This window comes from Salmo trutta, chromosome 12 (assembly GCF_901001165.1).
Source record: "Salmo trutta chromosome 12, fSalTru1.1, whole genome shotgun sequence".
NCBI lineage: Eukaryota > Metazoa > Chordata > Actinopteri > Salmoniformes > Salmonidae > Salmo > Salmo trutta.
Genome location: NC_042968.1, coordinates 11474517 through 11618695, shown reverse-complemented (window position 1 = coordinate 11618695; position 144179 = coordinate 11474517). Strand labels below are relative to the sequence as shown.

Genomic DNA, 144179 nt, shown 5'->3' with positions numbered 1-144179 from the left:
TCTATAATTTGATTGTGTTCCGTCAGAGATGTACAACTTGAATCTCTTGAAATTGTACAGCTTCTTTTCTATCAACAGCTTTCATAAAATAAGCTATTTGGTTTCCTGCTCCTACGAGCTACAACACAGCAACACTGTGGAATCAATGAATGGACAGCCCACCGAGCAAATATCCCAGCTCCAGTACATATTAAAGGTCAAATTCTCAGTGGATAATGTCACTAATAAGCCCTCTATCTATATAACTGTTATCTCCACCACCAATTTGTAGACATGTGATGTGATGCACTTATTTTTTGTTGTTGATCTCAACTGCCTTTCAAGTTAAGCAAAAAGCCAGCACTCAAAACGCAACTGCGAGTGGACAGAAATGGCTGCACAAATGTGACAGCAACTGCAATAGGCAGCGGAATGATGCTAGTAGGCTCTGAGACTTTCATAGAACACAAGGCGATTGGGATTAATCCATTAACCTTGGGTTGGGATGATGCAGACCATACCAAGGCTCATTGTAAAGTAAATGGAAACATTTGCACTAATGTTTCAGTGGGAAATAGACCTTTAATGAAGTGTGATTGCTGCTTGGCAGTGTGGGTGTGGACGGAAAGGACATTTTATCAGGTGGCAGTACATTGCTTCTCATTAATGAGCTAAATGGGTTCACTTTCAGTCGCTTAATTTAGCCATTTCCACTAAATGTGTATTTGGGAAATCAACATGGACACTGGAAATAAACTTTGTGCAGAAGCTAATCATAGCACAGTTTCAACTGTTTAATGATTGGGAAGACCCAGAACAGTGTTACGACTGCTCTTCCGTAGCCATGGGTACCAACAAACAGTTCACATTAGCATTACATTCCCTAAAAGACCTCAATCACAACAACAGCCAAATGATACATGCAAATGAAGTAATGACTATCTCATTAGTAACCCAAAAGTAAACACATTTAAAGCAGCATGATCCATGCAAGGTACAGTACCATGCAGCACATTGTGGAAGGTGGTGAATATCAAGTAGACACAGTGCTGAGTAGGCTAAGAAAGATTGCACTGTCACAGGATGGGAAAGTGACAGGTTATTTGAGTTCTGAGTTGAGTGGGCAGTGTGAAGTGTAGGCAAACTTAAGAGGGTTCAAACAAATTATACATTTTAATAAGGGAGGATGTGCCTCTGCTCAAAGATCAATGATGCGCCCATCATTCCAGTCCCGAACTGCTTCAATCAACTCTACATTTCCCCCCTATCTAAATCTACTTATTTTAATTAAATGTTTGTCCGTTTACTGTAATTCTGCTTTCAGCTGCAAAAAAACCTGACTATATCTTCATAGCTCTGTTCATGGGTTGAATTACATAATTGTTGACATTGCAACGGAGTATCCAACTCTACAGAGTCAGACAGCAGGCAGGGTTTTTCTAAAGCTCTGCAGTGTGGAAAGGATATACCACAATCCCTAATACAGTATATTCAACTAAGTCTATATAGTAACAGTTAGTCTGAAACCAGTTCCATCTGATACACAAAAAAACTCAATTTCTCCCATCATTCATCATTGTATTCATTATGTACTCAAACACACACTCTCTCCTGGAACAAGCAGCCCATCGACCAAGACTGTGTGTCGACCAAGACAGCGCCACCACAACCCTGCAATTTCATCTTCATCATGTGAAAAATAACGATGAGCCCCGCTAGTGACACTATCACTCTGTAGGCAAAAACCCATTTCTGTTGGGAGCTCAGGAAACCCAGATGCAATTTGATGAGGCGAAGATTTCCTTCTCTCAAATTACAGGTTTGACATTTGAGAGATGTACTACTTGTGAGTGCTCTCTCACTTTTTCCCCTCTTTTTTGACATGACTAATGGATGCTGTGAGCGATCCTCCAGCAGTGGAGAAAAAACAGTGCTGCAACACATCCTCCTCTCACCTTTCCCACCTCAACTTCTTCAAGTGGAACATGAGTTGTGACATGTGAGAACTTCACATGACGATACAGTGCCTTGCAAAAGTATTCATCCCCCTTGGCGTTTTTCCTATTTTGTTGCATTACAACCTCTAATTTAAATAGATTTTAATTTGGATTTCATGTAATCGACATACACAAAATAGTCCAAATTGGTGAAGTGAAATTTAAAAAATAACTTGTTTCAAAAAATTATAAAAAATAAAAACAGAAAAGTGGTGCATGCATATGTATTCACCCCCTTTGCTATGAAGCCCCTAAATAAGATCTGGTGCAACCAATTACCTTCATAAGTCACATAATTAGTTAAACAAAGTCCACCTGTGTGCAATCTAAGTGTCACATCATCTCAGTATATATACACCTGTTCTGAAAGGCCCCAAGTCTGCAACACCACTAAACAAGGGGCACCACCAAGCAAGCGGCACCATGAAGACCAAGGAGCTCTCCAAACAGGTCAGGGACAAAGTTGTGGACAAGTACAAATCAGGGTTGGGTTATAAAAAATATCAGAAACTTTGAACATCCCAAGGAGCACCATTAAATCCATTATTAAAAAATTGAAAGAATATGGCACCACAACAAACCTGCCAAGACAGGGTTGCCTACCAAAACTCACAGACCAGGAAAGGAGGGAATTAATCAGAGAGGCAACAAAGAGACTAAAGATAACCATGAAGGAGCTGCAAAGCTCCACAGCGGAGATTGGCGTATCTGTCCATAGGACCACTTTAAGCCGTACACTCCACAGAGCTGGGCTTTACGAAAGAGTGGCCAGAAAAAAAGCCATTGCTTAAAGAAAAAAATAAGCAAACACGTTCGGAGTTCACCAAAAGGCATGTGGGAGACTCCCCAAACATATGGAAGAAGGTACTCTGGTCAGATGAGACTAAAATGTAGCTTTTTCGCCATTAAGGAAAACGCTATGTATAGAGCAAACCCAACACCTCTCATCACCCTGAGAACATCACCCCGAGAACACCATCCCCACAGTGAAGCATGGTGGTGGCAACATCATGCTGTGGGGATGTTTTTCACGGGTAGGGACTGGGAAGCTGATCAGAATTGAAGGAATGATGGACGGCGCTGTGCACAGGTAAATTCTTGAGAGAAACCTGTTTCAGTCTTCCAGAGATTTGATACTGGGACAGAGGTTGACCTTCCAGCAGGACAAGGACCCTAAGCATACTGCTAAAGCAACACTTGAGTGGTTTAAGGGGAAACATTTAAATGTCTTGGAATGGCCTAGTCAAATCCCAGACCTCAATCCACGTGAGAATCTGTAGTATGACTTAAAGATTGCTGTACACCAGCGGAACCCATCCAACTTGATGGACCTGGAGCAGTTTTGCCTTGAAGAATGGGCAAAAATCCCAGTGGCTAGATGTGCAAAGCTTATAGAGACATACCCCAAGAGACTTGCAGCTGTAATTGCTGCAAAAGTTGGCTCTACAAAGTATTGACTTGGGGGGGGGGGGGGTGAATAGTTATGCATGCTCAAGTTTTCCGTTTTTTTGTATTATTTGTTGTTTCATTCACAATAAAAAATATTTTTCATCTTCAAAATGGTAGGCATGTTGTGTAAATAAAACGATACAAACCCCCCCCAAAATCTATTTTAATTCCAGGTTGTAAGGCAACAAAATAGGAAAAATGCCAACGGGGGTGAATACTTTCGCAAGCCAGTGTATCACTGTTAATATCCAACCTGACATAATAACAAGGAGCAAAAACACAGAGGCTCAGACACTTTGGAAAAAGGAGGGGGAAACATTTGAGGAAATAGCAGTTCTGGCATTTAAAGGGAATTGCAGTTGCATGCCTGTGACCTTTGCCTACAGTACAGCATATGAATGATGAATACAATTCTCCCCCGCAACTTGCATCAGTACCTATTCACATTTTAGACGACCTTCTCCTCTTACCTCTCCCATGTATAATCTAACCTTAGTTGGGAGGTTATTTCACAGCTTGAATATAATCAAACTGCCATTGCACAGAGATTTTGAGACATTTTGATGTGATGAAGGTTAAAGTTATATTCCTCTTTTCCCATCTCTTCTAACATAATCTGTATGGCTTCATATAGCTTGAAATGCACAGCATCTGTCTACACAGCAAAGCAGCAGAGCCCTACTGCAGTCAACCCCTGCTGTAATCTAGCAGAGCTCAGTTGTTCCAGCAGTGCAGGGGTGGCCTTTATTACTCAGGGTTCGTAGAGGTCCGCCAACAGCCGCCCAGACCTTTTCTTTATCGCCGCGGCCCAGTGGAGCACGGTTTCAGACACACGTGACTGCAGGAGATCGAGAGTGGGGAGGAAGACACAGAGACACAGAGAAAGAATGAGAGATCCCTGGCAACTTTAAAACATTGGTTCCTCACATGAAATAGTGCAGTTAAACAATCCTTTCAACTTGAAGAAGTATGCCTGAGTAATGAATGACTGAGGAATACCTGAGAACAGCTCCTGAAGAAATGTCCTGATTAAACCCTTCCCTCAGCACATCTCAGTTGTTGGAAGAAGGAGATAAAGAACATCAGTGACAGATGCATCTTTAAAAGTTGCCAATAACTCAGGCTAAAGTATACTGAAGGAGCAGCATTTGTTTCCTAAACTCAAATTATTTTCTTGCAGTTCAACTGGTCCTGGGGATTTTTTTTTCATGTACTCAGTGTTTTCCAGCATTATATAGCTCCAGATGGCAGAAGAATGGCCCACCGTTATGTGAAATCTTAAGCGCTTCAGAAGTCATTAAATATGAGGTTGCTGCCAAATGTTTAACTGGACGTAATTTTGTTTCATTTTGCCGAATTGAAACAGCAATGTCGCAATTCCATGTAATTGCTTTTAGTGAATGCATCATGCCCCGAACTGAGAGAAGACTTACAATTATTTATAATACTAACAATATAAGGCATAGATGGATAACTGCCTAACACAGTAAGATTCCCATCATCCCGAAGCGATCAACATTGAAAGCCATGACATTATCTAATCGAGAGCCTGGGACTATGAAACTGTTCTACCTGCATTTTTATAAAAATGTAGTTATTGACATAGCCTTGTTTTGTTCAATGTTCTCTACCTAGTAAGTACTCTAAATTCCCCGATTCATGTTGTTAAGTTCAAAAGAATACAAGATAAAAAATTGCTGACAACGTTCAAACCAATGAGGCTTTGGAACTTTAAAGCCAATTATCTCAGAACCATCTTTTTGCAGATAGAACCTTATAGTCCCAAACTCTCACAATGACAATTGGTCCAGCATAAAAACTAACATTTTTACATGTCATTATGGCCAGCCGCAGAGAATATTTGTATTTCTGGACCTTTGAGGAAACGAGAACATGCAGGCTGAGAACTACCTGGGTGTGCCAGAGGGGAATCAATTAGAGCCAATTGTGATGTTGTGTATGGTGCAACAGTGATGCTGATAGAACTGCAAAATAATGATCTCCACAGGAAAAGATCACTCTAGATGCCCTAGAAAGCCATTACAAACAATTCAGTAGACAATAACCTACCTGCACAAAGTAAGTCCCAATTGCAACAGACCAATTTTTCTACAAACTTTCCACAAACCCAAAACTTTCAGAAAAATGTATACTATGAATTGTTGGTATAATTTCCATGGTAGGTTAACAGACAAAGTGTAATTGGCAGCTTAAAATGAAAACTACCCAAAAACATGTATCAAGCGGAGGTGGAAAGAAAGTGACAGGCTTTCAAAATGAACCACAGAGAATTGAAAAACAGGAAAACTGACAGTGAGAGACAAAAAGTCTGAAAGAAATAGAGTCAATTACCAATGGGACAAGAGTGTATCACAGTTTTGAGTGATCGAAGAAACCATTTCATGCAGGAAGTTAGAGCCAAGGCCCCTAGTTGAGTGGCAGGCGTCCCACAGCGCTCCATTATCTTGGCCCTAGATGAGGCCAAGGAAATGAAATGGTGGACGGGGTGTCAGAAGCTGGGAGGGATCCCAGCTAACACGGAGCCTGCGGACCCCACGCTGGGCATGGCGTAGCCCGGATTAGGCCGCCATTAAAGCTCCTCCATTCATCCTATCAGTCCTTCGGCAGGGGTCCTCACCTCTCTGAGCTCAACAATAGCTCCCGTGAAGGGTTACAGACGTGTTAAACACTGCCAGGTGGCTTTTAACCATCATCCCAAAGCTCAGCAAAACACTACAGAGCGAGTCATCCATTTTGTCCAGTGTTTCAGTCTTGTTGTTGCGGAGTATCTTGCTGAAACACATACACACATGTGAGACTGATGGAGAATGTTTTGTGGTGTAAGCAACAAGAAGCTATTTTCTGTTTCCATGAGTTATCCTTGAGTTTCGAACCCTCACACTACCATGCTGCTGCTTTGGACCAAGTTTCACACAGGAGGGACCAATGGTAACTGTGTAGTAATTTTTGAGGGGAATATCAAAAACCTTGAACTAACTTTGATGCTGTGTCAGTGTTGACTACATTGGTCCACATTATATTTCACCCATTACAGAAATAACAAACTGCAACAGGGCATCTAGTATTTTTTCATCTCACCCAGGGAGAGATCGACCACGCTGGTTGTGTTTGGTGTTCTCTACAGGCGAGGGGATCTATGAAAGCAGCATCCCTGTCACTCCCACTTCCCTACCAATCAGCTGGGCAGGCGGGACAAGGTTGGGGGACAGTGGGAGGTCATGACAATTACTCTATGTTGCTCCACAGAGTGCACCATGGAAGCCATACATAATTCATGGTGAGGTTGTCAAATTAAGCTTTAGCCCCACATATTTGCTATTACCAGATGCCACTGAAAAACTGGCCACATGAGCAGTTTTGTGCAGATGAAAATGGCATGGTTGTGGAAAAAAGCTAACGTACACAAGCTCACAGAGACACTTAAACACAAAACCCAGAGAGACCACCTCACCCCATGTGTCAATCTTGTTTGCACGGACACATATCTTTAAGATGTGCACATGGGTGCGGCAAAAACACCTCTTCGACTGTCAAGGAAGCCGGACTCCAAGATCAAACACATTACAGGACCATTTATTATCCTAAGAACTCATTCCAGATCATCAGATTCCTGTGTCTGCAGCATGGCCCTCTAATGAAGGCTGTGATGATCTACAGGACTACCAGGAGGAAGTGAACCCCAATACAGTTACTCTGATGGATGGCTTCCATAATGATTGACTCATTTCTCACTAAATGAAGTTCTGAAAAAGAAACGGCAAAGGCTGTGATGAATTGACATTGGTTGAGGAAGAGGATAAGCTGAGTGATTTAAGGGTGACATGATGTTACTGATGTTCTGGATCTGCGTTTAAGTAATTCCGTTATATGACCAGCGATCGATAATTGAGAGAAAATATAATAGACATGAGTGATGTGACTCACATTTGCTTGGTTGTTTTGACACACAGTCATCTGTGCTGGCGAGGGAAAATCCTACTCAGTCTCCTAAGATTTCATAAAAGAGGAAAAATTGGTAAAAGCCCGTGGAACATTTACCACTGTAAGTAGAGAGAATACCCATAAAAATACATTGTTTTTGCTGATTGAAACCCTTATCTAAATATTATTAACTCTGCCTCTCTACAGTGCTGGTGGCAATGAACGTCAATCTTCTGAATCGTGGAGAGGAAATCAAACCAGCGAGCAGCGTTGTGATATGGCACGAGAGGATTTCCTCCTTCTCGTTCGACCGCAGGACAAGCTCCTCATTATTTCCCAGACCATGAAGAGAGAGCACTCACCTTTTTTAACAAGCCCCAGTAAATGTCACACTGCAATTTGACAAGAGCACATTTCCTACGGTGAAGTGAATCCTGAGGGTGTTGGCAGAAAAATCTTCCCTGCAAATAATCCCTCTACAAATCATCTCTTTAATGCTCGCCAAAAATAATACGTTGGGAAAAGGATATTCCTAAAAAGAATGGCATCCAGAGACAGAGATCCATTTGGTAAATGTTGATCGAGAAGTCGCGGTCATGGATGGACCCTGTTCAATGTCTCCATGCTGTAAAAGGAACATTGATTCCTGGAGATGACACTGCCATCAGATTTCCATCCACTATCAGATGATGATGACGGTTACAGTATACTGATGGGGGACGTAAACAGTCAAAGGACTGTACATTATGAATGGCAATGTCTTACACAGCTGTCCTGATCTATCAGCTTTGGGCGTGAGTGATTTCTCTGACCTTCAAAACCATCCTGTGACCATTCTGTTAAGTTAATGATTTAGTAATGGAGGTTTGAGGTAATAGGTTTCTAGTTTTGATATAAAAAACATCAGTGTGCCGATGGCTGGTAGGAAGTGTTTTTTTATGCTCAAATACTAGATATCCGGCTTACACATACGAAGCGCAGACTGTTTTGGTTTTAAGATGGAAAAACCACAGTGGATCGAGACTACAGGCCCTCAAATAGCTCTCATGTCATTGAAAAGCCACGGTAACACTTTCTATTGTTGCTCTTATACCTGTGTAATAACATGGTAATTACCTATATAGTAACATTGCAATTACTTCTATGACATCTCAATTCTTCCAATTCCACACTGTTAGAGATACTATGCCATATCTACCTCCCAATGATGTTTGAAATGGTGCAGAAGACAGCCTGATTGTGTTAATGCTTTGAATTCTATTCATATTTAAAAGTATTAAAATAGTTCAAATCAATTAGCATTAAGATATGGTATGGAATTCACCTTTAATGGCTCAATGTTCTAGCAGTGGTTGCCTCAGAAACGGAGAAACGTTTAACAGAGACGTCTAAAGATATCTACACAAAGTCTTTGTCTGTTCTCTGGCTAATAATCAGTCCAGCGCTGCAACCTGGTCTCAAAGCATTTCGTATTATTCTGTATGTAAATCTAGACAATCCATTTAGAGTGATATGTTGCGTTTCGTATGGTATGTATTAATTTGTGGATGTCCATGACCCATTTCAAATTATATGTTACGAATTACAATTCATATTATATGTTATGAACATTTATGAACAATCACCCCCGATTGCTCAGTTTGGCTGGGCGGCCAACTCTCTTATATAGACAGTTGTGTGCCTTTCCAAATCATGTCCAATCAATTGAATTTACCACAGATGGACTCCAATCAAGTTGTAGAAACATCTCAAGGATGATCAATGGAAACAGGATGCACCTGAGCTCAATTTCGAGTCTCATAGCAAAGGGTCTGAATACTTATGTCAATAAGGTATTGCTTGGAAACATTGGAAACATTTCTAAAAACCTGTCTTTGCTTTGTCATTACGGGATATTGTGTGTAGATTGATGAGGTAAAATGTTTATTTAATCCATTCTAGAATAAGGCTGTAACTTAACAAAAATTCAAGGAGTCTGAATACTTTCCAAATGCAATGTATCATACTAATTTGAGTGTCCCGGATTTATATTTACTATGTTACCTCTAGTCTATGAGACCAGGCTGGCCCAGACAGTTCAGCCATGTTCAGCCTGTGCGGAGCGGAGCATTGTGGTACACACAGAAGCCCCAGCTTTGTAGGACAGGCTTCATGGAGAGGGACGGATCAAAAGGAGAGGGAGGCCAGTTGGGGTGAGGCTTTCTCTACTCTAACATCTTCCTTTGCCTTTTTGCAGACCTCTCACTGTCCAGCCAAATTGATTTTTTCTCCTCAGCAGGCAGTTAAGAGAAAGAAAGGAAGAGACCCTGCTGGATAGGAGCAGTTCTAACCACGCTGCCAACAGGACACCCTCACTTTAGCTGGTAGAGGTATTCTCAAGTGGAAATGTTAGTGGGGACTCCCCTCAGAACTCCCCTTTCATAATCTCTAAAGGAACATGTAGTTTGGCAAAAATAGTCTTCCAATGTCAGGGAAGGAACTCAAAGAATACATAGCAAATTTGGGGTGGTAAAACCCCAGTCTTGAGGTAAAAAGTGTTGTGAGTATTGGGGGTTCAAACCAGTGGGATTGAAATTAAGATTTATCAATCTTCCCTACATTGGCAGTCATTCTGAATGCAGTTGTGGGTGATTAAAAGTTCCAATTGTTGGATATCCTAACTCTGGCTGGATTCCAATAGGAATTATATATCACTTTGCAAGCCAGCATAATGTGACTTGATGATGTGGCCTGCAAACCAGGAGTTTCAGACCACTGTGTTATGGTAAAACTAGGCTGTCCAAGTATGGTAGTGTCAAAAATAGTAATGCATTGTCATAAATCTTTGAATTTTTATGATAAAATATTCACTCACTTGGTGAAGGCTACAGGACTAAAAGCCATCAAATGTAATAATAATGACTATGTCACTAGCAAACACAGTCATGGGTGGTGCTGGTACCTCTAAAATTCCCTCAAAAGGCACCCTAGGAAATAAATATGTAAATAAGGCATTAAACCCCTCAATGTTAAAAAAAACACCCCAAAACAAGTTACTCTAACACTGAGAAAGTGTAACAGCATCACCTCTGATAAAGTGTTCATTTAAGTCAGAATTTGCATGGTATTAGGAACCCAACACTCTAGGGGTGTTAGCTTATCAACACTTTGTAAAGTTTTAGTTTGACACTATTTGAGATGGTCACATATAATTTCTAAGAAGGTGTTACATTTAACACTTTGGGTGTTCAAATTCCGACCCCAAATTTGCTGTGTGTATTGGAAATGTAACATGAAAACATCTAGCTGATTTCTTGTATACAGGTAGACTAAGAAGTGAATAGCTTGCCCATTTTAATGCTAATGCTAGCCGATAGGGATAGCCCCCTTTTATTCAATTTTTGCCTAAAATGACATACCCAAATCGAACTGCCTGTAGCTCAGGCCCTGAAGCAAGGATATGCATATTCTTGGTACCATTTGAAACAAAACACTTTGAAGTTTGTGGAAATGTGAATTGAATGTAGGAGAATATAACACAATAGATCTGGTAGAAGAAAACACAAAGTTTTTTTTTCCTACCACCATCTTTGAAATGCAACAGAAAGGCCCCAAATCTAGCCATCACACTGGTTGTACTTCAGATGGTGTCCAGAAGATGGCAGCAGTGTATGTGCAAAGTGTCAGATGGATAACTTGAAGTGTGAGTAAACTACATGACATTTAGTGTGAAGTCACCCAGGTACATGTGGGCAAATCGTGAAGGAGACATTTACATTCACATTACATTTTTCTTCAAGAATATCGTCAAATCTGTATACTTGGACTTTGATTTAGCTTTTCCAGTATTAGTAGCCATATTATAAGTTCAACATTTGCAAAACACCCAGTTTTCATGACTTCATAACTCTCCATTTTCTTAAAATGTTTGTCCAAAAGGAAAAGGGTTGCTGTCGCACAAGGTTACCAGCAACATGTTGCGACCGATACGGGGTTCCATTGGCTCATTGGCTATCTAGCTAGCTTTGTTTGACCCCAATTGGTGCTATTTGACAAAGTTATAGTCAATCGAGTGAAGACCGCCCACGTCATCGGCGTGCCATGAAGGTGTCGCTCTCTGACCAAATTCGGTGTCCTATAGGATATACTACACTCCTAATGTTATAGTGAAGTCTGGTTACGTTCTAGGATCTCTGAGGAATAAATACGAACGTGATTTGACTGTTGGAAACAACGTTTAGGGTTTGATTTTCACAGATTCCTTTCTTTGCAAATTGAACGAGTGGAAATTCAAAATCGATCGTGTATGCTATATGGACATTGTTAGGATATGAAAAATTATTTTATCTAACAAAACGACACTTCATGCTATCTCTGGGGCCCTTTGGATGATAAATCAGAGCAAGATTTCAGAATGTAAGTACACATTTCACCTTCAGAGGTCAATTTATCAAACCTATTGCAGTGAAAAAAAGTGTTTTGTTGTTAGGAGCTCTCCTCAAACAATAGCATGGCATTTTTTCACAGTAATATCTACTGTAAATTGGACAGTGCAGTCATATTAACAAGAATTTAAGCTTTCAGCCGATATAAGACCCTTATATGTACCGACATATAGGCAGTTTGTTGTTTCTCTAAAATCTGCGATCGTGACACATGGCGCTGCATGATTTACAACTGTCCCGTTGACGGGACGCCTATCCCTAAGTTAAGTGATTAATGTAATTGCTTGATTCAACATATGTGAAGGGGAATTATAAGTAACTATTATCATATTTTGGCCACTCATATTTTTCTATCCAGTCTGGTGTACAAAATTACATTATGTCAACAGATTTTTGTTGCCTCTATTTTTGTTACTGAGCACAATCCATTAAGGTAAATGAGAGCAGAGTAGCTATATCAGGATATTTTAGAATGAAACATTCATGGATGCAGTGTAATTACATTTAATTGAAGTTATTACATGGGTGCGTATAGTCGAGAACAATCATTCAGACTTCCTGCAGATGTAAGCAGGACATGATTCATCCGCAGACTCTATCATCACGCATGTAAACAAAGCCAGTTCTTTGAGAACACTGAGACGTTACTTTAAATAGTAAATACGCCGTCTGGAATACATCTATAAGAACACTGTGAATCACATGACGTTCCTGGCACGACTGCAGCACAACCCCTGTGCTCGAAGCTAGAAATCACTGATAAAGCAAATAACAAGCTTTTTCGGAAAACCTTTAACAAATCCACTCTCTGTTGAAACAAATCCACTCTCTGTGACATCCTTAAAGGCCACAGTAGAGTATTGCATTGCGGGTGGTTGACGAGGGTAACCAGTTGGTTGGAAGCTGTTTGAAACGTCATTGGCCTATTAGGCAGTCCACCCCACCAAGGGGAAAAGCTGCAGACTGTGGTCCATCCTCACATACCGATTAATAACTAGTCTTGTAGCCTATCCAATAGCTTCTTGTTTAACTTCAAGGCCAACTGACCATGTCACAAAACAGGCTTTGCACAACCTGTGCGGTTCACACTGAGATATGACAGCACAGACCACCCAATACACAGGGAGGCATTCCCATTGCCACAGATTTTGTGATGTAAAAAAGGCTCCACTTTGCTAACGCAAAATAAAATACTGTTAAACTCACATTACATTGCAGCGTGATCGATGTTGTAAGATGGAGACAATTATTTTACCTGAGTCTAAGTAAATTGTGTGCAAATATGTGGCTTGCAATACAATTACAAGGTAAACAATGTTAGCTCCTGCAAGTATTTGCTCAAACACTACAAACATTGGCATGCATTCATACGCTCTCATAAATCTTGGTATATTGGGTCTTAGACTCTAGCAGATGCAGGGGACAGACACTGTCAGGTCAGAGTGAAGGAAGAGAGAACAAGGATTGTACCTCAATCTTCTTTGTTTACAAGAACAGAGAAATTGAATTTCCAGGACGAGAGGGACACTTAAGGATTGTCAGTGTTAAAGTCCCTCAGCCAGACTGTGTGTTGCCTGCTGTCTGCTGCCTGGCCCTTACTTAACCAAACGCTTTAATCAGCTATTCCACACGGGTTGGTGCACTTTTGGGCTGACTTGGGGGTGTTTACAATCGAGATTCAACATTGTTCTCTCTTGCTCTCCTTCTCCTTCTCTTTGCATCCCCCTCTCTCTATTTCTCCCCTCTACCTCCCTCCCTCTTCCCACTCTCGTTCTGTGCTCGTTTGTAGCTATACACACAGCCATGAATAATTATCTCCAGAGGGAGGGGAAACAAATAGCTAAATCTATGTTATGACATGGCAATGAGAGTTATAGTTTCCATAAGTGCAGGCTATTCCCCGATCCTCTTTATCTTCCATAAGCCCTGACTCTGAGGTGGCTTCCAGGTAGTGTCCTGTGGAATTCCCCAATGGTAACTGTTTCTTAGGGTGGCTTGTGGAGTAATGAATGGTATAGGGCACTTCAGAACAACAATTGCTGACAGAACACTTCATCTATTGAGAATCTCAGCAAGGCTGCCCAAAGAATCAAATACTTTCTCCTCTCTAGCCGGGTATGTTCTTCACTACCATTTGACTTTACCATTCTCTTCCTTTCATAACCCTATAGTGACAGCCACTTTTCAAATGTCCTTGATGGACCGAGCTTTCTTTAACGGGCACAGGAATGGGTGTGTTAACATTGAAAACATTGAACAAGGATGAAGTCATTGGAGCTTGACCTGGAGGGACTATCAGCATAACATCCCCATGGCACAGGACCGTTTCTAGCATTTCGAAGGCCTAAATGAGATTTGGTTGGATTTACATGTTGTGTATTCTACTATCCAAACCAGCAGTAAATTGAGACCCCGACTGGACTTCCTAAAGAAAAAGTGGGTTAGGTGGCCCCTTGCAGTCCCCTACTGTATGTTGCTTATTCCTAGTAACGGCACTGCTATGACAACACTGACACTCTGAATGGCAAGTGTGAAAGTATTTCAGCTCCAACAGACCAGGATTCCACTATCTGTAACCGCTGTTACCACAATGTTCCTTTTCCCAGTTGAAAAAAGTATTCTCATGAGTCTCAGAGTGCTGGGATGTGATGTCTTACGTCAGCTACAACACCAACACTAACTTGCCTGGTGATGGTGGATGGTTTCGGTCAGGATCTATTCTGTACCTTGCATCTTGTAACACTCTGTCATCACACCACGCAGCACCACATCAGGCCAGTGACCCTGGCACACTTTGTAGGGGAGCAAGAGCTCATTGATTTTCAGGTGAGGTTTCAAGACATTGATTCAGGCCGAGTGGGCTTCTCAGCATGTCCCTGCAAATCGAGGAGGGGAGGAGGGAGGAGAGCTGGGAGCAGGTTGCACAGAGGACAGCTGGGTTGAGCTGCTGCTCTGTAGCACCAAAATGCCAAAGACGTACTCAACATAGCAAACAGAGCACAAAGCGGTGGGGTACACTACAGTATAGATGCTACACAATGCACAGCAGCTGCTTCATGCTATTAGATCCTACGAGGTCATACTGCCTCACGTCAGAATTACACGTTCATCCATGTTTCTCAAACGTCAAATTTTGAAGTTTTTCCAAACTTCAAACTTCGAAGTGCTTAAGGTTAAGTTTAGGCATTAACTCTGTATTTTTCAGGTTGGGCATTAACTCGGTTAACGGTTAAGGTAAGGGTTAAGACTTGGGATAGGCTTAAAACACAAATATCAGAAACAACTTTCTATCGCTGGATTCAAACATGCAAGCTTTGGCATCAGAGGCAGAAGCTTACACCCATCCACAAAGCTGAAACCTACTTGAAGCTAAGAGCGCTCACAGTTGCCCCTATCTCCCCACATCCTCAGACATGGATGGATGTCGAATACTGACTTGTATCACGGGTGACCTGGCTGGTTAGATCACTGCATACCGTCTGTAAAAGCACCGCGCTTTTGAACTCACATATCCACACTAAGGCACATCATGAGATGTTATGTTGGCTTTCACTTCAAACATATGCTTTTGATACTCAACTGTACACCATCACAGCATAACAAAGTAAAACATCCGCTTAAAAGGCCTCATTGTTACGCGGGGTGGAGCAGGTGAACCCAAGTGCAGACTCAGACGAGGAGACAGGGATATGGTAACCAAGGTATTTATTGAAAAGCGAGGGGGAGATGGGGTGTAGGCCCGCGGGAGCTCGGGTAGGTAGCAGTGAACCAGGAACTGAGGCAGCGGCAAGGGGAGTAGGGGCAGGGTAAGCAGGACTGACGAGACGAGGGACTGGCGACAGCGACCAGAGTCAGAGCGAACGAAATGAGCAGAGGCTACAATCTGGCAGCGCGGAAGTGGCAGGGCTGAATATTTGTAGAGGTCTTGATTATGGAACAGGTTGCAGCTGGTGGGGATCTGCTCTGACTCCAGCACACCTGTCTCCACTCACACAATCAGATACACCCACACAGAGAGAGAGAGAGAGAGAGAGAGAGAGAGAGGGAGAGCACTGGGGTAGTGGCGGCAGGTTAGGGAGACACCGGATGAGAAGTAGAGATTTGATTTGATTTGATTAGAGGGCGTAGCAGGGGCAGATGTAATACTCATACTGCAGCACTAACTAAACCACTCAATGTGAATTCATTGACTTCTGTTTTCACTATGTCACATGTCTATTTGATCCTAGAGCTCAAGATGAGTCAGTCTATCCTGTTCAGTTACACAAACTGATTGAATTAAAGTATACTGGTTCTAACATAGGACAAAACAAATTCATCAGATGTAGACGGTGATCTATACTGTATGTTTGTTTACAGCTTCGGTATTGTTCTGGGTATCCAAGCTAAAGAAAGCACAGCCATGCTTATGTCCAGTTAACTCTAATCCTACGGGTATGTTTTGAGGACATGACCACTAGGATTATATACAAATCCTACTTACCCCAGCTTTTTTTGATGGGCCCCAGTGGCCGGGCCGTGAACCTGGATATATAAAGTTATTCAGAGGGACTTAACGACATCGAGCATCCTGATTACACAAAGACAATGACAAAGCATCAGCAGCAATCATTTTAGAGTATCTGAAAACAATATTAAAGGAAATCCACAAAGGCCATGCAGAAGGCATTATGTAACAGATATACATTTTACAGCTGCAGTACATGTTGTTTTGCTGCCGTTTTGCCAAACTACTGAACTGCAGGTTATTGCTCAGTGCTCAGTAAGTGGGAAAACAGATATCCCTCTCTCTGATAAAGGTTCATTTTTCGTTGCCGAGGGGTGCATGGTTGTACAGTTTGGCGTTGAAGAGGCTAAGTGGCTGACCACTTCAAGATGAAGAGTTTTCCATATCGCAGCTGCTGCTCCCTAATGACGGCCTGATTAACGGTGCGACGGCAGGGCAGCAGAGCAACAGGGCCTGAGCGGCTGTGGGAGAGACGCTTGTGGCAGCCACTCAGTGACTTATGGTGTTATATTTTTAAATTGGCCTCTCCACCGTGTCTGATAAATCAACACACAGGTCATTAAATGGTTCATTATCCTCCTAATATGATTAATTGGCGGAAACACAGAACGCGCCGACGGGCAGCGCCACCCAATCCACTGGGCATGTTGAGACTGTCTGTCAAACTGATTTATTGAGTGGAGGAGACTGCGGACGACACACACAGAGGTCAAACAGAGCACAGGGTCTACAGCGGATCTGTTCTAAAGAACCCCCCGCTCTTCCTGTCATTTTAGCTCCCCTGCACCTCACTCTGCCCTAACCTCTTGTAATCTTGTAAATCTGGAACAGGCTTATTCAGTTGCTGTGTAGTGCTGCCCTCTTTGTCTTTGCAGTGTCAGGTCTCTAATGGTTTTTATCCATGTCTGCTCTGATTTCCGCAGACTGGAAATGTCATTGGTTTTCTTTTCCTTTTTTTCCTGTGGCACAGGTACATAAAGCCCTTGCTGTGTGCTCATATTATACACATCCCCATTTCTCAGGCTTATCCTGTTCCCCTCCAGTCCCCCTTGGTTTGATCAAATGATAGCGTCATTACAGTCATTTGGCAAAAGAGAGCTGGACAATAACTGAATCTTTGTACTTGCCATCATAAGCCTCAGTCCCATACTTTCAGACCAATTATAGAAATTCAAGTGCTGATGTATTGCCAAGGTATAAAGGTATAAAAGCATTCCAATGTTTGAGGGTAGAGAGAGTATACTATGTGTGTGCACGTCAACGCGTGCATGTGTGTATGTGAGAGGAAAGGAGAATAACTCAGCCTTGGCAAGGAGGATATTAACCAAACGCACGTATACACATCGAGTCACGATCAGCACATCTCGTTTCTCACCTCTTACCCAGAATCAACAGCAGATTTAAAGGCAAGAGGGGAAAGGATGAAAGGCTGAGAGAAGTGTAGAATATGGGGAAACAGCATTCTAGGGTATGGGACACCTAGCAAATCAAATTGACTAACGGGTCGATCAAAACTTGAAAATGACTTCCTCTGTATCTCTCACCAGGGCCCCATCCGGTGGCCAGTGCAGGGGTAAATTGAATGAGCCCATGACGAAAGGAAAGGTGTCCTGCCCAAGCTCTCTCACTCCCTGCTGAAGGTGGGAAAAGTCATGCAAAATAATGTTCTGTCTCGACACCAGCGGTGATGATTTCCACAGCGAATGAGACCACGTGTCGTCCCCTTTAAAGGGATATTGAGGGAGAAGGGGGAAAATTGAAACGCATATTTCAATGCAAATGTTTGCATGCGGCACCGTGGTCTATTTGCTTTGTCTTTAACCTCAAATGTAATGCCTGAGCATCTTCATCTCGCCTGCGCAGAGAACAGAGAAGTGACAGTGTGACGCATTTCATTACACCCTCCACAACCCGCACATCAGTCACATCAGAAAGCATGCAATCAAAAGCTGATCTCGCTGTGTCGGAGCGATGGTGAGAGGCAGAGATTCTTTTATTAACGAGGTAACCTTATGTTTGAATTGTGCCACTGAGGCGAGCGAGGCTGCCTGGACTGCCCGGGCTCCAGCTGTCACGTCTCCCCGTGATTAAGTGTGTCATTATTAAGAGACATTACTGATTCAAAGTGCACTATACAGACATTGAAATGTACGGCATATGGATCCCCCAGAAGCTTTAGGCTCCTCGGCCACCTGTGTTTAATATTAAAATGATGTAGGCTTTTATAATGAAGAGGTTTTACGTTAGCTGTATGTATGCATAGTGAGGTACAGATACTACTGTATATATTAAGCTTATTTGAAGATGTCTGTGTATTCTGATTCATCCACATATGAATCTCCCACCATCAACTGTGCATGATACACCCTTAGAAAAATGGGTTCCAAAAGGGTTCTTTGGCTGTCCCCATAGGAGAACCCTTTTAGGTTCCAGGTAGAACCCTTTTTGCTTCCAAGTAGAACTATTTTGGGTTCCATGTAGAACCCTCTGAGGAAAGGGTCCTACATGGAACCAAAAAGGGTTATTCGATGGGTTCTCCTATGGGGACAGCCGAAGAACCCTTTTAGGTTCTAGATAGCATCTTTTTTTCTATTAGTGTAGGAAAGGACAAGGAGATCCCGGTCCAACATTAAGCCCATCCACACCAGTACCTCCACTTACGAAATTCCAACATAAAGCCTGCTAGCTATCCATCAATAGACTGGTAAGATCTACGCCGTGACTGAATCATCATGAAAATGAAATCCACACACTTCCATATTGCTGTGTTTGTAGGAGACTAAATGAAACCTTGTCTTTTGCAGTCAACATTTGACCTATTATAAAAACTACACCAGTTATGCAAAACATGCCACCCTGTTTTCCCTCAGTCTCAACGTTCATTATTTGATCTATTTCAGACAGGAACTCTGAGCACCATTCAGCATATTAAAAGGGTGAACATCCTGCTTGCTTTGCATGTTACCATATATTCCAATCAGGGGAAAAGCCCTTATCTATGAGACAGACCCACAATATAGATGGGACCACACACTCACGCAAACACATTTCGTTTTTGTTGTTTTGCAATAATGTCTTTCAAATTCTAGTTACAACATTGCCTCCTAGTGGCAACACTATTGCCAGTGTGTTTTTCTAATACGCAGTCGACCTGTTTGTAACCGCAGTTTTGGGGTTTTGTAGGAAAAGTATTGGATGATAGATTCTCCAAGGTTATTTATGTGTTTGAAGTGGCAGTGGGGAATGGATTTACTGATTTGATTTGATTTAAGTGCTTTAACAGGATAAATTGAATTCAAGTTGAAGTTGAGATACATTAAGTGCATTAAGTGCTTTAATAAGATTTGTGTTTACCCAGGACAAAATTTAAAATATAATAAAAAACATAAAAACGATTTCAGGAAAACAGGCCTCCTTGCAGATAAGCACACAGTCCTAACAAGGGATGAGATGACATCATACTACTGCAGACGGATACTGGTAGATTGCAGTACCTTGGACAACACTACCCTCCTTCCCCAAAAATTGCATGATTCATGAACACATTTGTCTAAAGGCTTGATATATATCACCATGTAGTAAAATGTTACTGGAATGGACTCTTTTAAAATAACAGGTGCAAATATTGCACCAATGCAAAACACTCAATAAATGTGGGCCATATCATGTAAACAAAGCTAATGATTAAAATTCCACATTGGTCCATACATCTTGGTCTGTAATACAGGCTTTCCTTGTCAGCTGCCTCAACGCTAGAAGAGAAGGGGGGAATAGTAGCCATACCTTATTAAGTAATATAGTAAGTAATGTGCCAGCCGCACAGTGATACAGAGGGCTGCAGTAAGCCCTGTGTCACAGACTTTAAATTACTCCTCTGGAATAGAAATACAATCTTCTTTGGACCATTTAGCCATATTGGAGGAGAGAGAGCGTGTCTCTGCTGTACAATATTACAGCAATTGCCAAGGCTTTCGCCTGATGAAAAAAAAGAACTGAAATCGCTGGAGTTGGCCGCCAACAAACAGATAGGCTATAGCTTTTCACAGCACATGGCCGTGAATGTGAGCTAGGTTTAACTGTGGGCCACTGTGTTGGGTTATCTGTTTCACTCACACAGAAATAGGTCCAGTACTTTATCTGGTCAGAAGTGCTTAATCTTGGATCACTCAGAGAGTGGAGGTTCTGGCTGCACTGTACTGGAGCCATGTCAGAGATGGGACAGCTCAATCAGCCTGGCCCAGCTTTAAGAGAAACTGGCAGGAACCTGGAGGGTTTTGTTTCACCTTATTTGGATGCTGTGTGGAAGTGCTGCTTTTCTCAGTACTGATAAGATCATTGGGTAACGATGGTCAAGGAAGGGTCAAAGATACGCAATGTACCACATGGCCCAATGCACAATCTCTGCAAACTGTGAGAGTGTGTGCTCATGCGTGCATTCGTGTTTCATGTTTCACTCCCACATGCTTAAAAGCCAATGAATGTGAGATCAAACAAGGGACATGAGCTTGGAAGTTTGCATCCTTCACATCCTTAGAAGTGAGCACTTGATTTTGCCAATATTACCATAAATATGTATTCCAAACAATCTTTAGAATAACATAATGACAGATGGTCTGAGTCATTAAGTTGAATAAAATGGGAGAACTCAATATGACTCAGAGATATTTTTCAAGTCTCTCAGTGTATAGAGATTGAGAAGTTCACAGTCATTCCCTAAGGGATGCGACTTTTCTCAAGTGTTTGAGATAAATGGCACGTTGAAAGTGAAATCCATTCCCCAGTGTCAAAAACAAAACAGTCTCTTTCTATGGGGCTATTTACAAATGGCTGCCTCTACTCAGCTCCCCTCCTATCTCTCTCATTTATCCATTAGCATACAGGCTTTATGTTACATCTCTTCCGAATGGCTGAAACTCAGTAACTAATGTCATCAGTGTTAAAAAAAAAAGGCAGTGAGACGGCGGGGAGAAGGCAGAGGAGACAGAAAAAAATGAATGTTCCCTTGGTGTGCCATGCACACTCAGACACCTCCAGGTCCAATTAAGGTGAGCAGAAGATCACAGTTCTGTCTTGTTCACGCTGTCTGTGTACTGCTGCACAGTGGAGGCAGGGATCACGAGGTCAACTGCACGTCTGCGTCTGCCACCGCCCGACTATGACGTCTGCCGTGAGCAATGCACATCAGGCAGGACTGTGATCTGGTTGAACACGGCAATTAAAAGGCAAAAGGTGGCGCGGTTGGAACGCTTACTAACGGCCCAAGGTGCCTTTGAGCGGCCCGTCGTGGTACTGTCTCCATGAGGACAAGCTTAGGCGAGCCCCATTAGATAGACAGGACCCATGCAGATCTTGGAGATAAAGGATCTGACAGCTAGGGCCCTCGCTGGCGCAGTGATAAATTAACATGATCTTCCCGTTGTTTAGCGTGGCTGGCAGGAGTGTTTCTCCATGCAAATCCTACAAGGAACACAAGTCTCATGAATAAGCCACAAGAGCCGGGGTGACGTCTCCACAGCAGGGATAAGTAAACATGTCTCAGTACAGCAGGGAAAAACCCAGACTACACCAGGAGAGCGGGTGGCAGAGACAGACTCTGAACTCTAGACTCTACAGAGCATGTCTTAAGCCTATCATTCAGAGGATGACAGACAGGCAAACAATACATTCCATGTTATACCCAGGCCAGTAATATGTCTGTTAGAGGGATGGACAACCGTCAGTATCCATAAAGCTGACCATGGAAACTACACTACATGACCAAAAGTATGTGGACACCTACTTTTGTGAATATAGTGTATGTTGGTGCTCAGGTGTCCGTGAGCGAGCAAGCATGAAGGGGTGCATTACAGCATAGCTCATTTAAATCCCTTAACTGACTGAGATAGAGATACAAAGAGATAGAGGATCGACCCCACAGTACATCAAACCCGATCAAAGAGTTTGTGTTTGTCAAAGCTGGAGAGCTAAGTTTAGGTGTACATCCCCCTCCTTATCCGACTGTGTGGCACCGACCGACTGACACATCCTCTGGCACCTAGTGGCCCAGTGGCATGTGGAGAGTGATACCCTCTCCTGCTAACACACCTTGTCCTTGAGCTCCGACGCGGCGCTGCGCAGCTTCACATTCCAGCGAAGATAACAGTGTCAAAGTCAGCCTCTCAATAAGGTTGATTCAATTTGTCTGTTTGGCTCAGTGGAAAAGGCAGGGGGTTAGAAGCTACAGGAGAAATAGACAGAGGACAGGGGGAGCGAGATTAGATTTAGGGAGTGTGTGTGTGGGTGGAAGAGAGAAGAGGATAAGGAGTTAAACAACCACTCCACGGCTGAGACAGAAGGAAGAGGAGGTTGAGGAGGAAGGAGGAGGATAAAGACTAGGGTAGAGAAAAAGGAGGACATCGATCGGAGGCCATCCTCCTCACATGGTAGAGGCTTCCTTCACACCATGGGGCACTTAGACATATGCTAATGACCTATCTGGGGCGTAAAGCATCAGAGGATGGACAAGAGGAGCAGGGTCGTACAGCAGAGAACTCTAGTGATCTTGTGTGGAGGAGATATTTGTTTGCCCTGTGCAGGGTTGAAAAGGAAGGGTATATTACTGGACTCTTTTGAAGTTTACCAGTAAACTACCAGAATTTTGGTAACATTCAAGGATTTTATGTCATTTATTACAAGACATCTAGTGGCTCTTTTGGGTACTTCAGATTATTACAGGTGTCTGTAATTTGCTCTAGCCCCCTATGTGGCCTTATCACGTGTAAAATATATAAAACATAGAATGACAAAGCTGCAAACATGATAATAAATACAAACCATCAACTGTTTTATATGAGGGTTTGAGCATGAAATATCCTTTCTATATTTTTTACACACTTTTATTTCTTTTCAATACGTCTTTGTTGTTAATGTTTAAGGGCCAAAAGTTGGAATAGTCAACAGTTGGAAGAGTTGCAGAGTTAATTGAAAATAATGCCATTGTTAATTAGATGCTTTTTTTCATTAATTAAGCCATTTAATCTCTAACCTTATGGTTTATCCACTAGAAACTCATGGACAATAATGTATACAGTACTATTTTTGGTTTTGTTATTCAAATATAAATGACCAAATATACCACAGATTACCTGTTAATTAGCAAAATTACAGAAGATGTTGGTCAAATTACCGGTACTTTTGCAACCCTAAACTATGTTCTAGGGTTGTTGCCAACATAGTTACTGTAGCTTTTAAGCAGTTTGAAAGCTAGGAGGAAACAATGGAGCTCACTGGTAGACACCACCTCTTCAATGAAGCATTGTGAGAACTGCAGAGATAGCTCAATGAAACAGTTGACTACAGACTGTTTTCAAGATTTAAGCACAAGATGTAACCATCATCAATCTTATGCTGTATCTAACAGATTGTATCCCCTTGAACCCCCCTCCCCCAAATGCAAGTAGAATGCAGTTAGCCTTTTTATGGTGTCATTGATAGAAGGTGTATATCAGTTATATGATCATGCCCCATGAGATAGGTACTGTGAAATAAAAGACAGAGAAGGAGGATGGAGCTTTTAAAAACAACGGGACCACATCCTAGATAATTGTAACTTAGTGGAGTGCTGAACGCTTTGCCCAGCGAGCACATAACGTTCTGAGAACCATATGTTTCTTAGAGCTTGGTAAGCATGGTTGTCCTATGGTTATTTTGCATACAACCTTCCCACAACTTTCTGGGAATGGTGTAGGATAGTTGCTTGGTTTTGGAACATTCTCAGCACATTTAAGGAACTTGACACAATAACATTATTTTATTAGTATTTCATTACTTTAACAGAACGTTTCCTTAAAGTATAAACATGTTTACATTTCGTTAAGAAACGACCTTCTTCTGTGGGAATTTCAGTACTTCAGCATAACGTTTCCTCATGTTTCTATTGAAAGTCATGTTCTCAAAATGTTGTGAGAACGTTAAGAAAACGTTCCATAAAAAACACAAGAAAAAGTTCAGAGAATGTTCTAAGAATGTTATTTAAAAACATATAAAGTCCGTTCTCAGTGTCAACAAAACTCTGCGTATCCTCTATCTTGTTAAGTGTGTTCAGGTGTGTTGGCCACACCTGATCTAATTGGCTACACCTGATCTTAATGAGTGTGGAATGGAAAAACAGCCTTTCAAAATAATAGTACTTCCTGGATGGATTTTCCTCAGGTTTTTGCCTGCCATATCAGTTCTGTTATACTCACAGACATTATTTTAAACTTTAGAGTGTTTTCTATCCAAATCTACCAATTATATGCATATCCTAGCTTCTGGGCCTGAGTAGCAGGCTGTTTAATTTGGGCACGCTTTTCATCCAAAATTCCGAATGCTGCCCCCTACCCTAGTGAAGTTAAAGTTTCAGTTTTACTGGACTGGAAACTTATGTCTTCGTTCCTAGAACCAATGGGAAACCATAAACATACGTTCCCACAACTGTCCAAGGAACCAAATGTGCTAGCTGGGTGGTGTGTCTGTAGGGGGAGTTGGGGGGTGAAGTATTGGGGTCCTTATTAGTAAACTACCTCGTACGCAGTTAAGAAGATATTTGGGACCTGTCTCCTTTCTCTCAGAGTTAAATAGTGTGCCAGTGTCTGATCTTGTCCTCATTGATCCGGCTAGCTTTTGAAATTGGCTAATTAGTATGCAGGGTCAACCTCCAGACAGAGCAGAGAGGGTGTTTGTGAGATGCTGCCGCTGCAGGAGACACTGACTCTTCCCCTAGCACAACAAGTCACCTTTAATGAGTGCTGACTCCTTTCTGATACAAACACAAACACTGGGTAGCCCACCCATCCACCTATTCCTACCAACCCCCTAACATTATTATATCCATGTGATGGTAAAGCGTGGGGTAGTGGAGACAGACTGCAATGGGGAGTGGAACCACTGACTGATTGTTTGATTGTATAGCTGACTTTGGTGCGACAAGAGTTGTATAGTCTCACCTCCTCATCCTGTTTGAGAGACACCTTTCTGATCTGTCTGTATGTCTGTCTCGGAGAGAGGGAAAGAGAGTTAGGGACTGGGTTGAAAGAGAGAAAAGAAGAGGGAACAGATAGAGAGAGAAGGAGAGGGGCCATCTGACAATATGTGCTCTCAGTCACCACATTTTATTTGTATTTTTTATTTCACCTTTATTTAGCCAGGTAGGCCAGTTGAGAACAAGTTCTCATTTACAACTGTGACCTGGCCAAGATAAAGCAAAGCAGTGCGACACAAACAACATCACAGAGTTACACATGGAATAAACAAACATACAGTCAATAACACAATAGAAAAAGTCTATATACAGTGCAAACATGCATGTATTGTGTAACATAATGTCCTAGGTGTGTCATCTGTGTCATCTGATGAAGATCATCAAAGGTTAGTGCTGCATTTAGCTGTCTTCTGGGTTTTTGTGACATTATATGCTAGCTTGAAAAATGGGTGTCTGATTATTTCTTGCTGGGTACTCTGCTGACATAATCTAATGTTTTGCTTTCGTTGTAAAGCCTTTTTGAAATTGGACAGTGTGGTTAGATTAACGAGAGTCTTGTCTTTAAATAGCTGTAAAATAGTCATGTTTGAGAAATTGAAGTAATAGCATTTCTAAGGTATTTGAAAATCGCGCCACAGGATTCAACTGGCTGTTACGTAGGTGGGACGATTTGGTGCCACCTGCCCTAGAGAGGTTAACACAGTGTCCAAAGAAAGGCCAGATGTATACAGAATGGTGTTGTCTGCATAGAGGTGGATCAGGGAATCCCCCACGGAAAGAGCGACATCGTTGATATGTACAGAGAAAAGAGTCGGCCCGAGGATTGAACCCTGTGGTTACCCCCATAGAGACTGGCAGAGGTCCGGACAACAGGCCCTCCGATTTGACACACTGAACTCTGTCTGGGAAGTAGTTGGTGAACCAGGCGAGGCAGTCATTTGAGAAACCAAGGCTGTTGAGTCTGCCGATAAGAATACGGTGATTGACAGAGTCGAAAGCCTTGGCCAGGTTGATGAAGACGGCTGCACAGTACTGTCTTTTATCGATGGCAGTTAATATATCGTTTAGGACCTTGAGCATGGCTGAGGTGCACCCATGACCAGCTCGGAAACCGGATTGCACAGCGGAGAAGGTACGGTGGGATTCGAAATGGTCAGTGATGTTTGTTAACTTGGCTTTCGAAGACTAGAAAGGCAGGGCAGGATGGATATAGGTCTGTAACAGTTTGGGTCTGGAGTGTCACCCCCTTTGAAGATGGGGATGACCGCGGCAGCTTTCTAATCTTTAGGGATCTCAGACGATATGAAAGAGAGGTTGAACAGACTGGTAATAGGGGTTGCAACAATGGTGGCGGATAATTTTAGAAAGAGAGGGTCCAGATTGTCTAGCCCAGATGATTTGTACGGGTCCAGGTTTTGCAGCTCTTTCAGAACATCTGCTATCTCGATTTGGGTGAAGGAGAAGCTGGGGAGGCTTGGGCAAGTAACTGCGGGGGTTGCGGAGCTGTTGGCTGGGGTTGAGGTAGCCAGGAGGAAAGCATGGCCAGCCGTAGAGAAATGCTTATTGAAACATTTCATCTCACCCGACAACTCCCACAGCAAGAAAAAAAAGTCCCAAATGCCACTTGGATGAGCCCATATCTCCCAATCCCTCCCACCACAGCACCCATCCCTCCGACTACACTTTCAAATGCATGCTATTAGGAGGTCAACAGGTATCTATGGGACTGTGCTTTCACTCAGGCACCACACCGGTTCTGCCGTCTACGTGATAATTGCTCCAACAAGAGCAATAGGGACAAATATGACCTACACATCATTGTCTCTGACCCAACTCACAGCGCAATTAAAGCAATTTCCCCCGGCAAATGCACTCAGAGAAAAAAACGTTCATCGCTAATAGCTTAGCATTACCTCACTAGTGTGCCAAGAAATGAATTAATGACCTTTCGATCAAGACTCAATAACTACTTCTCCATATATCTGAACTGCTTCGTTTTATTGACACAGATCAGACAGCTTATGTGCACAGAGTCAGTAAAGGGAACTTTAATCTAGCAAGTATGTCTTTTTACTCAACTTCAGAGGCGGATTAACACTTGTAAAATTAACAGGCTTTATGATGCCTCCTGCTATGGTGATGGGGCCCTAAGGATAGACACTGTCTGCATGCCATTAAAATTAGTTTAATCTTGCATCTTTAACAACTTGCTTTATGTGCCACACCGCTTCCTAAGTTAATTGTTAATTTATTCACCTTATTATGACTGGTTGTTAGTTCCTCAGGCAGAAAACAGTGTGTCTGCGTCTCTAAAACTGTATGAATAATCATTTAGAAACAGTTTCAGGATAGGTGCAGGCATTGCCGACACTCTTAGAAAAAAGGGTTCCAAAAGGGCTATTCATCTGTCCCCATAGGAAAACCCTTTTTGGTTCCAGGTAGAACCATTTTTGGTCCCAGGTAGAACCCTTTTGGGTTCCATGTAGGACCCTCTGTGGAAAGGGTTCTACATGGAACCCAAAAGGGTTCTACCTGGGACCAAAATAGTTATTCAAAAGGTTATCCTATGGGGACAGCCGAAGAACCCTTTTAGGTTGTAGATAGCACCTTCTAAGCGTGTACCACAGTTGCACACCCTATGCAAATTGTATCCATTTGAGTTAATCTGATTGCTCATTAATCAAGACAAATAATGAAACTTGAGAGATACCTGTGGGTATTAAATATCCAATAATTAAGGTAATTTGATTTAATTACAACCAACATTAAGATGACAAGGACTATTTCCCTCCCACCAGTGTAAATCAGTGTCAGAAAATGTGTTACATATCAACATCAACCAAAAGTTTGTGTTTTGAAAAACAAAGAAATACAAGAAAAGTTAACTGAAAAGGACTTTGACATCATTGCATGCACTACCTAGTTTTACATGGAGGTATATGTCAGAAGTAATTTTAATATAAAAGCTTTGATATAAAAGCTAACATCTTGATATGAGGCCTTTGCTGTTTTCCGAGAGGAGAGATATGGTGTGTTTGCATCCCACACGGAACACATAAAAAGAAGACCTGAGGTGGATTTGAAGCTACAGTGAGGCAAACTTCAGGCTGAATCAATGGGGTGTCTCAAGGGTAAAAAGTTTGAGTGAAGGCTTACAAGCAAATCTGAGATAATAGAGTGTTTCACACAAGAGACTGCTATGAACCTTTGAAAATGCAATACATACAGTGCCTTCAGAAAATATTCATACCCCTTGACTTATTCCACATTTTGTTGTATTACAGCCTGAATTCAAAATGGATTAAATCGAAGACGAAAAAAAACCACAACCATCTACACACAATTATGGGGTAGCATAATGACAAAATGGAAACATGTTTTAGGATTTTTTTTGCAAATGTATTGACAATAAAATACAGAAATATCTCATTTACATAAGTATCCACACCCCTGAGCCAATACTTTGTAGAAGCACTACTTTGTAGCAGTCTCTAAGAGCTTTCTACACCTGGATTGTGCAACATTTGCCCATTATTCTTTTCAAAATTCTTCAAGCTCTTTCAAATTGGTTGTTGATCATTGCTAGACAACAATTTCAGGTCTTGCCATAGATTTTCAAGTAGATTTAAGTCAAAACTGTAACTCGGCCACATTCACTGTCTTCTTGGTAAGCAACTCAAGTCCCTTGGCTCTGTCATATCCTCACATGGTCTCTCCTATCATTGCTACGCAGACGACACACAATTAATCTTCTCCTTTCCCCCTTCTGATAACCAGGTGGCGAATCGTATCTCTGCATGTCTGGCAGACATATCAGTGTGGATGATGGATCACCACCTCAAGCTGAACCTCGGCAAGACGGAGTTGCTCTTCCTCCCGGGGAAGGACTGCCCGTTCCATGATCTCGCCATCACGGTTGACAACTCCATTGTGTCCTCCTCCCAGAAGGCTAAGAGCCTTGGCGTGACCCTGGACAACACCCTGTCGTTCTCCGCTAACATCAAGGCGATGACCCGATCCTGTAGGTTCATGATCTACAACATTCGCAGAGTATGACCCTGCCTTACACAGGAAGCGGCGAAGGTCCTAATCCAGGCACTTGTCATCTCCCGTCTGGATTACTGCAACTCGCTGTTGGCGGGGCTCCCTGCCTGTGCCATTAAACCCCTACAACTCATCCAGAACGCCGCAGCCCGTCTGGTGTTCAACCTTCCCAAGTTCTCTCACGTCACCCCGCTCCTCCGCACACTCCACTGGCTTCCAGTTGAAGCTCGCATCTGCTACAAGACCATGGTGCTTGCCTACGGAGCTGTGAGGGGAACGGCACCTCCGTACCTTCAGGCTCTGATCAGTCCCTACACCCAAAGAAGGGCACTGCGTTCATCCACCTCTGGCCTACTCGCCTACCTACCTCTGCGGAAGCACAGTTCCCACTCAACCCAGTCAAAACTGTTCGCTGCTCTGGCACCCCAATGGTGGAACAAGCTCCCTCACGACGCCAGGACAGCGGAGTCAATCACCACCTTCCGGAGACACCTGAAACCCCACCTCTTTAAGGAATACCTGGGATAGGATAAAGTAATCCTTCTAACCCTCCCCCCCCTACCCTCCCCCCTAAAAAATATATAGATGTACTATTGTAAAGTGGTTGTCCCACTGGATATCATAAGGTGAATGCAGCAATTTGTAAGTCGCTCTGGATAAGAGCGTCTGCTAAATGACGTAAATGTAAATGTAAGTGTAGATTTGTCCTTGTGTGTTTGGCTATTGTCCTGCTGAAAGGTGAATTCATCTCCCAGTGTCTGGTGGAAAGCAGACTGAACCAGATTTCCCTCTAGGATTTTGCCTGTGCTTAGCTCCATTAGTTTATTTTTATCCTGAAAAGCTCCCCGGTCCTTAATGATTACAAGCATACCCATAACATGATGCATCCACCACTATGCTTGAAAATATGGAAGAAGAAAAAATATGTAGAGTGGTACTCAGTAATGTGTTGTATTGGATTTGCCCCAAACATAACACTTTGTATTCAGGAAAAAAAGTTATCCACATTATTTGTATTGTGTTCAGGCTTCCTTCTTTTTAACCTGTCAATTAGGTTATTATTTCGGAGTAACTACAATGCTGTTGATCCATCCTCAGTTTTCTCCTGTCACAACCATTAAACTCTGTAACTGTTTTAAGGTCACCATTGGCCTCATGGTGAAGCCCCGAGCTGTTTCCTTCCTCTCCGGCAACTGAGTTAGGAAGGATACCTGTATCTTTGTAGTGACTGGGTGTATTGATACACCATCATATCCAATGTCTGCTTTTTCAAGTGCCCTTGAAGTGATTCAAAACAATTAATCCACCATATACTTCCATCATTGACATACAAGAGGGAAGCAAATGAAGATACCTGCAGTTAGCATACCGCATGAAGATGGACTTTGAAGGCTTTTTCAATGCTCAAAGACACTCAAAGCTGACTCTGTTCTGAGTTGAGGTGAAATGGTATTACAAAAAACAATATCAGACTGTGAGAGGAGACACAGATCATTGAAATGGCAGGGACACCAGGAAGACATCTAGTTTGATGAGATCTAGTGTTATGAAGTTCAAAAAGCTCAGCTATGTTGTAGGTTCAACTGAAATACCACTCAAGTTATTCAAACAGAATATTGTTGCACTTCTTGTTCTATTTGCACAACCCTTAAAGTGTTTCAGGCTAGGCCATGTAAGTTATCTGTGGTGGGTAATGGTCTTGACAGCCAGCCGGCCTCCAAACCTCCTCAGTCCAAACTGTAGGGTTATGCCTGAGACACTCATCAGGATCCAGAATTCACCGTGCTCACACTGCAATGTCATATACTACAAAATGGAAAAAATATACACTGCTCAAAAAAATAAAGGGAACACTTAAACAACACAATGTAACTCCAAGTCAATCACACTTCTGTGAAATCAAACTGTCCACTTAGGAAGCAAACTGATTGACAATAAATTTCACATGCTGTTGTGCAAATGGAATAGACAACAGGTGGAAATTATAGGCAATTAGCAAGACACCCACAATAAAGGAGTGGTTCTGCAGGTGGGGACCACAGACCACTTCTCAGTTCCTATGCTTCCTGGCTGATGTTTTGGTCACTTTTGAATGCTGGCAGTGCTTTCACTCTAGTGGTAACATGAGACGGAGTCTACAACCCACACAAGTGGCTCAGGTAGTGCAGCTCATCCAGGATGGCACATCAATGCGAGCTGTGGCAAGAAGGTTTGCTGTGTCTGTCAGCGTAGTGTCCAGAGCATGGAGGCGCTACCAGGAGACAGGCCAGTACATCAGGAGACGTGGAGGAGGCCGTAGGAGGGCAACAACCCAGCAGCAGGACCGCTACCTCCGCCTTTGTGCAAGGAAGAGCAGGAGAAGCACTGCCAGAGCCCTGCAAAATGACCTCCAGCAGGCCACAAATGTGCATGTGTCTGCTCAAACGGTCAGAAACAGACTCCGTGAGGGTGGTATGAGGGCCCGACGTCCACAGGTGGGGGTTGTGCTTACAGCCCAACACCGTGCAGGACGTTTGGCATTTGCCAGAGAACACCAAGATTGTCAAATTCGCCACTGGCGCCCTGTGCTCTTCACAGATGAAAGCAGGTTCACACTGAGCACGTGACAGACGTGACAGAGTCTGGAGACGCCGTGGAGAACGTTCTACTGCCTGCAACATCCTCCAGCATGACCGGTTTGGCGGTGGGTCAGTCATGGTGTGGGGTGGCATTTCTTTGGGGGGCCGCACAGCCCTCCATGTGCTCGCCAGAGGTAGCCTGACTGCCATTAGGTACCGAGATGAGATCCCCAGACCCCTTGTGAGACCATATGCTGGTGCGGTTGGCCCTGGGTTCCTCCTAATGCAAGACAATGCTAGACCTCATGTGGCTGGAGTGTGTCAGCAGTTCCTGCAAGAGGAAGGCATTGATGCTATGGACTGGCCCGCCTGTTCCCCAGACCTGAATCCAATTGAGCACATCTGGGACATCATGTCTCGCTCCATCCACCAACGCCACGTTGCACCACAGACTGTCCAGGAGTTGGCGGATACTTTAGTCCAGGTCTGGGAGGAGATCCCTCAGGAGACCATCCGCCACCTCATCAGGAGCATGCCCAGGCGTTGTAGGGAGGTCATACAGGCACGTGGAGGCCACACACACTACTGAGCCTCATTTTGACTTGTTTTAAGGACATTACATCAAAGTTGGATCAGCCTGTAGTGTGGTTTTCCACTTTAATTTTGAGTGTGACTCCAAATCCAGACCTCCATGGGTTGATAAATTGGATTTCCATTGATTATTTTTGTTTGATTTTGTTGTCAGCACATTCAACTATGTAAAGAAAAAAGTATTTAATAAGATTATTTCTTTCATTCAGATCTAGGATGTGTTGTTTAAGTATTCCCTTTATTTTTTTGAGCAGTATATATTTGTTATGTAGTATTACAATTATGTACCCTTTCTTTGTAGAATGTGAAAGAATGTTCACTGTTACCACTGAGTCTTGAAACAGAGCTGGATTTTTTGTGTTTTGAATTTAAATCAACTTTCAATTATGGAGCTAACCCAGGCTGGTGAAAGGACCCCACTGGGCACAGACATCAATTCAACATCTATTCCACGTTGGTTCAGCATAATATAATTGAAATGACGTGGGAACAACGTTGATTCAACCAGTGTGTGCCCAGCGGGACAGCAGATGGATTGCCAAGTGGAGCAAACCCCTACACATGTTTATATGACTGAGTGTTTTAGCAGAAACCATCAATCCTCAAATCCACATTGAATATCCTGTTTTAGATATGCAGAATTTACGAACCCCACAAACCATTGTGCTATCCAAATGGCATTTTATTATGTGTAAGAGACAGAGTGGAGTGTAGGACATGACAATATCTGTCAGAGAGTCTGTCTATAAACTGAGAAATGTAGGACATGATCAGTTAGGACAGATGGCTAGGTTTCATTGCACATAACTCAGAGGCAGAAACAGTGGCGGTTCTCTTTCAGTGCAGACAAATGTACATGTCACAGGTTGGTTCAAGTATTGAATAAACCGTCCCCAGGCTACACCAAAAAATTCTGAAATGAATTACAGTACAACAATCCAACAGTAAGATTATCCATTGTACCAATCTGCGATACTTTTACCACAGCTTACAAAATGTGGTGTCAAGGAATGGACAATTAGAATGATAACCAGGAGTGTAATGCCACTACAACGCAAAGCCATCAGTATCAGCTCACTGCTTTAAAATGTCCTTCTGTTATGGGTTGTAAAGGTAATACGTTCTTTGGATCTGGGTTGAGAAAGCAGAGGGAAATAGAGACAAATCACAAATAATAATGCTGAATCATGCTCCTACATCTCTTCCATCAGCAATCCAGACACACTCATGCAAATATTGGTAAGGCCAATTCTGTTCCTCAAATTCTGTTTCTCTTTTCTCATTCAGTTCCACTCAAAAACTCCTACACTCACTTAGGTCCACACCACAGTGATGACACCTGTCTGAAGGAGAGTGAACATGGTGGAAGGGAGATTGCTGAGGATTGTGGGGGATCAGAACTGGTGATTCTATTCTAGAGATCACTCAAACCCAGTGGTGTAAAGTACTTAAGCACAAATAATTTAAAGTACTACTTAAGTAATTTTTGGGGGTATCTGTACTTTACTATTTATATTTTTGACTACTTTTACTTTTACTTCACAACATTCCTAAAGAAAATGATGTACTTTTTACTCCATACATTTTCTCTGACACCCGAAAGTACTCATTACATGTCGAATGCTTAGCAGGACAGGAAAATGGTCCAATTCACGCAATTGTCAAGAGAACACGTGGTCATCCCTACTGCCTCTCATCTGGCAGACTCACTAAACAAAAATGCATCGTTTGTAAATCATGGCTATCCGTAAATAAAAAAATCAAGAAAATGATTTTACTGTATACTTTTACATTTACTTTTGATACTTAAGTATATTCAGAACCAAATACTTTTAGACTTTTACTCAAGTAATATTTTACTGGGTGACTTTTACTTTTACTTGAGTACATTTCTATTAATGTATCTATACTTTTACTCAAGTATGACAATTGGGTACTTTTTCCACCACTGCTCAAACCAAGGGGGAAAAAAGGAAGATTTAAGGGCATGACAAAGCCAACACAGCTGCAACACACAACTTTCACACATCAGAGTCAATTGTTCACCTCAATACAGAGGAGCAGTCACAAATAGAATTTAGCGATGTGGCAACCAGCAATCTCAGCTTTGTATACATTCAGTCGCTGCATCATTTTCATCACCAGAACTTCTCACAATGACCTCTTTGGTTGAGGCACAAAAGCTGACACTTCCATACATACACTTTTTCTCCATCTAAAACAACTTTCCACCAGGGGAGTGGGAAGGCCTTCCTATGACAAAGAGAGAACGGGGGAGGTAGACTGTGACGATGAAGTCAACTGCTGTGATAATAGAACCTTACAGAGGCCAGCCAGGTCAGGGAGGTTGCTGCAGGTTGCTGCCGGCTTTGTGCTCTCTTGTAGGATCTGGTTGTTGTGTATTCGAATGGAACTCTGGAGAGAAGCTTTTCATTCAGTTTTGAAGAGCTTAGCGTTTGCTCCACTTAGAGGACCTTTCACCATATTGCCTAGAACTACTGCGTTCCCTCAGGTCTGCAAAAACTGAAAATGTAGGGGCTACAACTAGAAGAAGGTTCTTGCGGGTTTTTTTAGTAACCAAGCCTGTTTTTTTTGCATGTGTTTAATGCTGTTCCATCAACAGAACAGAGTTGTTAGTCATTTGAATTACAGTGTGTAAGCCATCAGGTACATCATTCCCAGTGTGATAGCAGTGCCAGCGGTGCATTTCTTTATCCACAGACTGCTCTGTTGAAAGAGATGTTTGACTCTTCTCTTCCATCTCCTACTGAAAAAAAAAAAAGATCCTCACTGTAACACTTCCAGGTTTCTCCGCCCATCACGGGGGACCATTCATGTGGCAGCCTTATTCATATGTATAATTCTCGGAGATGAAAATGCTATGGCTGGGGAACTTCATCTGTGTGACAACAACTCAAACCAGCTGTTTCTGTGCATCTGGCAGAGCGTAATGGGTCACTGCGGCCCACAGATGGCAGCTTGTTTATGCGTCTTCACGCTCTGGGTCTGCAGATTTTAGTTTGGGTAATTCAGAGTGCACTTTTCTGAGCATTCAGAGTGCTCTGCACTCTGTGCCTCTGAGATATTCTGTAAAAGGTTGTTTAACCAAAGCCTAGTACAGAAGAGCAGCCTCCCCTCTCCCCGCCTGTTTATGTTCCACAGCGAGGAGGGAACTTCCTCAGGGAGTTATTCCCTCTTTATCAGGTTTGTTGCTCAACACTGCAGCAGCAGTAGCCTAACCATCCATCGGTAATTTGTGAGGGGCCGCCTCTCGTGACAAAAGGGACGAATGCGCTGTAATTGTTATGAATGGGCGGAATCAGAAAAGAAAACAAAGAGTGTTGGAAGAAAACAAACCCAATATGCTACATGACAAGTGGAATTAATCTGAGGCTCTAAAGAGCCACAAGCGCCACTGCAACCAGGAGTCACTGAGGGTCTGATTGACTGGCTAACTCTCCGTATTGCATATTCATTAGGATAGGACCGAGGGGCCCTGACGGACCCCCGTCAAATGGACAAAGCCTGTCCAACAGGTGTAAAGCCTTGTCCAACCCCTCCATTAGGAACGGCATCATGATTGGAGAAATCTCCATAAGGAACGTGTGTCCTCCTCAGCGGAGCTGCAAAGGAGCCATCTTGTGATGGAGACGGCTGGATGAGCAGGAGAGCACGGAGCCTCTGGTGTCCTGAGCACATTCCCTGAGGAGAATGAGTGGAAGAACAGATGGAGGCGTGTAGAGATGCAATCTTTCACTCCGAGAGTTTAATGGCTGGGAGGAAAGGGATGGGATGGGCCTGGATAGCTACATAACAAGTTCTGAACTCCCCTGCCCATGGAAGGAGCTGGACAACCTGGTCCCAGTCTGGATTTTAATGTGTAAATCAGACTGACAATTGGAAGTCAGTCCATGAAAAGCAACATCTGTTCACTTCTTAATTAGATTTTCATCTTAATGTGGCTTATTTCTTTACTTTTGAACTTTCTAAAAACGGATTTCTAACACCTAGATTGCCCCAATTGAGATGCCTCGAAGTTCACTGAAGAGTTTCTTACGTTATTATTTGCACTTCTCTCTCTAACACGTGCCAGAGCATTAATCAGTTAAAGCCACCTTATTCGATTCTAATTTTCTCACACACACATCATTATATCATGTTGCTGTGGCAACATTTGGATGAAACAGAATTCACACATTTAGTAGAAATTACTTAAATAAAAGAGAATAGACTCCCTGAGAACAAATCTTTTTTGAACACAAAAATAACTATGGCAGAGACAATTAGAGTGTGCTTTTAATTCTAATATTTACTTGGCTGGTAATGATGGACAGACTGATCCATAGGTATGCTCATACAAAGTGACATTAAATGTGAATCTTATATGCACTACATAATGCTGTGAACTCATACGCCTTAGCTCACCCCCCTGACTATGGATCTTGAATAACTGATTTTGCTGAAAATGGACTTCTGGAGAAATAAGAATTAGAAGCAGGGCAAACCAACAGCCATCCCAGTCTATTCACAGTGCCTTTTTTTCTCACTTGTGTACACAATACCCTGAATGCATTGTGAATGGCTGGGGTCTGTTCATGCTGACTCTGAAAGATATTTCATTACTTAACTGTCCATTGTAAATGGGACATATGGAAGTTTGTTCTGGGGATTCGAAACCCTTAGAATGATTATTTTCTATTGATATATGCAGGATGACACATCCACTTCTGATTGCTATGAATAACAAGGCTTTTTGGTCTATGGAAATAACCTCAGAAGGTATCTAATTTGCCCTCAGTAGTTGTGATAATGAAACACTTTGATTTAGTATATGACTGATACAGGTGATATGCCCCTGAAATAGGAATAAATATGCCATGTGCCATGGCTTCCATGATCAACAAACACTGTGGGTGTGTAGAGGAGTTCAAATCAAATCAAATGTTATTGGTCACATACACATGGTTAGCAGATGTTATTGCAAGTGTAATGAAATGCTTGAGCTTCTAGTTCCGACAGTGCAGTAATATCTAACACGTAATATCTAACAATTCCACAACAACTACCTAATACACACAAATGTAAGTAAAGGAATGGAATAAGAATATATACATATAAGTATATGGATGAGCAATGACCGAGAGGCATAGGACAAATACGGTATATACATATGAGATGAGTAATGCAAGATATGTAAACATTATTAAAGTGGCCTTATTAAAGTGACTAGTGATCCATTTATTAAAGTGGTCAATGATTTCAAGTCTGTATGTTGGCAGCAGCCTTTCTGTGTTAGTGATGGTTGTTTAACAGTCTGATGGCCTTGAAATAGAAGCTGTTTTTCAGTCTCTCGGTCCCAGCTTTGATGCGCCTGTACTGACCTTGCCTTCTGGATGATAGCGGGGTGAACAGGCAGTGGCTTGGGTGGTTGTTGTCCTTGATTATCTTTTTGCCCTTCCTGTGATATCGGCTGCTGTAGGTGTCCTAGAGGCCAAGTAGTTTGCCCCCGGTGATGTGTTGTGCATGCCGAGGAACTTAACTTTCCACCTTCTCCACTGTTGTCCCGTTGATGTGGATAGGGGGGTGCTCCCTCTGCTGTTTCCTGAAGTCCATCTCCTTTGTTTTGTTGATGTTGAGAGAGAGGCTGTTTTCCTGACTCCCCACTCCGAGTGCCCTCACCTCCTCCCTATAGGCTGTCTCGTCGTTGTTGGTAATCAAGTCTACTACTGTTGTGTCGTCTGCAAACTTGATGATTGAGTTGGAGGCGTGCATGGCCATGCAGTCATGGGTGAACAGGGAGTACAGGAGGGGGCTGAGCACACACCCTTGTGGAGTCCCAGTGTTGAGGATCAGCGAAGTGGAGATGTTGTTTCCTACCTTCACCACCTGGGGGCGGCCCGTCAGGAAGTCCAGGACCCAAATGCACAGGGCGGGGTTGAGACCCAAGGCCTCAAGCTTAATGATGAGCTTGGAGGGTACTATGGTGTTGAATGCTGAGCTGTAGTCAATGAACAGCATTCTTACATAGGTATTCCTCTTGTCCAGATGGGATAGGGGAGTGTGATGGCGATTGCATCGTCTGTGGACCTATTGGGGCAGTAAGCAAATTCAAGTGGGTCTAGGGTGATAGGTAAGGTAGAGGTGATATGATCCTTAAAGCTCTTCATGATAACAGAAGTGAGTACTACGGGGCGATAGTCATTTAGTTCAGTTATCTTTGCCTTCTCCGGTACAGGAACAATGGTGGCCATCTTGAAGCACCGGGGGACAGCAGACTGGGATAGGGAGAGATTGAATATGTTTATAAACACACCAGCCAGCTGGTCTGCGCGTGCTCTGAGGATGCGGCTAGGGATGCCATCTGGGCCGGTAGCCTTGCGAGGGTTAACACGTTTAAATGTCTTACTCAAGTCGACCATGGAGAAGGAGAGCACACAGTCCTTGGTAGCGGGCCGCGTTGGTGGCACTGTATTATCCTCAAAGCAGGTAAAGAAGGTGTTTAGTTTGTCTGGAAGCAAGACGTCGGTGTCCGTAACGTGGCTGGTTTTCTTTTTGTAGCCCGTGATTGTCTGTAGACCCTGCCACATACGTCTCGTGTCTGAGCCATTGAATTGCGACTCCCCTTTGTCTCTATACTGACATTTCGCTTGTTTGAATGCCTCGCGGAGGGAATAACTACACTGTTTTATTCGGCCAAATTCCCAGTCACCTTTCTGGTTAGGGTAAGTTTTAATAGTCACAGTGGGTACAACATGTCCTATGCACTTCATTGTAAACTCACTCACCAAATCAACGTATAAATCGCTATTATTCTCTGTGGCTACCTGGAACATGTCCCAGTCCACATGATCAAAACAATCTTGAAGCATGGATTCCGATTGGTCAGACCAGCATTGAATAGTCCTAATCATCCTGTTTGAGTTTCTGCCTAAAGGAAGGGAGGAGCAAAATTAAGTCGTGGTCAGATTTGCCAAAAGGAGGGCGGGGGAGGGCCTTGTACGCATCACAGAAGTTAGAGTAGCAGTGATCCAGTGTTTTGCCAGCGCGAGCGCTAAAATCAATATGCTGATAGAGTTTAGGTAGCCTTGTTCTCAAATGTGCTTTGTTAAAATCCCCAGCTACAATAAATGCAGCCTCAGGATATATGGTTTCGTTTGCATAAAGTCCAGTGAAGTTCCTTGAGGGCCGTCGTGGTATTGGCTTGAGGGGGGATATTCATGGCTGTGACAATAACCAAAGAGAATTCTCTTGGGAGATAATACGCTCAGTATTTGATTGTGAGGATTTCTAGTTCAGGTGAACAAAAGGACTTCCTGTATGTTGTTACAATTACACCATGAGTCGTTAATCATAAAACATACACCCCCGCCCTTCTTCTTGTTTATTTCTGTCAGTGCGACACACAAAGAATCCCGGTGGCTGTACTGACTCTGACAGCATATCCCGCGAGAGCCATGTTTCCGTGAAACAGAGTATGTTACAATCCCTGAAGTCTCTCTGGAAAGCAACCCTTGCCCTAATTTTGTCTACCTTGTTATCTAGAGACTGGACATTAGCGAGTAATATACTCGGAAGCAGTGGGTGGTGTGCGCGCCTCCAAAGTCTGACCAGAAGGCCGCTCCGTCTTCCTCCTCTGCGGCGACGTTGTTTTGGGTCAGCCTCTGGAATCGGTTCAGATGCCCTGGGTGGTTCGGACAAAGGATCCGCTTCGGGAAGGTCGCATTCCTGGTCGTAGTGATGATAAGTTGACATCGCACTGATATCCAATAGTTATTTCTGGCTGTATGTAATAACACTTAACATTTTCTGAGCTAACAATGTAAGAAATAATACATAAAAACAAAATACTGCAAAGTTTCCTAAGGACTAGAAGCGAGGTGGCCCTCTGTCGGCACCACCTTAGTTGACTGCATAATAAAGAGTAAGCTGCATGCCCATGTTCACCTACAGATGTAGGATCTTAATTTGGGCCAGATTGCTACAGCAACAACAACAAAAATCCTTCAGCAACATTAAATGTGAATTATTATGTGGATTATAATGAATGGACATTTTTGAAGGGGTTGATACATTTTTCGTAAGGGAAAATCAAGTCTGAAATGTCAAAGTAGAAATTAAGTTTTACATTTCCTGCATTGCAGTAAAATTCTCCTGCAACAGGGTGATCAAATTAAGATCCCACTTCTGTAGACCATCGGTAAACAACACACTTTCTTCTCAGTCTAGACTTAAACACAGCCTGGTGAGTCTTTCTCTCCCCTGTAATTCCCAATTACATCCCAGTGAGTAATGAGTCTTAGCTGATTAAACATCTTTATCCCTCTCACACACTGATTATCTAAGCCAGAGAGCGATATGCAGGGATGAGAAAACAATCACTACTAACATGAACATGCACACACACGGACATGCACAGACACGCACACACACACACCACACAGATGGGATCGTTCCCACAAGTCTTCCAAGTCTAAACCCTAAGCTAGATGAAGGATGGTGGGGGGAGGTGGGGGGGGGGGTCTTGGAGGGGCTGACAGTATCGTTTCACAAAGTCCTCAGAGGAGTCGTTCAATGCCAGCGGTATTTAATGAATTAATTAACGACATAGTCCTTTGTAAATGAAATACTGTTTTCAGTGAGATCTAAAGACTTTAAACTTAGAGGGCAGCAAAAACAATTGTTTTGTTTTATTAAGCATTCCTATTTTTTTTACCTGTTCTCTTCTTTTCCTAAGGGCAAATCAGTTCCAATATTGTTTGCGCCAAGAAAGCCGGCACTGTCAATTTAGATTTGGCTGTGATTAAATAGCCTACCAAGTTAAATTCAATGTGACATTGCCCCTGCTGTTAAGACGAAGCCTGAGATTATTTTTATTTGATGGAGAGAGGAAGAGAGAGAAGAAGATCAAGTTGGAGAGGGACAAAATTGCCCTCACAAAAATGTTCCATAAACCAAGGCTCTTGATCATGAAGTCAGAGCTTTGCCCAATTAATAAAACCTCCCTAATAAAAATGACTTGTTCACTTGACTGGGGTTACCAGTTGTACGGACCAGTTAGGACATCTACTTGTCAACCTTTATAAAATATCCTAACTTTTTCTTATCCTTACTGTTTTACCCACTACTGTCTCATCTTCAGTCTCACACAGTATCTTGCATTCTCTCTTTTCCTTCCATTCTATATTTTCTTGGTCTAATATTCTCTGTTAATCTTTTCCCTCCTCTCCTCACTGTGTTCACCGAGGAGAGTTAGCAGCTCTGTGGGGGTTCTCTAGCTTGCACAGGGAGCCTGATGTTCCACCAGCCCTCTGCTTACACCAGTGGAGGAGATCCACATCAAACAGCAGAAAGACAGAGCCACAGGCTGTGAGAGGATGGAAGGGGACGTGGAGGAACTGCATGATTCAACCTCCCCTCAACACCGGTGCCGGCCTGTTTCCCATCTATCCCACCTCCTCTGCTTTACTAAGCCATATTTAGCAGACGCGGATAGAGACGTATTCAAAGGCAACCCTGTTATTGTGACATCAAAGGAGACCATTGCCCTTTGAGACATGTTTGTAGATGGAATGGCTATTACATTTCCCTATAGCTGTTGACATGGTGATGTTGAGGATGAGGATGAGGTTGAAACACAAGTGTTTGATTTCTTAACACAGAGAGAAAAAAATACAAAGCCATTGAAATAAATTGGTTAAATTGGTCGAATATCTTTTTCCTGGAAAGGCTAGATTGTGCAGAAGTCATGATGGGGGCAGTGTTCAGGGGATAGGGTGGTAACCAGCGGCGACAGAGGGTCAGACAAAAGTCTGTATCACGGTGGACATGCATGCTTTGAGGGTAATGAATGTAAATGTTCAGAGTCAGACACAGACAAACAGTCACACAGGGAGCCGATCCTCACTGACCCTTTAATAAACTCTGCAGGACAAGAGGCACCAAGCACGGCTTAACTGGAGGCCAGGAGAGACAGGTGGAATGGTTAAGTAGATGTCAGGCACGGGTCCACCTTGTCTTGTTCAGGAAATAGGGGATGATTGGTGTGTGTGTGTGTGTGTGTGTGTGTGTGTGTGTGTGTGTGTGTGTGTGTGTGTGTGTGTGTGTGTGTGTGTGTGTGTGTGTGTGTGTGTGTGTGTGTGTGTGTGTGTGTGAGTGAGTGAGTCCTTAAGATTTCCAGAGCCAGCACTGTTGAACTAGGAACATCAGCAGAAAGAGACGGGGCTTTCACACGAGGATGCTTGTGAGGGTTATCCTATTTGTTCACTATTTGTTATCCTCATGGTGCATTTATTTGATACACAACCAATATCACCGACTGCATAAGGGAGTTGAATGGCAGGTTTTCTGTGGACTCTGACTAGACAGTTTCCCAGATCGTTTTTTGTGTTGAGCCTGCTGTATGTAAGTCCCCTCCTGCCGTCCATGGGATGCATAAACCCATCCTCCGTCAACAGTAATGAGACTCCGAGGGGAGGACACACACAGAGTCATTCAAATCCCCTCTGCAAGAAAAAGTCAGCACACTCATGCAAGCAATTAGCAAACAAAACAAAAAACCTATGCACTATTTGTCAAATGATCCATCTGAAGCCCGTAATTGCCTCGACCGGATTTACATACTGAAGGATAATAAGTACAAAATGGATTCTAATGTGACAATGAGGGACCTGACATGGGGCTGAATAGTGATGAGTATTAGCGTTCTCAGGGAGAGTATTTGCATTCAGCTCAAGGCGTGTTGATACATGTACAGCAATCAGTGCTATGAGGGAGACCGGAGCCCTTTTGTAGAAAAGCTGCCCTCTCGTCCCTATTATGGCAATTATACGGCCAGTTTATTCCTCACTTGTGACAACAATTGGCATTGCTTTTTGGCAGTACTGCTGGGCAGCAGAGTTGAACGGAGAGAGCCATGTCAGCTCAGAAGGTTGTGGTGGTTTTATGACCCTTAAATAAGAAAGTGGTAGGGGACCTAACCAATAACCAATGCCCACTACAGGTCTGCCTGACACTTGAAAACAGCAGATTGGCTTGTACTCATCACAGCCTGGGGAGAAAACGAGAGATATAACAGTAGGAAGAGATTTTCATGCAGAGTAACAATCTGTAACAATCAGAGACAGAGAGAAATGCCCTGTTGGAGTACTATCTACGACAGTGTCTATTTTTAATGTTGCATAGAAACTCAGCAAAAAAATAAACATCCTCTCACTGTCAACTGAGTTTATTTTCAGCAAACTTAACATGTGTAAATATTTGTATGAACATAACAAGTTTCAACAACTGAGACATAAACTGAACAAGTTCCACAGACATGTGACTAACAGAAAGGGAATAATGTGTCCCTGAACAAAGGGGGTGTCAAAATCAAAAGTAACAGTCAGTATCTGGTGTGGCAACCAGCTGCATTAAGTGGTGCATTGCATCTCCTCCTCATGGACTGTACCAGATTTGCCAGTTCTTGCTGTGGGATGTTACCCCACTCTTCCACTAAGGCACCTGAAAGTTCCCAGACATTTCTGGGGCGAATGGCCCTAGCCCTCACCCTCCAATCCAACAGGTCCCAGACGTGCTCAATGGGATTGAGATCCGTGCTCTTCGCTGGCCATGGCAGAACACTGACATTCCTGTCTTGCAGGAAATCACGCACAGAACGAGCAGTCTGGCTGGTGGCATTGTCATGCTGGAGGGTCATGTCAGGATGAGCCAGCAGGAAGGGTACCACATGCGGGAGGAGGATGTCTTCCCTGTAACGCACAGCGTTGAGATTGCCTGCAATGACAACAAGCTCAGTCCGATGATGGTGTGACTCACCGCCCCAGACCATGACGGACCCTCGACCTCCAAATCGATCCCGCTCCAGGGTACAGGCCTCAGTGTAACACTCATTCCTTCGACGATAAATGTGAATCCGACCAACACCCCTGGTGAAACAAAACCGCGACTCATCAGTGAAGAGCACTTTTTGCCACTCCTGTCTGGTCCAGCGACGGTGGGTTTGTGCCCATAGGCAACATTGTTGCCGGTGATGTCTGGTGAGGACCTGCCTTACAACAGGCCTACAAGCCCTCAGTCCAGCCTCTCTCAGCCTATTGTGGACAGTCTGAGCACTGATGGAGGGATTGGGCGTTCCTGGTGTAACTCGGGCAATTGTTGTTGGCATCCTGTACCTGTCCCGCAGGTGTGATGTTCGGATGTACCGATCCTGTGGTGGTCTTGTTACACATGGTATGCCACTGCGAGGACAATCAGCTGTCCGTCCTGTCTCCCTGTAGCGCTGTCATAGGCATCTCACAGTACGGACATTGCAATTTATTGCAATTTATTGCCCATCTGCAGTCCTCATGCCTCCTTGCAGCATGCCTTAGGCATGTTCACGCAGATGAGCAGGGACCCTGGGCATTTTTGTTTTGGTGCTTTTCAGAGTCAGTAGAAAGGCCTCTTTAATGTCCTTAGTTTTCGTAACTGTGACCTTAATTGCCTACTGTTTGTATGCTGTTAGTGTCTTAACGACATTTCCACAGGTGCATGATCATTAATTGTTTATGGTTCATTGAACAAGCATGGGAAATAGTGTTTAAACCCTTTACAATGAAGATCTGTGAAGTTATTTGGATTTTTACGAATTATCTTTGAAAGACAGGGTCCTGAAAAAGGGACGTTATCTTTTTTTGCTGAGTTTACATCAGTATCTATACATATCTGGTTATTTTTTTGTCCTTGTTTTTTTAGTGGTATATCTGTGTCTGTTTTCTCTGTAGATGGACTTCAACTAACCCATTTCTTTCCTCTACACCGTGGAGCCATGGTGCATCTCTAAGTTGATGTATGAGCCGATTTTCTGCAACACTCCTCTCCTGCGTACAGTGTGAGAAACATTCAGCAGTGCAGGGGCAAGGGAATCATTACTCTTGATATACACTGATGTGTCTTGACCTGCTTTCCGTAAATGGGTAACACACACACAGTCTTTGTGTTCTCTACAATTTGTTCACTGTTACTCTTTTAGACCAAAAAATACAAAAGCCTCTGGTGGAAGCTATTGTATCAGTGATTCCATCTGTGTTTGGGTGTTGCGGAGATACCAGGTTTAATTCATTTTTCATGCTGTTGCTAGCCATAAAGACTAGTAGCCTATACAAAACTAAGATTTGGGTTGGGGATTATAACTTTGTCCACTATTTTACTCCAACAACAAATATGAAATATTCAAGGTTTATTGTTTTTCCATGTAGGCCCAAGTAAAATTCTCACAATGCTAATGAAACTGACAAAGAACCTGAAAGATAAAAGTCAATAGAGACCATCAACATTTTTTGGTAAAAAGGGTAGCTGGGGGAAAAAAATGTATGATGAAGTTCACTGCTTTCGTGTAGTTGAAGAGAACTTCAACTTCAAAACAGTCTCTTGATATTAGCTTTAAGACATCGGTGCAAGAAAATAGATGATGCCTGCCCTATCAGTGGTATCAGAAATAGGCTGGCAAGGGGCACCGTAGCAAGAGTTGACAATTACCTGTCTTTAATCCAGCCCAATTGAGTGGGACCCCCCACCTGGGCCTGTTGAGGATGACAGATGGTATGAGATATTGCAGTCATTAAAGCAAGCAAACTGTGGCGGATGACCCACCAAGACTCCATCGATCTGCCTCCGCAGCAGGGTCTGGGTTCGACACACTCTGAAGAATGCACACACTGATTCTGCCCCCCTGACTCCCAACAAAGTAGAAAAGGGGCAACTAAAAGAGATAAAGCAAGTGAATGTATATGGATGAAAGCTTTTGGTGTTAGCAGCAATTCTCTGTAGCCTTACTACTGTCTGAGGGTAGGGACTTTATGGATCACAATTAACTGCTGCATCTAACCAGCTAAATATCTAACTTAGTTACAGCGTCATGGATTTTCTGTAAAGATCCGGTCTACTTCACGTTTTAAAAGAATTCATTAGCTCTCTCCGATCAGAGGTGGTCTATTCTTGAGAGTGACAATAATAGCCTGCTTCCGATAAAGGATTTCAAATAAAGCTTTCTACACAGAACTTTTAAGGGCTCAAGCCATCCATTTTGGCCTACGGATAATTGTCTGCCATCTGTGACAGATCTAACACACTTCTCTCTCCTCAAACAGAGCTGTCTCCAACCACATTGGCTTTCCTTTTTTACTGATCAGGTAAAGAAAGGCATGTGTGATGGCAAATGAATAAGCTTATATGAATAGCTTCTACACATTTTCTTCTCAGTCAAATCTACCTCTCACGCACGTCAAAGCCATTGGCCCCATTTCATGCTAGCTGTTGTGCCATGCCAAATGTGAGGTTTAGCTGAAGCCAATTGCTCCACAGATGGTGGCTGGTAGATCAGTTGAGGACAAACTTTATTCGGTAAAACAAAGCTTTTGGTCCTAGTTTGTCCATTGATTGTGTTCTGAGCACATAGTGGTAATTTTATGCCAAGAGCTTGACTGGCAGGGAAAGAAAACATATTTTGAGAACTTGCGCTAGGCTAAACTTTGTCAGTAAGCAAAATGTGAAACACAAGAGATGAAATAGTACTACGGGTATCTGTCTGCAGCATAGACCTTTACTTTCCATTTTGAAGCTGCCCTGTAGCACAACAACCACATAAGAGCACATCCTCACTCCCAACAGAGTACCTCATGATTATCATTGTCATGCTGTCAGCATACAGTCACAGATGTATCAATTCCAAAAATGTCAATGTTAGTATGTATCGATCGGAACTAGCCTGGTTATAGTCTGCTGACACTGGAGAACTATAATGGAAATAGACGAAAAACAGTCCTCCTACACGCCTCCTCAACTTCCTTTTATTTATTTCACAGGGACCTCAGCTAAAACCCCATATATCCATTGTGCTGATGGCTGGCTATTTTAAACGATCTTCACTCATACAGTTGCAATTAGCCGCTCCAAAGGATTTAATGTTCGACCCACTAGTTGCCCTAAAGAGGCACATTCCCAAATGATCAAACCTGTCTGAAACTGTCCTAAAGCTGTTTGGCTCCTTGGCCAAGATGATTACCAAATGAACATGTGTGTGAATGTAAACAAGCAATCACATATGCGCACACACACACACGGGGCTTGTTCGACATTGCAGCTGACATTGCAGGCGACTGCGGACTGACTGATCCATCAAACCTTGCATCGTAAATAACTGCTCGTTATTATTTGTAAATCAGTCAGTCAGTTACAATTTACCCACAATGCATCACAGATTTGAAAACGGCTACACACGCACAAGAGTGCATTCAGACTCACGCCATCTTCAAAATTATTTGTTCGACAGTATTCTGTTCTATATCAGAAGTCAGACTTTCCCCACAGAAATATGACTATTTCTATAGTTTTCCCCTTTCTTTTCCCTTTGCTTCATCTGAACAGCCTAGTTTTTTTTAACTGCCTTCCCTCAGATTACTTTCTGTGCCCTTCAATACCCCTGGCCAGCCTCCATCATGTTCAGAACAGATTTAGGTGCCACGGGTTGTGAGCAAAGATTTCCATTTTCTGTCACAAATCCATTTGAGGTCCCGTTTCCTTCTCTCCACACACACACAGGTCGAGCTGCTGCGGTGACCAAATTACCGCCACACTGGTGGTCATGAGTTATGACCGCAGTAAAATTCATTCAAAACACCCATAAGCATATTAGAGCTTATGCATTCACATAGGCATATATATGAGCCCAAGCACGAAAACAAAAACTGAATTAAAATGATTGTGCCGTTACAATACATAGCCTACCGCATATTAAGCATTGGCAGAAATATATATTTTTTAATTATTTAAGATGTCTTTGGACATAATTGGTCTAGCATATACTCCAAAATTTGAATGCTTTGAATGTGGACTGTATTTTTATGCATACTGAATGGACTGTTACATTATGCTATGCTCCAAACTTTCTATGCATGAGTCTGAGGGGGAACGTATAGGCCTAGGCTATACAGTTGGTTCATTGATTGTGCAGGGCGGCTTACAGAGTTAGCCTACAATTATATTGAATTTTACTTGATTTTAAACAGCCTAGTGATAGTGCTTTTTTTTATATTTTCATAAGTAATAGGCCGACATTACCTTTAGCTAGCTACATAATATATCACACATACATGCACGCACACACAACCACACACACACAGTGTATGATACACGTTTCCCTTCCTTACAATATATTCAGTGGAAATGGCAATGGGAGGGACACCAGGAGAATTGCAGGCATGACAAAGTCATGGGGAGAGGTGGAAGTTCCCTGACACAGCTAACTGCCAACTGGAAGTCATACTTAATTAAAATAATCCGAATTCTTATTCTCATAGCAAATGTAAAAAATGTATCATAAGAAGACAAAGAAGTCTCAAACTTCTCATTTAAAGACTGGAAGAGTATTCATTAACAAACAAACTGCTATTGTCAAAAATTGTTTTTTTGATCAATCTGATCGGCTATTTTGCCATTTATTGGGCAAAAGGTCAGAGTTGGGCTGCCTGTGTGAATGCAGCCATTTAGGCCTATCAAACCATTCATAATACTCCGTTGTTAGAAAATGTATTTTTAACATAAAAGCTAAGAGGGAGGGGAGCTACTGATGGTGATTGTGTATTTGGACAAAAGTTTGAGATAAATAAAGTGAGGCTGAAAGGCAGCCTGTCGGCTATCTGCCCCTCATATGACAAAGCACTGGTCCCACAGTAGTTTGATGACAAGACAGACCCTTCTCTCTCCCCCAGAATGATGGTCACTGCTCGTTCCTGTAGACACTCACTATTTATAAAGGACACCACTTCAAACAGCACCTTCTACTGTCCTCCACAGCCCAGAGCTCTCGTTTTGGTCCTCTTTGAATTCTACTCTTTTATTGAAGATAAAACGTTTGTCACAAAAGCCCTGCAGTTTCTTTCTCCACCCATTCTGTTTGACATCTCTAGCATGTCACTGAAACGTTGAGGAAAATCTATAATAATCCCCTGTATAGTTCTCAATACAAAACCACACGTTTCCTGGGCAGTGAGCGGTCCTACAAATAATTGGTTCCTAAGTTTTGACAGAATGAAAACCCACCTGGACCTTGTTCATTTCCAATATCCAGTGTACAGACCTATTCTTGACATTCCTATCGCTTAAAAAAATATATGTTTTGTCACATACACTGGAGCAAATTAGGGTTAAGTGCCTTGCTGAAGGGCACAGACAGATGTTTCCCCTTGTCGGCTCAGGTATTCGAAACAAGGAACTTTTGCCTAATGCAGAAATTACAGATATGTTATAAGCTCAAGTCATTCACTAGCAACAAGTCCTGCAGGGAATAAACAGAGGGGGGGGGGGGGGAAGTAACGCCTCAACACAACACATTCCCTTCCCCCCCACACACAAAACACTGAAATACAAGAAACGATCGATCCTAGGTTGTTTCTGGATAAAATAAGTGTTTGTAAAAACATTATATTCAACAAAACCCATTTCACATATAATTACAGTCCATTCTCCCAGTCAAATGTTGACCTAAATACAGTATTTTGCCAGTCTGTACTCAACACCAGATTTGTTTTAAATTCCATCATTGGGCAGATGCTGTCACTGGAATAATGATTACCGGCAGCATTTAATTCAGTTTTGGATTTGTGGAATAAAATTGGTCTATTGAGGTCAGCCTGGGACACCTCATAAGAGGCAGTACAACATGTATTTCACAGGGGCATGCTGGATTAGGCAATTCATCAAACTGCCTGTGGTGTAATGAGGTTTCACCAGCCCTTTAATCCCCAGGAAATTAATCAACTGGAATTAAACCATTGTGAGCATCTTATAAAAGGTGAAGCCGTAAGCTTCTTAATAAGCAGCCTTCCAGATTTCCCCCTCTCTCAACGGACCTGTGTCCAGTTGTAAAAAACCCAAAAAGAACAAGACGTATATAAACTCCAATTTTATTGGCTCATGATTGAGTGTTTACAGAGTGCCTTCAGCAACATTTGACAAAGGAATGAACAGAACTACAGGCGAAGGTGAGAACTCAAAGGCAACGCGATTTCCCCCAACACAAACACACAACAATTTCAAGCAGTGTCATCTTAATAATATCCATAACAATAAATTACACAATATCCACCAAAAAAAAAAAAAACATTTGCGAAGGACATTTGAGACTCAAGTGTCATCGTGAAAACAATTCAGTTTATTAGACTCAGGCATCCACAATATCAGTATACTAAAATGAGAATTGTGTTAAAAAGCCATGTTTTAAAAAAATGATTTAAAAATACACATACCCACTCACTAGTCCGTGCAGCAAAATTTAACAAAGAGGTTGGAATAAATGAAGTAAAAATGTGTTTGTGCATGTACGGAATACAGAACAGGAGGACGGGTCAGTTAATCTCAGTATAAGAAGGTGCCGAAGCTGCCCATGCCGTTTCTCCTGAACTGGTTGTCCTGTATGGAGACAAACATCTCCTGGGAGAGCAGGTTGTCATCTGCCTGGGTCACTCCCAGCTCCTTCAGTCTGCTCTTCTGGCGTCGCTGCTTCTTGGCCGACGTGGCCACCAGCTCCTTCTTGATGGCATCGTTGCCCTCCGTGAACTCTGGAGGAACGACGTAACAAGACGAATAGGAGACTGGTTCCTTCACAGAGCAGTCGTCCACCACGATGACGGGCACGTCCACCTGCAGCGTCCCCTCGCCCTTCATCTCCTCTTTCCCCTCTTCTTTATCCAGTTGCTCATCTGGAAAATAACATGAATCAGTTCATGACAGGCTTGTCAACACCTCACTGTGACATTCAGACCTAATACCACCACTTCTCCATCATGACATTCTGATTTGTCATGTTTATGAAAACACCATGTCTTCCTGTGAAATATTACAACATTCTGTTCAAATCACACTGACAGTGTATTCTAACAGAGCGCCCTTTGGGATCAATCGCAGGTAATTGCCATGCTCTTACCTTTCAAATTAAAATGAGAGCAGCCTCTTCGACGTTTAAAGTGGGGAATGTTTAATCAACAGCATTTTTTTGCTAATTTCCGGAAGATAAACAACAAAGCACCATAATGGACATATTTTCAATAACAACGAAATGACAATTATTACCCAGTTGTTGGCTTTGTAGTGTCTCTGAAAAACTGATGAATGCTGTATTTGACATTTTTAAAAAGGTAATCTGAAGAGAGATGGATTTGTTTATTTGCTTTTTAAAATGTATTTACGCTCATTCCCCTGTCTGGGGTAGAGGTACTTATTCCTGCGTACTGGGGGGGTCAAACAATAAGGGACATTCCATTAGAGGACGCTGGAGAGGGAGAGATGGAGAGCGCTCCAGATGTATTTTAAGCCATGCCACCTTCAGCTGCATCTTTTATTCTGCAGCTGCTCTGGACTGAAGGTCAAACACATTTCAACTTCCCAGTGAAACTAACTCTGCCTTCCAGAAATAGTAAGCCCATTGATGTGGGAAACACTGAGTAAGACTTGGTTAGTACCTAGACTCACGTGGCAATCCTTCCAAATCCTGTCTTGCTGATTCTAAAATTGGAAGTCTGGAGAACTTCAGTATTGGATTATGTGCTTGAATGGGAGCGCTGGCATTCAACTCTCAAATTACATTTGCTCTAAGCAGAAATGACATTTCCCCTCAGATGCATTTCCCAGTTTTTTCCCTTGTTTCGTACATTCTCTCTTCCTACCGTGTCAGACAAAGTTTCAGTAGCATGTGCCGTTGTTAGTTTTGTATCTAAAGCTTGTTGCAAATCAGAATAATTTCCAGGAAGGCAAAACTCAATTTGGAACGCCACCGATGCAAAAATGTCAATGCATCACAAGTTTCCATCTAGACTCTGCTGTACGCCACCCCTTATCATATTCCTGAGGAAAACGTCAAGGCTTTGGAACTAGTAAGTACCTGAAGGGGTGTCTTCCTGTGCAGCCTCGCCCTGTGCAGCTGCAGCGTCACTAGGTTTGACCAGGATCACTCCGTATCCCTCGTTGTTGTGGATCACGTTGTTCACCATGGTGATCTTGGGCATGGTGTCCATCTCATCAGCAAAGTCCTGTTGGAAGACGGGATGGAGGAGGTTGCCAGATTGAGCAACAGAGAGAGGGGGAAAGACAGGCATAAACAGAGTCATCACGTCTGTCTTCCTGCTTAAGTTGTCCTGGCCAAGTCCAACACATCGGGCAGAGACAACAGGAAGGAAAGCTCTGTGAGGGAGCGATAAAAACACTACCGTTCTAGCCTCAGGGAATGAGATAAGACCCCAGAACTGGTCTGGAGGTAACGAGGGAAATATGTCCATATTTGTTTTTGCTGTGTGTGTGCATTTTAACATCTTTCTCCACTAAAGTCAATTTTGGTTGAGGGAAGATAATGCCACAGGCTTAGAATTTAACTGAACCTAGAAAGAGATGAAGGTTGGATGTGCTAGTGCTGGGAGCAGTGATACACAGACTGGTCAATTACCAGTGGAACTTCAGTCTCTTACCTTGATCAGGATCCCTTCTTTGCAGTGATGTATGCCATTTCCCACCATACTGCAGACACTGCCAGGGTAAATCTCCACACCAGCTCCCTACAGCACAACAGTTATCAGCATGTAGAGACAGCTAGGCTACTGCCTCAGACACACACACACAATGTTTAACATAACAGCTAGATCTATAGCAATCAAAAAAATAAAGCCACCATGAGAAGAGTGATAAGTGTCAATGACCTCTCACCTTAGAGCCGTAGAGGTCACACATGTTCATGGTCAGGTGGGCTGACGTCCGCACAATGACACCTGTCGTCTCGCACTGAAGGACACAGTTCTCCATCTCCAGCTTACCCTGACGTACGCCTGGAGACAAGAGGGAAATAAGATGAAAATCGACACTAGGAGGAAAATAAAAAGGCCAGCTAGATCCTAGTATTCCGAATGGTTACACACACAACCCATTCTACTCCTAGCAAGTCATTGATATATGGCTGTTGCCGGATGTTAAGCAGCACCAGCAGCTTAGGCAGAATTATTAATGCAGGCCAATGGGTGGACTGATAGTAGAGTTGGAGGGGGGATGTATAGAGGCAGAATCACATTGGGAGGACTAAGAAGACTCACAGAGGATGCCTTCGATAGCGTCGTGCTGGATGAACTTGACGTTGGAGATCTTCACGTCGGCCCCTGTTGACTCCACAAACGAGTCCCCTTTGTTCTTCTTCTCAATCACCACCTCATCAGGTAGACCAAACCCTGAAAATAAAGAAGACTTAGCCTAAATAAGGACCTAAAATGTACTTTTCGGTCCACCAGCCACCATAGCAGGTAGATTTTAAAATCTACCAGCCACTCATATTCCAGGGACAAAACACAGATTAGCATGCTTTGTAATGTTTCTAAAACAAATGCATTACTTGTAAGAAGTAATATGGTATATTGTTGAATTTCATTTTTTGTGACCTATTTTAACCAAAAATGTTCACCTGCCTCTTCAAGGGCAGGGGTTTACCGTGGTAATGTGACTCCAGTCACATGTGTCTGAGACTGAGTCTGACTAGTAGCTGCGTTGTCTTCTCTTGCCAAATAGTTGAAACTCAAACATTGAAAAACCTGGCTTGTGAACAAAACAATGTACTGTAAATTGCAAAGAAACAGGGAACAAGTCTCACTTCAGTAGACTTGTATCAAATAAATTAGACCAACTTGTGTCTGTGTGCTGCACTTCTAAAAATGAATCTTTCACTCAGCTCTTCACGTGCGCACAGCCTCCAAGCCAGGCAGTGATGCAGAGCGAGGTGAGATGGGCTATAGGGATTCGTAGTTTTGACTTTGTGCAATTAAAATTTACCAGCTATGAAACAAAAAGGCTAAAATACTGCAGCATTTTATATATATATATATATATTTTTTTTATCACAAATGTGAGTGAAATGCTCGCACTGTGGAGCCCTGACCATCCACCAACGTGGCTGGTGAAATAGACATCTGACCCTCCAATGCCAAAATCTACCAACATTTGGCGGGTGTTCATTTTAGGCTCTGGCCTACATACGTCTCTGCACGTGTGAGGTCAACATACTAGCTATGTGCCTAACAAGACAGCTGATGACCACAGAACTACATGAATTGTACATAGGACTGGGAATTGCCTAGTGCCGATATTGCGATTCTATACAATACCAGTCAAAAGTTTGGACACACTTACTCATTCAAGGGTTTTTCTTTATTGTTTACTATTATCTACAATGCAGAATAATAGTGAAGACATCAAAACCACGAAATAACACGTGGAATCATGTAACCAAAGAACGTGTTTAACAAATCAAAATATTTTATATTTCAGATCCTTCAAAGTAAAATTGCCTTGATGACAATTTTGCACACTCTTCCTCATGAAGCTGGTTGAGATAATGCCAAGTCACATGGAAAGCATTTCAATTAACAGGTATGCATTGTTAAAAGTTCATTTCTGGAATTTCTTTACATCTTAATGCATTTAAGCCAATCAGTTGTGTTGTGACAAGGAAGGGGTGGTATACAGAAAATTAGCCTATTTTTGGTAAAAGATTCAAAGTCGATATTATGGCAAGAACAGCTCCAATAAGCAAAGAGAAACGACAGTCCATCATTACTTTAAGACATGAAGGTCAGTCAATCTGGAAAATTAACAAAAACCAAGCGCTATGATGAAACTGGCTCATGAGGACCGCCACAGGAAAGGAAGAGTTATCCTCCGCAGCAGAGGATAAGCTCATTAGAGTTAACAGTCTCAGAATTCAGCAATTAACTGCACCTCAGAGTTCAAGAAACAGACAACATCAACTGTTCAGAGGAGACCGCGTGAATCAGGCCTTCATGGTCAAATTGCTGCAAAGAAACCTCAGCTAAAAGGACACCAATAAGAAGAGACTTGCTTGGGCCAAGAATCACGAGCAATGGACATTAGACTGGAGGAAATCTGTCCTTTGGTCTGATGAGTCCAAATATGAGATTTTTGGTTCCAATAGCTGTGTCTTTGTGAAGCTGTCATCAAGGTAAAGGGTGGCTACTTTGAAGAATATAAAATATAAACGCAGCAAAAAAAGAAACATCCCCTTTTCAGAACCCTGTCCTTCAATGATAATTCGTAAAAATCCAAATAACTTCACAGATCTTCATTGTAAAGGGTTTAAACACTGTTTCTCATGCTTGTTCAATGAACCATAAACAATTAATGAACATGCACTTGTGGAACAGTCATTAAGACACTAACAGCTTACAGACGGTAGGCAATTAAGGTCAGTTACAAAAACTTAGGACACTAAAGAGGCCTTTCTACTGACTGAAAAACACAAAAACAAAGATGCTCAGGGTCCCTGCTCATCTGCGTGAACTTGCGTTAGGCATGCTGCAAGGAGGCATGAGGACTGCAGATGTGGCCAGGGCAATAAATTGCAATGTCCGTACTGTGAGACGCCTGAGAAAGCACTACAGGGAGACAGGAAGGACAGCTGATCGTCCTCGCAGTGGCAGACCACGTGTAACAAGACCACCACAGGATCGGTACATCCGAACATCACACCTGCGGGACAGATACAGGATGGCAACAAAAACTGCCCGAGTTACACCAGCACAATCCCTCCATCAGTGCTCAGACTGTCCGCAACAAGCTGAGAGAGGCTGGACTGAGGGCTTGTGGTATGGCAAGTCCTCACCGGCAACAACGTTGCCCATGGGCACAAACCCACCGTCGCTGGACCAGACAGGACTGGCAAAAAGTGCTCTTCACTGACGAGTCACGGTTTTGTCTTACCAGGGGTGTTGGTAGGTTTCACGTTTATCGTCAAAGGAATGAGCGTTACACCGAGGCCTGTACTCTGGAGCAGGATCGATTTGGAGGTGGAGGGTCCGTCATTGTCTGGGGCGGCAGGCAATCTCAATGCTGTGCGTTACAGGGAAGACATCCTCCTCCCTCATGTGGTACCCTTCCTGACATGACCCTCCAGCATGACAATGCCACCAGCCATACTGCTCGTTCTGTGCGTGATTTCCTGCAAGACAGGAATGTCAGTGTTCTGCCATGGCCAGCGAAGAGCTCAGATCTCAATCCCATTGAGCACGTCTGGGGTCTGTTGGATTGGAGGGTGAGGGCTAGGGCCATTCCCCCTAGAAATGTCCGGGAACTTGCAGGTACCTTGGTGGAAGAGTGGGGTAACATCCCACAGCAAGAACTGGAAAATCTGGTGCAGTCCATGAGGAGGAGATGCACTGCAGTACTTAATGCAGCTGGTTGCCACACCAGATACTGACTGTTACTTTTGACCCGACCTTTGTTCAAGGACACATTATTCCATTTCTGTTAGTCACATGTCTGTGGAACTTGTTCAGTTTGTGTCTCAGTTGTTGAATCTTGTTATGTTCATACAAATATTTACACAAGTTTGCTGAAAATAAACTCAGTTGACAGTGTGAGTTTATTTTTTTGCTGAGTTTAGGTGCTAGGCGCACCGGGTTGTGTCAAGAACTGCAACCTAGCTTGGTTTTCCACGCTCAACAGGTTCCCATGTGTACCAACAATGGTCCACCACCCAAAGGACATCTAGCCAACTTGACAAATGTGGGAAGCATTGGAGTCAAGATGGGCCAGCATTCCTGTGTAACGCTTGACACGTAGAGTCCATGCCCTGACGAATTGAGGCTGTTCTGAGGGGAAGGTGCAACTCAATATTAGGTTCCTAATGTTTGGTATACTCAGTGTTTACAGTATGTATTGCAATTCGATACTGTGATTTTATTGCGATTTGATGCTCTAAACATATTGCTCACTATTTGTCTGCGGCAGAGGGACAAGAGCCATGAAAATAGGCATTTTGAACGGTCATGGAGATAAGTGCTGAAAACATGTTGGCTCAACATTTTAAAAAACGGCGAACAAGCTATAGAATGATGAGCTATAGGTTTTGGCGCATGTACAGCCGACTAGCGCTAGCTAATGTTAAGTACCTAGCAACAATCTAAAGCTTGGAGTCACAGTATTTCGATAGGAAATCGGCAAAAATAATATCGCAATACTCTACTTAAAGTATTGATTTTTTACCCCCTCACCAACTGTACATAGAAGACCTATCATATCGAATAAATTGAATTTGCTCTTTGCATGCTGACAGCTGGGACATGGCTCAATGGCCACAGTGTTGGGTCCGAACACTCCTTCCAACCTTGCAGTGGTTTACATGACAAGTAGCAATTCAGCACAATCCCAGGCAAGCAGCACTGTACAACAGTGCAGAATGCAAGGGACCGTGTTCTGACGGCTAGGGTTCATTATTCTCTGTTCCTTGACAGATGGCCTGGAGACACATGTTCCACAATGTGGCCAACAGTTCTACAGCACTGGCTGGGTTCCACACACTGCCATTGGAAAGGCCAAAGGCTGAATATCGATTGGTAAAGTCATAGGCCCATGCACACTTCCAGGAGAGGAAAACCATGTGCTGCTGCTTCGAGAATACATTTTTATTTAAAACGCTAAAACGGGTGCACTGATTGTAGATCACAAATGCATCCTGTTCTTAACAAGTGCTGACCAACAACCTCCTCACTATTGAATTCTAATGTCTCTTCAGGAACACAGACCGTTTGGAAATTCTCGCAATACATATGAAGATGGATCATATGCATTTTTCCCCCCTCTGTCTTTGATACAGCAATATCCAAAAAGCAATAAGCGCCTGTGTGTGCCTGGCTCCTCTAAATATCAAAGGCTCTTTGGTGGGAGGGAGAATTCAATTATGGTAATCCAGCGGTGGTCTAATTGAGTTGCTCATCTCCTGTCGTGGTACAGTGCCAGGCAGTGCTGCATCTTATTTCCCCACCCTCTTTATCTCAGCTTTCAGGGGTTTCCTAGCACCACAGGAGGGCAAGCACATACAAACAGACCCATGTAAAAAAAAAAAAAAAAAACGCTCCAATTTCCCCTCCCTCCATCCAACTTGGCAGCCCCCCCTCCATTTGCATAAATAGACTGACACTGCGCCTCTGCTCTGACCTCTCCTCGCCCGCGCTAGCCTTCTCTATTAATTAATATCACCCCCATTCAAACGTTTACCGCGCCATCAAGCTCCATTTGCTTTACGAGGGCTCCAACTGTACGTCCTGCATCCTCTCTGCGACACGTTCATTTCACTCCATCTACTGTACATTGAGGGGTGGTTTAACCTTCAAGAAGCATGAACACGCCACATAGTGCAGCCAGTACCGTAAAAGTATCATCTGCAGGTGAACACTTGATTTCATATGTTGAATATGAAAATAACTTCCATGGCCATAACAGTACATTAGTCACAGCATAGCAACAGATTCCTTAGTGAGAGAAAAGGATGGAAGGATTCAGACTAGAGGTCGACCGACTATGATTTTCAACGCCGATACCGATTATTGGAGGGCCCAAAAAAAGCCGGTACCGATTAATCGGCTGATTTTATTTATGGTATAGAGAGAAATAGTCCTATAATAATGACAACCTAAAACTTCTTACCTGGGAATATTGAAGACTCTGTATGTATGTATGTATGTATGTATGTATGTATGTATGTATGTATGTATGTATGCATGTATGTATGTATGTATGTATGTATGTATGTATGTATGTATGTATGCATGTATGCATGTATGTAAATAATGACAATTACAACAATACTGAATGAACAATTTTAACTTAATATAATACATCAATAAAATCAATTTAGTCTCAAATAAATAATGAAACATGTTCAATTTGGTTTAAATAATGTAAAAACAAAGTGTTGGAGAAGAAAGTAAAAGTGCAATATTTGCCATGTAAAAAAGCTAACGTTTAAGTTCCTTACTCAGAACATGAGAGCATGAAAGCTGGTAAGAAGTTTTAGGTTGTAGTTAATATAGGACTATTTCTCTCTATACCATATATATTTCATATACTATTGGATGTTCTAATAGGTACTTTAGTATTGCCAGCCTAATCTCGGGAGTTGATAGGCTTGAAGTCATAAACAGCGCAGTGCTTGAAGCATTGCGAAGAGCTGCTGGATAGCTTGAAGTCATAAACAGCTCAATGCTTGAAGCGTTGCATGGCAAACGGTTTACATCGTTTTAAAATCAGGAACCACACCTGTGTGGAAGCACTTCCAATATATTTTTGTATCCCTCATTTACTCGTGTTTCCATTATTTAGCAGTTACCTGTACATACAAACAGCAGTAGTGCATCCTGCCATTATAAAGGCTGCTTTCAGACATGCGAAACATTACCTTCCACTGATATGGAGTCTGGGATACTGATGGAGCTGGTGACATTGTAGTGTCCTGGAAGGACGATGACCACGTCTCCCTCGTAGCAGGCACTCACAGCCAGCAGGGGCTCACTGTGAAACTAACATTTAAACACAGAGCAGTTCCAGTACACAGTCAGTCCGTACAATACAGATCTGCGCTCATGACTAAACAGATGGACACAAAAACCCTTGTGCTTTCTGCTTCGGACGTCTCGGTGGAATACAAAGATACTAGAGCCGAGGCGTTCGGGCGAACAGACACAGCTTCTACAAATCCTGGCAGAATGCCAGTTTACAGGAACCAGGGAGGTCAAATAAAAAGACAGCCCAAGCGCCTCAGCAAATCCTAGCGCATTAGACCCTTACACAAGTGAGACATGGTTACTTGGTCATCTCATTAAACAGGCCAGTTGAAATGGAAAACTGGGCAAACTTAAATTGAATCAAAATACAATATGCTATGGGTAAAACATTTTAAAATACTATTTTATTTGTTTGCCATACCTGTACTTCAAACTCTTCCCCTGAGAATTTGGGCCCAAGCTTGTCTGCCATCAGGCTCTGCAGCTGGCTGACTGTAGTGGAGACAGACACGACGTGGACCATCCGGCCGCCTGAGGCGCGAGGCCCCTTGGCCCTGCACGACTGCTGCCCTGAGTTCACCTTGTATCCCAGCACATACCTGCAGTGTCAGAAGAGAATAAATTTATGTAGACGAACAGAATGGTACAGCACTGGACAGAGCAGGTAAATCTTCCACTTTCCCATAGACTCTCAAAGTATAGGCCCAAGTGTGCATTAGTAGTAGCTATAAATTTAATTGCTGTCACTCTTTTGTACTCTAACTAGAGGTCGACCGATTCGTCAGGGCCGACTTCAAGTTTTCATAATCGGTAATCAGCATTTTTGGACACCGATTACATTGTACCCCACGAGGAGACTGCGTGGCAGGCTGACCACCTGTTAAGCGAGTGCAGCAAGGAGTAAAGGTAAGTTGCTAGCTAGCATTAAACTTATCTTACAAAAAAAAAAAAAATCTATCTTAACATAATCACTAGTTAACTACACATGGTTGATGATATTACTAGTTTATCTAGCTTGTCCTGCGTTGCATATAATCGATGCGGTGCCTGTTAATTTATCATCGAATGACAGCCTACTTCGCCAAACGGGTGATTTAGCAAGCGCATTCGCGAAAAAAAGCACTGTCCTTGCACCAATGTGTACCTAACCATAAACATCAATGCCCTTCTTAAAATCAATACACAAGTATATATTTTTAAACCTGCATATTTAGTTAATATTGCCTGCTAACATTAATTTATTTTAACTAGGGAAATTGTGTCACTTCTCTTGCGTACTGTGCAAGCAGAGTCAGGGTATATGAAGCAGTTTGGGCTGCCTGGCTTGTTGCGAACTGTGTGAAGACCATTTCTTCCTTACAAAGACTGTCATTAATTTGCCAGAATTGTACATAATTATGTCATAACATTGAAGGTTGTGCATTGTAACAGCAACATTTAGACTTAGGGATGTCACCTGTTAGATAAAATACGGAACGGTTCCGTATTTCACCGAAAGAATAAACGTTTTTTTTTCTCGAAATGATAGTTTCCGGATTTGACCATATTAATGACCTAAGGCTTGTATTTCTGTGTGTTATTATATTAAAATTAAGTCTATGATTTGATATTTGATAGAGCAGTCTGAGCGGTGGTAGGCAGCAGCAGGCTCGTAAGCATTCATTCAAACAGCACTTTCCTGCATTTGCCAGCAGCTCTTTGGTGTGCTTCAAGCATTGCGCTGTTTATGACTTCAAGCCTATCAACTCCCGAGATTAGGCTGGCAATACTATAGTGCCTATAAGAACATCCAATAGTCAAAGGTATATGAAATACAAAATGGTATAGAGAGAAATAGTCCTATAATAACTACAACCTAAAACTTCTTACCTGGGAATATTGAAGACTCATGTTAAAAGGAACCACCAGCTTCCATATGTTCTCATGTTCTGAGCAAGGAACTTAAACGTTAGCTTTTTTATTGCACTTTTACTTTCTTCTCCAACACTTTGTTTTTGCATTATTTAAACCAAATTGAACATGTTTCATTATTTATTTGAGACTAGATAGATAGATCTATAGCGTGTTTGACCTACACTGCCCCAGTTGAGAGCAAAACCCCTCACATTATAACACTACAGTCCAGTTCAATGCACCATACTCTGGTTAGAATTAGAGGTCGACTGATTAGGATTTTTCAACGCCGATACCGATTATTGGAAGACCAAAAAAAGCCAATACAGATTAAATCGGTCCGATTTTTATATACATTCATTATTTATTTGAGACTAATATATATATATATGTTGTCTAAATTGATATATATAAATGTAGTCTAAATGTATATATATATCAATTTAGTCTCAAATAAATAATGAATGTATATATAAAAAAAATCCATTTAGTCTCAAAGAAAAAAAAAAATATATATATATATATATATACACACACACACTGTAGTGTAGTGTTATAATGTGTAGTGTTAGTGTGTAGTATAGTGTTATAATGTGAGGGGTTTTTGCTCTCAACTGGGGCAGTGTAGGTCAAACACGCTAGCTCAAGGACAGAGGTGAATCCAATAGCTTTTACTCAGTCTTCTTATTTTCATCCTCCATAAAGAGACCAACTCCATCAGTCACACAACTATGCCCTCAACACACACTGTGCAGAGTCACTGATAGCTCCTCTCAGTCTTCCCACCCGTATCCCCTTGGGCAGCTACCTGAGCAGCGGGTTCTCGATGATCCGGAGTTTGCGCTTCAGGGCCTCCATCTGCTCGTACATCCTTAGGCCCTCCACCATGGACACGTTGTCCAGCTCCGACTCAGAGTCGCTGCTGATACCGTTCCGCAGGCTAGAAAACTCCTGGAACTTTTGAGAGCAGCGTGCCAAAAGAGAGTAATACTCTGCCACAAGTCCAGCAGGCACCCGATCTTCCAGAATATCATAAAACCTGCAGGATTGACAGCCACAGAGGGAAACACACTTATTTTTAAAAACACAATTGCATTATGGAGGTGGTCTTGAAGCACTGTTGGGAACAAACTGTTCAGCAACATTGGAGGGCTAAGAGGTTAAGGTGGGATAACTAGCGGAGAAGATCAGAGCACAACATTGTCTGTTTGAAAATGTTCTTAAAATCATTATTTGGAGAAAGAAAAATACAGGTGAACATTGAGATTCTGAACAAGGAGGGTCTCGATTCAATCAAAGGAGCCGGTCGCGAATGGGTAACAAAGAGTGTCTATTAAAAGCAAATCAGTGACAGTGTCCTTGGTATAAACTAGGAGCTGATTGTTAGACCAATAAGCTTTAGGATTTCTGCTGAAGCCAATAAGATATCTTAACCCTCGTCTCCACCCGTAAATATCCATCCATTAAAAAACACAGGAAACGCCACAGTACGCTCAAAATCCCCAGGTGCACACTGCCATCTAGTGGCCAAATAATAATCTGCACCCTCACTGCAACAGCCTTGAGCATATCCAGCTCCAACAATTAGACATGGAGCTTGCTCAAGTGTGCCTGAACTGCAATGATTTGCAAAGCTCTACAGGTTCCTATGCCATATGGCCGTTCTGATAGCGGCATTAAAATAATGGGTTCAACCAAGCCGTGTCATTGGCAGATCTGAACCAATACAGCCTAAATGAGAAAGTGCCAATCTAGCCCACACACACTGACTAATCTTCCCATTCCCCACACTATCACCCTTCCACACGTACAGCCTGAGGCGGGGCTCCACACATCTGACAAAGTAGTCAAAGTCATCATCCTCGTCCTCGTCGTCCCACTGTCTCCAGATGTGTTTGTAGAAAAACCTAAGAAGAAAAAGGTTTGAGACAGTTCAGACAAGAGATTTCACAGCACAGAAGCAGAGCCAGTTGTTCCAGTGCATCATCTCTCTTCGGGATATTTCTCAGTGTCTGTCACGCCACGAAATTTTAACACACCCTTGTTATTTAGTATCACATAAAACAAAAATAATTCTGCTGCTTTAATATGACGGTTCTGTCTTGTCTGTCCATTTACATTATTTTGAGTGTTTGTCATATCATATCTGAGAAAATGCATAAAGTTATATACTGCAGCTTTAACCACTCCAAAAAAAGAAGTTCCTTCACAGGAAAAATTAAGTTATTCTAAAGTTCTATCAAGCGGACCAAAAGACAAGAGGGATACATTTTCAGACACACATTAAGAGAAGTTAAAGTCAGGCACACCCAAATTGAAGGTCAGTTCCACCACATGCAAACTCCAACAACAAGAGGTTTCAATAATTGTTACGTGGGGGGGGGGGGGGGGGGGGGGGGGGTTGGAAGAAAGAAGAAGAGAGAAAAAAATAAAAAATAAAAATCGCCTTGGGCACTTTTTCTGGTGCTTTCTCCTCTGACATGGAAAGAAATACAGTTGAAGTCAGAAGTTTACATACACTTAGGTTGGAGTCATTAAAACTTTTTTTCAACCACTCCACAAATTTCTTGTTAACAAACTACAGTTTTGGCAAGTCGGTTAGGACATCTACTTTGCGCATGACAAGTAATTTTTCCAACAATTGTTTACATACAGATTATTTCACTGTATCACAATTCCCGTGGGTCAGAAGTTCACATACACTAAGTTGACTGTGCCTTTAAACAGCTTGGAAAATTCCAGAAAATGATGTCATGGCTTTAGAAGCTTCTGATTGACATCTGGCTAATTGACATCATTTGAGTCAATTGGAGGTGTAACTGTGGATGTATTTCAAGGCCTACCTTCAAACTCAGTGCCTCTTTCCTTGACATCATAGGAAAATCAAAAGAAATCAGCCAAGACCTCAGAAAAGAAATTGTAGAGCTCCACAAGTCTGGTTCATCCTTGGGAGCAATTTCCAAATGCCTGAAGGTACCACGTTCATCTGTACAAACAATAGTACGCAAGTATAAACACCATGGGACCACGCAGCCGTCATACCGCTCAGGAAGGACACACGTTCTGTCTCCTAGAGATTAATGTACTTTGGTGCGAAAAGTACAAATCAATCCCAAAACAGCAGCAAAGGACCTTGTGAAGATGCTGGAAGAAACAGGTACAAAAGTATCTATATCCACAGTAAAACGAGTCCTATATAGACATAACCTGAAAGGCCGCTTAGCAAGGAGGAAGCCACTGCTTCCTGGGAATGTGATGAAAGAAATAAAAGCTGAAATAAATAATTCTCTACTATTATTCTGACATTTCCCATTCTTAAAATAAAGTGGTGATCCTAACTGACCTAAGACAGGGAATTTTTACTAGGATTAAATGTCAGGAATTGAGAAAAACTGACTTTAAATGCATTTGGCTAAGGTGTATGTAAACTTCAGACTTCAACTGTAACTGTGGCTTTAACAGCCCTTTGAATAAAAACCTCAGCAGCGTTAACCTGTTTACAATATGGTCTTACCGGAGGTGCTCAAGTGCCAGTGCAGTCTGGTCAAAGTCCCCAGACTCATCAAACACCACACGGAGCTCCTGCAGAGGCACTTTGTGCAGCGTGGCCTCCAGGAGAGTGTTCATGGCCTCCTCTGTCAGCTCGCAGCCTCTCGTCTCACACTGCAGGGGCACCACTAGCTTGACCTGGGCTTTCAGAGCCTTATAGTTCACATCCACCACCTGAGGAAAAGGGCACAAGTATGAGGTTGTAACCTTCATATAACACTTTCCCCATGTTTGAATAGTTAGGCTACCCTGTTCAGTTACTTCTGCTTCACTGATCAGATCCAACCATCTGTATAAACATTGGAAAACATAGCTGTTTCACATTCTTTAACCAGACCTCTAGATTCAGATTCACTATAAAACCGCATCCAGTGTGCAAGTGTTCCAATTCATTTCATGCAGTGTCGAAAGCACAGCTCCTTTAGACAAGTCTCTTGCTGGGAAATCTTTCAGGTCGAAGTGACTTACCTCCACTAGCACATCAAAAACGTCTGTGCACCACTGTGCCTGCCAGTCACAAGGCTCCAGAACCTTCTCCAGGTAGTCAGCTGTGAAGGCCTTCACCTCGGATGTTTTACAATCACCTGTCCAAAAAAACAGCACAGAGAGCATCTGAGACAACCCCTCAAGTCAGTTTTATTTTTTTGCGCTGAAGATCGATCAATATGGTTGTAGTAAACATCTTTTAACTACTTTAGCCAGTAACCTTGACAACAATTGATGTAAGACCGTGGGAAGGTTACATACCTAGCATGTAGTCTTGATAGGCTTTGAATCTCTCGTAATAAAGCAGTTCATTTGTCTGAAAGGTGTCAGGAAGGGAGGCATCTCCTATGCGTTCGGCACGTTGCAACCGAGTACCAGCCATATCAGGGTTGAAGTAAGCTGTGCCGCTGTCACCATCATCATCATCATCATCATCCTCATTTTGGAAAAGTTCTGTGTTAGAAAATAAAGCACAAGGTATAGGTTATATATCTGTGTGTTGCACATTTTGGGGAATAATCAGGAGGTGGAAACTATCTGTGGGAATTAACGGAAATATGCAAATTAATGTTAATAGCATTTAAATGTGGAGGTTTTTTGCATTGGATATATTTACCATATCATATGGAGACAAAGTAAAAAGGTTTATGTTTCTATCATTAGTAGAAATAATTGCAAATGATTAAATCCTTCTAATAGAAATGTAAACAATTTAGTTACGAACTTTAATTAAATGAGTTCTCTTCACATGGGATGATTTCACTGAACAACAAAAGGGAATATTGAATGACCCCAATGATCCATCGCATCTCCCAAAAACATTTTCAACATACAGCTGTAAAATGATAGTCTAGAAACTAAAGCTTCCTCTCAGGCTTCCATGTCTTCTCCCTTGATCTCAATGTCCACCTCTTGAACATCAGACTGAGGCCTCATCACTGTCACTTTCCAACCCTGTTGAGGTTGGCTCGTTGTCAGGCTCAAAAAGACTCAAATTTGGCCGGATGACCACCAAATTTTCAACCCTTGTATTGGTCAGCCTGTTGCGTGCTTTGGTGTGCGTTCCCAAACAAGGGCCAGTTGCGCTTTGAGGCGGCTGATGGTGGTGGGATTTGGAGGATGATGGAGGCAACAGTGGAAAGAGCCCCAGATCCACAAAGACCCTTCCACAAGGTGGCTGATGAGATATGTTGGCACATATGCCATATTGCATCTCCATCCCAAAGCCATGGCTAAAATAAACGTGTACGTCGCCAGACTGCCAAGAACCTTGCCCTCATCCAGGCCAAGGTGGCGAGACACGGTAGTGATGACAACATAGGCCTTGTTGATCTCTGCACCAGACAGGATGCTCTTGCCAGCATACTTGGGGTCCAACATGCACACTGCGGCATTTATGGGCTTCAGGAAGAAGTCTTCACGCTTTTTGACATATTTCAGAAGTGCAGTTTCCTCTGCTTGGAGCAACAGTGAAGTGGGCAGGGCAGAGCAGTACAGATTTCTTCTCTTACATCTGCAAGCAGAGTCTGAACATCAGACAGGATGGCATTGTATCCCTCAATCCGTGCAATGGCTACTGCTATAGGTTTCAGGAGTTTCAGGCTGCTTACCAATCTCTCCCAAAATGCAATCCAGAAGGATCGTTCTTGATGGGGCTGTCCATATCAGCACACTGTGATATGGCCATTTCTTGGAGAGACTCCTTCCCCTCCAGAAGACTACCAAACATGATGACAACACCACCCCAATGGGTGTTGATGGTAAGCTTCAATGTGGTGATCTTATTCTTCTCACTTTGCTTGGTGAGGTTGATTGTTGCTATAACTTGATGACCCTTCACATACCTAACCATTTCCTTGGCTCTCTTGTAGAGTGTATACATTGTTTTCAGTGCCATGATGTCCTTGAGGAGCAGATTCAATGCATGATCAGCACAGACAATGGGTGTGATGTGAGGATAGGACTCCTCCACTTTAGACCAAGCAGCTTTCATGTTCGCAGAATTGTCTGTCACCAGTGCAAATGCCTTCTGTGGTCCAAGGTCATTGATGACTGCCTTCAGCTCATCTGCAATGTAGAGACCGGTGTGTCTGTGCTCTTGTAGAATACTGGTTGAGGGGTGGAGAAGTAGATAATTATTCTTTTCCCACGAACATTCGACCACCCATCAGAGATGATTGCAATACAGTCTGCTTTCTCTATGATTTGCTTGACCTTTACTTGAACTCTGCATCCAGCAAATGAGTAGACAAAGCATGTCTGGTTGGAGGGGTGTATGCTGGGCGAAGAACATTCAGAAATCTCTTGTGAGCATCAGCAGTGAACCAGTTGCATACACAGCTCGAGCAAGATATTCATCAGCATTTCTCTGACTACGTTCCTCCATTGAGTCAAACACTTCTGCTTCCAGGAGGACCATGAGCTGTTGCTATCGATTAAGAGTCTGATTCATCATTTTCACTTCAAATAGAAGTAGAGACTTTGTCTGAGGTTGCTTGTTGTGAGAACTGAGGGAACTTTATGCACTTGACCAGATGATTCTGCATCTTTGTTACATTCTTCACATATGATTTGGCACAGTATCTGCAAACATACACTGCATTTCCTTCTACATTAGCTGCAGTAATGTCTCCACACGTCAAATAGAGCCCGTGGCATTTCCTGTAAAGATTAGAAAAAGTGTTCAAAAAAAGTTAAAAAAAACAGTTCCATGTACAGATAAATATATTGCTCAAAAGAAAAAAGGGAACACTTAAACAACACAATGTAACTCTAAGTCAATCACACTTCTGTGAAATCAAACTGTCCAATTAGGAAGCAACACTGACTGACAATAAATTTCACATGCTGTTGTGCAAATGGAATAGACAACCGGTGGAAATTATAGGCAATTAGCAAGACACCCCCAATAAAGGAGTGGTTCTGCATGTGGTGACCACAGACCACTTCTCAGTTCCTATGCTTCCTGGCTGATGTTTTGGTCACTTTTGAATGCTGCCGGTGCTTTCACTCTAGTGGAAGCATGAGACAGAGTCTACAACACACACAAGTGGCTCAGGTAGTGCAGCTCATCCAGGATGGCACATCAATGCGAGCTGTGGCAAGAAGGTTTGCTGTGTCTGTCAGCGTAGTGTCCAGAGCATGGAGGCTCTACCAGGAGACAGGCCAGTACATCAGGAGACGTGGAGGAGGCCGTAGGAGGGCAACAACCCAGCAGCAGGACCGCTACCTCCGCCTTTGTGCAAGGAGGAGCACTGCCAGAGCCCTGCAAAATGACCTCCAGCAGGCCACAAATGTGCATGTGTCTGCTCAAACGGTCAGAAACAGACTCCATGAGGGTGGTATGAGGGCCCGACGTCCACAGGTGGGGGTTGTGCTTACAGCCCAACACCGTGCAGGACGTTTGGCATTTGACAGAGAACACCAAGATTGGCAAATTCGCCACTGGCGCCCTGTGCTCTTCACAGATGAAAGCAGGTTCATACTGAGCACATGTGACAGACGTGACAGTCTGGAGACGTCGTGGAGAACGTTCTGCTGCCTGCAACATCCTCCAGCATAACCGGTTTGGCGGTGGGTCAGTCATGGTGTGGGGTGGCATTTCCTTGGGGGGGCCGCACAGCCCTCCATGTGCTCGCCAGAGGTAGCCTGACTGCCATTAGGTACCGAGATGAGATCCTCAGACCCCTTGTGAGCCCATATGCTGGTGCGGTTGGCCCTGGGTTCCTCCTAATGCAAGACAATGCTAGACCTCATGTGGCTGGAGTGTGTCAGCAGTTCCTGCAAGAGGAAGGCATTGATGCAATGGACTGGACCGCCCGTTCCCCAGACCTGAATCCAATTGAGCACATCTGAGACACCATGTCTCGCTCCATCCACCAACGCCACGTTGCACCACAGACTGTCCAGGAGTTGGCGGATGCTTTAGTCCAGGTCTGGGAGGAGATCCCTCAGGAGACCATCCACCACCTCATCAGGAGCATGCCCAGGCGTTGTAGGGAGGTCATACAGGCACGTGGAGGCCACACACACTACTGAGCCTCATTTTGACTTGTTTTAAGGACATTACATCAAAGTTGGATCAGCCTGTAGTGTGGTTTTCTACTTTAATTTTGAGTGTGACTCCAAATCCAGACCTCCATGGGTTGATAAATTGGATTTCCATTGATTATTTGTGTGTGATTTTGTTGTCAGCACATTCAACTATGTAAAGAAAAAAGTATAAGATTATTTCATTCATTCAGATCTAGGATGTGTTATTTTAGTGTTCCCTTTATTTTTTTGAGCAGTGTAGTTACGCAGTTCGATTAAACTACCCCTTTGTAAGATAAATGTTTTAAAATGAAACATGTACGGAAACAGGTGAATTAACACTCAGTTAGCAGGCTCAAGAAAGCTAAAACCCACAAACTCAGCAAAAAATGAAACATCCCCTCACTGTCAACTGCATTTATTCTCAGCAAAATAAACGTGTAAATATTGTGTGAACATAACAAGATTCAACAACAGACAAACAGAACAAGTTCCACAGACATGTGACTAACAGAAATGGAATAATGTGTCCTTGAACAAAGGGGAGTCAAAATCAAAAGTAACAGTCAGTATCTGGTGTGGCCACCAGCTGCATTAAGTACTGCAGTGCATCTCCTCCTCAAGGACTGCACCAGATTTGCCAGTTCTTGATGTGAGATGTTACCTCACTCTTCCACCAAGGCACCTGCAAGTTCCCATTCCCCCCCATTTCTGGGGGGAATGGCCCTCCCCGATCCAACAGGTCCTAGATGTGCTCAATGGGATTCAGATCCGTGCTCTTCGCTGGCCATGGCAGAACACTGACATTCCTGTCTTGCAGGAAATCACGCACAGAACGAGCAGTTTTGCTGGTGGCATTGTCCTGCTGGAGGGTCATGTCATCATGAGCCTGCAGGAAGGGTACCACATGAGGAAGGAGGATGACTTCCCTATAACGCACAGCGTTGAGATTGCCTGCAATGACAACAAGCTCAGTCCGATGATGCTGTGACACACCGCCCCAGACCATGACTGACCCTCCACCTCCAAAATCTATCCCGCTCCAGAGTACAGGCATCGGTGTAACACTCATTCCTTCAACGACAAACACGGATCCGACCATCACCCCTGGTGTGACAAAACTGTGGCTCATCAGTGAAGAGCACTTTTTGCCACTCCTGTCTGGTCCAGCGACAGTGGGTTTGTGCCCATAGGCAACGTTGTTGCCAGTGATGTCTGGTGAGGACCTGCCTTACAACAGGCCTACAAGCCCTCAGTCCAGCCTCTCTCAGCCTATTGCAGACAGTCTGAGCACTGATGGAGGGATTGTGCGTTCCTGGTATAACTCGGGCAGTTGTTGTATAACTCGGGCAGTTGTTGTTGCCATCTTGTACCTGTCCCGCAGGTGTGATGTTCGGATGTACCGATCCTGTGCAGGTGTTGTTACACGTGGTCTGCCACTGCGAGGACGATCAGCTGTCCGTCCTGTCTCCCTGTAGCACTGTCTTAGGCGTCTCACAGTACGGACATTGCAATTTATTGCCCTGGCCACATCTGCAGTCCTCAAGCCTCCTTGCAGCATGCCTAACGCAAGTTCATGCAGATGAGCAGGGACCCTGGGAATCTTTGTTTTTTTGTGTTTTTCAGAGTCAGTAGAAAGTCCTCTTTAGTGTCCTAAGTTTTCATAACTGTGACCTTAATTGCCCACCGTCTGTAAGCTGTTAGTGTCTTAACAACCATTCCACAGGTGCATGTTCATTAATTGTTTATGGTTCATTGAACAAGCATGGGAAGCAGTGTTTAAATCCTTTACAATGAAGATCTGTGAAGTTTTTTGGATTTTTACTAATTATCTTCCAAAGACAGGGTCCTGATAAAGGGACGTTTCTTTTTTTGCTCAGTTTAGTAGCAAATGTGTATAAATTTAAACACACTTTGCTGTAGGCTACTATTTATTAGTTACCAAAAAAAAACTTAACAAAAAGCATGTAGTCATTGGCTCAGACAGTGTAGTAGTGTGGGCTTAATAGCATCTCATTAGTGTGCAAGATATTGAGAAACAGCTGTACATGTGATGGCAGAATGTACTGCGCATGCAGAGGGTTGCAATTCCATTAAATTGGGGGTAGTTTAACCAAAATATGCCACCTGACCTAAAATTTACTTATGTGCATCCCACAAAAAGATTCACTGTTTTAAGCTAACTTTGATGAATTTAAGCAATATTACCCAAATTCCTGGGCTTAATTTCACATCCGACCCGTTGCAACCCTAAATTAGATGAATATCTAATTTACTACTTGGAAGCATAGTGTAAAGTGGTTTCCTTCCATTTTGCCCACTCCTTCATGATCACTCACTATTATCTGGCATGGCCAAGAAGCGGGTAATGATCAAGGGGATTCAAAAATTATAGGAATAGGTAGAGACTTTTTTTCTCTATTCCTCTTAACAGTTACTTGAAATACAGCAAATAGGTTAATGATACATACCTAGCCTTATTTGCTGTTATGAGTCAACAGTTGGTGGAATTGCATGTTTAGCTAGTTACAGTAGTTAGCTAGATAACGTTACTCAATTTACTTAGCTAATTAACGTTAGCTTGCTAACGACGTACTTAGCCAGTTAGCTAGGCTAGCTGCACGGTTGAAATGAGCAACAATAGTTACTAAACAAACCTTGTCTGACAACATCTTCTTGTCGCCAATTAAAATCTCTGACATCCTCTTCTAATTCGACATTTGACTCCAAATCCACTTTGTCTGTCTTGTTCTGTCCACTGTCACAAGAAATTGAATCTGCTATCGACATCATTCCATCCGCCGCCGTTTCTCCTGCTTCAAGCTGAGGCTCCGTCATAGATGAACAACCGTCTTCTTCAGCCATTGTACAACTTTCAAACTAGCCACAGCAGAGGTCCGAATGTACAATAAAATCCAGCCCTGAGTAGTGAAATGACAGGTGAGCTAGCTAACTAATAGTGCCTTTGGTAAGAAATGCAGTATAACACAAACACCATTGTTGCAAATGCTCAGTTCAAAATTTCCCCGGTTTACGGAGGCTCGTCCAATGAACATTGACGTTGGCTAAACGTCTGGGGTGGTTCTATTGATGGGCGTTCCCAATTTTATTTATTTCACCTTTATTTAACCAGGTTGGCTAGTTGAGAACAAATTCTCATTTGCAACTGCGACCTGGCCAAGATAAAGCATAGCAATTCGACACATACAACAACACAGAGTTACACATGGAATAAACAAAACATACAGTCAATAATACAGTAGAGCAAAAGAAAACAAAAAGGCTATATACAGTGAGTGCAAATGAGGTAAGATAAGGGAGTTAAGGCAATAAATAGGCCATGGTGGCGAAGTAATTACAATATAGCAATTAAACACTGGAATGGTAGATGTGCAGAAGATGAATGTGCAAGTAGAGATACTGGGGTGCAAAGGAGCAAGATAAATACATAAATACAGTATGGGGATGAGGTAGGTAGATAGATGGGCTGTTTACAGATGGGCTATGTACAGGTGCAGTGATCTGTGAGCTGCTCTGGCAGCTGGTGCTTAAAGCTAGTGAGGGAGATATGAGTCTCCAGCTTCAGAGATTTTTGCAGTTCGTTCCAGTCATTGGCAGCAGAGAACTGGAAGGAAAGACGACCAAAGGAGGAATTGACTTTGGGGTGACAAGTGAGATATACCTGCTGGAGCGCGTGCTACGAGGGTGTCGCTATGGTGACCAGTGAGCTGAGATAAGGCGGGGTTTTACCTAGCAGAGACTTGTAGATAACCTGTAACCAGTGGGTTTGGCGACGAGTATGAAGCGAGGGCCAACCAACTAGAGCATACAGGTCGCAGTGGTGGGTAGTGTATGGGGCTTTGGTGACAAAACGGATGGCACTGTGATAGACTGCATCCAATTTGTTGAGTAGAGTGTTGGAGGATATTTTATAGATGACATCACCGAAGTCGAGGATCGGTAGGATGGTCACTTTTACGAAGGTATGTTTGGCAGCATGAGGGAAGGATGCTTTGTTGCGATATAGGAAGCCGATTCTAGATTTAATTTTGGATTGGAGATGCTTAATGTGAGTCTGGAAGGAAAGTTTACAGTCTAACCAGACACCTAGGTATTTGTAGTTGTCCACGTATTCTAAGTCAGAGCTGTCCAGAGTAGTGATGCTAGACGGGCGTGCAGGTGCGGTCAGTGATCGATTGAATAGCATGCATTTAGTTTTACTTGCGTTTAAGAGCAGTGCCGGGCAGTTGACCGGGGTAGGGGTAGCCAGGTGGAAAGTATGGCCAGCCGTAGAGAAATGCTTATTGAAATTCTCAATTATAGTGGATTTATCGGTGGTAACAGTGTTTCCTAGCCTCAGAGTAGTGGGCAGCTGGGAGGAGGTGCTCTTATTCTCCATGGACTTTACAGTGTCCCAGAACTTTTTTGAGTTAGTACTACGGGATGCAAATTTCTGTTTGAAAAAGCTAGCCTTAGCTTTCCTAACTGCCTGTGTATATTTGTTCCTAACTTCCCTGAAAAGTTGCATATCACGGGGGCTATTCGATGCTAATGCAGAACGCCACAGGATGTTTTTGTGCTGGTCGAGTGCAGACAGGTCTGGAGTGATCCAAGGACTATATCTATTCCTAGTTCAATTTTTTTTGAATGGGGCATGCTTATTTAAGATGGTGAGGAAGGCACTTTTAAGAATAGCCAGGCATCATCTACTGACGGGATGAGGTCAATGTCATTCCAGGATACCCCGGCCAGGTCGATTAGAAAGGCCTGCTCGCAGAAGTGTTTTAGGGAGCATTTGACAGTGATGAGGGGTGGTCGTTTGGTCGCAGACCCATTACGGATGCAGGCAATGAGACAGTGATCGCTGAGATCTTGATTGAAAACAGCAGAGGTGTATTTGGAGAGTGAGTTAGTTAGGATGATATCTATGAGGGTGCCCGTGTTTACGGATTTGGGGTTGTACCTGGTAGGTTCATTGATAATATGTGTGAGATTGAGGGCATCAAGCTTAGATTGTAGGATGGCCGGGGTGTTAAGCATGTCCCAGTTTAGGTCACCTAGTAGCATGAGGTCAGAAGATAGATGGGGGACAATCAATTCACATATGGTGTCGAGGGAGCAGTTGGGGGCAGAGGGTGGTCTATAGCAAGCGGCAACAGTGAGAGACTTGTTTCTGGAAAGGTGAATTTTTAGAAGTAGAAGCTCGAATTGTTTGGGTACAGACTTGGATAGTAATACAGAACTCTGCAGGCTATCTTTGCAGTAGATTGCAACACCGCCCCCTTTGGCAGTTCTATCTTGGCGGAAAATGTTAAAGTTAGGGATGGAGATTTCAGGGTTTTTGGTGGTTTTCCTAAGCCAGGATTCAGACACGGCTAAGACATCTGGGTTGGCAGAGTGTGCTAAAGCAGTGAGTAAAACAAACTTAGGGAGTAGGCTTCTAATGTTAACATGCATGAAACCAAGGCTTTTACGGTTACAGAAGTCAACAAATGAGAGCACCTGGGGAGTAGGACTGGAGCTAGGCACTGCAGGACCTGGATTAACCTCTACATCACCAGAGGAACAGATGAGAAGTAGGACAAGGGTACGGCTAAAGGCTATACAAACTGGCCGTCTAGCACTTTCGGAACAGAGAGGAAAAGGAGCAGGTTTCTGGGCACGGTAGCATAGATTCAAGGCATAGTGTACAGACAAAGGTAAGGTAGGATGTGAGTACATTGGAGGTAAACCTAGGCATTGAGTAATGATGAGAGCAATATAGTCTCTAGAGACGTTTAAACCAGGGGATGTCATCGCATATGTAGGAGGTGGAACAACATGATTGGTTAAGGCATATTGAGCAGGGCTAAAGGCTCTACAGTGAAATAAGACAGTAATCACTAACCAGGACAGTAATGGACGAGGCATATTGATATTAGAGAGAGGCATGCGTAGCCAAGTGAACATATGGGTCCAGTGAGTGGTTGGGCTGACTGGGGACACGGCGATTCAGAACGTTAGCAGGCCGATGCTCACAAGCTAACAGTTAGTAGGCCGGGGCTAAACAAGCTAGCAGTTAGCAGACCGGGGCAAGCAAGTTAGCAGAAGGGCCTTTGGGGGACGTCGCGATGGGGGTAAGTAATAGTAAACCAGTTCTTTTTTTTTTTCTTTTTTTTACATATGAGGGCAAATGACAAATCAAATCAAACTTTCTTTGTCACATGCGCCGAACACAACAAGTGTACACCCAGTGGTGTAAAGTACTTCAGTAAAAATACTTTAAATTACTACTTAAGTAGTATTTATATTTTTGAAAACATTTACATCATTACATTCCTAATAAAAATAATGTACTTTTTTTACTCCATACATTTCCTTGCCACAAAAAGTACTCGTTACCATTTGAATGATTAGAAGGACAGGAAAATTGTCCAATTCACGGACTTATCAAGAGAACGTCCCTGGTCAACCCTAGTGCCTCTGATCTGGCAGACTCACTAAACACAAGTGCTTGGTTTGTAAATTATGTCTGAGTGGTGGAGGGTGCCTCTGGCTGTCAAAAAAAAAAAATAATAATAATAATAATAAGGAAATCGTGTCGTCTGGTTTGCTTAATATAAGGAATTTGATGTATAGCTTTTACTTTTTCCACCACTGTACTTAAGCACAGTAAACAAATAATAAAAAGTAACATGTATCACAAATTGTCAAGAATCTTTGATAATATGTTAAATCAGACATGTATATATGGCTATTGACATGCAGAATAAAAAAATAAAAAAAATACTGGAGATTCTGCCCTAGTCCCTGAAGTTCATACTTTTGTCCAGTAGGTGTCAACGGAAACATTTTCAAGAGTTTTTCAAGTGAAATCAACCAGGTCAGATATAAAACAGATATAGAGACATGATAGATGAATTGGTCAATTCATATTTATTATCAATTACATTAGACAGTATTATCAAAGATTGATTTTATTTCCAAAGGGGTAACATGAACTTGCTGGTGATGTAGAAAATAAATCCTCAGTAAGGAGGCACATAGAGGCCTTTTGGGTTGAAAGATTGAGAGTTCATATCTATTTTCTTGATAATTATAAACCCTTGTGACAATATTCCAGTATGTTAAGTGTTAATTAACGTTTTTTGAGACCTTAATGTGTAAGGAACACATGTTCTGTGGGCGTTCACAGATGGGCTGTCATTTAGGCTGCTTCAGCCACCTGACAGCATGCCCAAGTAGCCATCACTTATGCTGGGTTAGAAACAACCCAATTATTTATTTATTTTTGGTAGCCCAGCGCAGGGTAAATACTGGACAGAACACAAGCTGGTTATTTTTACCCAGACAGTTGGGTTCCCAGCCAGCAATGAGGAATCGGCCCAGAAGCGGCCCTCTTCTGGGTGGCTGGAACTGATTGAATCAGTCCGGTATCGGGTGTCGGACTCGGCCCGGAATCAAAATGAATGACTGCCCAGAATCGGCCAAAGTACATCGGGCCGTTTCCGTCTACCGAAATTCAGCCGATTTTGCCGGCATTTTACCAGAATCCCCCCAGAAGCGGCCCGATGCAAATGTAAATAAATGTATACAAAATTACCCGATTTAGTCATATTAAATATAACTATTATACATTGTATACATAGAAATTATACCCATCCACAAAATGTTATCTTTTTTTTTTACACACCCTTTTCGTCATATCCAATTGGTAGTTACAGTCTTGGTAGTTATAGTCTTGTGCCGTCACTGAAATTCCTGTACAGCCTCTGGAGAAGCGTAGGTCGAGAGCCGTGCGTCCTCCAAAACACAACCCAGCCAAGCCGCACTGCTTCTTGACACAATGCATGCCAATTGTGCGTCGCCTCACGTGCATGTACACGAGATAACGGTAAATTGCCGCGTGTCGCTTAGGCCGCCCGTTGTGACTCGCTTGTGGGCGTGCTGGCAGCATATGGCAACATGTTCGATTGTGCATCAAGAATTCAGCATAGCAAGTTCGTATGAAGGTCTGGTTATTAAATGGGTACATAGTTCAATAGTAATATCCTCTAAAACGCTCTGGTGACAAACTTTGCTGCCCTGTTTCCAATTGTCCACATGGCTGGGAGAACCTATTCAAGTAAGTAAATACATTTTAAAAATGTAAAAAAAAAATATATATATTATTAGTTAACTATCTAGCCAACCTCACATACTGTATAGATGATATTTAATGCACGTAGCTAGCTAACTTCATATTAGCTAGGTATGTTGATGTATTTATCACTGTAAAAAAACTCCAAATACATTTGTAGGTAGCTAGCTAACAGCCATGGAGGAGGGTGAAAGGATAGCAGGCCCAACTGCCAAAGTGAGAGAGTAAGCTATTCTGGATAGGGCAGGTACTTGTGTAGTTCCTGTCCCTAGAAGTGAAGACGGAGATAATGGTAGCATAATATTCAGTATGGTGTAATTTGACTATAATGAAGTCTGTTTCTTGTGTGGCTTTCTGTCCTCAGATAAAGAGAGCTATGAAAGCTTGTCTACATATGAAGAGAGTGGTTCTCAGTCCTGGGGACTCAAAGGGGTGCACATTTTTGTTTTTGTCTTAGCACTGCACAGCTGATTCAAATTGTCAACTCATCAAGCTGCAAGTGGTATTTATGTATTCATTTGTGATGCTAGCCTTGATATGATCCTGTTATTGCACATACAGTGGGGAGAACAAGTATTTGATACACTGCCGATGTTGCAGGTTTTCCTACTTACAAAGCATGTAGAGGTCTGTAATTTTTATCATAGGTACACTTATACTGTGAGAGACAGAATCTAAAACAAAAATCCAGAAAATCACATTGTATGATTTAAGTAATTAATTTGCATTTTATTGCATGACATAAGTATTTGATACATCAGAAAAGCAGAACTTAATATTTGGTACAGAAACCTTTGTTTGCAATTACAGAGATCATACGTTTCCTGTAGTTCTTGACCAGGTTTGCACACACTGCAGCAGGGATTTTGGCCCACTCCTCCATACAGACCTTCTCCAGATCCTTCAGATTTCGGGGCTGTCGCTGGGCAATACGGACTTTCAGCTCCCTCCAAAGATGTTCTATTGGGTTCAGGTCTGGAGACTGGCTAGGCCACTCCAGGACCTTGAGATGCTTCTTACGGAGCCACTTAGTTGCCCTGGCTGTGTGTTTTGGGTCGTTGTCATACTGGAAGACCCAGCCACGACCCATCTTCAATGCTCTTACTGAGGGAAGGAGGTTGTTGGCCAAGATCTCGCGATACATGACCCCATCCATCCTCCCCTCAATATGATGCAGTCGTCCTGTCCCTTTTGCAGAAAAGCATCCCCAAAGAATGATGTTTCCACCTCCATGCTTCATGGTTGGGATGGTGTTCTTGGAGTTGTACTCATCCTTCTTCCTCCAAACACAGCGAGTGGAGTTTAGACCAGAAGCTATATTTTTTGTCTCATCAGACCACATGACCTTCTCCCATTCCTCCTCTGGATCATCCAGATGGTCATTGGCAAACTTCAGACTGGCCTGGACATGCGCTGGCTTGAGCAGGGGGACCTTGCGTGCGCTGCAGGATTTTAATCCATGACGGCGTAGTGTGTTACTAATGGTTTTCTTTGAGACTGTGGTCCCAGCTCTCTTCAGGTCATTGACCAGGTCCTGCCGTGTAGTTCTGGGCTGATCCCTCACCTTCCTCATGATCATCGATGCCCCACGAGGTGAGATCTTGCATGGAGCCCCAGATCGAGGGTGATTGACCGTCATCTTGAACTTCTTCCATTTTCTAATAATTGCGCCAACAGTTGTTGCCTTCTCACCAAGCTGCTTGCCTATTGTCCTGTAGCCCATCCCAGCCTTGTGCAGGTCTACAATTGTATCCCTGATGTCCTTACACAGCTCTCTGGTCTTGGCCATTGTGAAGAGGTTGGAGTCTGTTTGATTGAGTGTGTGGACAGGTGTCTTTTATACAGGTAACGAGTTCAAAGAGGTGCAGTTAATACAGGTAATGAGTGGAGAACAGGAGGGCTTCTTAAAGAAAAACTAACAGGTCTGTGAGAGCCGGAAATCATACTGGTTGGTAGGTGATCAAATACTTATGTCATGCAATAAAATGCAAATTAATTGCTTAAAAATCATACAATGTGATTTTCTGGATTTTTGTTTTAGATTCTGTCTCTCACAGTTGAAGTGTACCTATGATGAAAATGACAGACATCTACATGCTTTGTAAGTAGGAAAACCTGCAAAATCGGCAGTGTATCAAATACTTGTTCTCCCCACTGTATGTCTGCCCATGCATCTATCAATCCAATGTTATCATAATTTGTTATCAGCAATATTATACTTTAGTAATCCACAATGACCTGGTGATGTAAAAGTCAAATAATTACATTGTCTTCCATATTCCTACAGATACCTTGTAACTGGAGATTACTTCAAAATGATTGCCTACAGTTAACGTGTAGGGCACTGCAAGGTTGGGTGACCAGGGCTATCTGGGACTTCCTCCTGGAGGAATTCAGGTGTGTGAAGGCTACCTGTGTCCTGCATAACTTCATGTGGATGGACACGAGGACCAGGGGGGATCTGCAGCTCGCCGGCAGTGTGCCAGAGGAGAAGTCTGCTGCTCTGCAGGATGTTTCAAGGATGGGGTCCAACAACGCAACAAGAGAGGCAATCCATGTGCGGGAGATTTTCACCTCCTACAATTAGACACCCCATTACCTACACACTCATGTCTCAATTTGATTGATGGATTGTGTTGTGCAGTAAGCAGGCTCAGGTGTATAACTGTGTCTCCTTCCACCTTAAAAGAATAGGCAAGAGGGCCAACCATGGAGAATAGTAAGACACTTCATTATTTGTTTAACTACGCTATATTTTTTGGTCCTCGTGTGTCCGTTCATGTTTTTCAGCATAAAGTACTCCGCAGCCGCAGATTCCTGTTTTCCCTTTAACAACCTTATTTTCTCAATAACAGTCTCTCTGTCACAGTTGTCGTCTGGAATGGAGGACCAAAACGCAGGAATGTGGATGCTCATCTTGATATTTATTTGAAATCAAAGTGAACACCAAAAGAACGACCAACAAAACAGTCTTGTAAGGCTCACACAGGCTAAACAATCTCCCACAAACACTAAACCAAACAATTACCCATATATAGGACTCTCAATCAGAGGCAACGAGAAAGCACCTGCCTCCAATTGGGAGTCCAACCCCCCTTAACCTAAACATAGAAATACAACTAACTAGACTAAACAGAAATACATTAACAAGGAACAGTGCCCAAAAACCCCGGAATACATAAATCAAATACCCTTCTACAAAAACACCACCCCGAACCACATAAAACAAATACCCTCTGCCACGTCCTGACCAAACTACAATAACAAATAACCCTTATACTGGTCAGGACGTGACACTCTCTCCTTCACTTCATCCCTCTTCTCCCTAAATCCTCTAGGTTATATCAGCTGTGTCGTGTCAGTTTTGCATTTCACCTGATTAATATGATGAGTTACAATGTTAGAATAAAAACAAGGCTTAGACATGCTCTCTCGCGCTCTAACCTTTGGGCCGACAAGACACTTATGTAATTGTGATGCACTGAGAGAATATTTGGGTAGCACTGTGATTCATTAATCATATCCCTGCTCCTATGTTCTTACCTCTTTCTCTTTCTGTCTTTTATACCTCTCTCGCCACCTAATCTTTCTTCCTGTCTTTATTATGCTCAACAGATGTGCATTGACAGACAGATTGTACTTGTATTTATAACACTTGGATAATTAACTGTGTTTCACATTCTCTACTGTTTGAAATGAAGTCTCTCAATTGATGAAATACTACACCTGTCCTGTGTTTATCAGATCAATGCAGATGAAGGGCATTGGATATTGAGATTAACCGGTTTTAGAGTATTTACATGATGCATAGGAAGTGTAGTGTACTGATGCATAGGAAGTGTAGTGTACTGTTTTTAAAAATTCTATTTCTGTATATATCAATTACAAATCAGCCTTTAACTAGTTAAATCCTGTTTCTAGTCTATTAGTTACAATGTGTGACCATTGATGTCCCAGGACCAAGATTGGTAAACACTGTTGAAGTGTATAATTGTAATGCATACATGCAGACACAGCATCATTCAAATACTGGAATTTGATACTCCTGGTATTGGATATGACTGAAAGATTATCTCAGACATTCATACCTGAACTGCACCTTTATTTGCGAAGGTAGAGTACATGATCAGTGAATATATTAAATGTACAGGCTACAATATATATTTTTTTTTCACCTTTATTAAACCAGGTAGGCCAGTTGAGAACAAGTTCTCATTTACAACTGCGACCTGGCCAAGATAAAGCAAAGCAGTGCGACACAAACAACACATGGGGTAAACAAATGTACAGTCAATAACACAATACAAAAATGATATACAGTGTGCAAATGGAGTAAGATTAGGGAGGTAAGGCAATAAATAGGCCATAGTGGTGAAATAATTACAATTAAACACTGGAGTGATAGATGTGCAGAAGATGAATGAGCAAGTAGAGATCCTGGGGTGCAAAGGAGCAAAAAAAACAAATCAATATGGGGATGAGGTAGTTGGGTGGGATATTTACAGATGGGCTGTGTACAGGTGCAATGATCGGTAAGCTGCTCTGACAGCTGATGCTTAAAGTTAGTGAGGGAGATAAAAGACTCCAGCTTCAGTGATTTTTGCAATTCGTTCCAGTCATTGGCAGCAGAGAACTGGAAGGAAAGGCAGCCAAAGGAGGAGTTGGCTTTGGGGATGACAAGTGAAATATAAACGCTGGAGCTCGTGCTACGGGCGGGTGCTGCTATGGTGACCAGTGAGCTGAGATAAGGCGGGGCTTTACCTAGCAAAGACTTATAGATGACCTGGAGCCAGTGGGTTTGGCGACGAATATGAAGCGAGGGACAGTCAACGAGACCATACAGGTCGCAGTGGTGGGTAGTATATGAGGCTTTGGTGACGAAACGGATGGCACTGTGATAGACTACATCCAATTTGCTGAGTAGAGGGTTGGAGGCTATTTTGTAAATGACATCACCGGAGTCAAGGATTGGTAGGATAGTCAGTTTTACGAGGGTATGTTTGGCAGCATGAGTGAAGGATGCTTTGTTGAGAAATAGGAAGCCGATTCTAGATTTAATTTTGGATTGGAGATGCTTAATGTGAGTCTGGAAGGAGAGTTTACAGTCTAACCAGACACTTAGGTATTTGTAGTTGTCCACATATTCTAAGTCAGAACTGTCCAGAGTAGTGATGCTAGAGGGGCGGGTGGGTGCGGGCAGCGATCGGTTGAAGAGCATGCATTTAGTTTTACTTGCGTTTAAGAGAAGTTGGAGGCCACGGAAGGGGTGTTGTATGACATTAGTTAACACAGTGTCCAAAGAAGGTATACAGAATGGTCTTGGCTGCATAGAGGTGGATCAGAGAATCACCAGCAGCAAGAGCGACATCATTGATGTATACAGAGAAAAGTGTCAGCCCGAGAATTGAACCCTGTGATACCCCCATAGAGACTGCCAGAGGTTCGGACAACAGGCCCTCCGATTTGACACACTAAATTCTATCTGAGAAGTAGTTGGTGAACCAGGTGAGGCAGTCATTTGAGAAACCAAGGATGTTGAGTCTGCCAATAAGAATGCGGTGATTGACAAGAGTCGAAAGCCTTGGCCAGGTCGATGAAGACGGCTGCACAGTATTGTCTTTTATCGATGGCGGTTACGATATCGTTTAGGACCTTGAGCGTGGCTGAGGTGCACCCATGACCCGCTCGGAAACCAGATTGCATAGAGGAGAAGGTACGGTGGATTTCGAAATGGTCGGTGATCTGTTTGTTAACTTGGCTTTTGAAGACTTTAGAAAGGTAGGATAGATATAGGTCTGTAACAGTTTGGGTCTAGAGTGTCTCCCCCTTCGAAGAGGATCTCATGCATGGTAATAACTACATGTATATACGACTTGCATCCTTGGCACAAAAATATTATATCCTACTCAATCCATAGGCTTCATTGATGTCCTTCAGACTGTTTTTAAATTGATACAACTGGCTATGATAGCTGAGATTCATAGCTAGGTTCTGAACTAATATGTATACCAAACGTTTTATGGTCCATACATACACAGATCGGCTAGATAGCTAGCTACACATCCATAGGCATACAGGTATTTTTATCCTCCACTGCACAATAAGCAAGAACATAGCTAGCTACGTTATTTCATCTATCTGCATGGCAAATATCAGCAAGGCAAGCTTACAAATTTGAACATTCAATTTGCAGTAAATACTTTAGCTAGCTAGATTCGGTTCCACAAGACGACAGCCTGGTTTGCTGGTTGTTTCAGGAGTCCCTAAAACATTAAACAACAAGAATTACAATGTCATACTCATGTCACAACACCGATACAGCTAGCCAGCTATCTGGCTAATGTTAGCTTGTCAGCTAGCTTGCTAAATCGCAATTTTTGTAAATTAACTTTATGATAAAACAATATGCATAATCGTTTGTCTCTACATTAACAGACATATTCCTGTCAATAATATTGTAATTTTTTTGCATGATTCGTTATGACGTTATAACCACTTACATTTGCTTCCATCCCAGTATTTTGTCAGCCATCTTTGCTGTTGAAAGTCTCCAGCCTTTGGTCGCATAGCGTCAAATTCGTCATGGGAAACACTCGATATCATCGGACACGGGACACCGCTGGTGATTTGCATAGTTGGGAAAAGTTGATCTTTTTCACCGCCTCCCACGCCCCCTTCGACCCGCCCAAAGGTCCCCCGTCCTCTCCGCTTCTCACCGCTTTCCTTCCATTGATATGAATGGGAATGACCGTGGTGGGTCTCCCGGTCGAAGCCGGTTGCGACACATATGGGTATCAAACCAGCATCTGTAACAACGCAGGTTGCACTGGGGGCCAGACTCGGGCCACATGACATCGGCCGAGTCTAACTCTCAGCCGAGTGCCAGGACTCTCAGCCGGAATCAGCCCAGCTCCATTATGCTAGCTGGGTTGCGTTAGTAACCCAACTGGCTGGGTGGTTCGGATTACCCAAACATGGGTTAATTTAACCATCAGTTGGGTTATATTCACTTTCATGCTTGGTTGGCTCAGCAACTAGGTATTTTTTATGTAACCCTTAGGTTATTTTCAGGAGGGGTGGCTTTCAGACAGTTATTTTTGGCCACCCATGAGAGTAAATGTCATTCCTGTTAATCTGTTCTGTTGTTTTTTATCAGATGTTAAAATAGTACACTGCGATTTTAAATGTTCCTTATCATTTTAGCAAATTACATATTGTAATATAATATTAATAATATTTAGATTATTTATTACATATTGTAATAGTGGTAACTATCCCAACATTGGGACTTGCATTATCTCTTAAGGTACATATACAATTCTGTAAGCCTGATAAAAGCTTCAAAACTGTCTAAAATATAATTTTCTTTGAAATTATGCGATAGGAAGAGGGAGAGGGGTAGAGAGAGAGAGAAGTAGAGCGACAGACGTTAATTTTACTATTTGAAATTGTATTTTCTTTGAAGTTTTGCGATAGGAAGAAGTTAGTGCCAACAATTTTTTATGTGCTAAGAATACAACAGAACAGAGGAACAGCAATGACATTTACCCTCACAAGTAGCCAAAAATAACAATATCTGAAAGCCACGCCCCTACTAAGCTATGCCTACCTTCTGGTCTGACCTGCTGGATCATATCTTAATAATAACAGCATCAACAACCCAACTTTGCTCTTTTTAAAAGAAAACAACCCCACTAAGTTGCCCAATGCCTGTAACCCAGCAGTTGGGTCATCCAAACACATTTTTTAGAGTGTACTCATGTACTTCATCTGTCAAAATTGCACTTTTCATTGCTGCTTGTGGTTCTGTCAACTATGTGACACATGTATATATCTTTTGCTCTTAAGTTGTTTCATGTCGGTCACCAGCAGTGGTGTAGTGCTGTGTAGTGTCTGTTCCAAAGTTTTCCCACAAATAACAAAAGAGATATATGTGATTGTGTCTCAAAGTAATCCAGGTATGAAATTATTATAATTATGTTCCGGGCCCGACCATCCATCCATCCCGCAGCTAAATCTAGTTGCCTTCCACTGACCTGATTTATAAAAAGGTAGGCATAATTTGGTGTTTTAGGATTTTATAAAAACAGAAAATTAGCCCTATTTGAGCCACTGTGTGTAAGCATAGACAACCTGCAATTTGGATGATGCATTGTATGTACATTCTAAAATGATGTTGGTTAATTGAGAAATGATGACAAAATAAAAATACGAAATTCACTCCGGTACCTACAAAAATAGTATCCGACCACTGGTCCCCATGTCAGGTCAAAGCAGTGCACTCTAGCCCCCTTGTTTTTTACTCTTTCTAAAAAACTATACCTGTCTCCATTCAATAGTACATAGATGAAAGCTGCAATGGTCCTCCTGAGTTCCAGTCTGAAGCTGGTCCATAAGCCAAGGTTTCTGTACATCAATGTCCACAATGTCACTGAGCATAGAAAATACTGTAATTTACCAGGCACTTTGAGTGTTTCACCTTATGTGGAGAACACAAATTAATCTACACTGAACAAAAATATAAACTAAACATGTAAAGCGTTGGTCCCATGTTTCATGAACTGAAATACAAGATCCCAGAAATGTTCCATACACACAAAAAGCTTTTTTCTCTCAAATTCAGCCAACAAATTTGTTTACATCCCTGTTAGTGAGCATGTCTCCTTCGCCAAATTAATCTATCCACCTGACAGGTGTGGCATATCAAGAAACTGATTAAACAGGATGATCATTACACAGGTGCACATTGTGCTGGGGACAATAAAAGGCCACTCTAAATGTGCAGTTTTGACACACAACACAATGACACAAATGTCTCAAGTTGTGGGAGCAGGCTGACTGCAGGAATTTCATCCAGAGCTATTGCCATATGGTTGAATGTTAATTTGTCTACCATAAGCTACCTCCAACGTCGTTTAGAGAATGTATGGCGTCGTGTGGGCGGGCAGTTTGCTGATGTCAACATTGTAAGCAGTATGCCCCATGGTGGCAGTGGGGTTATGGTATGGGCAGGCATAAGCTACGGATCACGAACACAACTGCATTTTATCGATGGCAATTTGAATGCACAGAGATACCGTGACGAGATCCTGAGGCCCATTTTTGTGCCATTCACCCACCTCCATCAGCTCATGTTTCAACATGATAATGCACACTCCCATGTCACAAGGATCTGTACAGAATTCCTGGAAGCTGAAAGTGTCACAATTCTTCCATGGCCTGCATACTCACCAGACATGTCACCCATTGAGCATGTTTGGGATGCTCTGGATTGATGTGTACGACGGCGTGTTCCAGTTCCTGCCAATATCCAGCAACTTCTCACAGCCATTGAAGAGGAGTGGCACAACATTCCACAGGTCACAATCAACACCCTGATCAACTCTATGTGAAGGAAATGTCATGCTGAAAGAGGCAAATGGGGGTCACACCAGATACTGACTGGTTTTCTGATCCACCCCCCTACCTTTTTTTGTTGAGGTATCTGTGACCAACAGATGCATATCTCTATTCCCAGTCATGTGAAATCCATAGATTATTTCCTTATGAACGGTAACTCAGTAAAATATTTGAAATTGTTGCATGTTGCATTTATATTTTTGTTTAGTATAGCCAGGTGCTCTGACACAATATTAATATGAAATTAGATTAAAAATAATTTCCAGGAATACCTTTGACATTTTCATTTATTTTTACTTTGTAAATTCATATTTTCTAACAGCTCAAATTATGTTTCGAAAGAAATGCAGAACACCCATATGCTTTCAAATGTTGTGTATTCTAAGGAATTAACTATTCTAATCTTTATTTCACTGTCTTTATAAAATGTCTGCTCAAACAGACAGAGGCATCATATGTCCTGTTTTTTTCAGTTCTCACATGCACTGCAAAACAACCAATAAAAACGCAGTTCTCGTTTTATGTAGGCTGCAGCCTATAAAAACGGTATTTTCCTCCTCGTTTTCAGTCTTCACACGAACATGTTAGCTTAAACATGCTATTGAAGTTGGCTGGTTAAGCTAATATAATTTCAAAAAATGGGGACCATGCAACCCGAATCTTTATTGATGGGTGCTGGATCTTCCATGGCCGTCACTTCGCATTGGAAATCGAATGAGATGCTCAACTGGTCTGTGGTTACCCAGGGAAACGCCACAGCGCTTGGTAATATGGAGATGCCTGCGAACCCGCGTTCGCATTATGGACAATTCTCTCCGTCTACCTCGGTGTTCTTGACCGTGCTCATGACGCTTCTGGTCTTCGCCACTGTGCTAGGCAACGCACTTGTAATATTAGCCTTTGTGGTGGAGAAAAGTTTGCGAACTCAAGGGAACTTTTTCTTTTTTAATTTGGCCATTGCCGACTTACTCGTTGGTGAGTGCGTAAATGTGTTGCGTGAGCAAATGCATTGTGTGCCATTGTTGTAAAGGTATACATACTGTTGTGATGATTCATAAGCAACTGCTGCCCATACATATTTTCTCTCTGTAATGTCCTATATTGTCAAAATATTTGAAAACGCGTTTCATATGCGTGTGTAATAGTCGTGCGTAACATTTGTGTTCCATCCCACCTGCAGGAGGCTTTTGCATTCCTGCTTATATCCCCTATGTCATTACCGGCGAGTGGAGACTCGGACGAGGTCTGTGCAAGATATGGCTGGTGGTGGACTATACTTTATGCACGGCATCAGTGTTCAACATCGTCCTGATCAGCTTCGACAGATTTATATCTGTCACTCGAGCGGTGAGAGCATTTACGCACGGTTCTCCTTTCCTGCGCAGGTTTCATTTTCAACTGCCTGCTAGTGATGGGAGTCATGAAATGTAAAGCCATATCAAAAATGATAAATGAACATGTTTATTTAGTGCACCAAGAACCGTGTACACTCCATTTCAATAAGGCCACCATTCCTTTCTTTCTGTATCAGGTGAGCTACAGGTGTCAGAAAGGTGTGACCCGGGAGGCTGTTCTGAAGATGATGAGCGTGTGGCTGGCTGCTTTCCTACTCTATGGGCCAGCGATCATTATCTGGGAGTACATCGCCGGTAGTAGCGTGGTGCCCGACAAAGAGTGCCACGCTGAGTTTTATTTCAACTGGTATTTCTTGATGACCGCATCCACCGTAGAGTTTTTCACCCCATTTGTTACCGTCATGTACTTCAACATCAGCATCTACATCAACATCAGGAGGCGGAACCAGGTGAGGGATGAGCAGCCTGTCGAGGGGCCTGGGGACTGTGAGATGGAGGCCCTGAAAACTGCAGATCAGCATGTATTCTTCGTCAGACCAGTGGAAGGTGAAGCTCCAAGGATCCCGAACAATGCTGCCAGGTTAGGAGGTATTCTATCTACCGCTAAAGTGTCAGCAGTAACTGGGAACAGCAAACATGAGAGAAGTAAGGACAGCAGTATTCTGGACCTTCCTCCACTGCAAGTGGGGGATATGGACCAGCATTCCAGGAGGACGCGGTTCCAGTCTGCGGAGCACTCGTTCAGTAAACAGCGCAGCCGGTCTGAAGTAGCCGCCAGTCGTTTCCGTCTCTCAAAGGACAAGAAGGTTGCCAAGTCCCTGGCAGTGATTGTGTGTGTGTTTGGCCTGTGCTGGGCTCCCTACACACTGTTAATGATCATCCGTGCAGCGTGCCATGCCCAATGTGTCCAGCACTACCTGTATGAAATCTCCTTCTGGCTACTGTGGGTCAACTCCTCCATCAACCCTGTCCTTTACCCGCTGTGTCATACCAGCTTCAGAAAGGCTTTCAGAAAACTGCTTTGTACCACCAAGATTAAAATTCAGCCACAGTATATGGAGCAAATGTATTAAGCATGACCAATTCGCACTGACAACTATGGCCTTGTTCTGACAGTTTTACATTATAAGTCGTCTCATGATGTCAGCGTAGGTGGACAGCTCGTATGAGTGTTGCACAACACTGGGTACAGATGGTCACCATGGATATTGTTTTGTATTTCTGTGTAGCATGTGCGTGTTTGCAGATCTTACAACGTGTATTAGTTATCTTAGAACACATGTCTGTTTTACGTTGAACAATAAATACATGCAGCAGCTCACCTCCACTATGTTTATTTTCCTGGCATCTACTTTAGATATCAGGGCACCAGTGTTCAAAACCTTGTGTAACACATACAGTATGTTAGCCTTTATACAGTATAGGCACCAACATTTAGCTCAATGACAAAGAAAAACATGTTGTCAGCTGTGAAAATGATTCCTTTAGCCACCAACGAGAGCCTGTCTCCATTGAACAGTCACCTAGCAACGGATGACATATAACTGGATAACAGCCGTAGTCAGTAGATAACAAATGAGGTACAATTAGCTAAGCATGAGTCACAACTCAACACAACATTGACCATACTGAATGGTAGAAAACACCAAAATAGTGTTTCTAAAAAGATCATCTTAATAATAACCTTGTCTGTCTTTCATAATAGCACCCAGTGAGACATTCTGTAAACAAATGTCAATCCATTCACTGACGTCAATCTCCCCTCATTTGCTCTTCAGTGCACCGACAATACTAATTCAAAACCGCAGGCTAGTAATCTGCAGCATAACAGAAGATGGACACTAAAAGTTATAGACATGTAGGGTTAATATCAATTTGTTTATTTGTGCAAATGACATGATATTGATGATATTTATTCTGTTTTTTGCTGATTTACAAGTAGGTCACATACATACAATACATAGGGTTCATAATCCAGAAGACAACGAGATGAATAGAACCCACCTCCAACGAAGATCTTTTAATCAACGTGGACGTCACAGAAATGAAGGTTAGCCGCCACTGTATAAGCTCCGGTGGCAAAGGGGTATCATACACATCAGATCCTCCCACCACTCATCCAGAGCAGGTCTATGTAAAAGCATGCACCAACGCACGCCGCTTAACTCTCTACAAATGGCTGTCAACCACAGAAGGCTGAAACCAGAAATAATAATAATAAAAAAAAAAAGCTCAAGCCAAATGAGTGAAGCCGTTGAGAGAGAGAGGAGGGCAAAGGAAAATCTACAGCCGACAGCCCATGTGTTAGTCCGTGGAGGAGAAGGGGTTGTTGGGTCACAGCGTTAGGTCAACGGGATAACTCTCCCCGGTACAACCTCGTAATGACGCGACATTCTCTAAAAGCAGGCATTATTTCATTCTGCATGGCCACGAAATCATGACGTACAGACAGAGGAGACGAGTAGGGGTCAAAGTTTAAACATGAGCTTCCACTGGCTATATCGTCGCCTACTGAGGGTGACGACGGACAAACAGAAATGGTCAAATATGAAAGAACGACAACACGCAGGAAGTGCAAGGCAAACCGCAGCCTGTACACCATGTATTCTCAAAAGCAACACCATTAAATGCAACACCTTTTCTAAAAATGGTAACATGAAATAAAGAGGGATGATAGAAGGAAGAAGAGTGAGGAGAAAAGGATAGACAGAAAGAGAGATGGAAGGCAGGTGTTGTTGGTGGGAATGGCATTTTTCCCCAATGGATGGAATACCCTGGTGTGAGTGTCTGTGTGTGTGTGTGTGTGTGTGTAAATATATATAGATATTTTTTATAAGTGTAGCGAGCCCTACAGCACCAGGCCCTCATAAGCAGGCCCCTCGGCCTCCGGCGACTCTCTCTGCAGACGCAGGTGTTCCAGTGTGTTGTGGAAGTGTTTGTTGATCTGCTCCGTCTCCTCGCTGGCCTCCAGGTTTGGCAGGTCCTCTCGGATCTTCTGGATCAGCTGGTTCAGAACCTGGACCGTCACCTACAGGGGATCAAGACGTTTCATGATCTTAAATTATAATTTCAAATGGGTTGAAATTAGTTACAAAAAGCAACAATGTATTACCTACTGTAGATATGCACAAATATACTCAGTTATAAGACAAAAGTTACATAATGATTAAGCTGAAAAAATTATGTTAGTGTCTCAAATTGTCCTGACTATGGAGCCCCTGTTCTCACTCCCTGGAGGCCTAGTAGCCTCTAGCTGTTAAAAAGAACCCCCTGATGCAGATGGGGTGTCTGTCTGGTAAATAACCACCAAAGAGTGGGCGTCCCCTTGGAGTTCTAGCAAGTCCCAACACTGTTCCAATAAACTCAGAGAACAGGGGAGATTGGATGGCATCTCTCCAGGGAGCTCAATGTGACCGTCTGCACTTGAAGTGCGTTGAAAAGACATCAGGATTTCACAATGTAGGCCTGGTTCTGAAAAAGCGTGTCAGGAATGAGTGGTAGTACAGACGAGGAGGACAAGAGGAAAGAAAAATGTACACATACCGCATCATTCTCTCTTTCGTAGAAACAGACGTATCTGTTCAGGATCTCAATGAAGAGCTGCACTTGCAATGACGGGTCCATGCACTGGTTGGCGATTTTCAGGGCCTTCTTTAAGCACTCCATCACCCTCTTCCCGTCACGAATCTGAGGACAGAGACACAGTGGAGGTGTAAAACTCTACCACGCATTCACACACAATCCACCTGTAATGAAGAAAGAGGAAGTTGAAAGTGCAACGTGTTCGTTGTCACTTCAGCGGCAACCAATCATAGAACAAAGAGTACCTCATCCTGCATTTCTCACGCTTCAATACTCTGATTATGTATGTCATTATACACAAGGAACCTTAGAATTACCACCCTGCTTTTTTTCTTCTTCCCCGGAACAGAAGACAAAGCAAGCCAATCAGTCTTAAATAAAGGTTAAATAAAAATAAATGCGTCTCAAAACTTGGTTACTAGACTGTTACTGCATGTCCTGTTACTATGGCGACACCATCTTCAGTACTGCACTGTATTTTACACAATAATTATATATATTTCTCCTCTTTGTGATCACAACCCCCACCTCCTCTCCATTCTTTTCAGTGTTGCGTCCGGACCAGAAGAGGTGTGCACAGATGCTGACGGCCCGACACTGGTCTGGCTTCTTGAGCAGCTTGGAGGCGGCGAGCGCACACTGTGTCCTCAGAGGCTCGTGGTTCTCCTCGCTGAAGCATTTCGTTCTCTCAAACGTGCCGATGATCAGCGTGATGGCTGCTAGCTGAGCCTTGGAGTCGCTGATCTCATCCTCATACAGGGAGAAGGCCTGGGGGAGGGAGGGAGGAGGGGGGTTCTCAGAGAAAACAGATAGAGAAAAATTCCTCACTGAAATCAGTGGATCACTGCTGCCAACACAGGGCACAAGTAAACCTGAGGCGAAGAGGGGTAGGGAGTGGGACCTCCCTCCCTCTTTCCAATGTGTCACATTCTCAACCTATTTTGTCCCCTGTACCTGTGACATGAACTCGTAGGCCACAGTCTCGTGGTTCTCGAAGCCAATCTCTCCTGCGGCCAGCGCCCCCTGTAGGAAGAGTCTGAGGGGCAGCTCAGCCAGCTCAGCCTTGATCAGAGCACTGATGGTTTGGTGGGCAAACGAAAAGATCTTCTGGCACTTCTTCTCCCATTTATCATCCTGTGGGACATGTTCAACAAAAGAGGAAACAGTTCAAATCCACCTTCCTGTTTATTATTAATCATCCTCTTCATAACAAAACTATACGTATACTGAACAAAAATATAAAATGCAACAAAGATTTTACTGAGATACAGTTCATAGAAGGAAATCAGTCAATTTAAATTAACAAATTAGGCCCTAATCTATGGATTTCACATGACTGGGCAGGGTGCGCAGCCATTGGTGGGCCTGGGAGGGCATTGGCCCACTCACTTGGGAGACAGGTCCACCAAACCCCCCCCCGTTTATATTTTTGTTCATTCGGCTTAGTTAGGGGAAGGGTTACGTGACGTACTGATGAAGAGTTCTCTTTGTAGCGGAAAGCCAGCTGATAGGCAGCAAACACCAGCGGTGGAAGAGTGTAGCGAATCCTCTGGTTCCCCCCAGCACCAAAGTGCTTCCTGGCTGTATTCAGGATCTGAAGAACATGACGGAGCTCTCCATTAACACATGCCATAAAACACATCTCCTGAAAATACATGGACACTGTGACGGAATTCAACTGTACGATAAGCAAAGCTTACCAGATACTGTTGGTCGGGGTCGTCGGAAAGCAGCAGATGGATAAAGCGACCCACAAGGCTCTGCTCCTCAGCAAAGTCCTCTGGGTCTGGGTCTTCAGCGGGCTGGTCTGGCTGGTCCTGGATCAGTGTCGACACCAGGGTCAAGATGGCATCCACCTTGAGGGAGAGAAAGCGTTGCTCAGCAGTGAGATATTTACAGTGCTTTCAGAAAGTACTCACACCCCTTGACTTTTTCCAGAAATTGTTGTTACAGCCTGAAATAAAAACGGATCAAATTGACTGTCACACACACAATACCCCATAATGTAAAAGTGGACTTCTGTTTTTAGAATTATTTTTATTTTTTACAAATTAATAAAAAATGACACCCCTGAACTGTTTTTGGTCAATAAGTATTCAACTCCTTTGTTATATCAAGACTAAATTAGTACAGGAGTAAAAATGCACTCGTGACATAAGTTGCATGGACTGAAAGTAAAAAAAAGCAGACACTGAATATCCCTTTGAGCATAGTGAAGTTATCAATTAACCTTTGGATTGTGTATCAATACACCCAGTCACTACAAAGATACAGGCATCCTTCCCAACTCAGTTGCCGGAAAGGAAGGAAACCGCTCAGGGATTTCACCATGAGGCCAATGGTGATTTTAAAACAATTACAGAGTTTAATGGCTGTGATAGGAGAAAGCTGAGGATGGATCAACAACATTGTAGTTACCTCAGAATACTAACTTATATAACAGTGAAAAGAAGGAAGCCTGTACAGAATAATAATATTCCAAAACATACATCCTGTTTGCAATAAGGCACAACAGTAATACTGCTAAAAATGTGGCAAAGAAATGCACTTTTTGTCCTGAATACACAGTGTTATATTTGGGGCAAATCCAACAACATCACTGAGTACCACTCTTCACATTTTCAAGCATGTTATGGGTATGCTTCTCATCAGGAAGGACTAGGAAGTTATTTAGGATAAAAATAAATGTAATAGAGCACAGGCAAAATCCTAGAGGAATAACTGGTTCAGTCTGCTTTCCAACAAACACTGGAAGACAAATTCACCTTTCAGCAGGAAAATAAGGCCAAATATACACTGAAGTTGCTTACCAAGAAGACATTGAAATGTTCCCGAGTGGCCTAGTTACAGTTTTGCCAAATTGGCTTGAAACTCCATGGCAAGACTTGAAAATGACATCAACCTTGAAGAATTTTAAAATAATAAATGTGTAAATATTATTCAATCCAGGTTTGCAAAGCTCTTAGAGACTGACCAAAAAACACTCACAGCTGTAATCGTTGCCAAAGGTGATTCTAACATGTATTGACTCAGGGGGTCGAACACTTATCTAATCAATTTCTAAATAATAGAATTTTCCACTTTGACATTACAGAGTATTGTGTGTGAACCGTTGACAAAAAAAAAAACATGAAATAAATAAATAGAGAAAGGCTTTTAAAAAAAGCCTCTTATGGCATTAATGGGAAATCAACGTTCTCCTGGAGTCCCACTAAGAGCTCTCTTAGAAAAGACTGGTGCTCTGAATCATAGTTTACATTGACCTTTTCCAAACAGAAACGTTAGAAAAGGTTAATGTGACTTGAACAGCCAATATCTTGAAGAGAATTGATGGAAATATGTAGGCAGACTGCTTGGAAGTATACAATACAAAGAGCCTTTTGTGGATGCTTACCTAAACAGATAAAGGTAAAAAGAGCCCAACAAGAAAACACTTATGAGAAAGAACACTTATGAGAAAGAACACAACTTAATGTGTAACGTGCAAAAATCTAGTAGCACATATCAGTCAAGTTAGGACACACCTACTCATTCAAGGGTTTTTCTTTATTTTCACAATTTTCTATATTGTAGAATAATAGTGAAGACATCAAAACTATGAAATAACACATATGGAATCATGTAGCAACCAAAAAATGTGTTAAACAAATCAAAATATCTTTTATATTTGAGATTCTCCAAAGTAGCCACCCTTTGCCTTGATTACAGCTTTGCACACTCTTGGCGTTCTCCCAACCAGCTTCATGAGGTAGTCACATGGAATGCATTTCAATTAACATGTATGCCTTGTTAAAAGTTAATTTGTGGAACTTCATTCCTTTTTAATGCTTTTGAACCAATCAGTTGTTTTGTGTCTTTTAAAGTTTCTTCAAGTGCAGTTGCAAAACCCGTTAAGCACATTATGAAACTGGCTCTCACGAGGACCGCCACAGGAAAGGAAGACCCAGAGTTACCTCTGCTGCAGAAGACAAGTTCATTAAAGTTAACTGCACCTCAGATGGCTGCAGCCAAAATAAATGCTTCACAGAGTTCAAGTAATAGACACATCTCAACATCAACTGTTCAGAGGAGACTGCGTGAATCAGGCCTCATGGTCGAATTGCTGCAAAGAAACCACTACTAAAGGACACCAATAAGAAGAGACTTGTTTTGGACAAGAAACACAAGCAATGGACATTAGACCGGTGGAAATTTGCCTTCAGGCTGATGAGGCCGAATGAGATTTTTGGTTCCAACCGCTGTGTTTTTGTGAGACACAGAGTAGGTGAATGGATGATCTCTGCATGTGTGTTTCCCAACGTAAAGCATGGAGGAGGAGGTGTGATGGTGCTTTGCTGGTGACGCTGTCAGTGATTTATTTAGAATTCAAGGCACACTTAACCAGCATGGCTACCACAGTATTTTACAGCCATCCCATCTGCTTTGCGCTTAGCGGGACTATCATTTGTTTTTCAACAGGACAATGACCCAACACACCTCCAGGCTGTGTAAGTGCTATTTGACCAAGAAGGAGAGTGATGGAGTGCTGCATCAGGTGACCTGGCCTCCACAATCACATGACCTCAACCAAATTGAGATGGTTTGGGATGAGTTGGACCACAGAGTGAAGGAAAAGCAGCCAACAAGTGCTCAGCATATGTGGGAACTCCTTCAAGACTGTTGGAAAAGAATTCCAGGTGAAGCTGTTTGAGAGAACGCCAAGCGTGTGCAAAGCTGTCATCAAGGCAAAGGGTGGCTACTTTGAAGAATCTCAAATATATTTTGATTTGTTTTACACATTTTTGGTTACTACATGATTCCATCTGTTATTTCATAGTTTTGATGTCTTCACTATTATTCTACAATGTAGAAAATAGTAAAAATAAAGAAAAACCCTTGAATGAGTAGGTGTGTCTAAACCTTTGACCGGTACTGTATGTGTGCGTTGGTGGGTGTGTGTGTGTGTGTGTACTGACCTGCTCCTGGGCTATAATGGTGGTGTTGTAGTCCACAGTGTTGCTCAGAACGTAACAGCTCATGCTTTTGCGGGACTCATAATCAAAGTACTCGAAGAGCGGAGGGAAGTGCTTGAGCTGCAGAACAGTCAGAATGTTGTTGTAGGTGTCCACTGGGATCTTCAGCAGCCTAGTCAACTCTTTCGAGACTGCGCTACTGGTTGCAATGCTTTGAAAGGGGGGAGACAATAGTTGAGAATGAAAATACTGCAGTAGCTACGGCAATTTTCTTTGTCAGCTATCTTTGGAAATTGGGAAATATAATAACATCCAAATGTCACATGATGGCAGCAAAACAAATTCATTATTATCTATTTTTTGTCTAAAGCAAAAAGGGAATTTCATTAAGACATTACCTCAAACTTTTACAGAGATTTGAGATCATAGACGTAGAAAACACACTTTTCACTATTTTTTTATATTTTTTTTATTTGTTAGTGCTTTGATGAGAAAATGTACTCTGCAACCGGCTTTCTATTCAGATTTGTGAACTTTTCCGTCTCAAGTACGGCTGAACAAAACATTGTAGTCTACTCTAGCACTTTGCTGAAGAATGAGGTTATTCTACTGTCTAGGGGTTGTTTGTTCAGCAAGCTTTTAATGCAAAACACTACAGAATACGTAGACGTTTGAAAGCTTTAGTACTTCACAGCAGGCTGGGACTTACAGGCGTTGGCTACGATTAACTAATCAGGGGTCGCACTAGAGTTCAGAAATCTGCATTTTCAAAACGCAGACCATCAATAAAATCACCCATGATTTATATTGAAAGTCAATAGTGATTTTTTGCTTCAATAGAGTGATCAGGAGTGTGTAACTACGGTTCTCCTTCACAGATACTACATTAGCGCAACACATTTCACAGAAAATAGCTTCATTTTCATCAGATGCCATTTTCAACAGAAGTGGAACACTATTTGGTGTGAAAAAGCAAGAAATTTTTTTACGAAAACGATGCAAGGCCATAATATTTCTAATGTTTATCATAGAAAGAATGTAGTCAGCTACATTTCCTTATGTTTTGCTTGAAGTTAGTCTTAAATGTTACCGTCGAAAAGAAGGCTACACCGAGAAAGGTAGCTACACATCAGTTAGAGCGCCGTCTGCTGCTAGAATGCCCGTTCATTCATTTTTATCAGAGTGGAGAAGTGCAACTAGAGTACAAAGTTAGTCTGATGACGAGCTGAAATTACAATAAGGAGCATTTTAGATCTGCGTTTATAAAACGCAGCAAGATATTTCTTACGCGTTTTATAATTTTTTTTCCTGCGTGAAAAACACAGAATTCTGCGTTAACGCAACCCCTGCTAATATAACTTGATTTTAATTTCCACTAATGTATATCATTGGCCTGATGCAATGCTGAATTCCTCTACTAAACAAAGAAGAAGAACTATCCAGAAGATCAACTAATGTAACACTGAGACGGGGACATGGTAGTGCTCTTACTGCTCCAGGTTGAGCTTGTTGAAGATCTCCACTGTGCTCTCCAACACCTTGTCCACATAGTCCACCCGGTCAGGGTAGCACTTCATGGCCAGGTTGATGAGGGACACCTGTAGTGAGACCACATCCTCCGAAGGCATGTCCTGGCGGGACTGGGGGGGAAAAGATGAAATACAAAATAAGGTAATAACATAATGTAGCCTACTTCAGTTTAATTGCTTAAACTTAAGCATACATCAAGGTCATGAGATTGAGTCGATGAGAGGAAAACTAGATCTAGATTTTGCGCCAGAATTTGTCTTTTGAGTGAGAGGTAACAATAAGGCAATAGAATATATGCAGGGGAATTTCTAACGATCAAATCAATGAGAAAATGGATTGCAGGAGAAAAGAGGAAAAAAAATTGAAAAAAATAAGAATAAAGTCTTTCTCCATCACTTACCTGTATAACTGTGGCTACTTGTTGGGAGAAAATATCAAACAGTTTGATTTCAGCAGGGATTCCAGGTCCATCTTCTCGGTGAGCAAACAAAGCCAGTCTAAAACAGAGAAGACCAATCACGTCAGTGGGTTCAAGCACAACACCAAGGGAAAATGGAAAAGCGCAAACCTGTGTGTAGTGTACTGAACGAAATGAGATCATATGTCGCAGAGTTAACGTCACCTGTCAATGAGAGCGATGATGATGTTTTTGACATTGACGTGCTGATGCAGGTCGGCACAGGAACGAAGGAATAGGTTCAGTGTCTGAAGGTGGAACTCATCAGGGAAAACCTATTAGAAGAGACAGCAGAGCAGGGTGACACCTCTACCATGTGACCAGTCTATGTGATTAATCAGTAATAAACTCAGCGAAAAAAAATTAAAAAGTCCCCTTTTCAGTACCCTGTCTTTCAAAGATAAATAACTACAAATCGAAATAACTTCACAGATCATCATTGTAAAGAGCTTAAACACTGTTTCCCATGCTTGTTCAATGAACCATAAACAATTAATGAACATGCACCTCTGGAACGGTCATTAAGACACCAACAGCTTACAGACGGTGGGCAATTAAGGTCACAGTTATGAAAACTAAGGACACTAAAGAGGCCTTTCTATTGACTCTGAAAAACACCAAAGAAAGATGCCCAGGGTCCCTGCTCATCTGTGTGAACGCGCCTTAGGCATGCTGCAAGGAGGCATGAGGACTGCAGATGTGGCCAGGGCAATAAATTGCAATGTCCGTACAGTGAGACGCCTAAGACAGCGCTACAGGGAGACAGGACGGACAGCTGATCGTCCTCGCAGTGGCAGACCACGTGTAACAACACCTGCACAGGATCGGTACATCCGAACATCACACCTGCGGGACAGGTACAGGATGGCAACAACAACTGCCCAAGTTACACGAGGAACGCACAATCCCTCCATCAGTGCTCAGACTGTCCGCAATAGGCTGAGAGAGGCTGGATTGAGGGCTTGTAGGCCTGTTTAAAGGCAGGTCCTCACCAGACATCACCGGCAACAACGTCGCCTATGGGCACAAACCCATCGTTGCTGGACCAGACAGGACTGGCAAAAAGTGCTCTTCACTGATGATTCGAGGTTTTGTCTCATCAGGGCTGATGGTCGGATTCACATTTATCGTCGAAGGAATGAGTGTAACATCGAGGCCTGTACTCTGGAGGGGGATCGATTTGGAGGTTGAGGGTCCGTTATGGTCTGGGGCGGTGTGTCACACCATCATCGGACTGAGCTTGTTGTTATTGCAGGCAATCTCAACGCTGTGCGTTACAGGGAAGACATCCTCCTCCCGCATATGGTACCCTTCCTGCAGGCTCATCCTGACATTACCCTCCAGCATGACAATGCCACCAGCCATACTGCTCATTCTGTGTGTGATTTCCTGCAAGACAGAAATGGCAGTGTTCTGCCATGGCCAGCGAAGAGCCCGGATCTCAATCCCATTGAGCACGTCTGGGACCTGTTGGATCGGAGGGTGAGGGCTAGGGCCATTCCCCCCAGAAATGTCTGGGAACTTGCAGGTGCCTTGGTGGAAGAGTGGGGTAACATCTCTCAGCAAGAACAGGCAAATCTGGTGCAGTTCATGAGGAGGAGATGCACTGCAGTACTTAATGCAGCTGGTGGCCACACCAGATACTGACTGTTACTTTTGACCCCCCCCCCCCTTTGTTCAGGGACACATTATTAAATTTCTGTTAGTCACATTGTCTGTGGAACTTGTTCAGTTTATGTCTCAGTTGTTGAATCTTGTTATGTTCATACAAATATTTAAGTTTAATATTTAAGTTAAGTTTGCTGAAAATAAACGCAGTTGACAGTGAGAGGACGTTGCTTTTTTTTGCTGAGTTAGTTCATGCGTATGCATTTCCTACTACAGACCTTGACGCAATGACAAACTGGAAACAGTAGTTACCTGAATGATGCACTCCATGAGATATTCTTGAGCCAGGGAATCTCGGCAGTTTACCACCTGCTCTAGGACACCGGACAGCACAATCTGGGGAGAGAAATAACCCAAACACAATGGGCATCCTCTCTAGATATACGGGACTTACGTATTTCTGTATTTTCTGCACATTGTAATACATATTCAATGTAATATTTTACCCAATACTGCATCCCTCTTTGCCAAACATAATTTCTAAAGGTAAAGTAGATATAATAGCAGAAATAAAACATCAAAAGAGGTGCTCAGGGTTAAGAACCCCTCTCTGAGCTTGACAAGGATCATCTTCTCCAGTCTCCACGCCCTCAGCTAGACAAACAACAAAGGCTAAACCCTACATAATTCTACAGGTGCTCTTTATTCTAGAACAGTGCATGCTGTGTTCCTAGTCTCCTCTGCATGGCGCTCTCAATTGAAGTACGTGAATACATTTGCAAGCCAATATCTGAAGCGGCAAACAACCATTCTGATTAATATTAATTACACAGTCTTCACGGCAGTTCCAGGTGACTCATACATCAGCATTCAGAGTTAATGCCAAGGGTTCCATTGTACTTCCAGTACACGCAAATGTACGGCTCTAGACGTCGATATATATAGGCAGACATGCAAACACAAACCTGTTTATACTTTTCCACGTTGACCCCCTCCAGCTGGCTGAGTCGAACCAGGTTGGTCCCAACCAGGATGCGCAGCTCCTGCCTCTCCTTCTCCCTCTTCTCCCTGTCTCGGCTGTGGCCCTGGTGCTGCATGCGCACCCACAGCTTATTCATCTCAGCAAAATTCAGCAGCACAAAGTCAATGGAGTCGTTAATGTCTCCCGTCATCGCATCCTCCCCTCTGGAAAGACGTTAGAGATGAGATCCAAAAGTTCTGCCTCATTAAGTGGGGTATGATATATCAAAAGGAAGTATATAGGCCTTTTCATTAAATCAATAACTGAACGGTCACATTTAAAAACTTCCGGGATGATTGCTAAACAATGAGCTCAAATCCTCATTCAATCAGAGGACGGAAACAACATAATGAGAATGTCTGGTTAACACACGGAGGCCTGGATTGCGAGTGGGAATCGGTCGATGAGAATGAGTGAGGGGCAGCTCAGGAGGATGAGCCCCGTGAGGAGAGACTGAGAGAATCTCAATTGCATATTCCTTGCGTCCTCTTTTTCCCTCACCTCCTTCAAAAAAACCTTTGGATGAGAAAGCCAGAGGTCCCTCCCCTCTGCCCTTCTCCTCCAAAAGGTTTTGTGAAAGAGGCGAGGAGAGAGGACGCAAGGAGTATGTCATTGACATTCTCCCTTTGTTCTTACTCTAGCTGCTCCCCGTCATCAGGCAGGATGTTGCGGGTGCACTGTAGCAGGTAGTTTCTGAGGAATAGGCCTCTCAGCGGGTGCTGCACCCCACGACACATCTCCACCAGGTCCTTCAAGATGTCCTTACGCGACTGAGGGAAGGAGCGAACATACACCACCCCCACAGTGATCAGCAGGTAACTGGGGAGAGAGGAGATGGGGGGTCATTACTTGTCCTGTTTCCTATTCCTCTAGGGTCAAGCTGCATCTAGTTTTCACTGCCTAATAGAGGACATCGTTGTCACATGATTGATCACATGTACAAGTAGGCTAGTCCAAGAGAACATGTGCAGCTCTCCATTTACACTTCACTTTATTCACTAGCTGACACGATCATTAGGGTGCTTGAGTACTCACAGTCTGGGGATGATGTTCCCTGCATATTGAACCAGCTCATAGAGGTCAGCCACTTTCCTGCCCTTGGCAAACTCATCTGTCAGGTACACCTCCAGGTAGTGGAGCTCGTCAGAGATGGCCATGTCTGCACTCAGAATTAAGGACTCATAGCCCAACTGTAAATAACACCAAACCTGGACTTGCCTAGAACAGTCAAATGATCTGGAGAATGAGGAGAGTCATTTTTTTTTTTAATGTCTAGACCAGAGATCCATAGGTTGCAGCAGGTAAAGGATACAGAGTTCATAGTAGCTCTTTGGCGATAACATGGAGGTCCTGAGTTCCCCCAGCATGTTAGATGCATGTTTCAATGCATCCATCAGCTTGTTCTTGTCCTACAGATGGAAGTGTCAGCAATCAAACAAGTCAAGTAACAAGTCAATATGAGTAAACAGTACAGTTAGGTTAATCTCTGATACACTGCTCCAAAATATGCTGCAGTGTAACTTGTGGCTAGTAAACAGTGTCTCTCTCATACACTAATGAGGGTCAGAGAACACAATACATATTTGCTATATTGTAAACAGAAAAGAGAAGGAAGTCAAAGGGCCTCCCACAGGAGGAAACAGGCAGATCTTACCAGGCAACGTTTCATCTGAAATGACTGGACCTTGACAGCCTGCACGGCTTCATCAAGTAGCTTTTCCTGCTCGTCCTGGGGTGACTGCTGTGTGGTAGGCTGAAAGACAGCACACTGAAGCTCAGAGGAATGCCATGCATGTTACTCTGACATACTCCACCATTATAGCTACAGTGGTTTACAGTTACAGGGAGCTGAGACATGACATTGACTCAGATGCTCAGTAAACTGGCTATGCCCCAAGGAAAACAATTAAATGATTGATGGTACTGTACTGGCCAACATAAACATCGATTTAGCTAATTCATAGTTGTCCTAATGTCAGCCCTCTGGATGGCCTGAGATTAGAAATGGTGAAAAATATTAACTTGCCTCATCAAGACTGTAATATGACTGCAAGCTAGCACTGAGTCACTAGACTATCAAGTGGTTAACTACTAATTCGTATGCACTGTGTTCACACTAACCATGTTTATGTCTAGCTATACTGACATCACCAGAATGATCAATGACTGACAGCTAGCTGATGGCTAATCTTTGCTTAGCCATCAACTAGCTATTGAAGTAGCTAGCTAACGTTAGTTGTGGTGGACAGGTTTGTATATTTGGCCCTCTGTCACGGATAACCGATTTTTAGCTATGTAGCTTGTTCGCTAGTTACATATGCCAAGTTAAATCGATATTCTCTCTGATCTTTACTAGCTCCGTTAGCTAACTAGATAGCTAACCGGCTACAGTCTAGACATTTCATGAAAATACTAACTATCAAACTGCACTCCTTTGACTTTGTGAAATGTGTGCATTAAAAGTAAGAGATAGAAATAATCGACCATAAGAGATGCTAGACAACAACGGATCGGTCGATTCTTTAAAAATGAAATGTGTTGACAGTTAGCCTACAGTAGCCTTAGCCAGCTACTAGCTAGTGGGAAGCTATATCGTTTCTAGATAGGCCGTAGCTAGCTAGCGCCACCCACAACTTGAGTCTGTTTTCGAGTCTCAGTATCAGCAATAACAAAAACACAATACCTAAAATGAATGATTGGATGCACAGAATGATTGGATGCATAATAATCACAAGTATTAAGAGTAGCTATCTTATCCGTTTCACTTACCATGATTATCAAGTTTGTATCAGCAAACTGGTAGCTAACCCTGAAATCGTTTCCCAGTCATGTGACTGCTACCAATCCACCCAGCTACCCAGTTTCCACTAGTTACCACAGCCACAAAGTCAAATCGTAATATATCGTATAAATTCATGAAAACAACAATTTACTTTTTGTTCTTAGTTTAAGGTTAGGGATAGCAGTGTGGTTAAGGTTATGGTTGAGGTTATGATTAGGTTTTAAAAAAAAACAGATTTTAAGAAAATAAATTGTAGAAATGGGCGTGGTTTATGACTTTGTGGCTGTAATAACTAGTGGCGACCAAGCTATTCTTTCCATAGAATCGCCCGCATTGGCTGAGCCGAAAACAAAGTGTGGGAATACGTCTCCCATTGGCTAAATTACAGTTTACAATAGCGCTAGCACAAATATTTAGACAGAGATCCAATTAATACAATGTGATATATGCAAATATATTGTGAGTAGATCATTTGATGCTCAGCTCTCTTTGTGAAAAAAAGTGGAGTTCTTTTCAGCAACAAGTACGCAAACAGACGTCGTGTCGTCATAGCCAATGGGAATGTCGAAAGATGGCTGGTAGGCGTGATGGCGTCGGAAGTCTGGCACGTTTTTGTGTCTAACTACTCGACTGGAGAACTTTGTTTTTTTATTCTCTCGTTGGCAGACAAGAACATTTGTTATTTACTGGAAATGGAGAAAGAGCTGTTTACTAAACTTGCATCTAAAATGGGTATAACCTCTGCAAGAATTCTACGGTGAGTCTGTAAAACGATAATATTAGCTAGCTAGTATACTTGAGACGGGACCATAGTTCAAAGCTAACGTTAGCTAGGTAACCTGCTTGCCAACAGCTGTTATTATTTTGCTTCTTGATAACGTTTCCTAAACTCTGTTTGCATCTATATTACAGCCAAGCAGAGGAGTACATGCGATTGTCGCTGGTTAGATGCACAGGACTCAGAAATACTACGGATACAAGCAAAGCAATAATTTGTCTAGAGCTGGCAGCAACATCAATGAAGTTACCCCTGGACAAAGTACGTATTTTTTATATTTTTTTACATTTAGCTTTGTGATGACGAGCCACCTCGCTTTTTAATCAAATAACTAAATACCCTTGTATTGCTCCGCTAACGTGCCCTATGAAAACTGGCTTTGTGCTATGTTTCTTCAGGAATATACCGTCAAATTATCCGGGCTGAACAAGAAGCAGTATCAAAGCACTCTGAAGGCCATAGAATGCATGCTTGGCCTTGAGTCTCACCTGGGACTTCGAGACCTTGCTGTTCAGTTTGGGTGCATGGATGCAGTCAAAGTAGCAACCCAAATACTAGAACGGTGAGAACTTGAAGAGTAGCCTACATCTGGCCAACACAACTATTCTATAAATCTTTTGGAAGCTACTATATTATGCAAGTCTTCTTTCCTGAGCAAGACAAAGTCCCAAATATCATATAAGTTGGTCAATGTAAATGTTAGTTTATTAAGTTTAATCCATGTTTGTGTTCCAGGTATAAAGCAAGCCTTCCTGCTGCTCAGCAGAATGATGTGGACCTGTCAAAACCACTCTTCACTACAGCTGCTTTGAATACTGCATGCAAGTGAGTGTTACCGTGTTCGTTTTCTCCATAAACCATTCGACCTGATGATTAATGCAACCTAATCACTATCCCCATGGACATCTCTCCAGATGCTTGAAGATCAAAGTGGACAGGAAGCTGGTAGCATCATCTGGTGCTAAAAAGGGAGTCTTTGACAGGCTGTGCACCCAGCTCCAGAAACTGGGACAGGACATCTGCAGTAAGTCTGCTGTGAAATGATAAAGGGGTTTGACTAACATATGGTGGGAAATGGGTGAAAACCCAGGAAGGGCCTTTGGATTTAAAAACGTACTTCCGAGCCATAATGTTCTGTTAAAACGATACCTTTTTCTGCGACATACGCTTCAGAAAGCTGGTGTATGAATTATTGTGGCCATTTGTACTTTTTCCCCGGGTGTGTAGATTTTTACTTTACTGGGTGAAAAGAGAATGTTGGTCATTCCTCTCTCTCCTTGTTGTCGTAGTTACAAGGGAGAGAGTGGATGTTCTATTGTAGGACTGAACTTGATGTCCCTATCACGGCATACAACATGCCTATTACAAGCATACAACATGCCTATTACAAGCAATCTCGGAATGTTGTGGCTGAAATCAGTGTCTGCTGGCAGTAGGTAGTGAGTTCAGGTATGGTCCTCTCTCCCCAGGTATGATCTTAAGTATCTTTTGATTTGTATTATTTTGTTCCTATTAGAAGAAGCCACTCCACTGAAGAATCCAGTTAAAATGGCACAGAAAAGACAGAAAACACTCATGGAAAGTATTGAACAAAAAGAGGAAGGTAAATGTGACCAAATAAATAATAACTATACCAAATTCCTGATTATGTCCTTAGAAGTTTGTAACTCTTAATCTTTGCTGTTGTGCGGTGTTAAAACAGTGTTAGACTGCACAAAATATTCCCTCTATCATGGCCTTTTCCTCCTCCATTTCAGAGGAAGATCTGCCAATGTCTCAAAAGCAGCTGAAAGAGGACTCTGAGGAGAGTGCGACAGAGGATTACAAAGAGTGGAAGCGAAGAATCTTGGAGAATGCCCTTAAAGCCAAACAAGCCAATGCATGAAAGTTAATTTGAAATTCATTGCTGTTTATTTATTACGAAAGAGTGTCATGGCTGAGCTGACTAAGGGGAAAGGTTCTCACAAGCTTGGGCATGTGATCTGTGAAAATGCTGTATACAGTGCTGAGTAGTGAGGCTGGAGCTCTCGTTTTTCTTTGAATGTGAACGCTGATGAGCAGGTACAAATCTGCTAAGGAAGCACACAGTAGCTCCATATCTGAGTTACTTCAGTTTTTGGAGAAGGTTAACTGAAAGGGGTGTTTATTTTTTATTTTATCATTGTTTATTGTTTCAACCATGGTTATTTTATGCTATAAGCAAGCATGATACGTTTTGTATTCCATACAGTACATTGACTTGTCTGCCCCTCAGTGGCCGTGTATGAGATTTACTCTTGAGAGAATTCTGCTGTGCTGTTGCTGGTCAATGTGTTGGATTTGTACAGTTTTAAGATGAACATTCTGTGGTGTTTTTAAAACGGCTAACTACAATTTCCCTAATTTTGCAAAATTACAATTTATGGTGGTATAGACAGTCTTACCAGCTGGCATTATCAACAGTTTTTATTTAGACAGACCACATTGAGTACCACAGTATGAGTCAAATGGTTCTAATTGTTTTTCATTTTTCCATCTGGGATTTTAGAAATACTTAATATAAGTTGTGTGTTTCGTCTAGGTTTACCCCGGCGTGACGTTTTGATAACCGCACAAATCTCTCTCGGACAAGGTAACATATCAATAATTAGCATTGCGAATTTGAGAAAATTGAGGCAAATATATTTATTAAAATTCACGTTGTCCGAGAGAATTACACAGCTATCAAAACGGCACGCGAAGGTAAACCTACACCGAACACAAAATTAATTTGAATTTGTCAAATTCACGATGTGAAAAATGAGTGGCGGGAAAAAACATTGTAGCCATTTTTGTGTTTATGGGTGTTGGACTATTGCCAATAGTAAAAGTCAGTGTCCTTTTGTGGCTTCACTTATTTTAATAAATTAACATTTATAGTCATATTGAGTTATTCTTGCTGAGTTCAAGTGGAGGTGGGGACACTGTCACAAAATAATGCTATATGGGAGCACTATACAGTCAGGTTGTGTAGCATGCAAACAAGTGGCACATTCAAAGCCTTCATAGAAGGAAAGATTGACCAGACAAGGTCATCTGTGTGATTGTGAAGATTCACTTACCATATTCAATAAACCCCAAAAAAAGAAAGCCTTGCGAATAATGTGTAATTGTGATGTCAACTTGATGTACATTCAGTAAAGCAGTTCAAACATAAGTCAGTAAGATTTGTCATTAAATAAACAATTACACCTAAGTAAGTAGTAGGCAACCTGCTTGAAGCGCACTGTGAGCCCCGGATAATTTAGTAATCACTAACATCACCCACAGGAAGACTGCACAAAGTTGTGCACTGTACTGTATAAAAAGTGAGTAGAATACTACAGTACATTTCAATAAATGTCCATCATTGCAATTTGCATACCAATGCCAGACACTGTTGCAGATCACGTCCTGTTCAGTTGCCTCAGTCCAACTAGCATAAATGGCAGGACTGCCTGCCATGGAGGTGCAGCACGACAGCAATACACGCGAGGCACAACTACTCAGTCTTTGACAGCAGTCTTCTCAATGCTATACAGTGTTTATGGGATGATTCTGGCGAAACCTCTTCAGCCTGTTGGCTGCAGCAACCACATAGAAGTGTTTCTGCAAGGAAGTAGAATAATTGAACTTAGATCACTTTCTTATAAAGATTTCATTCAGACAATTCACTGTGACACAGATGCAATGTGTAGACCTATGGTGGGATGCACGGGAACATGCGTAAATGGCTTCAGTTCTCACCTTCCACTGTTTATGAGCGGCCAGGTAGCGCTGGAGCTTGACTTGGGACTTGAGCCGCACCTGGTGCAATTTGGCTTTATCCTCCAGATTGTTCAGCCAGGCATGCTTCATGCAGCCAGTTGCACTGAGTCGACTGCTACAATACAGACCCAGGATAGGGGTATCAATACACACAGGTCTACGGCCCAAATGAACATTCATCAAGAGACTTGGTTGACTATAATTTTACACGATGTGGTACAACTCCCAAAACTTGACAACTTCCAAAACCGTATTTCCCCTTTCTGTTTCTAAACTGAGTTTTCAATGCCGCTGCCATTATGGGGTGAAAACATTCTCCGTAACCCATGCCTCATATAATTCTGGTAGCCTATCATGAAATAGCTGCTGCTAACAGCAGAGATGTACCCATTCCCTGGATAGAAAAGTAGCCTGATGAGCCCACTATGTTCCTTTTCACCATGGCTGATAGTGGGTGTGGGGGTGAATAACACACAACTAAGTGCCCCGATTAGGAATGACCAGATCATTAACGGTGACACAGCACAGAAAGAACAACAAGGTGCCTGTTGCCATCTGCAATCCGGGCTGCCGTTGTTTCCTGCCAGCTGACCACTCAGGGAACAGTCCAGTGTGGGAGCACACACACAACTCACTCAGGCCCTGGCAGTGTAGTTTGCATTTAATGTGACTCAAATGTGCTACTTTCTATTGACCTTCTATATCCTGTTTACTCAACTCATTTGGATTTCATGGCACATATTCAAATAACCCATTTAGACAAATGGCAAAATGAACCATCAACAGTCTGATTGGGATTCAGTGGCAATGAGGTGCATTCAGTTAGAATATTCCTGCCTTAGGCAAACAATAGGCCTTTTCATTTTACTAAATGAGATGGCGCTACGGCCATGATTGAGTGGAGAGGACAAAGAGGGAGAAACAATATAGATGAATAGAAAATGAATTGTAAGGAAGATATGAAATACCATTTAGTTGGAATCAGCAGTCTGGTAACAAAGTCCTTAGCTTCCTCTGTGACATTCTCGAATGCCTCTGAATCAAAATCCCAGTTGGCGTGAAGGATGTTGTTCATAGTCTCTGCATCATTGTCCCCCAGGAAAGGAGACAGTCCACTCAGACTAATAAAACAGGGAGATATTCTGGGTTAGTTACATTTTCACACAGTCCTTCTATACACTGACTCATTAGAAAGACAAAGCAGTCATCAAAGTCATGATGCTACAGAGAGCTCTGGCTCAGTGCCCTGTTGCATGGAATGAAAAGTATGGGCCAGGTATGTAAATACGAAGTTTGAGAATATGAATCTTAGACCCATACCACACTTCAACACAAAGACTGTGGGCAATGGTTACGAAGGACCAGATGTACGTGCCACGTTCCAGAGAAATTGAAACAAAACACAATCACATGCTGATGCTTACTCTAAATAAAATAGAATAATTCAATTAGCACCATGGAGCCCTGGGTAGTGCTAGGTATTCAGGCAAGCTGGCGAGCATAGAGTGGGACAGCTACACATTCTTATTTTGGGCGAACCCTCCTAAATCTTCTTGGACAGCTGTCAGGTTATTAGCATCAATTGAATCTGCCGGGTCCTGAGAAAAAACAGACGGCCATTGGGATGCACACAGTTCATTCAGGGCCATGGTTGAGGCTGACAGGCGACATTGCGAGGGGGCAGCAGTGGGTATGAATTTAGTCATAGCTGAACAGTGTGCTAGTGTGAGTGACAAGAGACAAATGTGCATTTATAGATGGATTGCAAGCATGTTTCCAGTGGCTAGGATACCATTGGTTGACCCTTTACAACAGATCAGATCCTCATGTTACACCAGAGGAGGCTGGTGGGACGAGCTATAGGAGGACAGGCTCATTGTAATGGCTGCAATGGAATTCATGGAATGGAGTCAATCATGTGGTTTCCACATGTTTGATGTGTTCGATATTGTTCCATTTATTCCACTCCAGCCATTACAATGAGCCCATCTTCCTATAGCCCCTCCCACCAGCCTCCACTGTGTTACAAGGTATGACTGATGCTGCTGCCTTGCAGAGGTGTGTGGTGAGTATATTTGTCAAGCGGAGGTGTTTCTCTCTCTCTGTGTGTGTGGGTGTGTGGTGATACTCACAGCATATAAGTAATGACTCCCACACTCCACATGTCCGTTGGGAATGAGACAAAGTCATAGTTGACCACCTCAGGAGCCAGAAATTCTGGGGTGCCAAAATTGACCTTTAGTTTCTCTCTGGGTCTGTACCTGAGGGGGGACAAGCACATTTGAACTATGGGAACATAAAGATCTCACGTCTTACAAGAGATTCATGGGTGGAGACTCAGAGTTACAGGGACGGACAACTTTTTACCAAGCTGTCTACTGGGTGACTGTTACCATGACTACCTCATTGGCTACTCAATTGAGAATGATGGGAAAAGGGGACGTCAATAGATGAGATTTGTAGATTAAAACAGTTATTGTCACTGAATGGAGAAAATACTGTGAAACATACTTTCTGGCCAGACCAAAGTCTATTATCTTGATCTGGTTCCCTGTGGAGTTGACACAAAGAATGTTCTCTGGCTGAGAGGAAATAAGGAGAGCATGTAAGAATCCTCACACCAGGGTGATATGTAAATATAATTCAAATCCATGTCAAACTAACAAGTCTTGCAATATATTCTATGTATAGTATAAGATTTTTACCTTGAGGTCTAAATGGAGAATGTATTGCTGATGGAGGTACTGTACCCCCTCACAGATCTGTCTCATAAACACGATGGCATCCAGCTCTGTCAGCTGGTAGTTCTCGTCAACGATCCGGTCAAACAACTCGCCACCGTCCACACTGCAAAGACAGGGAGCTGGTCAGTGCTGGAAAAGTGATATTGTGCTACTGTGCAAGAAGCAAAGAAGAGCTGAGGAAATTGAGTGGCATAGGGGTTAATTCCACTAAAACAATGCTTTATAGCCTGGAACAGTGTTTGCCGTACCCACATGAAATGCAGATAGGTGGTGCTATTAGAGTTGCAATTTCTAAATACTGACTTAATGAGAATAATGACTTACTACTCCATAATAAGCGTAAGATTTGTCCGTGACTCAAAGGCATCATAAAGCTGAATCAGATTCACATGGTTAAGTTGGTTCATCACTCCTATTTCATTCTTCACTTCCTCCTTTGTTACCCAGTGGGAGGGAGGACAGAGAGAGAGAGAGAATAAGGAAATAAGAGAAGAGAGAGCAGGAAGTCACTCAACCTCAGCAAAAGGAAAATCACAATCTATCACATTTCATGATTTTAGAGAGAAAAAAATCTAACCACTCTGGAGGGTGCTTATACCCATACCAATTATACGTATATGACACTATACCTTAAACATATTCATTGAACAATGTATTATGCAAACCTGGGTTCAACTCAATGATGTATACAAACCCTGGATTGCTGATGCTATTTATTGGCCAGTGAGAGGCTTTGAAGCCACCGGTCGGCCATATTGGCACTCCCCAGTAGGTACAGTCCTCCATACGAATGAATGGAATTCTAGAGTATTTCACTTAAATGTTCAAGGTCAAAATTACATTTATTTAAGTATTTCTGCTGTTGTAGTGGGGACAGTAACATTAGTAATCTAAAACAATTATACTATGATTTAAAAGGTATACATTAAGGTGTCTGTAATAGAATAAATGTGACAAAAACAAATGTAGAAATTAGTAAATGCATTTCTATAGCTTCCAAAATATTTTTTACAATGGTGTGGGAGTGACAAAATGGAGGCATGGTGGCTTCAACACAGCGCCCCCTATCAGTCATCTAATAATGTGGCCCCAATAAACTACTTATATTGAAATTATTTGAAAATATTTTCAAATAATTTCCTATAAATAGTCTACTATTTAAAAGTATTTTCAAATACTTCTTTCCAAATACATTATTTCAAATACCTAACCGACCTGGGCTAAATGCATGGGAGTGTATTTGAGTCAGTGTATTTGACTATTTTCAAATACATGCAAATGTATTTCCAAACACATTCCAATATTAAAATAACATTTTGTAAAAGACAAGTATTTTAATTTGAAAGTAATTGAAATACCCTAAAAATATATTATATTATATGATATTATTCCAGTAAGAAACAAATTAAAAGTGGATATTTCTGATATGTAGGAGTACATAAGAGCCATTTGCCATTCTGTTCAAACAGAAATGAATTACCTCTGAACAAAATGCGTACATCACATATTGGACATGAGAAACATCGTACTTTGCTCAGTGTATGATTGATTAAGAAATGCATTATTAATCACAAAATCAATATCAGCTTTCTGTACCAGCTTTCTGTTGTACTCATTCAAAGGCAAGGTCAGAAGAGAAGCCAAAGTTGCATCGTTAAAAAAGTGCTTATAAAGAGAGTGTGATGATTAGCAGGTGTAATAGGATGTGAAATTAATCTTGACGGGAGCCGTGATGGATTTTGGGTAAGAGAAGAGACACAGGTGCATGCTGTGTGCGTTCTCAGCGAGTGTGTGTCTATGAGTGTCAAAGAGAAATGGAAAGAGTAAAAATAGAAAATGTAAATATGTGTAAAAATATGCAGAAATCAATCTGCCATTTCCTGGAAATATCTTTTCAATAACCAAAAATATTGTTTTTTCAGCTGTTTGAAGCTGGTGTACAGATCCGAAATTAAAAGACGCAAAAATGAAACTTACCAACGGGAAGCATAGAAATAGTGCACATAGAACAGATCTACCGCTTCTTATGCCGGGTGTACACTACACGACTTTCAAAATCCAAACATCGCTGAACCTCTCACATTAAACAACCGTCTTTCCTGTGGTTATTCGTCTTGCTTGCCAATCTGGCACAGACGAGGTGTCACACACTACAAGATTCTTCACTTGGCCATGAGGATTCTCCACACCACCACGCTGTCTCGTGAAAACAGTGACGTGACAATTAGATTGTTAACGTAGCTAGAACGAGCTGCGGCTCAAAGCAGCCTCATAAAAGTTCCCAGTCAGACGTTCACGCTTGCCATACAGAGTTGAAATAGCCAACATTTTGAATTGAATAACATTGCTTCTGAACTTCATAGCTGTAACGATTTGACACTTTTGCTTTGGTCAAAGGCAAGTACAAATGCATATCACCCTGCATCCCACTGCTGGCTTGTCTCTGAAGCTAAGCAGGGTTGGTCATGTTCGGTCCCTGGATGGGATACCAGATGCTACTGGAAGTGGTGTTGGAGGGCCTGTAGGAGGCACTCTTTCCTCTGGTCTACAAAAATATCCCAGGGCAGTGATTGGGGACATTGCCCTGTATAGGGTGCCCACTTTCGGATGGGACATTAAACGGGTGTCCTGACTCTCTGTGGTCACTAAAGATCCCTAGGCACTTACCGTAAGAGTATGGGTGTTAACCCCAGTGTCCTGGCTAAATTCCCAGTCTGGCCCTCATACAATCATGGCCACCTAATCATCCCCAGCCTCCATTTGGCTCATTCATCCCCCTTCCTCTCCCCTGTAACTATTCCCCGGGTTGTTGCTGTAAATGAGACTGTGTTTTCAGTCAATTTACCTGGTAAAATAAATAAAATACTAGCGGTAGGCATGGCTCCCGCTGGAGAGTCTACACATCCTGGGTGATGCGAAACAACATCCTCATCTCACTGGCTTCTTCTCTGGCGAGCTCTCATTGACCTATTACTGACCACCGTTCTCAAAAGTTGTCGTTGCACATCTCACACAACGAGAGCGTCGCAGATTTTGTGCCGATAAAAGCAAACGTGTTTGAAAATATCGGGACGTCTGGGACTGCTCAAAGATGAGATCGGTAGCCCTCAGATTGTTCCTCGGACCCACTGAGTAGGCAACGACATGGGGATTATGTCTCTGATCTCAAAAACTTGCCTGGGATAGCCAAATCAGGGCCAAAATCGTGTAGTGTACACACGGCTTTAAACATTTCCATGAAAATAACAGATCTATAACTCAGAATCGGTCTGGTCGGGTCAACCAAAAAGTTCGATTTTGCAGCTTTAACTTTGTTGCGTAGTCATTTTTTATTTTGAGATAGAGAGAGTTAGTATGTGTGTGTGTGTGTGTACGCGTGCGTGTTTGTACGTGTGAGTATCTCTTTAAGCTGCGGCTAGAGAATTGCTCACATAGAACCTCATAAATAAACTTGACAGGAACATAGAGAGAGGTCAGGGTGGGTGGTGAAAGGTTGGAGTCAGAGAGAGGAGGGGTATAAAGACCAAAGGTCTGTTGTTGTATATCCACTTACTCTCTCCCTCATTCCCTTTACTTTGATCAACTTCGCAGCGAGGATTAGGCCCGACGACAGTTCTGCACACTTATGGACCTGCCCAAAACGTCCCCTGTGGAAACAAGGACACTTATGAGTGCATAGATACTTTACATACATGCTAAAGAGACAAGGTGAGAACACAAATATTTGTTCATAGACATTGATGAACACACATACACCCTAGCCGCGCAAGCACAGAGTCTCAACGCGGTATTCTCGGAATCCGTGCTTCAGGTTATGTAGAACCTTTAAAATGCTAGAACTCAAGGCTACATACACCCTGACAAAGGCACCAAAGAGCACAGACCCACAAGCAGTCAACCTTGAGGGGTATCCTTCGCGTTGACCTCTGTCAGGGCTTTGCAGACATACTCCAAGGACCTGTTTTACTCCTCTGGTTTCATTGGAAGTACATCATCATCCGCCACACATGGAGAGTTTTACTAAGCCAACTTCTTTACGTAGCGAGAGAGCGCCTCTTCTCTACATGGACCATGGAGATTTAAAAAAGCCCCTATGCAAATGAAACTCAACACCTGCCCAAAATAAACCCTGTCCATGACAAGCATAAAAGAAGCCAGTGCTTATTTGCAGACTCTGTTGGGGATTAGCCATGTCTGTGTTGCCAGTTGTTCAGCTCTGCTGCTGATACGTACTATCTCTCCCTGCTTTGCCCGTCGCCTGCTATCGTGCTGCACCGCCTGCTATACTGCACAGTCTGTCAGTCTGCTAACCCTGTTGATATGCTAATGCTGCGCCTGGTTACCGCTGCTGCAGCAAATGGCTCCTCTTGTGTTTTCAACATCGCTATTGTCAGCCAACATCATTGGGTAGACCTGACAGTGTATTTATAACAGTAAAGTAACAGTTTCACTTTCAGTAAGTATGTTGTGTTTGGGGGGGGGTAACAATAACGGGGATAATATATGCAGCACCACAGTCTTTGTGTACAGTAAACACATTCCCGTTGCCCTGAAGAATTAGGACTCACCCTCCGAGAACCTCGTTAGGCTTTACAGCGTAATAAGAGCCCATCGGGACTTGCTTGGCACTCACAATGCGGTGCTCAAAGGGAGCGGGCAAGGGTGGGCAGTCATCTGGAAAAGAAGAGCACCGGAGCATGATTTATTATATGCTTGGTGGTATGGGTAATGATCTGTGGACTTATTGAAGGATTGACAGACCATGAGGAGCACATTTCATACTGCATTTCACCCAGTAACATACCGTTGTGCAATCCATATTGTGCTGAAAATGACATTGATATTGCCCTTCTTACCTATGACCAATTGTTGTGCATCCTGGGCTACCCCCTGTGCAGTTGCTGTAGGGTTTTTAACAACTAAAGAGGGAGTTGGCTGAGGGATAACTGGTTCTGCAGAGTCTTTCACTGTCTGAGACTCTGGTTGAGGTGGAACAGGTTTGTGCTGCTCTGTGGACGCCACAGGCTCAGACTGGACCTGAGGGACCATCGTTACTGGCTCTGGCTCCGGTTTGGTGACCACATCCAGTGGGCTTGTTAGCGCACTGCTGTACGGGGTTGGTGGTGTTACAATGATAACTGGCTCCTGAGGACTGACCGCAGCCTTTGTAAAGTCCTCTTCAGGGAGAGTGTCCTCCTTGGAAGGAAGAGGGAGACTTTCAGTGGCTTTCTCCGGGGGTTGCCCCGACGGTTGCTCCGGCGGTTGCTCCAGCGGTTGCTCCTCAGTGGTGGAGGTAGGTGGCTGAGATGCAGTGGGTTCTGGATCTTGTGGAACCTCTGTCTCCTTGACTTTGATGTACTGACTGTCTAACTCACTGCCCACTGAAATCAAGGTCACATCAGGAGTCCTAGCAACACAGTAACATTACAAAACAGTCAATGTTTGAACAATGCACAGACCTACACTTTTTCTTCATTAATGAAACAGAATATACATGTAACTAATGAAAACAAGGTGAAAGCAATACATTAGATTACATTTTAGATTGTGTTTATTAGTCACATATACAGGGATGCAGATGTAATTGCAGGGTGCAGTGAAAATATTATGCTCCGGGTTCCAACACTGCAGGTCAAAATATGGATAGTAACAATAAAAGTTACAGGCTATGAGTAGAGACAGATGCTGATTCTCATGTTAAGTACCCCCCATTCTTGAAATGCCACTTAGTAGGCATGTAAAAATTGGCAACAACAGAAGAACCCTTTGATGTTCTGTATTCCCTTTAGCATGTACCTCATGTTGCTCACCCTACTCAGAGTGAGAGCCCACTGCCACTTGAAAACCTTTCACTAGAGACATGAAAAGGCAGCAGTGGGGTTTAGCTTGAGGTTAGTTTATCATATCCCCTCGTGCTTTCACATTTCTAGCTGAAAGTGTAGGTCAGTGAGTGCAGGTGCTTTGTTATCTCTTCGATGACAATTGACGTCAACTCAACAGCTCCACCTGTCACACCTTTCATAACCCTGTTGGTAGTTACGGTGCTGCTATTTGTTGACAAAAAAAAGCACTTTGGAATTCTGGCATTTTCTTTTGGTTATGAATCAGTGACAGCCTACCTCCTCAGCTCAGAGAGCACTTCGATGGTGACCTCCACCTGAGCTACGACCACATCAGAGGCGAAGGTCTGGACTCTGGTGGGCTCTCTGCTCTTTAAGGTGACCTCTTTGGGCTTGCGAGAGCCTTTACTACCCCAATCACTATTGGTAGATGGGAATAAGGCCTCGTCGACTGCAGGGCCCTCTGTGAGAGCTTCTGATAACCCGCAGGGATCATGCTCAGGAGAATTTGGGACTTCCACACCATGGTCTGTGGCCTTCGCTTCCTTTACAGGGAGCTCTAGCACCGGCTGGTCACCTGTGGGAGAACAGCAACAGATGTACGAGAAGGAATTAGCTCAAGTAATCACTAATTTGCTTATGGAATCCCCACCCACTCATATTAACTTTGCAGAAAACATCCAGGCAGTTGTCAGTAACTGGTCAACATTGACTGAAAGAACCTTAAAATGCATTTCATGTAAGGAATGTGATATACAGTACCAGTCAAAAGCTTGGACACACCTACTCATTCAAGGGTTTTTCTTTATTTTTACAATTTTGCACATTGTAGAATAATAGTGAAGACATCAAAACTATGAAATAACACATATGGAATCATGTAGTAGCCAAAAAAGTGTTCAACAAATCAAAATATATATTAGATTTTAGATTCTTCAAAGTAGCCATCCTTTGCCTTGATGACAGCTTTGCACACTGTTGGCATTCTCTCAACCAGCTCATGAGGAATGCTTTTCCAACAGTCTTGAAGGAGTTCTCATATATATGCGCACTTGTTGGCTGCTTTTCCTTCACTCTGCGGTCCAACTCATCCCAAACCATCTCAATTTGGTTGTGGTCGGGTGATTGTGGAGGCCAGGTCATCTGATGCAGCACTCCATCACTCTCCTTCTTGGTCAAATAGCCCTTACACAGCCTGGAGATGTTTTGGGTCATTATCCTATTGAAAAACAAATGATAGTCCCACTAAGCACAAACCAGATGGGATGACGTATTGCTGCAGATTTATTCTAAATAAATCACCGAAAGTGTCACCAGCAAAGCACCCACACAGTCAGAACGTTTTTTACAGATACCGAGCCTCAAACCCCTAAGAGCAAGCAAAGCACAATCACACCTCCTCCTCCATGCTTCATGGTGGGAACCACACATGCAGATATCATCCGTTCACCTACTCTACGTCTCACAAAAACACGTCGGTTGGAATCAAAAATCTCAAATTTGGACCCATCAGACCAAAGGACAGATATTCACCGGTCTAATGTCCATTGCTCGTGTTTTTTGGCCCAAGCAAGTCTCTTCTTCTTATTGGTGTCCTTTAGTAGTGGTTTCTATGCAGAAATTGAACTATGAAGGCCTGATTCACGCAGTCTCCTCTGAACAGTTGATGTTGAGATGTGTCTGTTACTTGAACTCTGTGAAGCATGTTTTTGGGCTGTAATCTGAGGTGCAGTTAATTGCCAATTTCTGAGGCTTGTAACTCTAATGAACTTATCCTCTGCAGCAGAGGTAACTCTGGGTCTTCCTTTCCTGTGGCGGTCCTCATGAGAGCCAGTTTCATCATAGCGCTTGATGGTTTTTGCGACTGCACTTGAAGTTCTTGAAATTTTCCGGATTTACTGACCTTCATGTCTAATAGTAATGATGGACTGTCATTTCTCTTTGCTTATTTGAGCTGTTCTTGCCATAATATGGACTTGGTCTTTAACAAACAAGGCACACCTGTTCATTTAAATGTATTCCAAATGCAAGCTGGTTGAGAGAATGCAAGAGTGTGAAAAGCTGTCATCAAGGCAAAGGGTGACTACTTTGAAGAATCTCACATATATGTGGATTAGTTTAACACTTTTTTGGTTACTACATGATTCCATATGTATTATTTCATAGTTTTGATGTTTTCACTATTATTCTACGATGTAGAAAATAGTAAAAAAAAAAAAAAATCCTGGAATGAGTAGGTGTGTTTAAACCTTTGACTGGTACTGTATAAATAATGTTTGATTGATTAATTGATTGATTGAAAAACATTAACTGAAAAATATGTATCAATGCCAACAGATAACACAGAGACAAGTCCAGCTTACCTGTGGCGATTTGTAAGCCCTCCTCCTGGACCTGAGTCCCCTGGTCGCAAAGAGTGACTTTAGGCTTTATGCTGCTATCTTCTAATTTTGTTTTCTGAGGGAAGAGAACATCCTTCATATATATTGTTTCTTACTACTTCCTCACAATCGAGTTTAACAATCATTCTACCACCAATGTGGTATAGTAGCTCAATTCCAGGAGTATGTATGATATCAAGTTTGAACAAGATAAACCACATATAGCAAATAGGAAAAAAAAAAAAAAAGTTAAAGGCTGAAATATCTTATCTAAATGTTTGTTCACATCCACTCATCATCACATTGCCAATACTTCAGGCATGGACTTGAGGCACGGAGAATGATTGAGGCATGGTCTTTTTAGTATTAATGATGAACTGGTGTGACATATTTGAAATGACAACACACAACTGATAACAGACGCCTACTGGGCCAACTCAGCTGGACTCTGTTATTAGTTTACTCTAAATCATGAGTAACTGGGAGATGCCAGCAGTGGATCTGGCCTGGAAGTACACCGCAGGGTCATAGCATGGGTGGACAAGAAGCAATGCTGTTGTGATCTGTGTTTGCACGGCATACCTTACTGGCTCTCATTAGAGTCCATCTGTCTGCCTAACGCTATCAGACTATTTACTAACACTAAATTAAACTACACTATCTGCAACCCAAACATATCTACATTACAATCTATTAATCAAATATATTTTATAAATCCCTTTTGACACCAGCAGTCAGAACGTTTTTTACAGTTCCATTTCATGACACATAAGAGTCATTGGGCGAAGGCGTCTTCTGTAGGGGGGATCTTTGTTCAGATCCGCGACCTTATCTTTCATATAATAATCTTCCAAAAACAGAAGGTTAAATTGATACGCACCTTTATAGGGTTAGGGTTCCCACACGGCCATATTACGTTTCAGTGCTTGTTTACGGAAAACAGACGGTAGACAGAGGGGACTACCTGTGCTAATTAGCTAGCTGCATCTTCGAACAGCTGAGTGTAAACGGAAGACAGACGCCACAAACATGTTGTCGCTGAAAAATAATGTTGGCTCCAACTGTGTTAATACAGGTTAAAACAGAGTACAGTAAGTGTGTATTTTGAAGTGATGTGAAAGTAGAGGATTTATGTTTCTAGAACTTTACCAAAATAGAGACTCGATTCATGTTTAGATGGAGTATTCGGCTGTTTTGGATTCCAGAGCCAATTCGCCCTTTAAACAGAGCATGGTAGGTCCTTGGACAAAGGCGTAAAGTTAGGCTCCTTTAGTCCAATATTGGGCTAAGTGGATTCTCTAGAGATTTAAGAGTACTTGTGTGGCCATTAAGGCCACATTGTTTAACAAGACTTCTATTGGTGCTATATCTGAGTGTTTAACACCTTTTCTGTCTTCGGAGTTAGTCATTTTAGGGGATTTGAATCTGGGTTGGCTATCCCTGGCCTCAATGCATATGCATTGATTTTAAACTCACTCAATTGATCTCAAAACCCACATGGCTAAATGTGACAAATCCTGTTAACTCCTCCTTGATTGATTTAATTCTTACTAACCCGCATAATAAAATGTGTCTAGCGGAGTATTTACATATGATATCAGTGATCATTGTCCCATAATATGTATTAGAGATATGAAACAGCAAAATACTAATTCTCATTTAATTAAGAAGACACATTTTAAAAAGTTTTCTCCTCAAGGATTTTTACGTGACATGTTCTACTCTGATTTAGACACCGTCTCTTGTATTCCTAACCCCGAGTTGGCTCTAGAAAATGTATCCTCCAAATGTATTCCTCTGGCACAGTGGTTCCCAAACTTTTTATAGTCCCGTACCCCTTCAAGCATTCAACCTCCAGCTGCGTACCCCCTCTAGCACCAGAGTCAGCGCACTCTCAAATGTTGTTTTTTGCCATGATTGTAAGCCTGCCACACACACACTATACAATAGATTTTTTAAACATAAGAATGAGTATGAGTTTTTGTCACAACCCTGCTCGTGGGAAGTGACAAAGAGCTCTTATAGGACCAGGGCACAAATAAGAATATAATAATCAATAATTTTGCTCATTATTTAACCATCTTACATATAAAACCTTATTTGTTCATCGAAAATTGTGGAAAAACTCACCACAGGTTAATGAGAAGGGTGTGCTTCAAAGGATGCACTTAACTCTGCAATGTTGGGTTGCATTGGAGAGAGTCCCAGTCTTAAATCATTTTCCACACACAGTCTGTGCCTGTGTTTAGTTTTCATGCTAGTGAGGGCCGAGAATCCACTCTCACACAGGTACGTGGTTGCAAAGGGCATCAGTGTCTTAGCGCGATTTGCCAAGGCAGGATACTCTGAGCACAGCCCAATACAGAAATCTAGCAGTAGCTTCTGATTAAATTCAATTTTCACAGAACCACTTGTTGTAATTTCGATGAGGCTCTCTTGTTCAGATATCGGTAAGTGGACTGGAGGCAGGGCATGAAAGGGATAACGAATCCAGTTGTTTGTGTCATCCATTTCAGGAAAGTACCTGCGTAATTGCGCACCCAGCTCACTCAGGTGCTTTGCTATATCACATTTGACAGTGTCCGTAAGCTTGTGTTCATTTGCACACAAAAAAAATCATATAATGATGGAAAGACCTGTGTGTTGTCCTTGTTAATGCAGACAGAGAAGAGCTCCAACTTCTTAATCATAGCCTCAATTTTGTCCCGCACATTGAATATAGTTGTGGAGAGTCCCTGTAATCCTAGATTCAGATCATTCAGGTGAGAAAAAACATCACCCAGATAGGCCAGTCATGTGAGAAACTCGTCATCATGCAAGCAGCCAGACAAGTGAAAATTATGGTCAGTAAAGAAAACTTTAAGCTCGTCTCTCAATTTTAAAAAAATGTGTCAATACTTTGCCCCTTGATAACCAGCGCATTTCTGTATGTTGTAAAAGCATTACATGCTCGCTGCCCATATCATTACATAGTGCAGAAAATACACGAGAGTTCAAAGGCCTTGCTTTAACAAAGTTAACCATTTTCACTGTAGTGTCCAAAACGTCTTTCAAGCTGTCAGGCATTCCCTTGGCAGCAAGAGCATCTCGGTGGATGCTGCAGTGTACCCAAGTGGCGTGTACCCAAAACGTCTTTCAAGCTGTCAGGCATTACCACTCCACTATGTCTCCCTGTCATGGCATTTGCGCCATCAGTTCAGATACCAACATGAGCAGCAGCTACGTTTGGCTACATACGGACCGTTAGTGGAATACCTGCGAGAGAGTAACGGTTAATGTGATTGGATGTTAATTATTTGACTAGGTTACCTGTATTTGACATTGTGTTGTTATTTCGCTGAACACTAGATGGTTTAATTTTATTTTTGGCAGTGAAACGATGCTACTCAGGCGAGAAAAAAACCTCACCCAAATGTATAGACCCATTGGAAAATATAAATGGACTGTTTGAAAATGTGAAGAAAAAAATAAAAAATAATAATGTTTTATTTTATTTATTTTTGAAAATGTGAATCACATTTTTATTTGGCGTGCCCCCGACGGCATTGCGCGTACCACCCCCAGTTTGGGAATACCTGCTCTGGCAGATAAACATGCCCCTTTTAAACAATTCAGATTCAAAGATAGATTTAACTCTTGGTTTTCTTCTGAGCTATCTCAGCTCATTCAGGTGAGAAATCAGGCCTGGGCCAAAGCAAAGAAAACTGACTCTGTAGTGGACTGGCAATCTTTGATACAATTGAGAAACAGATGTACTATCTCAATGAAGAAAGTTTAGTCAAGCTACTTTCTAAGCTCTCAGACTCTGCTGGTGTTCCTTCTACATTTTGGAAAACAGTAAATGCACTGAAGCGTACAAATTCCTCTTCATCCCTGCCTAAACAAGTTCTGTCTGACTTTGGCATCATAACTGTGAAGAATGGGATAAATTATGCTTTTAGTCCTAATTTTATCTTGGCAGGATTTTTATTTTAGAGAAATTGTGGTTTAACTGACCCCGGTCAGTCAATCGACTGCTCTTCCCTTTGCCAGCCTCTAGTTCCACTGAGGCTGATATGCTTGATCCATTTTAGCTGCAGCTAGCTCTCTGCCGCCTTGATATCTGAATAATTAACCCTGATTTTTTTACCGGACTGTTATATCTGGTACTATCCCCAAGGTTTGGAAGACAGCCCATGTACTCCCTCTTCACAAAGGTGGCCTTATTTCTAAACGTTCTTGCCCAGCTAAAATATCAGCTAAGATCGTTCTTATCTTTGAAATGTATTCTAAAATGTACATCAGTCAGGTTTTATACCAGGACATAGCACTATCTATGCTGCATCCCTAGTTATAAATGATGTGGTTAACTGTATGGATAAAAGGCAACATTGTGCTGCCCTCTTCATTGACCTGTCAAAGGCTTTTCGATACTGTTGATCACTCACTGCTAATTCAGAGGCTTTCTTCAATTGGCCTAGACCAGGCTGCATGTAACTGGTTAATAAATTACTTGACAGATAGAACTCAATGTGTATCTACTGATGGTGTTAAATCCGGATAATATGAAAGGTGTCCCGCAGGGTTCTGGGCCCTGTATTTTTTACTGTTTACATTAACAATATTGACTTGTCTGTAAAAAAATTGTAACCTGCACTTGTATGCCGATGATACTTTTGTGTATGCTTTTGCCCCCATGGTTGACCAGGCTCTATCTGAACTACAGTCTGCATTCCTTGTATTACAGAAAAACTTTACTGACCTGAAATTAGTATTGCAGGTAAAACTAAGTATATATTGTTTACATTTACGTCATTTAGCAGACACACGACTTACAGTAGTAAGTGCATACATTTCTTTAGTGGTCCCCCATGGGAATCAAACCCACAACCCAGGCATTGCAAATGCCATTCTCTACCAACTGAGCCACACCGGAGGATGGATACTCTCCGGAGTCTAGAGCATAAAAATAACGATTTAAGCGTATGCACTTTTGATGGTGTCCATATTGATGGTGTCCCGGCTTATACATATCTGGGCATTTGGATAGATGAAAAGCTGTCTTTTGAAAAGCATACTGATGAGTTAGTTAAGAGGCTGAGAATAAAAATGGGCTTCTATAGAAATAGGTCCTGGCTCTCGCTAATTAGTAGAAAGCAGATTATTCAGTCGACGTTCCTATCGGTCTTAGACTATGGCGACATCATCTATGTCAGGGGTGGGCAATTTGCTAGGGATGTAGAAAAAGTGTGACATCAATCAGGCCCTCGGGGACTGGAGTTGCCCACCCCGGATCTATATGAACGCAACTGCCACTTCATTAGAGCCATTAGATGCAGTTTATCATTACAGGCAACATTTTTAGTACTCATCACTCCATTCTCTACCAGAAAGTTGGTTGGACCTCTTTGATATCACGTAGGTTGATACATTGCTGTTTTCATTTATTAAGTCCCACTGTAGCTAACATCTTTACTAAACTTTAGACGTGCGAGTTACCACATCCTGGTCTCAGAGATGGTTAACTCTGGAAATTCCTTCGGTCTCTACTGAGTTAGGTAAATCAGCTTTCAGTTTTCTTGCACCTTATTTGTGGATCAATCTTCTAAATGTTCTTGAAATGTAATGTTTGGATGCCTCTAGGACAATTCAGAAATCTGATTGAGGGCCTTATTACTGACGAATGTGTTTGTTTTCTATCACCATGTTTTTATTTTTGCTTGCATTTTGTATTTATATTTTGTAGTGTGTATTTTCTGTCATTTCTATAATTCAGTATTCATCTGTAAAAGAGACCATGGTCTCAGTACGACTCCCTTATAAAATAAAGGTTCAATAAATAAATAGAGATCCTATTGAATTACTATTCTAATTCTATGTTCAAATGAACAGATGACCAGCATTTGGTTCCATCTGCTTTCTAATAGTTTGTTAGTAGGCTACTTTATGTTGTAGCAAGCATTAGTATTTAATGTCTAGATTATCAAGATGCCAGTAATGAGAACCTCATTTTGATATGAATCAGAAAATAGATTCTTCATACATTTATAATCCAGATTATTTACCCTAAATTGTCATGAGCTGGGGGGAAAGCATACAGTCAGTGGGAAAAATCCCTCTCACTTCAGTTTCACTTTGGATTTTATGCTAGCAAACAGCCTTATCTTGACAGTAACATTACTGAAACAGCTCACATTGTTTCCCAACAGCTGAAGAAACATTTTAGAGACAGTCAGACAGTGACACAGATCGCTAGGTTAAGTGATTTTGCACAAGGCTACTATGTAGCAACACTTTGCACTGGGGATTTCAACTGACATTTTGCTGGACAAACATCCACCTTCAACTTACTCTTCCCCATTATGTTAGGTCATGCCCTATGAAAATAAAAATGACCATTTACTAAGAGTTAAAATTTAACAAAGATGCTGTTATAGTAGTCAAATCACCAACATTGAAATCCTTTCCCACAAGCCCAAAGCATGGATTTGTAATTTTCAAAGAAAAATCGTTCCCTTTATTTTACACCACATCATGTGGTGAACTAAACAGGATGAAAATTGCATATCTATACTGCAAATGATGAACTAATTTGACCTCGTGTCCCCATTTGAATGAGAAGTATTTAAAAGTGTGAGAACAAAACATAATGATAGTGTACACTGTACACTATACAGAATGCACTACGTTCTTTACAATACAGAATGCACTGCGTTCTTTACAATTATTAAAATAAGTGGGTAAGGGTGAGTCATGGCTCACAAAAAATAAATGAAAGCAGATGTTAATACCATATCTCAAAATAACTCAAACATTTTTAAGCACCTAAGGACATCACATTTAATGAAATGGCAAAGATGTGCCAGCCCACTTCAGCATGAGCTCACTGACCTCCTCCTCTTGGATGTACAGTAGGCCCTGTTTCCTCCAGGGTACGATGCCTTTCAAGATGAACTCCACTATCTTGGAACTTCGGAAGACTTCCCCCACATATCCCCAGAGCTTGTCCATGGCCGAAACCGAGCTCTCTATTCCCTCAATCTTTTCCCGTTGCCATTTACCCTCCTGCTGCAGGTTCTTCAGCAGCGCCACGGTCTCCCCACACAGTACCTTGACCTCCGAGAACAAGGAAGGGTCCCCTCCACCTCCACGAGATCCCCTGTCCCTGTCCTTTCTGAGCTGGGCCAGGTCCTTCTCCAGCGTCCCCATGCCCTGGCACACCATGTCCAGCCTCCTGAGGACCTCTGTCTGGCTGCAGGCTATCTGCTCCACCTTCACCTCGAGCTGATTCAGCTTGACCTCCATGCCTCCCAGGCTGTTCAGCAGGCTGTTAGTTGGCTTTTTCATTGCTCCAGAAGGGGCCCCAGCATTGTCCAATTTACCCCCCTCGTACATCTTGGCAATGCAGGTGGCCAATGTCTCCGGTTTACTCATAGTTCCAAGAAATTCCACACAGCGGGGAACAAGTGTCAGGTGAGACAAAGGAAGCTGTGCTAATCCACCTTGCTCCAAGCTGCATTGGATCTATTTTAGTCGAAGCTCCCGAGGTGTTGTTGTTCCTCTCCCATACAGGCAGCTCTGCCGGACCCTGTTGTCTGTATGTGCCAGGGACATGACACCACTTAAATAAACACCAACTCTTCGCTATCTTATCTTTCCACTTGTCTCCCCCCACCTCCCTCTCTCTCTACCTCTCTGTCCTAAAGTTTTTATATAGTAGCCAAAATTCCAATGGCCGCTTGACGTCACCAAAACATTTAAATTCAACCTCAGAAGATGCTATTGACTTGTGGGCATGCAAGGAATGACCTTTTCAAAATGGCCTTTTGCCAGTATTAAGAGAGAGATGTTGTGAGCTTTGGAAAGGGTGTTGTTTTAAAATGTTAACCCATTGTCATGTTGCTTCCCCATTGGGATGTACAGGTTGTTTGTTTGCTTGCTTGCTTGTTTGTTGGTATATGTTTTAGTGTGTTTACTGGTGCTGATAGAGTGAAGTGAACCATTGGTGGATCTAAAGGTTCTGGTCCGCCCAGCACAGCTTCTCTGATTGGGCGACTGTCCCCCATCATCGCTCAAAGGAACGTGACTTGACATTGGCTGACACCTCCCTTTAAAAATAAACCTCTGTAGACAGAGGAATGATGAAGTGCAAGCAGGAATCTAAGCAGTCGCCCTCTCCCTCTGGTCCAGGGTAGGGGAGACTGGGGTTGGTTGTCTCGTGGGTTGGTTGTCACAGTGCTTGTTACTCCCAATCTAGAGTGTGCTGTGTAATAACTTTAAGATTCAAATGTGTGAATTATTTGAAAGAACTCATCCGCCTAGTCAATTCATGTCAGCATGACAAAACATTGAGGTGAGTGGAATGTATGTTTCTCACAGATAAAATAAAAAAACATATAAGGTATGTCTTGTTATTTTATAAATGTTTGAACTATGGGATTATACATGAATAATTATGTTTATCAAAAAGAGGAAAAGGAGAGCTATTCCAAACCTATTTCTGAGTTGCTAGGTCAAGCCATGTGGTAACTAGCATTGGTTGGGTTGGTTGTCACTATTAACTCCATACTGTTCGGGGACATTGCCACTGCCAGTATACAATATATCCCAAGCTATTTTGTGCTGTTGCTACAAAGACCTCCCTTCCCAGTAAAAACGAACACCTTTGGCCGACATATCAAAATGTGTTGAGAATATGTAGCGTGGAGAGCGTTTTCAGATTGGGAAGACGTCACCGAGACATCAGAATACAATGTTGATGCCTGGCCGACGTATAAACGATGTAGAACTCTAGAATTTAGAATGTAGAATGTGAGACGTCTTTTTTGTTTGTGAAACGTCTTGCCAATTAGCAAACGATGTCTAAACTGCATCTTCCCAATGCGTCACGTATACATATGTTGGACAGAGGTGTCTGTGCTATCTGGGAGTGTTGCCTCTCTCACACCTCTTTTTTATTTCACACACCCACACATGTACACATGCGTGTGCAAACATACGCATGCACACACAAATAATCAAAAAAATGCCATACGTTATTCTCAAGGTATAAAATGCTGAATTCTGTTAAGAATATCGTTCTACCAAAGAAAGCTATTTCTAAGACTGTGTGCTATATTGCGTTATTCCCTATTACAAAAAGAATAAGCTACTAGCAAACATTGTGACAACCCACCCCATATGACAACCAACCCTGTGATGGGGCTGGTTGTCACAAGTGGGCAGAGTGTGTTTGATGGCTTATAACTTCATGTTGGAATAAGATATGAGAATAAAAAGAGTTCCTATTACCACCCAAGACCGTTGTCTTTCTTTTAATGTTGAAAAGAGTCTTGTAAGATATACTGGTGCTGAGAAATACGCAAGAGTAAAAACTGTGACAAACAACACCGGTCTCCCCTACAGTTCCCTACCGTCTCCCCTACTGTCCCATTGGATGGGAATGTTTTCTTGGAACATCCTGGCATTTTGTACTGCATGGGTCTTTCCCATCTCCCAGTTATTAGTAAAGTATTCAGGTATTGCAAATACTGTTTGTTGTTTAACCTATTATTGAAAAGACAGTTCTATGACAAATGGACCTCAATGATGCAATCTGTGATTTTCAAAGATTCAACAAGCTAGACCTTAAAATATTTTTAGGCTAACATGCCCAACTGTTGACAAATGAGCTCTAGAAAACAATTTAAAAGCTAAATCCTCTTGGTAAGTATGTGTTAAGGCCATTTCTGAGAAGACAAACGTGTTGTCTCCTAATTCAGTTATCATACATTCTGAGGATATGTCTTTATCCCAGCGCTGTGAATAGTGATGATTTGCTGAAACGATGGGTCCCTGTTTCCTGGTCCGGAGAGCAGAGGATGGCCCATAGAACCATCCATATGCAGCTGTAACATCGTCAAGTAGTAGACCGAGTCCCTTAGGCCCAGTATAATGGGCAGAATGTAAACTAGGTGATTTATTTATAAAGCTCTTCCCAATGAGACTGTAGGCAAGCTCTCTGCCTTGGGCCTATGCCAGGAACCATCCCACTGAAATGTAACAATGGAATGCAATGGAAATCTCTGGTAGGATGCTGGTCCACAAAAGAAATGTGGCTCCGCTGTGGTTTTCCACAAGGGGTTTGTCTGACTGGGGGTGTGCCTCTCAGCAGCTCTGAACCATCATAACAACTCTATTTACCACCCCATAACCCAGGGCAGGCTAGTTAGCTAGCGTCCTAGCATATCAGAAAGTAAGCGTTGGCAGTAGCAGCGCTCATAAATTAATGTCTACTCCCCCAAATGGGGCAGCCAGCTGCAATGAATAACAGGAAACAATAGATAATGAGAGTTGCGGTGACATGGGGTCAGGCCAGCGATGATGATGTGACCCAATACATATGGGTAATGTAGGGTGGGCCCTTAATACCAAGTCCGCAACAACATTTAAAATATAGGCCGTGTCACGTCTACTGCCGCTCCTCCCCCCCGGCGTTCGACGTCGCCGGTATACTAATCACCGGTCCTGGGATCCATCATTACACACACCTGGCATCAATCATTACGCGCACCTGCACGTCATCATCAGGCACACCTGGACTCCATTACCTCGCTTATTACCTCCCCTATATCTGGCACTCCCTTATGTTCCTTCCTCAGTCAGTATTGATCCTGTGTTTAATGCGTAGACGCTACTGTCATGTTGGCTCGTTCCATGTTTGTTGTTTTATTAAACGTTTCACCTGCACCTGCTTCTCAACTCTCAGCATCTCCGTTACAGAATACTGACTCCAACAATGGAAGGAGCAGGAAAACAGAATATCTCCCAGACGGTCGACAAGCAGGGATACCTTCTACATCAACCCCATGACCAGCTGGCACAACTAGGGACGGCTATGGAAAGGTCCTTTGCAGTGTGCAACGTCTCGAACATACCCGGGAGGCATTGCCGTCAACTAGCGGAGGATACTCTACAACCAGTCGACCCAGCGAGCCAGCACAACAGCCCATTCAGCAACCCACTCAGGTCAGCGATGCCCGTTTGTCCCTCACGGATAAATATGACGGCACCCCATCTAAATGCCGTGGCTTCCTACTTCAGTGCTCCCTCTACTTAACACACCAGATGGGAGCCCCCACCACCAAGAAGTCCAAGGTTACCACGGTTATTTATCTGTTGACTGGACGTGCGTTGGAATGTTGCCACGGCAGTCTGGGAGAGAGGAGAGGAGGAGCTAGATTCATATGAGGGGTTCATGGCTCTGTTAAAATGTATCTTTGATCATCCCCCGGAGGGCAGAGAGGGGGCAGGGGGACCAGACGGCTGCAGAGTACGCGCTCACCTTCCATCCGTCTGGATAACCTACTTCAGGAACGTTGGTACTCTCATCGCTTCTCTCCCTCCGTGAACACTCTGGATCAGAGCCTGAACCCATGGAGGTAGGGGTCACACGCCTCACCGTGGCGGAGCGATGCAGGACGAGACAGCTGTGTCTCTGTCTGTATTGTGGTCAAGGAGGGCACCAGCTCCAGCGGTGTCCGGCACTTCCTAATCCAGGATCCACAAGAGCAGAGGGACGATCACATGATCTTCCACCTCTTGGGGCAGGAGTGAGTATTCCATCTTCTTTTAAACACTTTTTGGTGTCCATCACACTAGTTGACTGTCCCTCGTGTACTGTGTCTACAGCGTTAGTGGATTCTGGTGACACGGGGAACTTTATTGACCAGACCTTGCCTCCTCTCTTAACATTATCTCATACCCGCTCTCGTCTCTTTTCCCGGTTCAAGCCCTCCATAATCGGCCACTAGGATCCGGAACCATCACACACAACCACTCACCCTCACTGTGGAGTCCATTCGTCAGGAGAACATCCCCTTCATCACCAGTGCACCAGTTCACATGATCATTCTTGGCCTCCCTTGGCTTCAAGGTCAAGGATGAGACTCACAGACTGGTCACCCGAATGCCAGAGGACCTTTCCTCATCCCCTGTGGTTCACATCGGTTGAGACTCATGTGGTTGCCCTTCAGCCCAATATCTCGGAGGTATACCAGGACCTGCGGGAGGTATTCTACAAGACCAGCGCCACCTGTCTTCCTCCTCATCGTCGTCCCTGCGACTGTGCTATCGACACGCTGGCAGGGTCTACGCCTCCGCATCTACCCTCTGTTGGTGGCTGACACCCAGGCCATGGATGATTACATCCAAGAGGCGCTCCAACAAGGTTTGGTCCATACGTCCACTTCTCCTGCGTCGGCTAGTTTCTTCTTCGTGGCCAAGAAGGATGGAAGGTTACATCCATGTATTGATTACAGAGGACTCAATGAAATCACCACGAAGTACCGTTACCTTCTCCCGTTGGAGCCGGCAGCCATTGAACAGCTCCGCGCAGCCCGGTTCTTTACCAAACTGGACCTGCAGAGTGCATATAATCGCATCCGCATCTGGGAGAGGGGTGAATGGAAGACTGTGTTTAGCACGATGTCTGGCCACTACGAGTACTTGGTGAATCCATTTGGCTTAGGCAATGCTCCGTCAGTGTTCCAGGCATTCATTAACGAGATGTTCAGGGACATGCTCGGACGCGAGGTGATCGTGTATATTGATGACATCCTGGTCTACTCGGCTACTCTGGAGGATCACATCACTCATGTTCGAGCAGTCCTGGAACACCTCTTGGCTAACCACCATTTCATCAAGGCTGGGCGGCAGGTAGCCTAGTGGTTAGAGCATTGGGTCAGTAACCAAAAGGTTGCTAGATCGAATCCCCGAGCTGACAAGGTTCAAATCTGTTGTTCTGCCCCTGAACAAGGCAGTTAACCCACTGTTCCTAGGCTGTCATTGTAAATAAGAATTTGTTCTTAACTGACTTGTCTGGTTAAAAAAATAAAAAAATAAAGGCTGAGATGTGCCAATTTCATCTTAGGCTACCAAATCAGCATGCAGGGAGTGAGGATGGCTGACAAGAAGGTAGATGCGGTCAGGTCATGGCCAGTCCCAACCACCAAAAAGGGGTTACAACAGTTTTGGGGATTTTCCAACTTCTACTACCATTTCATCGGGAACTTAAGCTCTGTCGCCGCCCCTCTCACCTCAAGGTTGGTCCCTGTATGTTGGTGTGGAGCCCAGCAGCCGACGAGGTCATCCGTCTACTCAAGGGACGTTTCACCTCCGCTCCATTGCTCAAACACCCAGATCCCACGATATCCTTTGTGGTTGAGGTAGACGCTTCAGAGGTGGGCGTGGGGGCAGTTCTGTCTCAACGACAGGGTAATCTACAGAAATTGTATCCGTGTGCATATTACTCGAAGAAACTGTCCCCTGCAGACAGGAATTACGACGTCTGTGATGTTGGCATTAGAGGAGTGGAGACACTGGCTGGAGGGCGCCAAGGAACCATTCATCATCCCAACCGACCATCGGAACCTGGAGTACATACGGACAATGAGGAGGCTGAATCCGCGCCAAGCAAAGTGGGCCCTTTTCTTCAACAAGGTTCGACTTCACGCAGACCTATCGCCCAGGTTCAAAAAACACCAAAGTCGATGCCCTGTCCCTACGATTCGGCAGAGGGTCCTGTCCAGAATGCACCTATAATCCCCTTACAGACCGACTGTTGCTGGGAAGCAGGGCCGTGCGAAGACCTTTTGGGGGCATGTGCTGAAACAAAAAAAGGTCACCCTTCCACCCAAAAAAATCCTTACAATCATGGTCATGGACTCGTTGAGAAATTATTAGGCAACTTTGATTATTTAGTTACTGTATATAAAAGCATAGATGGTCACATCTTAATGGCAAATTAAATGACACAAATAAATAACCCTTAGTCTGAAAGTAATTTAATATTTCATCTATAATAACTCTGTAGTAATTTAGCACAGATCAATGACATTTATTGCTTTGCTTAACCCTTTACACTCGTGGAAACTGGCCTATATGGATAGGGACAAATTGAAATCGTTCTAACAAAATAACTATAAAAAGCATATGCATGGCCATGGTAGCAATTGAACGAGAACACTTTGGATCTTATGGGTAAATTATCAGACCAAATGTGAGGACACAACAGTTCACCTGACACAAGACTGAATCCAAACAACAACAAATGCTCAAAAGTTGCCTAATTATCCTGAGTGATTTCGAACGGCTGTCAAGTTTAGCACGACTGTCAGTCCAAACCCACACAGCGCTGTGAAGCGGAGATCCTGAGCTCTGACGTCATGTATAGAATGTTACTGTACAGCCACTGCGTTCCAATTTAGGGGCTTATCAATTACCACATTTGTCATTCCGACTACTTTAACAATGATTTGTGGGCAGTGGGTTCAGAACAACCAAATATATTTTAAACATTTTGGGGGAAATTATACTTCCACCCAAAAGGGTGGGAGTATGTTCTCGGCAAAGGTAGAGTCCTATCTGTGCACATGCCTGCCGGAAGGAACCATTAGACATCAAACACACGGACAGTTTCCTTCATTTGCACAGCTGCTGTGGTACCACTAGAGTTACATAACACATGTTTACTTGTATTTAATGTCTGTAACAGTATCCGTAACAATAGCAGTGAAATAAACATGGCTCCTGGTAGTCACTAATAAAATCACAGAGTGGAAGACCATCAGACAAAGGAAGTAAAGGACACCCAACTAACTGGACACGGAAGCTGTCTGTAAGAATACTATGGCTCTTTGTATTGAACAGGGTTAACCTGGTGTATTTGCCCTCTGAAATGGAAACGTGACACCAAAGCTACCTCCCTGACACAACAATGTTTCACACCTGTGAGGTTACTGGAGAGGGTATTCTGGGTTTCTTCCGGTCCTCTCCATCTAACCCTGTCTAACCTTACACCATTAAAGCCTATTGTCTACCAAAAGAGAGAACATATGAAAACTGTCTGACTGAACGCCTCTGCATAGTTTCCATTCTTCTAGCTAGTGTTTACGTGGGCAGTTCCATGTTACGTGACCACATTTTGTGAGGTGGGGTGAAGAAGAATTTGGGGTGGAGGTTAGTGGGAGGTTTGCCGTAAACCCATTAAAATCTAATTATATCTTTTCTGACAGGTGTGCACCTCTCTAAAGTGTACACGGCATGGAACATTCTGGAGTGCATGTCCTGCTAACAGTATTGTGTTCATGGGAAATTCTCTGGATTTGTATTAGTATCTGACTGGTATACTGATTCATCAGAACAAGTGTTTGATGCATCTAAGTGTGTGTGGCAAAGTTTGTGCCTAGTGGGTGTAGTTAGTGCTCTTGGCAGACCAGAGGAGTCAGTATTTTGATCTGTTTGCAGAGCTATTGATGGAAAGTTTTTGCTGTACCTAATTCTCCTCTTTCTCCATGACCCCTGACATTAACATGATACATGTACAGTTGAAGTTGGAAGTTTACATACACTTAGGTTGGAGTCATTAAAACTCCTTTTTCAACCACTCCACAAATTTCTTGTTAACAAACTATAGTTTTGGCAAGTCGATTAGGACATCTACTATGTGCATGACACAAGTAATTTAAATAAACACCATAAACATCATGAGACCACGCAGCCGTCATACCGCTCAGGAAGGAGACGCGTTCTGTCTCCTAGAGATGAAGGTACTTTGGTGCGAAAAGTGCAAATCAATCCCAGAACAACAGCAAAGGACCTTGAGAAGATGCTGGAGGAAACAGGTACAAAAGTATCTATATCCACAGTAAAACGAGTCCTATATCGATAACCTGAAAGACCGCTCAGCAAGGAAGAAGCCACTGCTCCAAAACCACCATAACAAAGCCAGACTATGGTTTGTAATTGCACATGGGGACAAAGATCAGACTTTTTGGAGAAATGTCCTCTGGTCTGATGAAACAATAATAGAACTGTTTGGCCATAATGACCATCGTTATGTTTGGAGGAAAAAGGGGGAGGCTTGCAAGCCGAAGAACACCATTCCAACCGTGAAGCACGGGGTGGCAGCATCATGTTGTGGGGGTGCTTTGCTGCAAGAGGAACTGGTGCACTTCACAAAATAGATGGCATCATGAGGGAAGAAAATTATGTGGATATATTGAAGCAACATCTCAAGACATCAGTCAGGAAGTTAAAGCTTGGTCGCAAATGGGTCTTCCAAATGGACAATGACCCCAAGCATACTTCCAAAGTTGTGGCAAAATGGCTTAAGGACAACAAAGTCAAGGTATTGGAGTGGCCATCACAAAGCCCTGACCTCAATCCTATAGAACATTTGTGGGCAGAACTGAAAAAGCGTGTGCGAGCAAGGAGGCCTACAAACCTGACTCAGTTAAACCAGCTCTGTCAGGAGGAATGGGCCACAATTCACCCAACTTATTGTGGGAAGCTTGTGGAAGGCTACCCGAAACGTTTGACCCAAGTTAAACAATTTAAAGGCAATGCTACCAAATACTAATTGAGTGTATGTAAACGTCTGATCCACTGGGAATGTGATGAAAGAAATAAAAGCTGAAATAAATCATTCCCTCTACTATTATTCTGATATTTTACATTCTTAAAAATAAAGTGGTGATCCTAACTGACCTAAAACAGGGAATTTTTACAAGGATTAAATGCCAGGAATTGTGAAAAACTGAGTTTAAATGTATTTGGCTAAGGTGTATGTAAACTTCCGACTTCAACTGTATGTCAATCACAAGTTTAAAATACCTTTGTGGTTCTGTGGGAGTAATACCACACAGCATATCCTAGTGAAAGGTTGATGTAATATTTACTGTATCTAAAATACATTTCAACAAAAGTCATGTTGAAATAGGCTTAGTGATGGTAAGTGCCAGTTAGTAGACTTCCCAAAGTCTCAAAATACAACTTCCCAAAGTCTCAAAATACAACACTGACCCTTTAAAACAAAAAAAAAACAAAAATCTTTACCTGACTCACTTTTCAAAGATGTCTAGAAATTTACACATTTTGTGCTCTTGTAGGAAGCAATCACTCCCCTATTGCTGACTACAACTGATCTAACTCACTAACTAGCAAAGGATATTAACAAAATGTGCACACGTGGCTACATGCTGCTCTCGCTTTGATTTCAAAACAAGCGCATCTAATCATGATCCCTCATGCTGTAAACACAGACCAATTCAAAGTAAACGGCCCAGATCCATATATGGCAATGGTCTATTTGCATATAGACCTACTGCAACTCTGATTGGTTATGGCGCACTGGTCAGTGTAGAGTCCTGCATGTGAATGCAATATAATCTTACTCGATGCATTCTGTCTAAAAAAAAAACAATTATTGCATAGTTCTCTTTCTTTTTCTTTATGTTGCATTGAAGTGGCTGATTTTGCGTTGATTCGACCACAATTGAACAGTAAAGGGAAACGTTGAAAGTGCTAACAGGGAAAACTCTAGAACAGTGGTCACCAACCTTTTCGGTGTCAAGATCACTTTCTGAGTCAAAATGCATGGCGAGATCTCCCGCTCAGATAAAAAACAAAAATAAGCCTATGCAACATTAACCAATTAATAAAGTACTGTGGCAATCAGGTTTGTGCAGTAAACCATATATTATCACCGCATATTGGCTTTGCTTGAATTGCCCTGTCAATGCATTGTTGTTCGGGACATTTTTTGAAATTATTTTTACAATTTTGAAGAAGGCTACATGAGCATACCCGTTGTTGTATTACTTGTGAGGCACAGCTGAGTGGGCATACATTTAACTAATTAGCTTTTTATTTTTACTTTACTGGGCCGATGGTGCCTGCATCTATGGTCAGTCTCAGTGGAGAGAGAGAGCAGCAGACTGATGGTCCGCCTCTCAACATCCCCCCCGCTCTCCCTTTCATCTACCGACACTGACCAAATAGGGACACCATCTTCCAGTTGATGGCAAAACTCGAGACGCACCGCATTATTTCTGCCTCAAGCACAGATGCATATTTTTTACTTTTATGAACAGAGAATGTGAAATATTCCTATTAAAAATGACCCAAGCAGCTAATTATAACAACAACGCAAGCCTATCGATACACTTTCCAAGCAGCTAATAATAACAACAACGCAAGCCTATCGATACACTTTCCTACTCATTGATTACTGCTGCAATGCTTTGTTGTAGCGCTAAATGGAAATTGGAAGAAATAAAGCGCATTTCATGACTTACAAAGTGTTGACAGGGCTGAGTAAGAATTTAAACATCAAGTCACTTATAAAAACAGCATCTCTTTGCTGTATTCGTTGGCAGTCTCTCTCTAGTCATGGTTTTACATTTTTTGAAATCTCACAGTATCAATTTCGCTGTAGCTTTATTTGATGCCTGCTATGTTACTGCAGACACGGTAATCGGAGCCATCCGATTGGCCAGTGGAAGCCCTATAGTACACTTGATTTGCTGTCTGAGCCCGCCGGGAAGCCAGAGTTTGTACATTAAGACACAAAATCTTTCAAAATAGCAACGGTTCGCCTACCAGGGCGCAGGGCTGCTGAACCGTAACCCATATACATATATTTTTTATTTTACCCTTATTTTACCAGGTAAATTGACTGAGAACACATTCTCATTTACAGCAACGACCTGGGGAATAGTTACAGGGGATAGGATGGGGGATGAATGAGCCAATTGTAAACTGGGGATGATGAGGTGGCTATGATTGTATGAGAGCCAGATTGGGCATTTAGCCAGGACACCAGGGTTAACCTTATCTTATGATAAGAGCCATGGGATCTTTAGTGACCACAGAGTCAGGACACCCATTTAACATCCCATCCGAAAGACAGCACCTTACACAGGGCAATGTCCTCAATCACTGCCCTGGGGCATTGGGATATTTTTTTTAGACCAGAGGAATGGGTGCTCCCTACTGACCCTCCAACACCACTTCCAGGATCATCTGGTTTCCAATTCAGGGACTGACCAGGACAAACCCTGCTTAGCTTCAGAAGCAAGCCAGCAGTGGGATGCAGGATGGTATGCTGCTGGCCCGAGATGAATAAATAAAAAAAATAGGAACACAAGGCTTTATTGAATGGGAGTGACTTGGAGATCGCGATTGAGAGGTTGGTGAACACTGCTCTAGAAAATTGTTCAATCTCGTGTGGTGCTTCTCTCCATTGGCTGATATTTCTTCTGCTTGGGTCCCAGAGGTCTTGCGTGGCAGTCTCGGGGCTACTGTGCACCCGCACAGTTTAAAGGGAATGTTGCCCATAAATCACTCAACAAGTCCAGCTTCCCAGAGGATAGTAGGGACTTGTGTATGTTCTTAAGCCAGCTGCCAGAGTTAAAGCTATGGATCACAAACAGATAGCATGCTGATACACCAGTGGCGGTTGGTGCCGTTTAAGATGAGGGAGGACAAATCTTTTTTTTAATGAGCATGGACACATTTTTATTACAGCATATTGAATGACTGTCATTCATATTCCATTCACCCAGCTCAATATAACATCGAATTTTCCCTATACCCATCGTTTGGTTGCTACAACCTAGCCTATGAATTAATGTTTACATTGTAGGTACACAGGTCGAGAGAAAAATGTGAGTAATCGAGGTGACAGACATTGACACATTCAATACCGCCTTGCACACTCTTGCCTGCATCTTGCTAATCTAGGGTGTATTCATTAGTCCAACAGTTGCAAACGAGAGTTTCTAATGGACAAATTCAGGTATGTTTATCCCTGTTTCGATCCGTTTGCTTCCGTTTAAGAAATGTTTTTCAACAGAATTGGCGGAATGATCCCACACAGCCTACATCGTTGTCACCATGTTAAAGTCATAGACAACATACTGTAGCTACTAGAACTAACATGTTATTAAACCTGCTACAATCATGCAGTGCAGTGTACAGTCAACAGCAAGCAGTTTAGCAGCTACACCGGCGGGCACCAGTGGCAATAAATGTATAAAGCCATAATCTTACCTTGACTTGGGAGAATTCCAGTTTTGGAAAGTCATAGCCAACTGTTCAACGATTGTCTTTCTCTCTCTTTGAGTCAACTGCTCACCACATTGTATGCTCTGAAGTGCTAGCTAGCTGTAGCTTATGCTTTCAGTACTAAATTCATTCTCTGATCTTTGATTGGGTGGACAACATGTCAGTTCAAGCTGCAAGAGCTCTGGTAGGTTGGAGGACGTCCTCCGGAAGTTGTCATAATTCCTTTGTAAATCTATGGAAGGGGGTGAGAACTACAAGCTTCCTAGGTTTTGTAATGAAGTCAATGTACCCAGAGGAGGACGGAAACTAGCTGTCCTCTGGCTACACCATGGTGCTACTCTACAGAGTGCCTTTGAGGCTACTGTAGACCTTCATTGCAAAACAGTGTGTTTTAATTATTTGGTGACGTGAATATATTTAGTATAGTTTTATCTAAAAAGGGTAACTTTTTTAATGTTTCACTATTTTTATGTGATGAAATTCACTAAGGAGGATTGTCTTCCCCTTCCTCCTCTGAGGAACACACAAACACACACACAAACACACACACACACACGCACGCACGCACGCACGCACACACACACACACACAGACACACACACACACACACACAAACTGTTTATCATTTTCCTGAAGATGATTTTGATATGGATAGATAAAAACAGACCTTCAAAAATACAACTTTTTTTCTGCAAGAAGTCATGTTTTCGGCAAGCTTGTTGAACAAATGATCTAACCCTGAGGGCTACGCTTCACATACTATTTAAGAACATACAATTAAAAGTGTTACTTCACAAGAAAGTCTTAATTCAAGGACTTAAATGGTAATTGAGAAAAGCAAGACCCAGCCGTAATAACTCACTCCTCTCCCAAATGTTATTTTCCACCTGACCACCTCCAAATAACATTCCCCCATGCTCCCATGCTGTGTTAAGGGCAATGCTAAAAACTAAAGGAGTTAGATATGGGACAGTAAATGTGACTTGGTCTCGCTTCACTGATCGAGCACTAATGTGATTTTGAGCACGAGGCTGTTTGTTCGTTTCTGTTCACTGATGCTGATGCATCGTTTTCTTTGAGTGTATGATGACTTGTGTTTCAATATTATGTAACCCCTGGCCCTAATGAATAAAAGAATAAAACATAAATGTTCTAGAGTCTAGTCAGTAATTCATTTCGTTTTGTCTAGCATCTTTTATTAGATGCCTATTATTATTAGGCAGCCTTGTGTGACCAATGGTCTGTCTTGAATCTCATCAGACATTTCATCCACGAACCTGATTAAATAAAATGACAAAAATAAAACTTGCTTGTATAACCTCAACCTAAAAGCAATGAGAGCCAGGTCTCTTACCGTGAACTTTTGGATGTAGTCAGATACGCTGAAACCTCCAGTGCGTAGAAGAAGAGTTCTATAGACGGAGGTCCCCATCACTTTCTCTCTGCCCAAGGTTAGGACCTATGGTTCTCCATACCAGGGTCTCTGTGCCTTATGGAGAATGGGGAAGCCGGTCCCTCTGGGTACTGAAACATAGTGGAAAAGAAAGATGGGTACTGACAGAGACAACTCTATCTTATCGCCCGGTGCCTTGTCCTGTGCTGTAGCCGGGTCCCTGTCCTGTCCCCTCCCGTATTGATATCAGCACTGCTCCAGCACCACAGCCAGGCCCAGAGCGGAGAGCACTTCCTGCAGGGAGATAACAGCTGCCTGAGATTAGGCAAGGGTATGCACGAAATGTGAGTGTCCTGCTTTATTAATAGGGGTTCAGATTGGCCTTTTTGTTTTGGAAAGTCTCTGTGGGGGTCCTCCTCCCACCCAGTGATGATGAGAGGATGATTCCTAGTCTGAGGTGAAGAGAGCCCGTTCTCAGATCTCTCACGAATGCCCTCTCTCTGCACCCCACTGAGGTTAATACCAGTTTACCCCACCCTGTTTAGCCCTCCGTGTGTGTGTGTGTTTTGAGTGCGTGCGTGTGTGAACCTGTTAGGGATCTGATCCCACATGAATCTGCTTTGGGGCAACAGAAGGTGCGTCACCAACACTCAAACGCAGTGGCATCGTGTTGCTGGTCTTAACCTCAAAACCACCCAAGTCTTAGACTCAGGGAAAAAGAGGACTCCTCTCAGCCTGGCAGCAACAGGGTTTTAGGTGGAATGGAAAAGTCTTCACCTCCTGGCAAGCATCCCACTGCAGTTTTTTCCTCCTCAGACAGATCACCTTGTTTAGAAGTGCAGGGTATTTTGGGAGTATTGTCTGCAGGCTCTGGTGTCCACAGGGGAAGTGTCAGCTCCATGATGCAGGAAGAGGTATGCACGCCAGAGGGACGATGTCACAATGGTCCTAAGGAGATGATGATGATGATGATGATGATGATAATGCACATTTTCATTATCGCTGACCTGTTAACGTGTCACTGTGTATGTACACGTCTTTGAGCCACATTTATGACATATCTATTATGAACAGCATGTACTAGTGTGTGGCTGGTGTGGCGGTGGACTGTTACAATGTCATAATCCTCCTTCTGATGTGGATGATGCTTCAGTTTAACTGTCTGCCTTTAGACATCACAGGACAGCTGGTGGGTAAGGGAACAGCATGATTCAAACTGTTGTCATTACTGGTGTGTATAGAGTTTTACACGTTCTGTCATAAGTTTTACACAGTCTGTCTTTCTTGGATGCCTGACGTGTGTCTGCCTATGCTGTCGTCCTTGTCTCTGCCTCTGACTCACTTAATGTGGCATGGTACTCAATGTCCTGTTCTCTACGACCAAGGTTTTTTTGTCAAAACAGCCCACTGTGTCCTCCGAGACGGATACACATGCACTCTAACATGACTGTTAGATATAAATGAAAAGCGGGGTGATTCTCCCGAACAAGACTTAACAGGGACGTTTCATCTCCTGAAACAACATGTTGTTTATAGTGCTGCTCTCTTACTGTAGTGGTCCCCTGGATGCTAGAACCTCGAAATGACTGCCCAGTATTTCATTGAAAGAGATGTTTCTACCACAGGAGGTTGGTGGCACATTAATTGGGGAGGACGTGCTCGTGATACTGGCTGGAGCGCAATAAGTGGAACGGTATCAAATATATCAAACACATGGTTTGATGCCATTCCATTTACTCCGTTCCAGCCATTATTATGAGCCACCCTCCCCTCAGCAGCCTCCACTGGTTTCCTTACCGTTTACATCTAAATCCAGAGTCAGAGAAGGAAACAAGCAACGAGGGCGGAAGATTCCTCTCATGTTCTCTTCATCCATCAATCCGTTTCACTAAAAATAGTTGGACTGACTAATGTTCCTTGAAGTAGAGTGGCTTATAATTATATAAACCACTTTTCATGTGAGGTTTGTTCATTTGAAGACATTTAATTAAATTCTTTCTGGCATATATGATGTCATAGCAGAGGAGACTGAGAGATCACCATTTCACAAAAATGAACACTTACTGTAAATGATGTCAACTAAGCACTTGATTATAATGTCACTGGATTGCCCTCCAGTGGTTGAAAGAGAGACTACATAGCATATTAACATTTCAATGCCAAAGAAAAGGACCATGCACAATTCAACTCTTATGTGTTCTGCTTTGAATTGTCATTTGAATGAATCAAATGATTTGGCTTTCAGCATTAATCCTTTTCTCAAATGACAGGCAGTGAATCTGGTCTCTGTATATCACCATAGCAGTTGGCTATCTGAACGCTAGCGCATAACCCTTGTAGTCAGTCTAGAGGCTCTTTCTTATCCTATTTGATAAGGCTTCTTTTCCCATTAGGCGGCAAATATCATGTTCTTCCTGTCAAATGTTTTCTTGTTGAATAACGTCATTATTTTGACTGTGTGTTGATGTTTACAAACGTGCTGATAAAGTGTGCACTTTACACAATCCATGTATTCTGTATAGCACATTCAAATCAAATCAAATTGTATTAGTCGCATGCGCCAAATACAACAGGCCTTACAGTGAAATGCTTACTTACGAGCCCCTAACCAACAATGCGGTTTTAATTTAAGAGCAGCAGTAAAATAACAATAGCACGACTATATACAGGGGTGTACCGGTACAGAGTCAATGTGCGGGGGGCACCGGTTAGTTGAGGTAATATTTACATGTAGGTAGAGTTATTAAAGTGACTATGCATAGATAATAACAACAGAGAGTAGCAGCTGTGTAAAGG

At 42.7% G+C, this 144179-nt stretch overlaps 5 protein-coding genes and 1 long non-coding RNA gene across 9 annotated transcripts; 3 read left to right on the top strand and 3 right to left on the bottom strand.

Moving 5' to 3' along the window:
- Positions 1-50415: 50415 nt before the first annotated feature.
- On the bottom strand, positions 50416-72862 carry shcbp1 (SHC SH2-domain binding protein 1). Its single transcript, XM_029767103.1, has 13 exons — positions 72469-72862; positions 66041-66232; positions 65762-65877; positions 65259-65467; positions 63556-63651; positions 62553-62783; positions 60273-60450; positions 59746-59866; positions 53600-53731; positions 53220-53338; positions 52985-53071; positions 52405-52552; positions 50416-51226 (listed from the first exon to the last, which is right to left on the bottom strand). Exons 1-13 carry the CDS (start codon positions 72674-72676, stop codon positions 50883-50885), a joined length of 2181 nt encoding a protein of 726 aa, XP_029622963.1. The 5' UTR covers positions 72677-72862; the 3' UTR covers positions 50416-50882.
- A 5012-nt stretch (positions 72863-77874) lies between these two features.
- On the top strand, positions 77875-80336 carry LOC115202694 (uncharacterized). Its single transcript, XR_003880021.1, has 3 exons — positions 77875-77915; positions 78295-78432; positions 80218-80336. It is a non-coding gene; the product is annotated as an uncharacterized LOC115202694 (long non-coding RNA).
- A 7390-nt stretch (positions 80337-87726) lies between these two features.
- Positions 87727-90011, top strand: LOC115202926 (histamine H3 receptor-like). The gene is made up of 3 exons (XM_029767102.1): positions 87727-88304; positions 88510-88676; positions 88861-90011. Exons 1-3 carry the CDS (start codon positions 87968-87970, stop codon positions 89755-89757), a joined length of 1401 nt encoding a protein of 466 aa, XP_029622962.1. The 5' UTR covers positions 87727-87967; the 3' UTR covers positions 89758-90011.
- Positions 90012-90543: 532 nt separating this feature from the next.
- On the bottom strand, positions 90544-104708 carry vps35 (VPS35 retromer complex component). Of its 3 annotated transcripts, none has more exons than XM_029767098.1 (17): positions 104604-104708; positions 103489-103587; positions 103147-103243; positions 102870-102993; positions 102471-102653; positions 101779-101998; positions 101126-101209; positions 99371-99480; positions 99149-99245; positions 98710-98858; positions 97222-97429; positions 93967-94122; positions 93738-93860; positions 93221-93400; positions 92795-93034; positions 92228-92371; positions 90544-91712 (listed from the first exon to the last, which is right to left on the bottom strand). In XM_029767098.1, exons 1-17 carry the CDS (start codon positions 104604-104606, stop codon positions 91533-91535), a joined length of 2397 nt encoding a protein of 798 aa, XP_029622958.1. In that variant the 5' UTR covers positions 104607-104708; the 3' UTR covers positions 90544-91532. The 3 variants fall into 3 exon arrangements, with proteins under 3 accessions (XP_029622958.1, XP_029622960.1, XP_029622959.1); XM_029767100.1 differs by having other exon boundaries at positions 103489-103572; XM_029767099.1 differs by having other exon boundaries at positions 103489-103575; positions 104604-104705.
- A 228-nt stretch (positions 104709-104936) lies between these two features.
- On the top strand, positions 104937-108295 carry LOC115202923 (origin recognition complex, subunit 6). The gene is made up of 7 exons (XM_029767097.1): positions 104937-105373; positions 105529-105655; positions 105793-105956; positions 106130-106219; positions 106309-106418; positions 106911-106997; positions 107152-108295. The coding sequence occupies exons 1-7, from the start codon at positions 105204-105206 to the stop codon at positions 107277-107279; spliced, it is 876 nt and encodes a 291-aa protein (XP_029622957.1). The 5' UTR covers positions 104937-105203; the 3' UTR covers positions 107280-108295.
- Positions 107826-141867, bottom strand: LOC115202922 (myosin light chain kinase 3). Of its 2 annotated transcripts, none has more exons than XM_029767096.1 (13): positions 141345-141867; positions 120107-120200; positions 118023-118320; positions 116760-117310; positions 116472-116577; positions 115457-115550; positions 112228-112337; positions 111865-112006; positions 111671-111741; positions 111292-111420; positions 110128-110280; positions 109139-109274; positions 107826-109000 (listed from the first exon to the last, which is right to left on the bottom strand). In XM_029767096.1, exons 1-13 carry the CDS (start codon positions 141420-141422, stop codon positions 108926-108928), a joined length of 2037 nt encoding a protein of 678 aa, XP_029622956.1. In that variant the 5' UTR covers positions 141423-141867; the 3' UTR covers positions 107826-108925. The 2 variants fall into 2 exon arrangements, with proteins under 2 accessions (XP_029622956.1, XP_029622955.1); XM_029767095.1 differs by lacking the exon at positions 141345-141867 and adding an exon at positions 126994-127890 and having other exon boundaries at positions 120107-120202.
- Positions 141868-144179: the final 2312 nt, after the last annotated feature.

Excerpts from the sequence above, each read along its gene's own strand:
- shcbp1 (XM_029767103.1), bottom strand. The coding sequence starts at position 72,676 with ATGGCTGAAGAAGACGGTTGTTCATCTATGACGGAGCCTCAGCTTGAA. Across the intron at positions 63,652-65,258 it reads CTGGCACTTGAGCACCTCCG|GTTTTTCTACAAACACATCT; the intron begins GTAAGACCATAT and ends TTTTCTTCTTAG. Across the intron at positions 52,553-52,984 it reads AAGAAGGGATCCTGATCAAG|GACTTTGCTGATGAGATGGA; the intron begins GTAAGAGACTGA and ends GTCTTCCAACAG.
- LOC115202926 (XM_029767102.1), top strand. The coding sequence starts at position 87,968 with ATGGGGACCATGCAACCCGAATCTTTATTGATGGGTGCTGGATCTTCC. Across the intron at positions 88,305-88,509 it reads CATTGCCGACTTACTCGTTG|GAGGCTTTTGCATTCCTGCT; the intron begins GTGAGTGCGTAA and ends TCCCACCTGCAG. Across the intron at positions 88,677-88,860 it reads TTATATCTGTCACTCGAGCG|GTGAGCTACAGGTGTCAGAA; the intron begins GTGAGAGCATTT and ends TTTCTGTATCAG.
- vps35 (XM_029767098.1), bottom strand. Across the intron at positions 103,244-103,488 it reads TTCAGATGAAACGTTGCCTG|GACAAGAACAAGCTGATGGA; the intron begins GTAAGATCTGCC and ends TTCCATCTGTAG. Across the intron at positions 92,372-92,794 it reads CTGAAAAGAATGGAGAGGAG|ATTCGTGACGGGAAGAGGGT; the intron begins GTGGGGGTTGTG and ends CTCTGTCCTCAG.
- LOC115202923 (XM_029767097.1), top strand. The coding sequence starts at position 105,204 with ATGGCGTCGGAAGTCTGGCACGTTTTTGTGTCTAACTACTCGACTGGA. Across the intron at positions 105,374-105,528 it reads ACCTCTGCAAGAATTCTACG|CCAAGCAGAGGAGTACATGC; the intron begins GTGAGTCTGTAA and ends TCTATATTACAG. Across the intron at positions 106,998-107,151 it reads TATTGAACAAAAAGAGGAAG|AGGAAGATCTGCCAATGTCT; the intron begins GTAAATGTGACC and ends CCTCCATTTCAG.
- LOC115202922 (XM_029767095.1), bottom strand. The coding sequence starts at position 127,537 with ATGAGTAAACCGGAGACATTGGCCACCTGCATTGCCAAGATGTACGAG. Across the intron at positions 117,311-118,022 it reads GTGCTCTCTGAGCTGAGGAG|GACTCCTGATGTGACCTTGA; the intron begins GTAGGCTGTCAC and ends CTGTGTTGCTAG. Across the intron at positions 109,001-109,138 it reads CCGCTCATAAACAGTGGAAG|AAACACTTCTATGTGGTTGC; the intron begins GTGAGAACTGAA and ends ACTTCCTTGCAG.